Consider the following 136,435-nt stretch of genomic DNA (forward strand, 5'->3'; position numbering starts at 1 on the left):
TAGGATCGTTATATATTTGAAAATAGATTTTCATTGTTGGTGATTAATATAAAATCTTCACTCTCATTTCCCTCGACAATTGAATAACTCATTAAGACACCAAACCTTTAGTGAACAAACTCGCAATGTTATTTTCAGACTTTGAAAAATCTAAAGAAATAACACCATAATATATAAAATGTCTAATGAATTTATGTCTAACAATCATATGTTTTTTTTTTCACATTAGAAAATTTACACTTAGCCTTGACTATAATAACATGGTTATCATAATGTATTAATATAGATGGTATTGGTTTAGAAACAAATAGTACATAAATTAAAAAATTTTAAAGCCATTCACTTTCTAAACTAGCAACATCTAACGCGACCAATCTTTTTTTAATGGTGGAATGAGTAAATATAGTTTGTTTAACAAATTTTCAACAAAATATATCACCACATACTCACTAGTAGATTTTATTTTATTTTTGAATTAGAAATCCAATTAGCATTATTAAATCTCTTTATTATAACAGGAAAACTAGTGTAATGAAGTGCATAATCAACATTTGCTTTTAGATATTTACAAATTCTTTCTAAAGGACTTTAATGTGAAGCATTAGGATTATGTGTAAAATTATCTAGTCAACTAATTGCATATGCTATTTCAGGTCTAATATGATTGGCTAAATGCAATAAAGATTCAATAATTCGTGAATATTTATATTGATACACTCTTTCACCATTATTTTTTTTAATTTAGTAGAAGGATAAAAATGACTACATACATAAGATACAATAAAATAATTAAATATTTTTAATATTTGTTTTTCAATGTAATGTGATCAAATTAAAGTAAAACTATTGTTGTTTTTCAATAAATTAATAACCAAAATAACATTAACCTTACCAAGATCCTTCATATCAAGATTTTCAGACAATAAAGATTTAGTAATATTTATAACTTGAATAGTACTACCAAAAAGCATAATGTCATCAATATAAAAACATAAAATCATATAATAATTTTCAATTTGTTTAATATAAACACATTTATTAGCCACATCTGTTTGAAAACCATCAATAACGAGACTTGATCAAATTTTTCATATCATTATTTTGAAGCTTGTTTTAAACTATAAAAATATTTACAAGTTTATAAACTTTTTTTTATTAACCAGGCACAATAAAATCTTTCATTTGATCTATATAATTTTTTTCTTCTAAATCACAATTTTAAAAAAAAGTCATTTTACCATCTATTTGATGGATTTCTAATCTATAAAGAAAAGCTAAAGAAACTAATAGTCTAATTGTAGTAATTCCAGAAATCAATGCATATGTGTTAAAAAAATCCACTTTTTTTTTCTTGTTTAAACCCCTTAGTAACTAACTTAAGCTTATTTTTTTCTACAGATTTATCGGTTCTCAATTTCTTTATAGAAACCTATTTACAACCTTGTGGAAAATCAATCAAAAACCAAGTTTTGTTAGAAAATTAAAGAATTTGTTTCATCTTTTACCATTTCTTTTAAAAAATAAGCTTTAATAGATGTCATAGTTTCACTATATATTTTAGGTTCATTTTCAAGTAAAAGATATAAAACTTAGCACCAAAATATTTGCTCTTCTATTTCTTTTACTCTTTCTAATTTTATTAGATGCATGACTATCAACAATGTCTACATTAGAAGAAGAACTTTCATTAATAGGTTTAGACAACTTGTTTTTCATTGAAAAAATGTTTTCAACTAAAATGATATCACGTGACTAAAAAATTATATTATTTGTAATTTTAGAAATCTTATAATTTAAAAATAAAAATTATAAATAATACTATTCAAAACAATCCAACAAATGCACAATATATAGTTTTAGGATCTATTTTCCTTTTTTAGTAATTGGAATATTCACTTTGATAAAACACCCCCACTCTTTAAAATATTTTAAAAAGGGTTTTTTTATGTTAGTTTAATATGTTTTATAGCCAATTAGTTGGTTATACGTGACATTATTATATTTGTATAAATATATATTTATTATTAATAAAGACATAATTTATGTTTAATATTCATATAATATTATATTAATGAATTTAGAGTAAACATAAAGTTCATAAGATAAAAATATTTTGAAAGGAAAATTATAAAGTTGTTATAATATAGGATTCATATTGCATCAAAGTAAAGTGTCTAAAATGCTCATGGTTGATGCTCTCTTAAATACTAGATATTCATTAGAGCCGTAGAGATTGATACATATTATGTTTTTTTTCTTTATGAAAGAAAGTAGTTGATCTCATAAGCTGAGATATAAAAAATACCTAAAACTAATACGTAGGTGTTTGTCATAAGACATGTACACTGAACTAACCCATATAAGAATTCTATATAGAGAGATCATATATGTCTATGGAAAGACTTACGTGACTATTATGTAAATGATCTTTAGACTTGAGATCATTAAGTTATTTTATATCGAGAATGTTATACTATGATCCTGTTACATGTTATCTTAATCGAGGTAATAAAAGGGCAAACATTTGGTATAACATGAACTATATAAAGGTACTTAAATTATCAAAAGAGGATTCATTACCCTAGATAAATTAGAAAAAATGTTTTATATGTTCTTAAATAGTATTGACCAAGAAATCCTTGATTAAGGTGGAATGAAATTTGAAAAGGAATTTCAAATCTTATTCAAACAATTAATTACTAATATGTGGAGAACAAACATAATTTAACATAACTATAATAAATTAATTACTAAATCTTTCATAATCAACTCAAAAAAAAAACAAAACAATATCCCAACCTAGTTTCTACTAGATTGATTCAGCATATTGAAGACAAGCAAAATACCTCATTTGGGCATCCATTAAAATGACTCATTCAGGCATTAAAATAATTATACAAAATCAAATAAGCTTAAAATCTCATATGGTTTCTATCAAAACCACCAAACCATAAAGAACATTTCAATAACCCTTTTTGTGCATTTGATATAATATATAAAATATAAAAAAGAAAGTGTAATGAAACTTGAAAGGAATATATAAAGAAAAAAAAGTCTTAAATTATGTGTAGAGAGATTTGAAAGACTAAGTAAAATAAAAAAAGTATTTTTAAGAATTTCCAATGGTGAGAAAATTACGTACGTTTTCATATTAAACACAAGCTATATATATTAGTTACTAAATTTAAAATAATTAAATATAATAAATTAATTTAATCAATAAAATTTATTAATTACTAAAAAAATGACCATTAATTATAATTTTAAATCAAGTTCCTGACGGCAGGTGACTAGCTGGCTCTGACAAGACCATGGCTGGGAGGAAGACAAGTCAATCTTGTTCTCTAGGGCGGTGCTGCATTATACGCGAGGAAGAAAAGTCAATCTTTTCAGGATTTTTCTTCGATAATGAATTGGCATTGGTCAAATCTGAACATATTTTCAACACACCGTAAAAACAAAAGAATATATTTCTTATCTTACTTCGTCCTCTCAATCCTTTTCCAGTAAAATAGAGTTATATTTTATAATAAATTTTTTTATTTATATGAATGTTTGGATAAATTTATTTACACCTTAATTAATTTTATAATATCTGAAGTTAATGATCATGTAAATTTCTAATGACCTTAAAATTTATAAAATTCAAACTAATAATTTTTATAAAACAAACTTAGAGTCTGACAAACAAGTTAAACTATATCTCTTAAAATTATTTTTTTAAATAATTATTATAACAAAAAATCACTATTTTTTTTTATAAACAGGTTCATGTGTGATAAGGCTTTTATAATTTTTATTTATTTATTTTTGTTTTCTCATTTCTTTACCTCAAAATTTAAATTACAAAATCTTAAATTTCCTTAACTTCATAGTCATTTCTTTATGAATTCCTGAGATTTTAATTTCCCAAAAATCATATCTTTGTTTCTTCAACTTTTTAACTTTAACTAAAAATATTAAAATATCAAATATTTATATAAAATATCCTCTTCAACTACTTTATTGAGTCTTATATTCCCTTTTCTTTACTTTCAAGACTCGTAGACATGTTTTTTATTTGGAAAAATTATTTTAGTCTTCCTAATATTTTGAGCGCGGTAATATTTTATCCCTAATTTTTTAAAAACTATACTTTACATTATACTATTTATATAGTTGGAAACACTTTATATATCCAGCAGATGTGCACGAACTCAATTAATGAGAAAATTCAAGAATATTATAGAAATTTAATATATAAAGTGCATGAAATATTATGGATTTACAACTTCTCCCTCGAGGTTTTTATCAAACACTACAAATACATCAATTTCTACTGCTCTACGGTCTTCACCAACATCAAGTCTGTCCAATTCTCTTGCAACCAAAAGCTCGTGTGCACAATTAAAAAGTAAAACTTCCTCTGATTTTGCTACATTAATTTCCATATTCTCCTATATAAAAAAATAATCTCCAGGTAAGACCAGTAGAGCAGGAAGGAATCACTAGGTTTGACGCCACACCATTGACAATAAAAAGGACATTGACATTTAGGTGATAAAAGAAGAGCTAACTCCGATTAATTTATTAAACATGTGATCTAGATTTTGAAATTAGAATAATCTGATAAAAAATAAATAAATAAAAAACTACATAACTCTTTTTTTTAAAGAAAAAACTAATGTTAAACGTTGAAATCACCCAAATAAAATAAGTAAAAAGCTGGTAAAACAAAGAATGTTAACTTATGATAACTCTTTAAACCTGTAACTCGAGTTATTAGACCGGAAGCACCGTACATAGAAAAATCACGAAGTTCAATCTCTAACTAATCAAATATTGAAAGATGAAATCGAAAAAAAATAATACAAAAGGTCCAAAACAAAAAATAACAATTAAAAGAATAAGAATCAAAATTAAAATAAAAAATAAATTAGAAGACAACTATGAATTTTCACTCAAAATGTGAAATTGAAAAGAAAAATCACAAAAAAATCAAAAGAATAAGAATCAAATTTAAAATATAATACATTATAAATTTAGATTGAAGGATAAAATTGAAAATAAAAAAATTATTCAAAAGGATAAAAAAAAACAATAAGGATCAAATTGAAAAAATAAAATATAAAAAATTTAGATTAAAAAATGAAATTAAAAATAAATAAAAATTATATAAAAAAACCAATAAAAAAAATTATATTATTAAATAAAGCCTTGTGCATACGACATACCAGCCGGAGCATTGTTGGTATTTTATTATTATTATTACTTTTCTACATTGAATAATACCGATGGACAGCGTGAGAAGAAAAGTTGCGATGACCTTTTAGGGTATTACATCAGCTTAGCGAGCCGACCTTGAGTTAAGCAACCAATCTCCTGACCGACTTAAAAAACGTCATCCATCCTTGCACGCATGTATTTTATGTGTCTGACTTGTTAAATAAAATAAAATTTTGGTGGATTCGCCATCAGGACTATAATCAGATTCAGGTATTTTCTTGCCATTGTTACTGTAATTTGTTTGTAGAGCAGCACATGCCCACAGCTGCTGCAATGCTTTCTTCCTTGATATTTCAGTGATAATTTCCCTTAACACAGTATTAACCCATCAATAGCCAGCATTTTAACAACCAGTTGTGGAGTCTTGGGTATCGGTAAATGGTAATTAGGGTTTGAATTTGAATTTGGGAGAATTTTCAAGGACAGTTGGGCGGACCATGATTTGGGTGGGAAGCAGAGATTCTTTTTGTTGTTGTTGAGCATCCCATTATTTTTAACATTTTGCACAAATGGGAATCTAAAATCTTAAATAAAATATAGAGTTGCGTGGTGGATCCCAATTCCCAAAATCTATTTTAGTAATCCGAAAGAAACAAGTCGGAAATATAACCAACATGGGGTCGCGTACTGAATCAGAGAACGAGAGAGAGATCTGGAAAGCAATGGAGGTAGCAGAGGGAGCTAGAGGAGATAACTCGAGCTCTCATGTTCTTCAATCTTCATCCCTCACCCTCGATACGTCCCTTTCCCTACCTGATTTGACTCCGCCTCTCATGTTCGTTTCTTTCACCTCTTTTTTTTTTAAATAAGAAAGTGAGAAGAAGAATCATTCGTGTTTATTTATTTTTTGTTCTTCAATATCAGAGAGCTGTGCAAGGATTTGTTTAAGAAATGGTCAAGATTGGATGATTCTTCCTTCTCTGTTGAGACGGTTTCCGGTGGCATAACAAATCTCTGTGAGCATTATTACTTTCTTTCGTATTTGCCTTTTGAACTTGAATAGGCAGACGTGCCTAAATGAGAATTTGTGCAGTGCTGAAGGTATCTGTGAAGGAAGAAGATGGAAATGAGGTGCCTGTAACTGTCAGATTATATGGTCCCAACACTGATTATGTTATCAATCGAGAACGCGAGCTTCAGGTGATTGATTTTCTATGATTACTTGTTACCTTTTAATTTATTGGATGGACAACAATTGGAGCTTTCATTTCCTTTGATATGCTTACAACAACAACAACAAAAAATTGATTCCAGGCCATCAAATACCTCTCGGCTGCAGGATTTGGTGCCAAGTTGCTTGGAGTATTTCAAAATGGCATGGTCCAATCTTTTATAAATGCACGAACACTGATTCCGCAAGGTAAACCATGACAACCCACTCGCTTCCTTTATTATCCCTTCCTTATTTTCATATGCCTTTAAATTCAACTTCTTTTGTTGCACCGCACCCCCTTTTAAGTCTTCAGTAGTGTATGCCTTCAACACAATTCACCGGTCTCAAAATTTGATCGAATTTATTTGCATTTATTTCTTGAAGACTTGCCTTTTACTTTTGATTATCTTGATTAACTTCAAATTTTCCTGACCAACCGTATAGCTATAAAACACATCTACCATAAATGATTACTTGATGAAAACACTGAAAAATTGAGTTTATGAAGGTTCTTAATTTTAACCTTTTTTTGCTTCTCTTTCCTCTCCTGCCCTTTCTCTCGCTCTCTCTCTCTTGATTTTCTTAACCTTGCATCCTCATCAATTGCAGACATGAGAGAGCCGAAGCTGGCTGCTGAAATTGCCAAGCAACTCCGTAAATTCCATCGGGTGGATATTCCAGGCTCTAAAGAACCTCAGTTGTGGAATGACATCTTCAAGTTCTATGAAAATGGTATATTTTCTGTCTCTAACTTGCTTCCTTGATTTTATGTTTCATAAGCATCTGCCCATTTTTATTTGAAATCAATTTGGTAAAGGTGCTTTCAACTTTTGTCAGTTCAACCATTGGATATCCTTGAATGTTGATGTAACAGTGATGCCATGCCCATTAGTTGTTAATTTTTCATTTTCAATGGCCACCTGTTGTTGCAGCATCCATTCTTCACTTTGATGATATTGAGAAGCGAAAAAAATATGAGACCATTTTGTTCAAGGAAGTTTACAATGAAGTTGTTGAAATCAAGGTGATCCTCCTTCCGTAAATTTTCTTTGTAATTGGTAACTTGTTAGTCTATCCTTTTTCTCTGAAGCTTTTGGCCTTAGAGACTAGTCTTTTGTACTTGCACCTTACATGAAACCTGTTTTTAAGTTTCCTAATGCGTTGACCCATGTTGTTAACATGCATTTGAAAGTTCAAGATTTTTTTAGTTTAAATATTTTGTAGGTACTTGAATGAAAATTGAGTACAATGAATAAAATGCACTGTTGTAGATTTTTAAGGTAGTCTATGCTAGAGAACTGTTGAACATGCTTTAAAGGATGACTTCCAAGACCCTTAGTAACTTGCACGCGATATTGTGAAACTGAACTAATTAACAGTCTTGTGTAGAAAAAGTATTATAAATGCCAGATGCTCCTTGTAGTTGTTAGTAATATATCTATATGTGTGGATTGAAACTGTTAGATGTATCAGGTACGAGGCAGACAACATGGTGTTTCCCTTGGCTTCCTTAGTTCCTTTTTTTTTTTTTTTATCTTGAAATAGCTATACTTATTAGTGTTTCATAATCACAGACGAGTTCACATTCTTGACTTTGGAACTACATGGGACTTCCATTTTTCAGTTGATTACTTGCAAGGTTTATAGTGATTCCTTCCTACTTATGGAGGTCTATTTCATGATAATTGAACAGGAATTGACAGATCTTCTCAATGCTCCAGTGGTTTTCGCTCATAATGACTTGCTTTCAGGGAATCTGATGCTTAATGACGATGAAGGTGTCAATGAAAACTGATTTTTAATATGCATTTTCCTCCATTTTACCCCTTTAACTGTTTAAATAGAGTGGCAGCATGTTATTCTTGGTATTAATATTCTACTTTGTTGGTTTCTGTCTTTAAATATGCATTATTTTTATAATCTCTCTCTATCTCAATTGGTGTTGTTTCTGCTCCTTTTCTGATGTATTTCAGTAGGGAACACATGGTAAAAGTTACAGATACTAAGGGGCTGTCGGCATTATATCTTCTAGTTGTAAACATGGAGAAATCAATCTTGGTTGGTCTTTCAAGAATTGCAGTATTGAACAGGGCCATTGCCAATGAATTTTTTAATCTGTTATTGAATCTAAGATACATCAAGTGTTGCAGGACAGCCTTGAGGTTGTTGAAATTTGGTGTTTTAGGTGGGAGCCAGATTTAGGGTATACGGTATTGGATTGATTATCCAGAAGATTTGAGGGTGAAGTTAGTTATGTGAATAGTAACCAAGGTACTGTAGCAATCAAGAAAGGAAGAAGACAGAAACAGCACTGGAGAAAAGAGAAGAAACACTCTAGGCATGCAGCCTGCAAACTAAACAAGATACTCTTGGTTCCATTATCAAAATGCTTATGATTACCTAAATTATGTGTTCCTTCTGTATGCAGTATGTACCAAAAAGCCTAGTGGTTCGAATCTAAGTAAGAAGTAGAAAACCAAATAGGAAAAAGGAAATGATAATTAATGGAAGAATGGAATTTTCTTATTAGGACTATTGCATGAGGTGTCCAATGACAGGGATTTCATTTGGATTATAAGAATGTCATTGCATTTTGACATTTTATTTTGATTATCTATTAATTAAAATTATTACAAGGACATGGGTGTGCCTCTGGCATCTGCTGTCATTATAGCTTCCAATTTGTCCAAAATGTTAAAGGCAAACAGAATTTGAAAATGCAGTGAGATTTCCCGAGACAGTGCCTGATGTGCTTACAGGAAATATTGTGCCAAAAGAGTGTTTTGATTTGCGGATATTTTTTCCTCAGTCTTGTACCATTGATCTCATTACTAATCTTATTAATTTTCAGAGAAACTCTACATCATTGATTTCGAGTATGGATCATACAGTTACAGAGGTTATGACATTGGAAATCACTTCAATGAATATGCAGGCTATGATTGTGACTACAGCTTGTATGTCTTCAACTTTTCTTCTTCTTGTTTTCTCCATTTTCAGTTGCATGTGTAGATTTGTTGACAATTGAATTCGTTTAATGTAGATACCCAAGTAAGGATGAGCAATATCATTTCTTCAGGCATTATTTACAACCTGATAAACCGCATGAGGTAAGATGGTCATTTGAAAATTATTTTTTCAATGGTATGTAAATGGACTTTTTAGTTTATCTATGACCTGCATTAAAATCTTTTTAATTCTGAATTATTGATTATGTTCATTATGTTCAAATCCTGAATGAGTTAGTTGTGCTTTATCATTTTGAAATTAACTAACGGGATTGAATTTCTTACTCCGCAAACATAGAAATGCAACCATGATATGTCTTTATCAGAAGTTTTGGTTTTGATCAAGTGTCATCCTCAATTGCGCATTTAAAAAAAGCAGTGGAATCTCCTTTGTGGAAATCTTCTGACATGTGGTGCCACCTTTATTTATTTGATCTATGCTATGCAGCTCTTCCATATTTTAGAAGATGCAAGAGGTATTAAATGGAAACATACAAAAACAAATTCCCTAAATAATCATATGTTAAATCCCAATGTAGCCTTTCTTCATTCTTATATCATTTTTCCGTTGAATATTTTGTGTGCCTTCATTTGATGCCTAACCCTACTTTGTGAGGTTTCACTAGCACCATGGATGTTTAATCTTTGTTTTTCAATGAATCATTGATAGTTAATCTTTCTCTTTCTCTTATGATTTTGCTACAAAGATCGTCTACTTGTGAGCAAACCTCTCTTTGACTCATTTTAGATGAACACTGGCATGGGAAGTTGAATTTTATTGATTATGAAGTTCACCTGTTACTTTGATCCTGAATCTTGGATCTTCATTAGTAGTTCATACTTCCCTGGGCTAGATGAGTCTGATAGCAGGGTCTAGATACACCTGACCCTATAAATGTATTCAAACTGCATCCACCTGTGATTTTTTAAGTTTTGGATTTCAAGGCACCGCAATTGGCTATTATTTCCAACAGGTATCTGACAGATCATGAATTCCTACAGGTATCGGACAAAGACATTGAAGCTCTATACGTGGAGTCAAACACTTACATGTTAGTTTCACACTTATTTTGGGCTTTATGGGCACTAATCCAGGTAATTATGACCCTTTATCTCTACCAGCCATGCCCACTAAACCATATGACAGTGATTGATAATGTTTCTATTAACAGGCCAAGATGTCTCCGATAGATTTTGATTATCTGGGTTATTTCTTCCTGCGATACGATGAATTCAAAAGGCGGAAGGAAAAAGCTTGTTCATTGGCACGATCTTACCTCTCAGGACAAGAGAGTCGGTAGTTTCTATTTTTCCCTCCTATGCATTGCAAGCACTCTTCATATGGATTCATAGGCAAACATTCTTGTATTTTTTTTTTCCTTAGCCATTTGAAAGAAAAGTTGAAAAACGAGTATATGCGAATAATTGAGAGGTAGGATGGATTCCTCAGTTCCATTTGTTGTAGTTCTTAGTCTTAGTGCATTTCTTCAATAACAACCTTGCTGTCTTTTGCCTAAGATACATTAGTTTAGGGTATCAATGAAATATCAGTTGGTTGAAATATATGTCAATTCCTCTTCCCCTCCCTGTCTTTCTTCAGTGTGCTGATAATTGTTTTATGAGCTGTGCTTGTGCTAGGCTTCAAAGCTGCACTCCTTCGAATCCATTATATAGATCAACTCTGTTAATGATAGCGCAACAAAATTGCTAACAATTGGCTCGATGTAAAAAATGTGTTTTGATATATAGATATTAAAAATAATTTTTAAAAAATAATAAAAATATTATTTTAATTCATTTCTAAATAAAAAACTTTGAAAAACAATTTTTATTATAATTTTAAATATCTCTAAAATAAATAACTTGTCGCGTGGTTGAATCAAATTTTTAAATGATCAATTTTAATATTCAATTATATCTATGTTCATCAACAAGAGATAAGAAAATCCTTTAAAATCATAAACATACAAGTAATACGAACAAATTAAAAATTTCCTTTTATACGAATGAAAGGTGTTATTTAGCTATTTATTTCAAATAATTAAAAGGCTAGGAAAAAGATTGGACTTATATTAAGAATTATGTGGCGAGCTATATTATTATTAAAAAAAAAGAAATTAAGTGACGCGAGATAAGATTGTTAAAATCATGATTTAACTCGTAAAATTATATGATTTTATGAGTTAATATATGTTTAATATACAAAATTAAAATTAATAAAATTAAATTAAAATCAGTAAAATCATAAAAAATCACATTTTAATAGCGATTTTACGATTTCAACAAAAACATACAATACATTGCAATAGTGCAATATATGTATGTTTCCTCCAAACCAATAGCAGCATGACATTTGTCCACACAAAAAACATGCTGCCAGCTACACCCTGAAGGGAATTAAGCGGCGCGAGGTGTTCATAATTTGCGCTAGAGATTTATACTCTCCTTCATTCATAATTAGGAATCATTCAATATTTATGATCATTTCCCATTTATTTTGCAAATAAAGTAAGATAAGTTGATTTAAAATAAAAACATGCTTAGACTAAATTAATTAATAAAAAAATATATTCCATATCACAATTCGACTGAGAATGTATATAGTTGTTCAATCTTGTCTATATAATTAAAAAAGAGTTACATTTTCTGCAAGCTTAAAGGGACATTTTAAACATCGAATTTAAACCAAGAAAAGTAATTTAAGTTCATTTTGAGGTCTTGTAAATAATTAATATTCTGAAAAAAAGAGAGGCCAAATGATTGCATATAATAAATAAATAAATAAATAAATAAATAGAGAAGAAAGAGAAACGGAGGGACAGTTTTTACTTCCAAAGAGTACAAAAAGAGCTTATCGCGTGTGGCACGCTAGCTATAGCATTATTGAGTCAATTAAACCAAATTATAAGTTTAGGAAAACTGCCCAGTATAATTTCCTTCTGGCTAAATCAAATAGAATTAGTCAAAGTCAAGTCAGCTTTACATGCAGCCATGATAGACCTGCCGCCGCAAGCAATATCAATTTAATTTAAAAGGTAATCTTCTAGTTGTTAGCTTAATAATAAAAACTTGAAATTTGAAAGGTTTTTTATTTTATTATTTTCAAACCTTATAATTGTTTATATAATAGTTATTGAAGACTTACATGATTGTTAATTTTAGAACTCGTAGGATTAGTCAAAATGCATATAAGCTGGCCCGAACATCCACATTAATCTTAAAAAAATTTAATTTAAAAAGTAAATCAAGATACTATTTTTTGTTATTTTTTAAAATTTATTTTTAATATTAATACATTAAATTAAAATAATTAATTTAAAATAAACAATAAAATAATTTTTTTAATTTTTTTTTTGAAATACAGTACCAGAAGTTACGGGAAAAGAAAACACTTTGCATTATTGCATAACAAATGGGCCAACTATATTCAACATTTATGGCTTTCATCCAATATCTCCATTTTAGATCATTTCACACAACAATTTATAAGATCGTTTTCACACACAACAATTCACACACACACACACACACAAGAAAGAGGTAAAAAATGAGGTGTTTGAAAGTTTAATAGTGGTTAATTTTTTAGATATATTTTTATTTGAAAATATATTAAAATAATATTTTTATATTTTTTAAAATTTATTTTTAACATCAATAAATTATAATAATTTAAAAATAAAAAAATAAAATTAAAACAAGAAAAAAATAAAATAAAATTTCATTTTTTAAAATTATTTTTCAAAAACGAAAACAAACAGCATTTCATCGTCAAATGAGAGCAGAGGCATGTCGGAGAGAATTATAATTAAGGCCACGGCCCATAGATTAACAGGGCCGGATATTGAATGTAATACAGTCAATTACTGGCTTCAAGGGCTGAATATGGTGACAAGATGATATGACTATTAACTTTGAATACAATTCCCTTCGTCCAGCCTCCATAACTTCCACAAGCAATCTTAACGAAAAGCAACAGGTAGAAGTTTCAATCCTTTGCTTACTTATCAACAAATCAATGTACAAAACTCATTTTTGAACTGCTCGATATGAACTCTATAAAACAAAAACAAAAAGATGATCATTTAGAGAAGCAAATCAAGGGAAAAAAACCAAGTCATGACAACTACTGGTTGCTCAGGCGTGCAGGTCGGGTCAAAATATGCAACATGAGACTCCACTCCTCTGCTCTCGAATTCAAAATCACGATCTACATGCGTTTGGACTTTGTCAAAGGCAAAACCCGATCCACGTCGGTCGAGTGAAGGAAGTAAAAAGGAAATTGCAACCTATATATTTGCTACTCACCTCAGAACTCGGTCTTGATGACTTGTTCAAAGTCAAGCTCACATAATAAGACTTGGCCAAGAATGGGATTGCAAAACCTACATTTGACAACCAGTTTTGTTTCCTCTCCATTTTAGTATAAGTAGAAACATTACCAGTCCTGCTGTAATGGCGCCTCCAATGTCTAGTCAACTGCACTTTGTGTTGATCCCGCTTATGGCACAGGGACACATGATCCCCATGATAGACATGGCCAGGCTCATTTCAGAGCGTGGTGTGACTGTAAGTTTGGTCACTACCCCTCACAATGCATCAAGATTTGCGTCAATAATCGAAAGAGCAAGAGAATCTAGTCTCCCTATTCGGCTTGTGCAGATACCGTTTCCATGCGAAGAAGTGGGACTCCCTATCGGCTACGAGAATCTTGACACCTTACCTTCAAGAGACCTACTGAAGAGATTCTATATTGCAGTTGCTAGGCTGCAGCAGCCATTAGAACGCATAATTGAACATGCCAAGCCTCGTCCAAGCTGCATAATATCAGACAAGTGCTTATCCTGGACAGCCAAAACCGCTCAACGTTTCAACATCCCACGGATTGTTTTTCATGGCATGTGCTGCTTTTCTTTGTTGAGTTCTAATAATATAAGGCTTCACAAAGCTCACCTTACTGTAAATTCGGATTCAGAACCTTTTGTGGTGCCAGGGATGCCAAAAAGTTTTGAGATAACAAAGGCTCAGCTACCGGGAGCATTCGTAAGCTTACCTGATTTGGATGACGTCCGTAACAAGATGCAAGAGGCTGAATCTACAGCTTATGGGGTTGTGGTTAATAGTTTTGACGAGTTGGAGCATGGTTGTGCTGAGGAGTACGGAAAGGCTCTAAAGAAGAAAGTATGGTGCATTGGACCAGTTTCTTTATGTAACAAGCAGAATTTAGATAAGTTTGAGAGAGGAAACAAAGCTTCAATTGGCAAGACACAATGCTTGGAGTGGCTTGACTCTATGGAGCCAGGGTCTGTTATTTACGCTTGCCTCGGTAGCCTATGTCGCCTAGTGCCATCGCAGTTGATAGAACTAGGTTTGGGTTTGGAAGCATCTAATAAACCCTTTATCTGGGTAGTGAAAACTGGAGAGAGAGGTTCTGAATTAGAGGAATGGTTCGTGAAGGAGAGGTTTGAAGAAAGGGTCAAAGGAAGGGGGCTTCTGATCAAAGGCTGGGCTCCTCAAGTCCTTATTTTGTCCCATAGAGCAGTTGGAGGATTCTTAACTCATTGTGGTTGGAACTCTACAGTTGAAGGGATCTGCTCTGGCGTGCCAATGATATCATGGCCTCAGTTTTCCGAGCAATTCTTTAATGAGAAGCTAGTCGTTGAGATTTTAAGGATCGGTGTGCGAATCGGCGTTGAGGTTCCAGTGAGATGGGGAGAAGAAGAGAAAGTTGGAGTGTTAGTGAAGAAAGACGAAGTCAGGAAGGCAGTAATTACGTTGATGGATGCAGGCGGAGAAGAAGGCAAGAACAGAAGGAGGAGAGCAATTGAACTTGGAAAGACGGCAAGGAAGTCTATGGAATTGGGTGGATCTTCCAACCTCAACCTGTCATTCTTAATCCAAGATATCATGAAGCTACAAAACTCAAAACAAGGCTAAGATTTTATTTACATAGATAATCAATATTGTCATCTTTCAATCCCTAAAGAAGTGCTTCAAATGTTTCGTAAGTGACTTTTGGAATGCATATTTATCATCTAATTAATTTAGCTCTTCCTCGCTTCTTTTCGTTGCCTTTTCTTCTCCGAGGAGGTGAACAATAATCAATCTTGCATGGTATGACTATTTCTCGGGACCAAACCTCATTATAATTATAGGATACTTGTCAAGTAACTGGTCACCAGCATGTAATCTCTGCCGTCAGGTGTTGACAAAGCCATCGATCGCGTCTGTATGTACAGTGAATCGCTGATTTTCTTCGTCCTCTGGGCGCCATTAGTCATTTGATTCAATCAACAAATTTAAATTTCCATTTGTTAGGTTATCAAATTTATAGTGTGGACTAAAAAACAACCCTGAAAGTAACATTTGCACATCCTCAACATGCATATAATTTAGAAAAGAACACGTAATTATTAGAGATTAGATAGTCAAGAAAAATAATGCATGCTATAGCTGAACGACAAACTAATATATATATATATATATATATATATATATATATATATATTTGAATTATTTTGATGGGTTAATATCAAAAATAAATTGAAATTATAATATTTAAAAAACATTTTAAAAAAATTATTTCTACCATACTTTCAAATATTTATATGAAATCATCAGATTTCATATTTAAATTTTCACATGAATTATAATAAATTAACCATCTTGCTATTGAAAATATATGTATTGGCTAGAAAAATCTTATGCCAAATTAAAAACGAGAAATAAGTAAAGTTTTCCAAAACCATAATCGATTTTGTACGTATGCACAACATCAGAAACAGGTTTTCATAATTAAGGAGACTAAAATATAAATCTTGTGTAAAGATTTGAAGGCAATTCAATCCCAAACCAACACAAAAGAGACTGAAATAGAAATGCTTGTAGATCATTTGTAGTTCCATAAAGGCAACAATTGATTATCAAGGAATCTATTAGTTATATAATTTAAAATTATCATATTAATTTTAGGACTAATATATTAAGATAATTACTTTATAAAAATATTATTTTTGAGATCTTGTTTTCTTAAATTATAATTACCATTTAGAGTTTACATTATTTCTATTTATTATGATTAATCTCAGTTATTAGATTATAACTAAGTTTTCTACAGGAAAAATATTGAAAATAACTAAATATATGTATATATCTTAAGTTTGCCAATTCTATATATATATATATATATATATATATATATATATATATATATATATTATTAGAAAAAAAAACATTGTAATTTAAAATGGATTTACTAATTTGATCTATATAAAATGTTTTCACAATCTAATCGCCTAAAATACAAGATGACAAAGATTAGTTTGAGAGATATAGTAAGAAGCAAAAAAGTTTTATATATATATATATATATATATATATATATATATATATATATATATCATTTACCCTCCTTCACTAGAAATCCTAGCTTCCCACTGTATGCGCAGGAATAATAATATATACCATTCATCAAAAGATTGAGTTAATTCTCTTCTCACTAGTGAAAGGCGAGTAGTTTGGTTATTTGTAAAATTGAGAGCGCTGTCAATGGGAAAATCGTAAAATATCCCATGCATCTCTCTAACTCTATAACTAACGTAACTCCCAAAGTTGGTAAGACATAAAATATCACCCTTCTCAACAAGGACCAGCTAGCTAATCTTGTCCCCCTCTGCTTCTCTCTTTCTGAGTTTCCTTGGTGGTAATGTTGTTGTTGCTGTTGTTATCTGACAATCTGTGACCATCAATTGAACAAGAACGCTCAGGAGAATTCAAGAGTAATTCTATCCAGGGAGAAGAAATGTTCCGGTTGCACAAGGCCAGGCCAGCTGCTAAATCATCATCAGGGGAGAAAATTGATTTCAAATTCTCCTATTTCAAGGCACTCCAGGTCATCGTACTAGTTCTTTTACAAGTTGATCGATCATGCAAGGTTGTTTTCACTTGATTAGATTAAGGAAAGTGGACAAATATTCGTGCTCATTAACAGGTTCCAAGAGGATGGGACAAGCTGTCTGTGTCTATAATCTCCGTGGAGACTGGAAAAACAATTGCAAAGACGAGCAAAGCAGCTGTTCGAAATGGGAATTGTCAATGGACTGAGAGCTTATCAGAATCCACGTGGACTGCTTCACAAGATGAGTCTTCAAAGGAACATGACGATTGCCTCTTCAAGTTTGTTGTTGCCATGGTATTAATTAATCACTCTATTGTTAATTTAATTATTCAATTACTTGCCTCATTAATGATCGTCAATAAACTGCAGATCTTATGTAAACTGGTAGCTAATTGATTCGTTATTACATTAGTTTCGTTATCCGTTCAGATCAAGATTGTTTGAATTACAGGGATCAGCTAGATCTGGCATTCTTGGAGAGGCTACAGTTAATATGGCAAGCTACATGAGCTCGAATGATTGTGTCCCGGTTTCATTCCCATTGAAAAGGTGCAATCACGGCACCATTTTACAGGTGAGTTCATAACTCCACGCCACTACTTATTTTTGCTGGGTTCTTCGTGCTTTCCAGCTTTTAATCTGTCTGGATCCATTGCTCTGATCTGTCAATTAGCTCCACCTTCAAAGAAAAAAAAAGTAGTTTCAAGATAGGTGCCGTGGATATTATAGACTGATCGTGTCATAATCTTGTTATTGGAAATGATTTGATTGGTCCATGGAATTAGATTTGAATAGTTCCTGGTCTTTTTTTTTTGTTTCATCAAGGAGGTTTAAAGTGCCTTGAGCTGCGCATAAAGATAGCCTTCTTTAATTATGTAATAATTGAGAAATATGAAATTCGCTTACGAATTTAGCCCTAATTAAATATCCCAACCTTATCCTTTATTAATGGAACTACAACTCTCTTGCTCAAGAGAAAACCAACTATAACCATGTAATAAAAGTATGAGATTAAAGGGTTAATTTATTTCTCCTATAATTTTAGGTTCGAATCTTGAAGTTACTAATATTATAGTTATTGGAGGTTTATATGATCATTAACTTCAGGATCCATAAGATTAATTAAGGTACATGCAAGCTAACTTGAATATTCATGTTAATAAAAAAAAACCAACTAAAAGAAATCTTGATGGAGAATCAAAATAAAAACAAATAGATAGCGTGTCCTTGTAGCAGTCACTCTACACGTTTTTTTTTTTACCTTATTTGTTTGATTGAAAATAATTTTTGAAAATTACTTTTTAAATTTTTATTATATTTAATGAATTTTAGAAAACTTAAAAATAAGATTTTTCTTTTCTTTTCTTGCTAGGAAAACGTTGACCTCTTCTTGGCAAAAGAATACACTTCCATTTCTTACTTTTCTTCACGTACTTAGTTAAACATCAATATTTATCTTTTTCTAACAAAAAAAACTTTAGGTAATTATTTTCTCCATGTGTTTCTTGTACTGTTAGAGTTCTCCTTCTTCGATTTCAACTTTATGAATCAGCTTTATTAACATGTTTTTCATGTTATGCGTTTTATTGCTTATTATAATAAAATTTTCTATGCTAATCTCATGGGTTAATCGTTATTTTTTTTTGTTATAGAGTTGTATTCTCCATTCAAATTTAGGTGGTTAGACATTGCTTTCAGATTTTAAAAATGAAAAAAAAAATTAGCTTTTACAATATAAAAAAATTATTTTGAGGTTTTAAAAACAAAAAGAATATTAATAGACTTTATTTAAAAATATTTAACAAGGTTATATATCTATATTATTATATTTAAAATACTTATATTATATATATAGTTATATTTTATAAAATAAACTATATATAAACATATGATATATTAATTTTTTTTTGTTATATTAGCATTTGCAGGAAAAACACACACTTCACAATTTTATTTTTTTTCACTTAAAAAGAGTTTTTTATTGATTTAAATGGATATCTTTACTAATTTATATAGAAACTATCATATGTAATTAATTTATATGATTACTTTTCACAAAAATAATTGACAGAAAGATATAATAGTAAATATAAATAAATTAAAAGTTACAATTAATTGATTTTTTTATATAAAAAATATGATTAATAAATTGTGTAATATATAAAAACAAATTAACAGGTTTGTGGGAATAAAGAAAAGACATGTAAACCAACCTCACAATGTTACAGCAAATTCAAGAGATTAGAGCACTAAATATTAGGATAAATTCATCGTTTTGTCCATCTGATTTTGGAAATTGGTCGAATCAAGCTCGTACTTTAATTTTGTCCATGCGAACCCTCACACTCTTATTTCTGTTCACATGTGGGCTCTATGTGTAGCAATAGTTCATTAAAAAGCTCGTGACATGTGGTGCTTGCAATAAGTGTACATCTAAGCATAATTTTAAAAACCAATCTGGGATTAACAGGAGACAAGGTCAAGATTACTGATTAGAAAAGTCAATTCAATTTAAACTAAAATTTTTGTTTTTTTTTTAAATTAAAATGACATTATTTTAGACAAAAAAAATCATAACAAAAAATCAATATATAGGTTGATGGTCGAGTTTTTACGGAGTCATCGAGTCAACTCAGGTTTTTGATCGGTCACTCGAGTGTTTTTTTTTTACTATTTTCTTTTCAACTCAAATCAATCCAGATCTCAAGTCTATCATATTTCAGGTTGACTTGTCAGATAGATCAAGGTTTTAAAATAATGCATCTCTATGAAGGGACTATGGTTATTAACCAACAACCAAAAGTGTGAGGGTTGATATGTCCAATGTTAGAGCATTAGGGCTGATTTAATCAATTTTAAAAACTTAAGCAACCATACAACGTATTTACTACTACAATGTGAATGTTATAAAGGTATGACTTATTATTATTGAGATTTTGCCAGAACATCAGTATATTTGTGGGAAAGCATGAACAAGTAACCCATAGGAAGTTTTAGTAAACGTGTTTGCAGAAAATAATAGAAAAAAGGATCGATTGATATACTTGTTCGATAAAGTTCCGACAACTTGCTGTCTTGAAACAAATGATTGTCATATGCAAACAAATTAATAAGAGGATTTGTTTGTTGTTTTTATTTCAATGAACAGTCATCTAAAGTTAGTTTGATGACACATTATTTGATTAGAGTTTTTGGTTTGAAGATGCAGAAATTCAAAAATATCCTTTTTCCTTTTGGTTTTCCTAAAGAAAGTTTAGCAAGTTGAAAATATTAAACATTTTCAATAAATATTTCTGATTATATTGTTAATTTATGATTTTGCATAATAAATATGACATCCCAGATAGATGTGAGAGATTGAATTGGAGGAGATATATATAGAGCTTGAATGGGCTTCAAGTTATATTGTTTTTGTATTCTGTTGTGTTCTCTTGCATAATTTAATGTCTTAATTATTCCTTTTCTTCTTTTTACTTCCTTTCATAAAAAGAACACACACAAATAGCTATTTAATTATTTAATCACTATCCATTTAATCATTTAAAGTGGTTCGGCAATTTATCTACTTACACAAAGCTACTCATTTTCTTGCATGATAGAAAATTAAAAATTACACCAAGAAAGAAGGAGAAAACTCTCTCAACTCAACTCACAAACTCTTTTTATGATTGCAATAGTTTATTTTAATTTTCTTACTCATAAAAATGAGATGCTAAATTTTTAGCAAGAAAATTGTACTCTGATTGTCATCGTAGTCATCGTAAAATGTACACTTCTCATTATCCTTACCTAATTCTTTTAAGAAACTTTGCAACTATATCATCTCCTTTATATCTTTAATTTCGCTACATATTCAATCTATATAGTAGAAAGATAATTAACCTTTTATAACTTACTCAATACACAGTTATATTACCTAGAGTATACACAAACCCTATAGTACTTTTCTTGTTATCAATGTCATCAGCCAAATTATCATCCACGTAACCTTGAAATTTCAAGTCTAATTTTGTGAAATAAAATGGCATATATGAAAAACCATTCAGATATTTCAAAATTCACTTAATCGCTTTCTAATGTGTTTTTCTCATAATATTCATGTATATACTTATAACTCTTACTAGATGTATAGTGTCTAGCCTATACTTACCATAATATATATGATACTTTTGATTGTTGAATCATAAGTAAATTAACTCATGTATTTCTTTTATTTGTTTGTCTTTCATGAATGTTCAATAATTAGTCTGAAATAATTTGCTAATGGTGTGCTTGTTAATTTTGCTTTATCCATGTTGAATTTGTAGAGAACTTTCTTCACATACTTTTTTTTATGGGAGATTCAAGGTACCATTAGCTTTGTTCTTACACCAAGGGTTTGTTTTATACCTTTCAATCCTTCATTTCAAACTATCTTGACAACTTCATCTTGGAGCTTGTTTTAAGCCATATAAGCTCATTTTCAACTTGTAAACCATATTTTCTTTTCCCTTTATTGAGAATCTATTTAGCTACTTCATGTAGATATCTTTCTTCAAATCTCTGTAAGGAAAAGCGATCTTCATGTATAATCGCTTAAGATACAAATCTTTTACATTTATAATCCCTAGTATTAGTTTAGTTATCGTAGCTTCACCATTAAAGAAAAGATATATATATGTAATTGATATCTTATTTTTACTAAAATCCTTTGGTCCATTTCAATACTTAGATATCACTTTGCATTGACCACACATTCATTAATCTATCCTTAATTCTTCTTTAATGATTTCCTCCACTTATACTAACTTTAACTATGGTTTTGGACAATCAAACTCCGTAGTTATATCTAAAATGATCAAATTAGTTGAAAACTAGTATATAATTATCAAAATTTAACTTTAGACATCTTAAACTTGATCAAAGAAAATATGGCATAATGCATGGCTTAGACTAAAAAATAACATAGGTTGCCTCTACTTTTGACCGTACTAGATTATCACCCTATCCAAGGGTGACGTGGTAAACACATAACAAATAATAAGACTACCATACTGACATGGTTGGTAATGTGTTTAACCTCATAGATAATGGTATACTGAAGTGATTGAAACTTATTCTCAACTTGGAAGGTGACATATAGGCTAAGATGGCATTGGCTTGGACTGGGTCAGGTCTAATTGATGGGTCATTGGTTCGGGTTGTCAGGCCACATGAATGATTAACATGTGTAAAGACACGAAGGGAGAAGTTGTTTGATGTATGGGACTCACTCATGTCTTTGTTTTGCATGAAATTTTTATTGTTGTGTTTATCTCAGTAACCTCGTCACATTGGTATATTCAAAACTTGTTTTTAAACACTTTGATTTCTAGAAGAAAAAAATAATTCAAGGCTCTAATAATAATTGTTAGAATCTATGATTGATATCCAGAATCAAGAACACATAATTTAACGTGGTTTAATAATTTTTTTGTCCATATAGCTATTAATGGAATTAAAAATTACAACAAAAAAAAAGGATAGCTTTTCTCAACTCAATTTACAAACTTTTTGTAATTTTATCTCACTTTTCTGTATTACTCGGTATATTTTTGCTTTGAATATTCTACCCTTACAAACCCCTATTTATAGTTGAAATAGGGGAACATGCATTATGATTTTGCAAAAGAATTTCATTATTTTGTTGTCTTGATGAACTTGTCACATTAATATGTTCAAAACATATTTTTAAACACTTTAATTTATGAGCAAAAAAAAAAAACATTATCCAAGTCTCTGATATCAATTTTTAGAATCTAAGATTGATATCTAGAATAAAAAACATTTAATTTAACATGATTTGATAATTTATCTATCCACGAAGATACTAATTTTACTCGCCATCATCAAAGAAGATTAAAAACTACACCAAAAAAAGAGAGAAAACTCTTTCAACTCAACTCTTCAACTCTATGTAATCTTATATCACTTTTCTCTATAGATGAATATATTTTTGCTTTGAATATTATTTTCCTGCGAGCGCTATATTTATAGTTGAAATGGGAACACACATCCTGATTTATGGTAAACAAACCCCCCAAATCTCTTCCCTGAAAAACTTCCATTCCTTTCCAACTTGATTTGCAGTGGTTGTGTGGCTAATTTGTCTCCACACGAAACACATTTTGGTTGTAGCAGTTGAATATGTTATCATTGATAGCAGTAATCTGAGCCGTTTATCTGATATATATTATTTTTCAGGTCAAGATTCAATGCCTGACACCGAGAACAAAACTAATCAGGTTTGTGTGGTGCAACTTGTTCACTTTTCCCTCCTTCTCTTTTTCAGTGTTTTGATTTCTCTTCTAATTAATTTGTTCATGAAATATCTTTCAATATGCACAATTTCCAGGGATGACAAATCGAAGGAGACAGATTCCCACAAGGAAGATATAAATGCAGACTCTCAGTCTCATGAAGTGGAGATCAAGTCAGAGGAGTCTAATGGTACAATTGCAAAGAGTGAAGAATCTTACTCAGGTAGAGATTCCAGCTCTACCTCACTTCCGCAAGAACATGAGAAGAGGCCGGTAAGTATGGTTGCAATTTTTGTATGTCACCGGCAGCTCTTCTTTCCCTTTTTTTCCTCGTATTAAACTAACATAACCTCATCCTTCACTGTAGGAAGCCAGTTTCTCTAACTCGGATTCACATCACAGCTATGACTCCGCAGAGGATTTCACAAGAAGGGAAAGTTTCTCGCCATCAAACAACTTAAGTGGTGATGAACCCCCCCTGATTTCAGGAAAACCAAATTCGGCAAGCTCCCCAAAGAGTTATCCTATGGGAAATCCATCTGAATCAAATCATTCATCATTTAAATCACGGATAACGCTTCCAGAAAACCTTTCTCAAGAAGACACACAAGAGTTTGCTACATCATCTTTGAGAATTTCAGGTTCTTCTAAGAGCTTGTTGGAAACGGCAGAAGATACAATCGAAGACCTTCGTAATGAGGCTAAGATGTGGGAGAGGAATGCCAGGAAGCTGATGCTTGATATGGAAATATTGAGGAAGGAATACTCTGAGCAGTCTAAAAACCAGGCAAATATGTACTTGGAGCTGTCAGCAGCATGCGCAGAACGTGATGGGCTGCAAAAAGAAGTTGAACAATTGAAACTGCTGTTAGAGAAATCTACTGCGAAACCAGCAGCATTGGAGGATTACACGTTCCAAGATGAAGGTGCAGTTAAGGAATTAGAAAATGATGTTATGTTTCAGAGGGAATCCAATGCTAATCTCAATCTCCAGCTGAAAAGGAGTCAAGAGTCTAATGCTGAGCTTGTATCTGTGCTTCAGGAGCTGGAAGAAACTATTGAAAAGCAGAAAGATGAGATAGATAATCTCTCTGCTCTCCAGTCAAAATTCAGCGATATGGAAAACTCTATCCAGATGAACTTAGAGAAGAACAGGAACTTAATTCTCCACACTCAACAACTGCAAGAATCGGAGAAAATTTTGCAGGCTAAAGTACAAGCACTGGAACAGGATCTGGAGGACAAAAACCGAAGCATAGAAAATGAGAGTATGAAGAACCGAAATTTTTTGGATATGGAGACTGAATACAAATGCAAGCTAACTGCTAAAGAAAAAGAAATAGTCAGTTTGAAAGCAAAGCTATCAGAGTCGCTGAATGAAAGGCATTATTCCACAAAAATGGAGTCCATAACTGGAGGTGATGAAAATTTGATCAGAGAAATTGAAGCATTAAAAGTTAAGCTGCAGGAGCTGGAAAGCGACTGCCAGGAGTTAACAGATGAAAACCTTGAGTTGTTGCTCAAACTTAAGGAAAAAAAAGAGAGTTCCACGGATGGAGTTTTATCTTCGACCAGTTTCATGTCCGAAGGAAATGGCCAAGAATCACAAGTGGATAAACTTGAAGAGAAGATGAAGAAGAAATTGCTTAGGGAGATTGAAAATGATCACAATCTTTCAATTCAACAGATTGAAAGCCTGAAATCGCAACTGGAAGTTGAAGTTACAGAACTGAATATGGAACTCGGTGAAAAATTGGCTGAGATAGAAAGACTCAAGGCTAGTTTACTGTCAAAAGAAGATGAGAATGGGAATCTTCAAAGGTATCAGAGAGAATTAGAAGCCAAGCTTTCCGTTCTTCAAAATGAAAAGGGCCAGATGGAAGAAAGAATGGAGATTGTGACAAGGGAAGGTGACATTGCAACGAAGTGCCTGAATGACTTGAGAAAGGATTTAATGGTACTTAGCAGCAGTGTGGATTCGCATGTTTCTGCCAATAAAATTCTTGAAAGGAGATCTTCAGAGCTAGCTAGTGCTAAACAGGAATTGGAGATCCGATTATCAGAGCTAAAGCAAGAAAATGAAGAGTTGTCATCACACATAACTGTCTTGGAAGGTCAAATAACGCAATTGACAGATGAGAGGAAGTCAACTAAATTGGAATTAGAGAATTCCAAAACTCAGGTTCAGATTCTTCAAGATCAGGTTTCAAGATTGAAAATTCACGTGGAGACTCAAACGACCGATCTGAAACAAAATCTACAACAACTGCATGATCAATGGTCAGAAGCTCAAGAAGAATGTGATTATCTGAAAAGTGAGAATCTTAATTTGCAAGCTACTGCTGAAAGTATTATGCAAGAATGCAGTTCACTTCAGAAATCAAATGGAGAGTTGGAAAGGCAGATATTAGAGTTGCAAGGGCACTGCACCCATTTGGAGGCAAAATTGAGAGAGTCGCACAGAAGATTTGCTGATTGTTCCAGAAGAGTGACGGTTTTAGAAGAAAATATATCTTCAGTTCTAGAAGATAGTGCCTCGAAAGAGAAAAAACTAATTACGGAGTTGGAGACACTTCTTGAGGAAAATGAAAAACAGAATAAGAGATTTAGTTTGCTAAACCAGATGTATTTGGAGATGATGGTTGAAGTTGAGAGTCTTCAAAGAGAGGTGGGAGACCTTACCAAGCAACTTTCTGCAACTCAAGCGGATAGAGAGAGAATAGCTTCTGAAGCTGTGGATGAAGTGTCTGGTTTATGTGCAGTCATAGCCAAGCTAGAATCGGAACTCAATAGTTCTCAGATTGAATCCAACACGAGGGTTCAAGGCTTGATGGGTGAACTTGCTGCATCCAAACAGAACCAAGAAATGTTGAAGGTTGACAATGGAAGAATGTCAAAGCTGTTGACTAATTACATATCTTGCGAAGAAAATTTTAAAACCACTCTTAGCGATCTTGAATTAAAGCTGACAGTTTCTGAGTATGAACGGCAACAAGTCATGGAAGAATCTACCAAATTGAAGGTTCAGCTTCTTGAGATAGGATCTCTTCAGGATGAAGTTGTGGTTTTGAAGAATGAACTCAATGCAATCAAGGATGAGAAAGAGAAACTGGAAACTTCATTCCGCCTAGTATCTGGAGAGTGCAAAGAGTTGAAGATAGAGAAGAGTTCATTTATTGAGAAGATCACTATTTTGCAGAAGGCCGTATCTGAATTAGAGGACAGCAAACAGAAAATAATTTCCTTGGAAGAAAAGCTTTTGCGGATGGAAGGTGACCTAATGGCAAAGGAGGCATTTTGTGAACAGTATGCAGAGATTAACAGTGAGCTCACCCGGATCAAGAGAGCAAACAAGCAACTTCAGCAGCAGATGCGACAAGTTGAGGAGGATAAACTTGCATGCTTAACAAGAACTCAATCTCTTGAAGGAGAGGTGATGTTCTTGAAGGAACAACAGCAGAACCAGAGGGACTCTGGGAGGAAGAATTCTTACAGCAACCAACTGCAAGAAGTATGGGGTTCACTTCTGTTTTAAGCTCTCTCTCTCTCTCTCTATATATATATATATATATATATATATATATTGTTTCGATATTCAACTTTCTCAATTTCTGAGGGATGCTGGTTACGAAAAGAAAATTACCAGTGACATTATCTAACTCTTTAAAGAACAGGGTGATTGTGGCTACAAAATTCCTGATGGAGTTGTTCCTGCGTCGAAAAGTCAGTCACTTGAGGAAAATCTGGCCAAGGCGTTGGAAGAAAATAATTCGTATAAAATCCAGCTTAAAAGGTGAGTATATAAATACAGCTATCAAATTCTTTTTCAACTTTAACGAGCGAAGCCATATTCAGTTGAGATTTTGGAAGAGTGAGGTCTGAACTAGTTTTGGTATAGGCAGCGTACAACTCATTCACTCGTTTTGATATTTTCGTCACAAGTTTTAACTGCGATTGGACTGGATGCAGGTTGAAGTCTGAGGGTCGTAAAAGCGTCCCAAGATCTAGAAAATCAACAGCTGAAGGTGAAGTTGTACCAAAAGAGAAATTTGAACGCACAAAATCATCACTGGAGGCAGAGTTAAGAGACATTCGAGAGCGATACTTCCACATGAGCCTGAAATATGCAGAGGTCGAAGCTAACCGTGAAGAACTTGTGATGAAGCTCAAGGCATCCAATAGTGGAAAGAGGTGGCTCTAATGAACTCACTTTGTTTTGGGAGTTTCAAGTAGATTTTTAACTCATGATTTTTGGTATTTTTTCTCAAGCAGCATCCATGTTATATAGAGTGAATAAAATAATTTGGGAAAAGAACAAAGAGGTCATAGTTCCCAGATGTTGTGCATATGAAACAGTTAGAGTTTTGGTTGAAGGTTTTTACGAACCACTACTGGTATGCAGCAGCGTATTTGAAATCCAATCAATAAGAGAAAATTTGCTTGCTCTGCTAGTTGCATACATAGAGACCATCCACCTAAAATATTTGTCAGAAAATAAACTCAGACTATCAAAGATCAGATGAAAATTGTTGTTCTTCATTATGAATTATCCAAATAAGTACCCCACCAGCTGAGCAGCCACAATCCAAAACAAGGGCCTGCGCATCCAGGAAAATTGTTCTTAATGCAGATGTGAACCTCATGTAGTGGTCTGCATTGTAGCTGCTGCTGCTGATGGAATTGGACTTGATAAATTATTACCAACAGCTCGCAATGAAGCACTTGTCTTCAGCATATTGAAGCACCTGGCATCGCATATTCCCCTGCACTTCACAAGATGCCCATTTAAATCACCAACTCCCACATTTCCTTTTCATATCCACTCCTTGATCTGATTGACTATCATGGAGGTATTGAAATCCTGCCGCTTGTCTGTTTTTTCTGTGCTTTATTCGGCTTGAAGTTTCATCACAAGCTTAATTAAATTTACTAGCCTATCTACAGAAAAATGAGGAGTTTATTTCATGAATCTTGGTTCGATCCGTAAATTACTGCTAATTATAACTATAAGATTGCCATCAGATGACCTGTCCAAGAGAAAAGCTCCCTGTACGGACATTACGCAATCAGCACAGTATCAAACTCTTCAATATATTGAAAGAACAAAAGAATGATTCTGCTGGTGTCACCCAAGAACATGAAATCTCACTCAGACTGGAAAATAAATTATATAAAAAAAAAGCTAAAGAACATTAAAATTAAACGAAGGGGCCTGCCTTCCATTAAACAAGAGAGGTGACCTTTTCTGAGGGTGTGCTTTTATGGGGATGATACCGAGAATATTTTTCTTGAGCATAACACTTTCTGATGCCAGGTGGCAATCTGGACTTCCTGGCTAGAACGGTCCACTCATAAGAGAGCATGAAATCCCGCAACAAAAACTTGCAATCAGGGCATATTCATGAAGATATAGTTTTCGGGGATACATTTGTTGATCAAGACTTGAACCAGTGGAAGAGATCAATTTCGATCCATTAGACTGGTCATTTAAAAAGAATTCACCTGCCACTGAGCCAATCTATATTACAATAGCATACGTTAATCGGTCGGTTATATATAAAATTTATTTAATTTATATAAAAATATTGAATTTTAAAAAAGCTTTATAATTCTTAATTTTTATCAATTATTTAATTAATAAATCTAATATTTAATTATCTAAAGTAAATATAAAGTTTTCAGAATAAAAATGATTTGTAAAAAAAATTATAAAATTGTTATAATTATAGGATTTATATTACATCAAAATATTGTTCCTAAATATTCTGGTCAATAGTCTATTAAAACTGAACATTAATTAGAGTGCTTGAGACTGATACATATTATATTCTTTTATTTGTAAAATGAAGCACTTATTCTCATAAGTTAAGGTATGATGGATACCAATTTAATTTAGGTGAAGGTCACTAAAAGATAATTAAAAAAACATTATTAAGTATTTGAGAAGAACTATTTTATTTTTTTTGTTTATAGAGGAAATGAACTAGTAGTTTATGGTTTTTTGGATGCTAGTTTTCAATCGGATATTGAAAATAAAATATCTAGTTTTGTTATGTTTTACTCTAAATAATGGTGTTATAAGTTAAAAGAGTTTCAAATAAAAAATCAAAATAGATTTTATAGCTAAAATAGAGTACACATCTACATTTGATGAGGGAAAAAAAAGATTGTTTGAGTCTAAGAAGTTCATCATTGAACTAGGTGTGGTTCCTAACATTGTTAATCTAGTAGGTCTATACTATGAAAATAACGGAGTCATTGCATGAGCAAAGAAACCAAGATCTTATCAATGACACACACACACACACACACACACAGATAATTCTATTTAATTAGAAAAATATAGAAAAGATATAAAGATACAGTGAGTATCTAATGAAGAGAATTTTGTAGATCTTCTTACTATGTCATTGTCCTAGTAAAAACATTATCATCAAGTAGAGCGATATGATATTTGATACATGAGTAATTGACTTTAGTGTAAGTGGAAGATTGTTATTATATATGTTATGTATCCAATCAGTTAGTTATACGTGACATTGACTTTATTCGTGTAAACATATTTAATTTTAATAAAAGTTTTATTTATTTTTAACAATCATCAAATATTTAATTAATGAATCTAATAATTTATTAATGAATCTTGAGTTAAGATAAAGTCCTTGGAATAAAAATGATTTGTAAAGAAAATTATAAAGTTGTTATAATTTTGAAATTCTTATTACTTCAAAACATTGTTTCTAAATGTTTCTGATCAATGTTCTACTAGAACTAAATATTAAATATTAGAGTTTTTTAGACTAATACGTATTATGTTCTTTTCTTGGTCAAAGAAAGCAGTTGTTCTCACAAGCCAAGGTATGAGGGATACCTAAAACTAACATGTAGGTGTTTATTAGATTAAATGTACACTAAATTAGTCTCTATGAGAATTTTATATGGAGAGATTACTTGTGTCTATGGAAAGACTTATATGATGGTTGTTTAAGTGATCTTTAGATTTGAGATCACTAAATTATCATATATAGAAAATGTTATGTTTTTTTTTTAGTTTAACCTGGGTGTCCGGGCCAGCTTGCGCGCACCTTGACTAATCCCACGGGCCCTGAAGTTAACGACCATGTAAGCCTCCAATGGCCATCATATGAGCAACCACAGGGCTCGAACCTGAGACCACAGAGGGAGCAAACCTCTTGGTCCCAAGCTCTTACCACTAGGCCACTACCTAGATGGTTGAAAATGTTATATTTTGATCATATTACACGTTGTCCTAATTAAAGGTAACAAATGAGCATATATTGGATATAACAAGAACTGTATAAAGGTATTCAAGTAATCAAGAGAGGATTCATCACCCAAGTGAATTAGAGAAAATGTTTCATCTATTCTTAAATAGTAATGATTATAAATCCTTGTGCAAAATAGAGTGAGATTTATAAAGAGTTTAAAATCTTATTCAAATAATCAATGACTATGGTGTTAAGAACAAATATGATTTTATATAGTAGACACACTCAATGCAATAATATCTAAATTAGAACATTGTTGATTAAAGGATAATAATTATACTTAGAAACTAGTAGTTGAAATGTTAAGTCAAACCATTAATGATTTTCATAATATTTTCAAAGAATCAATGACAAGTTATTAGACATTATACTTGATCTTTAAATATAAATCAATCAATTATTGAATTGATAATAAATTAATTTATTTAATCCTATTTTATTTAGGATTATGGTTTATATTTATACCAACTTATTATAAAACCTAATGGGAGGCACACATAAGAAAAATTTATCAAAAATTAAAATGAGATGATTAATCAAATGTGACTTTGACTGTAAATAAATTTTAAAAATTGAGGACTAGGGTGTAATTTATATAGGGAATTACAATTCTAGAACTAGAAAAATCAAGGAGTTGATTGAATAAATTTTTAAAATTATTCTAAAATAATATATGTGGTATTATTCAGAGGGCAAATTATATATTTTTTCATTTATATGGTTTTCAGGTATTTTTATAAATAGAATGTTGTGATTTTTATTTTTTGTGTGGTAAAGAAACAGAAACCATGTAAGTTACAGAACATCTGAAAAATACACAAAAAAAAGTTAGCATTCTAAAGTATAACAATCTCGATCTCCTAAAAGCGTTTAGAAGATTTATCACTAGTAGTTCGTGTAGATTATTGCTAGAGGCTGGATACTTGGACAGTTTATGGTTTGCGATAATTCAGTTTTAAAGTAATTATTTAAAGCAAAAACAAACATCTGATTTTCAAGTAATAGTTGTGTAAACTTTCTTTATATCTGTGTAACCAAATCTTAAAACTTTAAAATAAAATAAAATTTACTGATTTCACCGTGAATATATTATTAAGAAAACCCAACAACTATATCATCTGCATCTTGGAAGTTTGTTTAAATCTGCCAGCCCAAAAGTTAACATGGCTCTCGAAAATCTCTTCTCATAAGATTAAAACAAGAAAGTTAATTAATTGTGACAATATAAAAATGATGTACTTGGAATTAGCAACATGAAAGAAAAGGAAAGAAATGGAATGAGGGCTGTCATCAGATGCGGAGGAAATTAAGGAGCGAGGTGGCGACAATGGCATATCCCATGGAAGATGCTAAAACGTGCAACCCTCCAACTCACTATCTCACTTCACTTTTTTTATGTTTCCTTTAACTAAAAGTGACTAGACCCTACTACTTAGTCATCTCAGCCTTTTATTGCCCTCGTGACCAAGAAAAATAAACCCTATAACAACCAGCACAAGCTTAATATGCTAACCCTCTTAGTACTGCACCATCTCATCGTCATGTGATCCTTTTGCTCCTCCCTGGCCACCCCTACCGATGTTCTTTATTGCTCTAAAAATGAAGTTGCGGGGTGGTCACTTATTGTTTCCCTGGTGCAGTTTTTCTTGTTTTGCTTCTAAAATATCCTTTCCTCATCCTTCGTTCAGGATTGTAGGGCTGATATTGCTGGCTGTTGAAACTGAATCGCCTTCTTGAGGGCGGTTTCTCTTATAGGGCAACTTCGATCCTTTGGCATTTTCGTTCCCCTGGGAGTCTCTCTCTCTGTTCATGCGATTTGGGCTGGAAGGGAGCTTAATTTTCGCAAGGGCGAATTAGCGCCTAATGCTGTGTTTTCATTTACTTCATGTTCTGTTCGCTGTAAAACCTTACTACGATAAGTGTTTTCTGATTAGAACTAATCATATGTATGTGTGTAGGCCTGTGGCCACTTAATGCTTGTTGTTTATGTCATCTTTGATCATGTTATTTGTTTTTTTTTCATGAGCTTTTACTGTAATGCTTCTCTAACAATCATGGGGATCTAAGCTAATTCCTGTCGGAATTAATGTGTTGAGATGCCTGCCATTAGGGTTTGATACGATAACTATCTCAGCTTAATCGATCTTATACTTCTTTCTTTTCTTTTTTCTGGATTGTTAAACTTAGGTGACCCCAGAAGCTTGTCTCTGCCATGGAGGCAGGCATACATAACATTTTATTTTTTTAAAATAGTGAGAAGAAGAAGAGATTTTTTTTTTTTTTGACAGATATCTGGGTTTAATTCATTAATTGCATTTTCGGTCTTGAACAACTTGGCAATCAAGTTTAATTTTCAACCTTCGATCTAAGAGGGAAGTGTTTAGATTATGGGCTTCAGCTTGGATACATATCACACAGACAGTGAATGCTGGCCCAGTTTAAACCCCATTAACGTTTTTTTATATATTTTTTTCATCTTTTTTAAAATCCAAATTATTTGGTATAGTTTTTTTTTTTTTAATTTTAAAAAAGGTGACACTAAATCCACAAATAAGGGGTCTAAATACACAAATCAGGTCTTTTAGTTGATTCAATCTTTCTCTGCAGTCAACGGTTCAAAAAAATTGTCCATCTATCAATATGAATTTCTTTTTGTTAATCGATAATAGATATTTTAAAAACAATTTTAGTGCCAATCAAAATTATATTTTTTTAACAATTTTTTTTTTTTATATATATATATATATATATATATTGTCGTATAATTAAGTACATATTTAGAGTAATACAATTCTTAAATAAATAAAATCATTTGTGCATAATTAATTAAGATTTTCTTAATAAAAAAACTAATGAAAAAATGCATTAATTATATAAAGATATGAGAAATTTTTATTCGTAAAAAACTAATGAGAAAAAATCCATTATATACAAAGATATATAGGAGAATGTCTTCCGGAAGCCAAACTACCATAAAAGTTACAATGACAAGTACTAAAAATCAAAGCATGGGAACCCTTGGGTAAGTCATTGTGTGTGACCTTGTGCATCTTGTCATATTCAATTATGCTTGACATTTTTTAATTATACGAAACTCGTGACTTATGAAATTAATATTGCAATGGTCATTTTTCAACTAGATTATTAATAAGTTCATTTTTTATGTTATACCATCCATCTTATTATTATTATTAACAAAAACTCTAAACCGTATAGGTTTTTTACTGTAATAATAGTAGAAATAATTTACTATAGATTGCTATAATAAAATTATTTTTTTGTTTTTAAATTGAAAAAAAATATATAATGGTATTGAGAGTGTTTTTATCTTTACAATTTGTTCATTAGTCATTAAAATATTGTTTAGGCTATGTTAGTATTTTATATTTTTTTTTTTGCACTACAAATATATTTTTATCTCTAGATTTAACAATTTCTTGAGTTGTTGCTCAAGGAAATTTTTAGTCTTTTAAAAAACATTGAAATAGTCAAGATACTTATTTACCCTTAAAGTTAAAAAACATGAGTTGTTAAACAAGGTTTTTTTTTTTTTTTTTTTTGCACTTTGAAATATAGTAGAAATATTATTCTACCTTTAAAAAAAACAAAAATCAAGGCATGCATCAAAGGGCATTTGTGCACCTTCACACATGTTTTTGTTATTGTGATTTTCAAGTTCATGAAAGGTATTCTAGTATTTTTATGTTGGTAAACCATTATTTTATTCGAAAAAAGTGTTGGCGTGTCACGTTTACACACCAACAAGTAGATATCGTTTACAGTGTTTAGGTGGTGTGTGCAAACACATCCGATGCCCAAACTACCCTTCCGTTGTGTCATTGGATGCATCATCGTGTTCTCTTTCTTTTAAGGTGGCGCGTGTCGACGCATTATGGTCGGTTTCTGCCGATGATTTTTTTCTTTCTGTTTTTTTTCTTACTCTTTTAGAGAAAGTGCACTTTTGTCCTCTTTTCTTTAGATTTGTCAATTTTAATTCTTTTGTTTGTTATTGTTTATTATCATCCTTGGTTCTATTATAAAAGTTTTAGTTTTTTTCAATTTAGTCCTTGAACTATAATTTGTCATATGTTATTTTTTTCAATTTATTCTTTATTCTTTTGATTTCTTGATTTTTTTTTCTCTTGGCTCTTTTGTTAAAGTTTTGTTGGTTTCCAATCTCTTCCTTCAATCAAAGTTTATGTTTTTTTTTATTGTTTTCAATTTAGCCCTCATTCTTTTGATTTATTTTTCCTTTTGTTAAAGTTTAATTGTTTTTAAATTAACCCTCTCCAACTTAAATTTTTTTCATACCCTCTAATTTATTTTTTATTTCAATTTTCTCATTCTTTTAATCATAATTTTTATGTGTGTTTTTTTTTATCTTGTTTCATCCTTTAGCCTTTGATTTGAAGGGGAAAGGGATTCAGAGCTTTTTCATTTGTAATGCTTCTGATCTATTGACATAAGTAACGAGTCTGACAAGTTCATGCAGTTTGGGATCCATTTTCTCAATTTTTTTTTACAATTTTAACATTCAACATTTCTTTTTTTTTTTGAAAAAAAATAGTTTTGTGGTTATCTTCAATTTCTTCTCTATCGATTTATCCCAATCTCATGCTTAGGCTGTGGGTTTTAAAGATTTTTTTTGAATAAAAGTTTTTTTAAAAATAATTTTTTTATTTAATTTTTGAATAATTCATTTTATTTTATACAATTGAGCTTTATTTTATAAAAAAATATTTATTCTTAAATAATATCTCTTATATGTTTGGCCTTACATAATATTTTCACTTTCATATTTGTTTTTGTTTGTATTATTTTTTATTGTTTTTAATAAGCAAATTCAGTAGACACAAAATGAGTAAATATCTTATTTTGCAGAATCAAATATCTTGATTTACATCTATTTCTTAGCCTTTTCAACTTCTCTTTTGGTTATTGTTAATGATTTTATTTATTTATTTATTTACATAAATAACTATCGGTTTATTTAATTAGATGCCTGTATGAGTTTTTTGATTCATGCTTTGATTTTTTTAGAAAATAATTTGCATAACTATGGTTTAAAAAAAAACATTACAACCCGTGGCAATGCGCAAGTTAAATAGCTAATTATTAAACTAGAAGATATGGTTGTTTTACTGTAACCCACCCATGTCCATCCCTTCACATTTTTCTAATAACAACAATGTTCATAGATATTTTTTTCCTTCTAGGTTTCTAAATTATTATTTTTTCGCATTCCACTTATTGAATTTTTAAAAATTTTATCTTTTTAATTTATGTTGACATAGTTTTATGTGTTGAGATTTATTTCTATTTGCATGTTCTTGCATATTTGATGTGTTATAGAATATTTCAACATTAAATTAAAGTTTGATTCATTTATATAAGATTTTAGGTTATTTGTTAAACAATGACAAAATAAAAAAATAGAGTTTTTTAAAAAGAAACAAAAAACTTCAATTTAGTTCCTCAAGTTTCAAATTATATATATTTGGCCCCTTTTATTTAAGGTTTTTATGTTTTAGTCCAAACTTTATTTTTTTCATAATTTAGTATTGAATGTTGAGGGAGAAAAGAGAAGTTTGCTAGAACAAAGAGATGAAATACAAAGTGTTTAGTTGACTACTTTTCTATTACAAAAAGGTTGAACATATTGTCAATAAATTTGTTTTAGAGACGGTTAAATGAATGTGGTTTTGTACTTTATACATGCATGATAGTGAGAAACACATTTATAATATTGACATTTTTTTTTTGTGTAAGAAATTAATTTAGAATTCTACCCACAATGTAGTGTGGATGCACTGGCTTATATAATTCTAAAATAGTTGACATATTCTACAATTTAAAGTGCTGTCAAACATCAAATTCAAAGTACTTCAATTGATATTTTATATCAATGTGATTGATTTTTATATAATTCTTATATATTGTTAGTTTTAATTTTATGCTAGTTTATTTTAGTATCTTTACTTTATATAATTTTTTATTATTTAATATTTACTCAATCACCACATTAATTATTTCCTAATATAGTACCTACAATTCCAATCTATTTTGTTTACTAGTGTAGTTATAATTGTTTTTTAAAATATTTTTTATTAAAAAATATATTAATTTTTTTTAAAATATAAATTTAAAAAAATAAAAAAATTTTAATTTTTTTTAAAACACTTTTAAAATCCAAAAAAAAAAAAAGTTACTTAAACCGCTGCCAAAACAAGCCCTGCAGAGCACGACAAGCAAGCCAAGCCAACCACTTTATCGTCCTTTATCCTAGTATAGAAGACAGTACTTAAGGGTAAGCCAAAGGTGAGGGCCAAATTAGGTGAGGGATCTCTTCTTCATGTTCAAGGATCCTGATCTTGCCTGATCATGGGAACCCTTGAAAGTTCTCACACCTCTATAAATACCTCCAAACCCGTAGCCCCGAAAAGAAAAAGCAGCAAAAAAAAAAGCATTGTGAGAAAAAGAAAGAAAAGGAGAGAATGGAGAGGAAGGAAGACAAAAAGAAAAGAAAAGAAAAGGAAAGTCGAAACACGTACAAGAGACATATGCAAAACCGAGAGAGCCAAAAGGGATAAAGGATAGATTGAAGAGAAAGTGGGGAAAATAGCAACGGTGAGCTTTTTGTTCTCGATAACAATGGCAACGGTGGTCTCTTCTAGTAACAGCGTTTCTTCCTGTTTGTTTCTTGGGTTTGAGGTATACAAGAGCAGCAGCAACACTCCCAAGTAGCAGTACGTAGTTCACATGTGCCAGCTACAACTCCAAGTTATAGCAACAATATTGGTTAATAGAAGACAAAAACAATGGTTCAGCTACAACAACCACCTTCACTCAACCACCTCTCAGTTTTGCTGGTGAAGTGAGGAAGCTCTAGCATAGCAGCAATATCTTCAGGGAGGAATAGGAGCCATAAGAAGTGTTAGCAACTTTTCTAAGCAGCTGCATGAGGCCATAAGATCGAAGTGTCAGCAACTTTTCTAAGCAGCTAGCTGCATGAGCTTAGCTAGATTTGTGAGGACAATAACAATTTATAGCAGTAATAGCCTTTGGTTCAGGCGAGTTTTTTCTTTCTTTCTTTTCAGTTAAATGCTTCTTACTCATCTCTTTTTCAACTGCTGTATGCTTTTGTTTGCAAACATGAGGAATAAATGAGCTAAACATGTGTTTTTCTTTTGTTGTTTCTTTTCTTAAAAGATGATGCATAAATAAAAATACAAGGTTTTCTTTTAAGAGGGTTTGTTAGTTGTATGAACCAAACAACAACAACAGAGTAATAAAAGGAGCTAAGGGATTAATTGTATAATTGGTATTTTGTATATGACTCCTTAACTTTTTATTTATTTATTTAGTTGGTCCATTCAGTCAGTACATTTTTTTAATACGGTCCTCATCACTCATCAGTCCATTTACTTTCCTTTCAATTTATATTAATTCTTGACGTGTTAGAAAAACGTGGACAGGTTTCTAGCATTTGTGGCCACATGTTAATAACTAATAGTAAATTAGATAAAAGGACGACATTAAAAAATTATTTTGAGCAAAGGAGCTATATTAAAAAATGATAAAGAATACAAGGATCAAATTTGCGGATAAAAATAAATGAAAAGGAAAGAGAGACTAGACAGGGAAGTATAAAAACCAAGTAAGAATGCAATAACAATAAAACATAATTGTAGTTATATTTTATTGTAATGTTTGAGAGTGCGTTAATTTTTATTATTAAAATATGTTTTATTTGGAAATAAATAAATTAATATATTTTTAGTATTTGTTTTTTTATATATTAATATTAAAAATACTAAAAAAAAATATCATTTCAATTTTTAAACAATTGTTTTTAAAAACAGTAAACATTACAGTACAAAACAAACCTGCGCAGCCAGTGGCTGGTCCCTCCCTGTGTTAGCGCTCCTCTAACCTCCTTTCTCTAGATGGTCACTCATCGCCTCGTAAACAAATCGGCTCCTTTTTCGCTTTCCCTTCTCTCCCTCTCCTTTGGATAATCAACGAAATTCAAAATAAATAAAACCCTCAATAAAACCCTAGCACTACCAATCCCAAATTCTCGCTCAATTTAATTTCTCACGTCTCTCCAAATTACCATTTTCAGTTCCAATTCATCTCTCCCTCTCTCCCTCCTTCCTAAACCCTATAATCACAAAATCCAATTCCAGATTTCATGCTCTATCTTGTTCTTCCAATTCTTCGATTAGATTTCCTCGATTGGCAGGCATGAAGAGAGAGCTAGGTTTTGTGAGTTCACTAGGTCGGCCGACTCAGTCGAGTTCCTCCTGTGCACAACTTTCTGACGATGATCGCAGCAAGAGGTTCAAAGTTACTAAGGTAAATGGTTTCATTGTTTATACTCGAGTGAGGAAGACTAAAAATAACAATGTATTAATTGCGGCCGAGGATGATGAGAGGCATATTAAGAGAATTAAGAGCTTAGATGATTCTAAAATTGATGTCGCCAATACAATAAATGCTTCGATTAGTGATGATGGTTTTAAGTGTCTTGAAGTTAATAATAAGACTGCAATTGGAGAGCGAAATAATTGCAATAACGTAGAAAAGGGGGTTTGTAAAGATGAGAGTAAGGGATCTCTGGCGGTCAAAGGGGGAAAAGAGATGAACCTTGCTGTTTTTGTTGAGAATGGTGAGGTTAAGAGTAATGATAGGCCAAAGAGGGTTAGGAAGTCAAAATTGAAGATTAAGTTGCAACCAGTTGAGGTTACTGTTAAAGGACCAGAAGTTATAGAAGGTGAAGCCCTCTCTAGAGTGGATGTGGAGATGATAGCTGAAGGGAGTGCTTTGACGCCTCCAAAGAAGAATTTAGAGTTGAAAATGTCTAAAAAGATTGCGTTGGAAAATGTACCAATGACAGTTAAAGAGCTGTTTGAGACTGGTTTGCTTGAGGGGGTACCTGTTGTCTACATGGGTGGCAAGAAGGTATAATTTCGACATCCTATTCTCAAGTGTTTTATATTTTTCTTTCTTGCAGAATGGTGGCTTATTATTTCTTTTTCTTTCTTTTTTTGTGCACTTTAGTTTCAGGCGTTTGGTCTTCGGGGTACAATCAAAGATGCTGGCATTCTGTGCTCTTGTGCTTTCTGCAATGGACATAGAGTGAGTATTCTTGTTGCTCTTATGTAGATTGATTTCTGGATTTGTTTCATATATTTTAGATCCCTCCATATATTTGCTTATTTCTTTTGTCGCTGATGTAGGTTATTCCCCCATCCCAATTTGAGATTCATGCTATCAAACAATATAGACGTGCGGCCCAATACATATGTTTTGAGAATGGGAAGAGCCTGCTTGATGTATTGAATGCATGCAGGACTGCTCCTCTGGATTCGTTGGAAACAACAATTCAAAGTGCCATTAGTGGTTTGCCAGTGGAAAGAACTTTCACCTGTAAAAGATGCAAAGGTGAGCTATTTGCTTTTCTTTTGTTTCATTAAGCTTCTTATAAAAAGGATATTCAAATCTTCTTGATGATATTGAAAGCAGTTTCCCTTCAATCCTTTGTTTTTTGAATGATCTAGGTACCTTTCCTTCTATTTGTGTTGGAAAAATTGGGCCTTTATGCAACTTATGTGCAGAGTCAAAGGATTCTCATCCCACCCTAACTTTTGGATCTAGTATAATATCTAGGTACGTGTTTTTTTTTGAATGGTTACCAGCTGCAGCTATTAATTCATGCACATTCTGACATCTACTCATGCTGTTTGGTGAACTAGGCTTACAGACTTTCGTTTATTATGTGGACACTTGGTTGTTTAAGCTCATAAAAGTAATGTAATTTGTGGGCTTTGGTGAGCTAGGTTTGCTAATTTTCTTTCTTTTTCCGTAAAGCTGACAGTTTAGCCTCAATACGATGTTCTGATTTACTGCTTGTTATAATGTTTTGTTTTTTGTATACGGCAACCAGGAATGTAGGATAATTTATCTTTGGCATTTGTAAAAAGCTTTATTTGTTCATTCATGATGTGTTAGAATAACCTTAGAGAAAAAGTTGAATATAGATCTTTTTTAGAATATCTGATGCTTCATCTAATATAATTGTCTGTAGTCGGTCTTATTTTCTTTAGTTGGATGGTGTCATGCCTCCCTTTAAAAAGGTGTCAAAACTTGCCATCCTCATTCTTAACTAGTTGAATAATTAATCTGAAGACTATAACACGTGGCCAGTTTTGATTAATGGTGGCGCACACTGCTTTTAGGCTTTCATTTCTTTTGTTTTTTCCCTCGTTTTCTCTTATTTTGTTCTTTTGGGTCTGTGTGGCTTCTCTGGCATGCTGCTTGCACATTTGGGTTTGCCTTGATATCTTTTAGTGAAGTTAATTATAGAAAAGAATGATCTTTTGATTCCTGCTTTTGGGTGCATGGATATGCAAACATGCCCTTAAAAAATGTTGCAAATGCCTTCATTGGTGGAAATTTGTCTATTCTATGATGGGAGTAAGCAAATAAACTCTGTTTGAGATGAACCTTGTCTTTACATGGGTAGAATGAGGATGCTAAAGTAGGCAATATGACAATACTTTAAGGTTTGAAGTTGTAATTATAGTATAACCTTGATAAATTAATAACCTTGATTAAATAATATTTTTGGTCATTCCCATCTTAGGACCAATGTAGTAAATTAATAATTCACTGAATTTATATGATAATACATTAAAAAAAAGACTTGTCTCACTTGATATATAAATTAATAACTCTTTATACATCAATATATGTGTGAGTGCATGTGCGCGCGACTCAATTAGGAGACCTTTGTAAAATATGATTCCAATGGTACTTGTTTTTTCTTGAAATTCATGTCTCCTTGGATCTCATCTGTAACTTTTCCTAGTGCATTAAGAAGCTCAAATATACTGTTCTCGTATTGCAAGAGAAAATTATGCAACGTGATTGTTGCTTTGAGTGCATTTTTGTGCAAGACATACTCTAGTACATGATTATCGTCTTCAACATTATCTTCTGTGTTATTTCCCATGGCGTTCTTGATAATTTGCTCGTCACTCAGCAACTTTGAAATTGATTTCTTGACACCTTTGAGATGAGAAGCCATTGTGTTTAGTTTTATCATTTGTGATACAATTTGTTCTTTTTATTGAAATTTCTGTTTGACTTAATGTTCATGAATTATATTAATTAAGTATACAAGGAATGTAAGTTTGTAACGAAAAGGGACAGATCCATGACTTCTTTTTAATAAGACCAATTACTTTCATGAATTTATTTTGGTTAAACAAATGTATAGAATAATAATAATTCATGATTAGGTAATTACGTAGTATTTGTACAATCACAATACATGATACACGTTTTAACTTCAATTTTTTGGAAAAAAAAGAATACCTTGATAAATTTTTTTGTTAATTAATTATAAATTAATAAATCATTATTTTATTGATTAAATAATATCTCAATTAATTAATAATTTTTCACGGTCCCGAAGGTATTAATTTATAGAGGTTTAAGTGGATATTTATGGCTTTAAATATCAAAGGTCATTATTGCACAATGGATTTTGATTTTCTGTTATTTTAAACATGCAACAGAGTTTGTCAAGTCAAATATGTAATGGCCATTATGGCTGTTAGGAGCATTGTTATGCTTTAAATGGCTCACTTATACAAACAGCCACTACCTTGCGCAATACAATTTCAGACTTAAGCTGACTGTCATTTAATGCCTGCACATGTGAACGTTACTGTGATCTCAATCTGAAACACCTTTCATATCTCCTTTATTACTCGATGCAATTGAAATGTGTAGTGTGAAGTTTTGCATATCAGTCATGTTGCAAATCTATGCCATGTCCATATCTATCTGGTGATTAATCTTCTGATCTGTGTGATTCATTCCCCCTCTTCATATTTGTTGCTGGGCTTCCATTACAAGGTAGCCCTGCCCCCCCTGCAAAATCATGGGTTGTTTTGCTGGATCTGATTCCAAGACTTTGGTATGATGCTGTGATACCTTGCCTGATGAGACCCAATTTACATGTGTATTCTTAAAAAATATCTGTGAATGTTTTAATGCTGTACACCATTTTTGTGTTTTATCTTTTTTATTAATGCAAGTGGTGCATCTTTTTGTCAAGAGTTGAGCTATTATCGAAGGAACATAGCTTTTTTCTAGAGCACATTAAAATGTGCCGAAGCTGTTTTTGTGCACATGGAGTGGTTGCTGGTGAAATATGCTTTAAAATATCTGCTTGCCTTTCAAATGGTTTTAGATGCTGATTGCTTTTGGTTGGCTTTTTCTTCAGCTTACTATCATAACTGATGTTTAAGTTGAGTAATGATTCATGCCAGTTAGATGTCCTTTCCAGTGGAGAAATTAATACAAAAATCAGTTTGCTCATTTCCTAATATTTTAAGTGAATTGATATACTGTAAAACATGTTAGGAGAAGATTTAAAAGAATCCGCATGTCATGCCATGCATGAATGAGAAGCATTTATTGTACATCTCCTGTCTGACAAGTGCCAATAATACAGTAACTGGCTTCAGTGTTCTTGTTTATTGTGTTGCACGTGTATTACCAGATATGGTACAATTTGAGATGGTTATTTTGAATTTAGTACAATCTGTGTTATTTCAGCTCATCAGAACAAGTTTTGGCCTTGGAGTACTTCAAACCGGCTTCATTGTCTACCTCCTCACAAGATAATACTCCACGGAAGAAAAAAAGAAAGTTGGTATCCTTTTTTGTCTTGTGTTTTGTTTGCACTGTAGCATATTAATGATAATGTTTAACTTCTTGCTTTGGACTGCTAAATAATTTGTTATTGTTCTCAAAGCATGTGGAAACATGCCGATGTATATTAATTGTCATCTTGTTCTGATTTGATTTACTCTCTGTACCTTGCTCTGCTTGAGCGACTCTTTCCCTTTTGTATAGGCCTCATATCTTTGTGATTTCAGGTCATCAAAAACAGATTTGAACAAAAGTGCTCCAGCGCGTGTGTCCTCGAGAATTCAATCCAAGATTACACCAAAGTCGGTATCCTATTTTATCTTGTTGGTGTCTTACTTGTTATAGTAGCATGTTCCAGCTTAGTGTTTAATTTTCCTCTTTGGGCTAGTTCATTATCTTTATGTTTATGTCTAAAACCCACCTGGCCTCCAACATCTTAGGTTGTACTCTTCAGTGGTGTTTCAGTTTATGTTCTAGTTGGCAGTATGGCATGTGCCTTTTGGTAGATGCTTACACATGTTTAATCTGCATTAATTCAGACCAGAAGAACAAGATTCCATCACAAAACCTTCCAAAAGTGCTTCAGTATATCTCTCTTCACGAAAAAGGAAGTATAAGAAGATTTCACCTAGGTTGGTTTGTTTTTTTTATCCCATAGATATACTGTTTGGTTTAGTCATGCTTTCACCTTTTCCTTTTCTCTGGCTGGTAAAGATTTTTGGTTATTAAATTGCATGAAACATAGAAGCATAGTTGTGATATGATATAGTCTTCGTTAGAAAATATGCCTACCTATCTCCTTTTTGTCCTTTTCAGGATATCAAAGTCAGTTTTAATGTCCAAGTGCTTCAAAAATACATCAGTTGGCATCTCTTCACAAAATCAGTGGAAAATAACAACAAAGTTGGTTTCTTCTTTATTTCCCTACTTCGTTTTCTTTCATTTGATTCTCTTACTTTCCTTTTTTTTTTCCTTGGCTTGAATGTTTCTTTTCATAGCAGTGTTCTGTATTGAATTATGCCTTCTGTTATTGTTTGTAATCTTGTCTTTTGGTATCTTATTTTCTCAAGAGACCAGCGGTTGCATAGATTGGTTTTTGAAGAAGGTGGATTGCCTGATGGAACTGAACTAGCATATTATGCTCGTGGCCAGGTGATTAATATCACATATTCTGATCCTTTTACTTTCTTGCTGCTTATAGTAAATAAAATAAATTCTTCTTCTCAGAAATTGCTTGGCGGGTATAAAAGGGGCTTTGGAATACTTTGCCGTTGCTGCAATTGTGAGGTACTTCTTATTGGCTAAACTTTATCACTCCTTTATCATCTATCAGGCATGTCATCAAGGACCCACGGTTTATGACTAATTTGCAGGTCAGCCCCTCAATGTTCGAAGCTCATGCAGGTTGGGCTACTCGCAAAAAACCGTAAGTCTGTTTTTATCAGATGGGAAATGCCTTTATATTTTGAGTCTTTCTTTTGTTACACACAAATTTTGATGGTTTCATGTTTTCCCCCACAGCTATGCATATATTTACACATCAAATGGTGTGTCACTCCATGAATTGGCAATTTCTCTCTCAAAAAGTCGGAATTATTCTTCCCGGGACAATGATGACCTATGCATCATTTGCGCAGATGGTGGGAATCTTTTGCTTTGTGATGGATGCCCAAGGGCCTTCCATAAAGGTGAATGTAAATTCTAAATGTTACAAGGAAAGTAAACTCTTAGTTTACTTATCAACTTATTAAACTATTAACTATGAAAAACTTAATAAGCTGCTTCTGTCCAAAGCCCCCTCCTCTCTGTGGTTTGGTTGCAGTTTAGATCTGCAACACATTTCTTTTGACCATGTCTATTGATGCCTTGCTAAAAGTGCTTTATGAATAAACTTTTAGTCGTATAAATATTGTAATTAGATCATTGTTTAGGATTTTTTTATGTTATCTGAAGATTAACTTATTTAATATTTAGTAGTTATTATTAATTAAGAGTATTAGTTCATTTCCTATTTTTGTTAAGACTCTTTCTGCCTTTTCTTGCCTGCCTAAATAAAGCACAGTTGTGTATTCCTATTTTGGAGGTCGTTTTATGATGAATAAAAATTGAGAATTCAAGTTCCATTTTGAGAGGGATTTCCTCTTGTTTCTCTGTTCTTGTGGATTCAATGAACACCCCTTGTGAATTCAAGGACTTGCTAGTGGTTTCTAGAGAGCTTGCTGGTGGACTCTAGGTTATTTACTTTTCTACCTTTCCTTTATCCTTTACTACATCAATTGGTATTAGAGCCCAACCTTAGTCCAAACCCTAAACACAAAAAAAAAAAAAGTGAAAAGGTTTGTTGTTTCTTTGGTTGCCGGTTCTATTTGCTGGCATTGTTTGTGGCTAATACCTGTTGTTGTGGTACAATCTTAGTAGCTTCCAGCAATCTTAATAAGGTAAGCTTACATTTTCTTGCGGTAATTATTTTGAATTGCTTCTGTTTTGCCCTTAGCTTTGAGCAAAATTAGTGTGCGAAAGCAAAAGTGGCAGACTGGTAAAAAAGAAAAGGGGGAAGGTGAAAAAACAAGGCTATAAAAAAAGAGAAGAAAAAATGAATATTGATGAATGATATTTTTGAGAATTTGCTATTCTGCAAAATTGTTTGTTCTTGTGGACCTCAAGAACCCCAATTTCTTTCTCGATTCAAAGAAGCCCCTTGTGGATTCAAGGGCTGACTAATTGATTCTAGGTATTGTTGCTCTCTTTGTAACTCCAATATGAGAAATTTTAGCTTTCTTGACCTATGAAATGCTTGGTTGTACTCGGTTAATAGGTAGGCACAAAAATTAACAATGTTTTGGGCCCCAAATTTCTCGAAAACAACACTCCATTTTAGGTCCTGGAAAGTGATGTTTAATATTCAGTTGCTTGCGTCCATTGTTATTAACCCGGTGATCTTTGATGAGTCACTGTCTTGGGCAGTTGAGAACTTGAGATGTCAGAATTTTTCTTGTTTAGCGTACTTGCACCAAGCCTTGTAGCATTTTCAACAGTACAACTTCCATGTATCAATGTTTTTTTTAATACCATGACTGGGGGTGAACATATTTGTTTTCCAGCAAGTAGTTGTTCTTTTTGTTGTGAACTCAGTTAAAAAGAAAGAAATATTCCATAGCTTCTATGGTGTTGCATTGAGAACTTAGCAGTTCTGATTGGTGTGCCTAGTTTCATTACATTATATATTGTTCTTTATACGTTAAGTGTGTGCAATCGCCCATCAGTACTCTGCAATCATGTGTTTATGCTTTGTGAAATTGACATTATTGATTTAAGTTGCCTCTAGATGATTTCCAGACTACTGATCTGCCCAAATCCATTTTGATGCTCAATTTTATTACCTTTGTAGGATGTGCTTCTATACCAACTGTTCCTAGTGGTGATTGGTATTGCCAGTATTGCCAGAATACATTTGAAAGGGAAAAGTTAGTTGAGCATAATGTGAATGCTTCTGCAGCTGGAAGGGATTCAGGAATCGATTCTATAGAACAGATAACCAAGAGATGCTTTCGTATTGTCAAAAACATAGAAGCTGAACTTACTGGATGTGCATTATGCAGGTCATAGTTACACTGTGATAAACTGAAATTATTGAAGTTTATGGACTTAGTCTTATGACCTGTTTCATACAGTTTGTAATGAATAGTTGTAGCTATACATGTTTATTGGTCTTTCAACCCCTTCGGCCTTATTCATTGCTTGATATATCTTTAGTTTTTGTTTTATGCAGAGGTTATGATTTTATGAGATCTGGTTTTGGTCCACGCACAATTATACTTTGTGATCAGGTAATTTTCTAAGTTGATCATGTCTTCTATATTGTTGCATTTGTGATTGAGTGATTTAAACAGGGAAGTTCTTATGTGATAATGGTGCTTGCATCCATGCAATTAACTTGATGTTTGCATTTTGATTAGTAGCTTTCTTATTTTTCATTTCATCTTATTTCTCTGTTTCCTCCATGCGTACATGGGGTTACATTTCTTAATTCATTGTTGCTTGAATTTGCCTAGAGGACTGGTACACTTATGATTTATTTCTGATCTGTGCCAGTGTGAGAAAGAATTTCATGTTGGTTGTTTAAGGAGTCATAAGATGACAAATCTGAAGGTGAGTTCTTACATGATCTTATTTTCCTTTTAAGATAGATTTCATTTCCATCAAATCATTGTCACGTGAGGAAAACAGTGTACTAAATTTGTGGATAAACATTTTGATGCTACTTATTTGACAGGAATTGCCAAAAGGCAACTGGTTTTGTTGTATGGATTGCAGTAGGATCCATTCTACTTTGCAGAAGTTGCTCATTCGTGGGGCTGAGAAACTCCCAGACTCTCTTTTGAATGATATAAAGAAGAAGCATGAGGAAAGAGGTTTAAACATCAGTAACAATATTGATGTGAGATGGACACTTCTTAGTGGAAAAATTGCTTCTCCTGAAAATAAGCTTTTACTCTCACGGGCTCTTTCTATTTTTCAAGTAAGTACTGCCCATGCATTATGGAATATTTCTTTGGCCATTGATAGGTACTGCCCATGCATTATGTAATATTTCTTTGGCCATCGATGCTTGAATATATTAGTCAATGGTGCTGCTGCTCTAAATTAATAGCTGTCGGCAGGATTCCAGATTATTGTTATTGGGTTGCTTGTTCCTTTCTGGAAATATTTTGCTTGCTATGCAAAAAGTGCAAGTTGTGTGTGCAGTGTAAGGTGCTTTTTGCCTCAATGCTCGCCAAAGCTGTTTATTAAGGGAAAAAATTGTGCTTTTTGGAATGATGCTCTATGCACCAAGTTTTGATGCTTCTAAAAAATGGGAGGCTTTTCTCTACCATAAAGTTGTATGAGTATCATGATCCACTTGCAGTTAAGACTTCTTCATTAAAACAGTTTTTTAAAGAATTCCCACGCGTTGGCGTGCCATTATTGGTTCACTAAGAAGGAAAATAAAGCAGGTAATAGTATCATATTAGAACATTATCATATTAGAACATAGCCTCAGTTGATCTTCAGTGTTCAACATGCATATTATCATTTGTTTGATTTTTTGCTGGATGTATCTCCAACTATATTATCTATTTTTTATAATCATCATTCTGATCATTTTTAAGTTAGGAAAGAGAATTCAAGTCATCCTGTCGGAAAATTGTAGAGCTTTTGAAAATACAGTGCAGAAACTTGTTGTCAATTCTCTTACTGACTGCTGCGACACAACTTAGTTGATAAACAATGCATGCTTTTGACTGCTCATAAGGATGATGCTGTTGTCACTTTTTTAATCTTCACATTTGCATGCTTGCAAGTAATATGTGAGTACGATGAAATTGTTTTGTAAGTCGTCTCTTTTATCAATTAAGTCATGCAGCATTATTGATTTCTACCCGTCTCTAGACAATGTGAAATTAACATTTGATGATTTACTTCACAATCTTTACTTGTCTATATCAAAATGCAGTTCTGAATTGTGATTCCTTTTATGTGTTCTTGTATTTGTGTGATGCTTCATCTGCAAATAAAAGCAACCAAAGATGTGCTGGGCTGAGGTTTCTGTCAATTATTTTCCAGGAATGTTTTGATCCTATAGTTGATTCAACAATTGGACGTGATCTTATTCCTTTGATGGTTTATGGGTATGCCTTCATATTGTTTCCCCATTGTTACAGCATGGCATTTTATTGCCAGTTTCTGCGGTCGTTAACGTTAATTAACTATCTTTCAGTAAGAACTCAAAGGGCCAAGATTATGGAGGAATGTACTGTGCAGTGTTAACAATCAAGTAAGAGATAGTCTTGTATCTCCAATTGGTTATAGTTGGAGCTGTAGGAATGTTTATGAAGTCTAACTCTCTAATTTTGCAGCTCAAGTATTGTATCAGCGGGTATACTACGAGTTTTTGGGGAAGAAGTTGCTGAACTTCCCTTGGTTGCAACGAGGAATGGTGAACATGGCAAGGTGAGGTTAACCAACTGGGCTTGATATCTAGTTGTTTCTCGGACATTCTTTTGCACTCACAGCTTTTTCTCTGAGCTGAAATTTGGGGGTTTTCCAGGACTTAATTGTGTATTTCAAGGCCTCTCAGTCTTTGATTCATAATAGTCTTAAAACATGTATATCATACTTTTCAGCTATTGCGATATGGTTTTGTTTTGATTTGTGGAGACATTATTTTCTCAGGGCTACTTTCAACTGCTGTTCTCCTGCATCGAGAAGTTGTTGGCCTTTTTAAATGTGCAGAATCTTGTGCTTCCAGCTGCGGAAGAGGCAGAATCAATATGGACAGAAAAATTTGGTTTTCAGAAGATAAAACCGGAGCAGGTATGAGTTTGTCTACTGGTGGGCACACATGAAATGCACAAGCTAGATGTGGTTGTGAATCTATCATTTACCTGTCTGAAATTTGATGTTTTACTCTTCAGCTTAACAAGTATAGAAAAAGCTGCTGCCAGATGGTGAGATTTGAAGGGACATCTATGCTACAGAAAGTGGTTCCTACCTGTAGAATTGTTAATCAACGTACAAGTCCTTAGGGTATTGTAAAAAGGAGTAATGGGGAGCTACTCTTAGTACGAGGGACAAGACGCCTAATCTTTTAGTTTCTACAGTTTTTTTAATCTTATTTTTTAATTATTTTTAAATTTATGTATAGACCAGATATTGAAGGAAGTATATACATGTCCAGTCCTCGACTTATTTAGCGTTCTAGATGAAGCAATGCAAGCTATTTGTGTTTACCTCGCTCTCCCAATTATTTTAAATAAGTCGTCAAGTCCCAACTCAGGAAATCTTTTAGGTGCTGATGCCAGGTGGGGGTGCACGCATTCTTTTTATTCCGAAGCTGAAGTTCAATTCACTTTTGTGCCTGTGAGACAAGGCATTGTCATACAATTTGGTATGTTGTGCTTATCCATCCCTCGTCGGAGAAGATAACAGATGCGATACAACCAGTAGAAAGGTCGCTTCCAGCATGCATTTCAAACAACCAAATCAAAGGCAATATATGCCGCCTGTTTCAAGGGGCTGGCGTCGAAAGCTCCATGTAAGCAAAGTTTGTGTAGTCTGTCACTTGATGTTGAAAGATATCCTCTTCTAGCAATAAAAAGCACTGTGCCATCATCACCTATGCAAAATGGTCAACTAACACATGCAATATTACCCAATCCCCTCTCATCTCTCTCACCTGTCTTGGCGTATGCACCTTCCAAACCTCAAGCCTGCCCATCTTTCTTTTGCCTCCTTACCTTATTGCGCCATTACTTCAAAAGTAGAAGCTGTAATCATCATCACACGCCCAAACTGATCTTAATGCCCATACATTTCTTGCTTGCCACGCCACTCATGATCTCCTTGAAAAATATGACAACCATATCGCTCCCATTCTACTTGGCCAAAACATTACACAAGACTTAAACAACCATCAGGACTTGAAGCATGAGAATCAAAGCGACCTCGTTTTGGCTCTTGGCCTTTGCTATTGCTCTAGTTTCTATTGTCATTGCCCTCTATGAAATTTCTCCGTCCCCGTCTACCGTTACTCCGATCAGTAATCAGCATAGCTCATCTCTTACTACTCTTAAAAGGGTTATCAAGAAAAGCGGATTAGAGGTTTTTCATTCTCTCGTAGCAAGTTCCTTTTCAAGACACCATCACCGGAGAAAGCATAAAATCAAATGTGACATGAATAAATGGATCAGCTCTAGGCTAATATACCGTTATAAAGTTTCTCTTGTGTTGACAGTAGACTTGAAAGGTTGTGGGAATTTTAGCAGCATTCAGGAGGCTGTTGATGTTGTTCCAGAGCTCAGCTCCTCTACCACTCTCATTATCATGGATTCTGGTACTTACAGGTAATACTGAAGTTCCTGTTGTCTCTTTGTTGACCTTTTCTTATATGCCAAGCGATATGCACTTTTCAACTAAAGTATGATCATGATTAAGATCGCATGAAAGCGTGGAGTTTAAAAACAAATAGGAAATTTGTATATGGTTGCAGGGAGAAGGTGACGGTGCATGCTAAAAAAACAAACCTGATACTTCTAGGCCAGGGTTATCTCAACACTGCCATAGCATGGAACGATACTGCAAATTCTACTGGTGGGACTGTTTATAGTGCTTCAGTTGCCATTTTTGCTTCTAACTTCATAGCCTATAATATTAGCTTTAAGGTACTCAAGAACCCATGTTTTATATGTCAGGACTCAAGAGTCAAGCTATATGTTGCATCTAGCTAGGACCTGAGAGTTAGCACTTAATCAGTTGCAAATAATTTATTCCTAATTCTTTTCCCTACTACTTGTTGATTTTGGTGGGTTTGAAAAGAACACAGCTCCCTGGCCATCTCCTGGAGAAGTCGGAGGACAGGCAGTGGCACTTAGAATAGCAGGTGACAAAGCGGCGTTTTATGGATGTGGATTTTATGGAGCTCAAGACACGCTCCATGATGATAGTGGGAGGCATTATTTTAGAGGATGCTTCATCCAAGGATCCATTGATTTCATTTTCGGAAACGCTAGATCCCTTTACCAGGTAGATCACTCTTTAATAAAACGATATGCTATATATCATTCAAACATTTCTCAGAATTTGCCTGGGCTTCGAGGCTGTAAGAGAGTCTGTTTTCATTCCACGAAATGCATAAAGAAAGTCAACTTTGATAAATTTTGTGAAACAGGTTAGAGCCTGTAAATCCTTGTATTGACAAGCAATTGTTATATATGTCAGTCCTGCACCATCAGTTCCATTGCAGAACAACCCAAAGCTGGAGTAAGTGGATCTATTACAGCACAAGCAAGGCAATCGGTGAGCGAGCAAACTGGGTTTTCCTTCGTGAATTGCACCGTTATTGGAAGTGGGAAAGTATGGCTTGGTCGAGCTTGGGGAGCTTATGCTACAGTAGTTTTCTCTAAAACATACATGTCTCATGCTGTATCTTCAGATGGATGGAACGATTGGAGAGACCCTTCTAGAGACCAGTCTGTCGTTGATCCTAATTATTAATGTCTCCTCTTTTACTTTTATATTGCTGAATCTTTTCTGGACTATTGCGATGAAAAAACAAAAATAAAAAGCGACGATTGGCTAATGTGTTTTTTTATTACAGGACAGCATTCTTTGGAGAGTACGAGTGTTTTGGACCTGGAGCAAACTTCACATTCAGAGCCTCGTATGGAAAGCAGCTGACTCAATACGAGGCAGCTCCCTACATGGATATTTCATACATTGATGGTAATCAATGGCTCTATCAGCAAAACATTTTGCCCAGCATTTCTAAATGACAGGGAACGAAGAAAACATTTTATCCAGCTATTCTAACTATGACAAGGATGAAGAATTTACTCATGCATACTATTAATGCACTTGTAGTAGTTCGGATGCAAGCTTGTTCTTTGCCAGAACAATAGAGGTCATTCAATATAGAATTGTGATGATTGATGAGCATATATCACATATGGGCAGGATATATTATTGGATTGCCCTACGACGTTCTCATATTTGGAAAAGAAATCACATGAGAACTTGCTAGTGAAGGAAAATGTCACTCTTGAGGAGTCATACCATGTTCGAGCCTGATATTGAGTCTGATATTGAGTTTGATGTTTTTTTTGTATTTGTAGGAGCATGAGTAAAATCTGATCATTTCATGGGGCGATATGAATATGTTGAAAAAAACATATATACTGGAAATAATAAGCAATGAACCGTAAACTGATCAGAGAAAGTACCGTTTATTCATAGTGCTGCTTAGTAGTCTCAAGGAATTGTTACTTTTGAAACTCTAAAACGGTGTAGAAATAATCGACATAGAATGCACGAAAATGAGAGAAACCAACAGACTGACCGAGCTGCTTAAATTCTTCTTCAGTCCTGTGCTTACCCTTAGCCCTATAAATTGTCATGACAAATATGTCACCTTCTAAGAGAGCTCGTGTCCTGTGACTATCATCTGAATCCTTAGGCAGCACCGGTTCACAAGCAATCAGTTTCCCTCCCACCGGAAGGGCCTTGTAACAGTTCTCCATAATCAGCTTGCATTCATTGTCTGTCCATGTCGTCAAAATCCACTGCCAAATTGACATGTACATGGAGTATCAAAAAGAGTGAAAGACTATCTTGATCGGTTGTTCAGAAATAAGAAGATGATGCGTATAAAAACTGGCTGGTCAAAGAAATATAATAGGGGGAATCAATTCATATGTACGACACTGGGTCCAAAATGGACCTTAAAGGACTGGTCACATGTCCTATTTCTAATTGCAAGAGGATCAACCCATGGCTGCTCTATTTGCAATTTACCAAGAAAACCCTACATTTTCATTCAATGAGCAAATGGCATTATCAAACATTTAAGCAGATGAAAGTGACTCAACGCACCTTCATGAAGATAGCATCACCATCCGGAATTGACTTGAACATGTCACCACCAACATTTGTAACACCTGCAAGGATGAATCACTTCCATTGGTGCAAAAGCAAAAATATGTAGCATCTCGCCCTATTAGCATTTTCAAACGTGTCATACATAACATGCTAGTAGCAGCTACAAAGCCAAGCTTGAAATGAGGTCTTAAGCTATCATTTACCCTAAACCATGTACGGTGGAAAAAGATCATTCCATAAAACCCATGTCTGAAGAGCTGTTTAGGTAAGAAAATGGTAAAATGATGAGACTTCATTGTTCAAGAAAAAGAAAAGGAGAGCATGCCAGGTTATCAAGAAAATGGATATGCCGCGTTACCAGGAATAATAGGTGCTTTAGCAACCACCTCAGGCAAATCAAAGTTGATCCCTTGACGTACACCAGGATGTTTTTTTAAGATCATCCTCAAACAATCCCCTGCACTCCCACCTACATCAACCAATCTTTCCACCCCTTTAAACCCATCGTAGCCATCCAACATTGCTTCCATGAACGGGACAGATACACCTGACATTGCCTTCAGCATCAACTCATTCATTTCTGGCTGCTTCCCATAGTAATCATATGCAGGCTCACCATTAGCCTTCACGAATGGCTCTGTTGTGGGATCTAACACTGCCTCGTGCACCAATGGCCACGCTTTCATTAGCGCGTCCTATTTGTTCATATTGTCAAGAGATCATTTACATAGAAACATAGAAATTAGTATTTGCATATATAAGCAACATCTGCAACATTTTTTTTTATAAAAAAAATAGGGATGAATAACCAATCCATTTTACTCCCTCTGTTGGATGAGCAAATTACAACAGCAACGATGAAGTAAGATTTCTAAACCATCTAATTAATTAAGATCAATCTATATATTATTATTGAAATTATTTTCATAAGATTAGAACGTTAATGAATTGGATCATCAATTGATTTGAATGGTTTGGCGAAGTATAGTGCAAGACAAAGAGAAAGCTATGAAATGGAAAAACTTATGACCTGGTGATGCTGGAGCACGTAAGGCGCGTAGGAGAGTCCTTCAGTATCAGTAACGAGGGTTTTACCGACTTCCGTGAGTGAATACTTCCTTTCGGAAGCAGAACCATCAAGAGGTGATGATTCGATGGTGAGGTGTTCCTCAAAGACACCGTAGCTAGTGAGCATGCGAAGGATGCGTTGCAAATTCTCAGGGTCAGATCCAGTAGAGGCAATACGTTGTAGGATCTGAGAGGCAGAAAGAGGAGCATTGGAGCCACCTTGCCAGATAGCATCGGCGACTTTTAGACGGACGATAGCGTTGAGAGACATAGGAACACTAATCATGTTGGCTAGCTCAAAGATCGCCAGTCTTGCACTCTTCCTCTTCTCTGCACTCTCCTCGTTTAATGCCATGGTTGGTTTGCCTGCTTTTTTTCCCTTTACTTTTCTCTGATTCAATAAGAGGAGGAGGAGGAGCTCAGGTGAGGAGGTGGATCGCCTTCTGCCTGTAATTGGTTTACTTATGAGTTATGACCAGTCCCTCGGTGGACTAACTGTTGATAAGGAAGATAATATTACTGTTCAAAGCCGAGGTAAAATCCAAAAAAAAGAAAAAAGAGGCTTCGCTGTTGTGGGGTCTTGTTGTTTTCCGTTTTTTAACTGACCCGCCTTTTGCTGCTGCACGTGAGCAACTGTGGGCCTAACACACTTGTAATTTTATATTTCTTTTAATTCTAAAAAAAATTGGACTCCCATTGTTTTAGTTAGAAGGTAGATTTATCACCAAACATAAGTGTTAATATTTTTCATGTATTTTAAAATATGATTTTTTTTAATTCAAAAAAAAAAATCAAGATCGATGTTTTTAGACCTTAAAATCTATATTTTAGCTTTTTTTTACTTCAAAACACTCCAAAACACCGTATAAATCTAAACAAATATTTAACAATTCTAGAATACCTTCACACTCTAAAAAAAAAATTAATTAAATTAAAATAAATCAAATAGAATATGATCAAATTTTCCCACTATGTTTAGAGGAAAAAACCACCTCCATTAAACTTCTCTTGAGAAAGGAAATCCATTGATATAAATGTTTTTTTTTTTGTATTCGTAATGTGGCCAGACAACTTCTTTTTTTATTATTATTTTTTAACAAATTTTTCTTTCTTTTTTCAAACTCAAGGACAAAAAAAAAAAATTATAAAAACTTTAAGATTGCCCACAAATTTTTCCATGTGTTTTGCATTGTGATTCTCTCTCTTTCAATTTTGTCTTGCTACTACAATTTAAAATTTTATCTCATCACAAAAAGATTAAATAAAAAAAAATTCAATAATGAATTTAAAAAAATAAAAGAATGAAAAAAGAAGAAGCCTGAGGTGCTTCACTATCCATTTAAAGGTTTTATAATTTTGTTCAATAATTTATTTTGATGATTTTAGTTTTTTGGAACAAAATTTGTATCTTTATAATACTAGTAAATAGTTTTTTGGAATTGCTTTCTAAATAATGATTATGAAACAATTAAAAAACATTTACTTAAAATTATTATTTTTATTTTTTAAAATAATTTTAATTTTAATATGTTGATGTAAAAAAAATTTAAAAAAAATAAAAAAATATATATTATTTTAATATATTTCTAATAAAAAAAACATTTTAAAAAATATACATTACTTACATTTACAAACAACCGCTAAATCTAAGATTCCGTTCATGATAGAAAATTGAGGAATGTAGGGGTCCAGAATTAAAAATGAAAAAGAATTCCGGACAAATTCCTAAATGCTTTAAATCCATTAGATTAGAGTAAAAGAATTATTGACCGTTGGATACAAGATTTATTGAATCGCAGGTGAAGTGTTGAAACACGTCATCAAAATCTTGTCTTCTTGTTTAAAAAACAAATCTGAACGCTGCTTGCTTTCTTCTCTGTTCTCCTCAAATACTCTCATGTTGCGGCCACTTTGGGGTTAAAAGTTTTCCAATAACTTCTTGCTTGCCCAGCGAGGTGGCTAAGAGGGGTTGGGATTTCGGGACTGCTTTTCTAGATTTGGTATCCTCTACTTGCTTATCGTTTGCCCAATTGAGGGGAGAGGGAGATGTTTGTTGTTGCTAATCTCGAAGGTGTGGAATTCAACATGAATCCTTTCTGATTCTTTGTTTTTTCTTCAGGAGGAATAATCGGTTAGGAAAGGATAACATGCTAATCCTGGACCCAAAAAATAAAAACAGTAACTGTTGTTTCACATGCGATTTCATATCTAACATCACAATCTGAGTTGTTGCAGATCTGGGCTACATCCAGAAGCATGTTATCCTTCTTCTTCTTCTTCTTCTTTTGTGGTAAAGGGAATAGTGATCGGATAGCAAGAAAAGAGGTATATCATATAACTGCTATCTGTTAGCTCGAGCCAGGGAGAAAACAGCCAACAATGGAAGGCAGGAATTTTTGGGGAATCTATCATCCCAGCTTGTCAATGTTGTCTATTACTATTGACAACACCAATGAGGTCGCGTTATTACATCTTTACAACCACTTATTAAAAAGATTTCCCAAGGCTCATTCACCGGGGAAACTGAAAATGGAAGAACATAATAAACCCAAAATTCTCTTATCCTAATAATCTAAAACTGAAAATGGCCCAGATTTTTTTGATGTAGGGTAAAAGAGATTTGAAGATAAACTACTAAGCTAAGAAGAAGAAGAAAAAGAAAAATAACAGGGATTGCAAAAGTTTGTAACTTCACAAATTTTATTTAATTCATAAAAGCCATCTTCCAAACTGAAAGAGAAACATATAAATCATAATTCTAACATATTCAATTTTTAGGTTCAGCCACCGATTAAAATTATCTTAACATAAATAATTTAAATAAATAAAATAAAAATAATAAAATAGGCCTAGATGAGCTTACTTTTCTAACTAAAGAGTGCTAGACTAGGCTATTTTTTATTGTCTCTGTCCATAAAATCGTGTAATCTGTGTTGTGAGTTTGGTGTCCCCACCAATTTTCTTGGGGTTGGAGAAAATTGACCTTATCGAGTGCAGCTCTCAAGGACTCTGATAATACTCTCAACTATTTGGATCAATATGTTAAAATATATCTCTAGTGATCTAAGAGCAATCTGAATCAGGTTGGGTCACCCAACTAAATAGAAACCGTTGAACTTCATCATTTCTAGTAAAAACAACTTGTTAATCTAAAATAACATTAACATTATCCTTTTGTGTTAATGTCAAGATGAAAAAGATTGGCGATTCAATAGGATCTTCAGGAAGGGAATTAGGAGGCATTTCAAAGGGATCATTTGGAATAAGATGTAGTTTCTGAAATGCAACCAAATCCTTAATGTTAAATGCAGAGCTAATGCCAAAATCAAGTGGTAAATCAATAACATAAGTATTTGAACCAAATCGTTGTAGCACTTTGAATGGCCTAGCACTATGTGCATGTAATTTTTTATTAGTTCCGAAGGATATTGTTTGGGTATAATTCATATCATAACACAGTCTCCAATATTAAATTCATTGTGTCATTTATGTAAATCAACTTGAAGTTTATATTACGCATTATTTGTTTGAATCTATTTAGTGATCTCAACATGCAAATCCTGAACTCAATATGCAAATAACTCGGCTAACTCAGATGCATGAGAACACATGAGAAGAAGGTTTAATGGCTCATGCCTATCGTCCTATTGACATAGCTATTATAGGCCGATTGACCTGTAGGAAGAACCAAATTCTGATTTCTATTATGATTACTCACTAGACATCTCAAAAGGTTACCTACACTCATATTAACCATCTCGGTTTGACCATCAATTTGGGGGTGGTAGGCACTAAAAAATTTCAACTTAGTTCCCATCATATGCCAAAGGGTTTTCCAAAAAGAACTCATAAATCTAACATCCCTATCCAATATTATGGTTTGGAGAAGACCATACAACTTGACCATCTCATCAAAATAAAGTTTCACAACTTTAAAAGCATTTATGGTCTTAGTGCAAGGGATAAAATGGGCCACCTTAGAGAAGCGATCGACACCACAAAGATAGAATCATGCTTTTTTTACAGTACATGGAAGCTCATACATAAAATCTATATTTACATCTTGCCAAAGGTAAGTGAGAAAGGCAATGAGGTGTAAAACCTAGTGTTTTGTTTTTTATGCTTAGCTAGTTGACATATTTGACATTGACGTACTAACTTAGTTACATCTCTTTTAAGCTAGACCAAAAGAATTGACATTCCACCTCTTAATGGTTTTATTTATCCCAAAATGTTTTGAAAGACCTTCAACATGAATCTCCCACGCCAAAAAATCATGCATGAATGTCTTCAGGATACAAAGCTTATTATCCCTAAACAAATTCTCTTCCTAAAGGTAATAACCATTTACAATACGATTACTCTCATCTTTCAATGTCATATATTTCTCTAAATTATAGGAAAGATTCATACTTCTCTTTGAATCTCTCAAATCCAATAACTTCAACACTCATTACGGATAACAATGTTACTCGGAGACTGAATGCATCTATCGCCTTATTCTCCATTCCATATTTATGTTTCAATACAAATGAATGGGCTTGAAAATACTCAATCCAATGACCTTGCCTATGGTTGAGTTTCTTTTCTCAAACCTCTACAAAATCTATGCAAAGTCATGACTTGATTTTCCTTTATGACATATCTCATCATATAATTGTTAAAATATGTTATGTACTCATTTATAAACTTGTTCTTTTACCTTAGATTGTTCCATTGATCTAACAGTTTATTCCTATAGGACTGAGGTAGGTACTTCTCCTGTAGTTTTTGTTTTATTTTATTCTAATCAGTTATGGAAAGTTTACCTTATCTTTAAACAATCATCAACATCTCTCCAATAAAGTTAGGTTTCACCCATGAATATCATCTTAGCAAATCTAAATCTCTTATTATTAAACAAGTTATGCCACTCAAAAAATTGATCTATGTCACGAACACACATATCAAATATCCAAGGGTCATGATGACTGTCAAAAGTGGGGGCTTCTATTTTTATTAAGGCTCGTGACTCGTTCATTAAGGTCATTATGTGTAGAGTAACCCAAATGATAGTCAAACTAGTGGTGCTTAGGGTGAACTTGCCTACAATGGTTATTCTTGTGATATTTATTAGTCTTTAAGTGCTTTATTCAAGAACAGTTCTTAGGTTCAATTCGTTTAAATATGTTGGTCATCTGGGTTTGCAGCTCCTCTCAAACGACCCTAAAAGTATTACTAAGGGTCAAGTCAATGGTAAGTGTAGACTTAAGCTTAGATATTGGATGTTCATGACACAAATACATGAACACTAACTTGAAAATAAAATTGAAATCACTTACGATTCTTACAAGTGGGATCACGATACAAAAATAAAGGTAATTCCATTTTTTTTATAAATAAAGCATCCATAAAATTTAAGCATACAATATTATCCCAAGGCTATGACTAAGATCACAAATGACACTTGCAAGTAAAATGCGATATAAAATTGAAGTTATTAATTAATTATTTATTTATCTTAGAGACTAAGCAATAATATATTAAACAAGGGAAAATAGCATGAAAACAATGTTAGTCCTCTAAATGCACTTAAGTAGTCCAAACATTATGTTCTAATTTTCCCATGAATTTAGCCAAGCTCAATAATTAATTAAAAGTACCGGATATTCAATGTAAATGAATAAATAAGCCAAAAGTTAAGGTACCTCAAGTTGTAAGATGGGTTATACATTCATGTGTAGGCACAAAAGAATAATATCAATGTTAATTCTAGTCAATAAGTGCAAAAAATATATTAGAAACAATGACATTTAATGGTTAAAAGATGTTTGTAGTGGTTTACTGATAAGAGTATAATGGGAATATGCTGGAATTTATTACAGATGACATGCAAGTGATGTTAACATGACATAGACCCTTGACGTGGTGATGATGTGATAGAGACCACTTGTGTGATGATGACACTGCAAAGACCACTGATTTGTTGCTTGCATGGTAGAGAATGATGATTTGACGTTTGCATGATTGAGACTATAATAGTTGATAATGATTCAACACAAGACCTAATAGATCGATTACTTGTAAAAATAATTAAAATCCTATACTCTGATACCAAAGTTGATGCGAGACAAAAAAAAGACTTGAAGATGAAGTAATAAGTTAAGAAGAAAAGGCCAAAAAATAAGAAGAAAACGCTAAATAAGAGAAAGAATAGGGGTTGCAAAAGTTTGTAACTTTGCAAATTTTATTTATCAAAAATTGCCTCACAAACTAAAAAAGAAACATATAAATAACATAGGCCTAAAATATTTAACTATTAGGCTTAACCCATCAATTAAAATTGTCTAACATAAATAACCCAAATAAATAAAACAAAGACAATAACATAAACCTAGATAGGCTTAGTCTCCTAACCAAAAAGTGACAGACTAGGTCATCCTTCATCATCTTCGTCCATTTACTCATGTAATATGCAATGTGGGTTTGGTGTTCCCACCACCTTTTCTTATATTGGAAAGCAATCCAAGGTAAAATTCAGATTGTGGTATCTAACACTTTAATGTTTGGTTTATTTGGAAGTCGTTAGGGCTATAGTTTACACAATGTAAGGTAGCCCTTCTCCCTTTCTTAAATTCTTATCTACTAACTCAGGATTTAAAATTAATACTAGTTTCCTAACTAGTGCTATGTTGCATATTGGATAAAAATCTTGTAAGAATTTTTTTAGCATTGTTATTAAACCTATCACAACGGATCAACTTTAAAAACCTTTAACTTAACTACATGCCTAGTCCAAATTCCAAATTAAATCATGCGAGAATTACTTCTACATAACTTAATCAACTTGAAGAGTTCAAAAACAATTCGGAGGATCGATAAAAAAACATTGTTTGGCTTTAAAAAAATTTCCAGACGATATTCTTTTTTTATATTGAAATGACAAGATAGTATATTGACTCAAGCTTTATAGCTTAATCCACTAAACCTGTGACCTGAATCATGGACTTCACTAGGTTTAATAATTTTTTTTAACTATTTTTCCTTAATGATATGATAATAAAAATAAACACTTATAAAATTAAACATCAACCAAATATCGAATATTTATTTGAGACTGCAGTAACCTCATAGAAAGTGAATCAAAATAAATAATGAATACCAATTCAAAATCAATTAAATATTGAAGGATAAAATTGAAAAACTAAAAGGCAAAAATAATTCAATTAAAAAAAAGGCTAAATTAAAAAAAAAACTATTTAGCATTGTTATTAAACCCAACCTAATGAATCAACTTTGAAACATTTTGACCCGACCCTTACTTAACCCGAATTTGAAATTAACCCGTATAAAAGTTGATTTTAGGTGATCTAGTTGATTTAACGGATCCAAATATAACTCTAACGACCAATAAAACCATGGTTCAGATTTACTTTTTTAATTGTTTTTTAATATTACGACACCATTTTGGATCAACCTAAGCTCGCAACTTAACTCACAAAACTCGCAACTTAAATCATACACTCCATTAGGTTTAAAAACTTTGTTTTTTATTTAGTGATATAATAACAACAACAAATGCAAAAATTAAGCATCAACCAAATGCCAAGACATTTGTTGAAAACTACGATAATTTAAAAAAAAAGCAAACTAAAATAAATTATAAATATTAATTCAAATCAACTAAATATTAAAGAATAAAATTGATTAAAAAAAAAGCAAAAAATAACTCAATTGAAAGCAAAAATTAGAAGATGAAATTAAAAAAAAAATTAGTATTGTTATTAAACCCGACTTAATGAGTCAACTTTGAAACTTTTCAACCTGACTCATTGTCTAGCCTGAGTTTAAAATTAACTCGCATATGAGTTAATTTTAGATGACTTAGATGATTTGTTAGGTCCAAAGATAATCTGAATAACTAGTAAAAACATGATTTAGATTTTTTTTTTAAATCAAGATAACATCTTTTTTTTTTTTAATATTGAGACAAGAATATATTGAATCAACATGGGTTTCGCAAGTTAACTCGTAAAATCTACGATTTGATTTATGCACTCCACTTGGTTTAAAAACTTTATTTTAAAAAACTATTTTTTATTTAGTGATATGATAATAAAAATAGACGCTTACAAAAATTGAGCACTAACTAAATATTGAGATATTTGTTAGAAATTACAATAACTTCATAAAAAGACAACCGAAACAAATTATGAATATCAATTAAAAATCAACAAAATGTTGAATGATAAAATTAATATAGAAAAAAAGAAAAAAAGATTCAATTGAAAGAAAAAAAAATTGAAAATGTAATTGTGAAAAAAAGAGTTTTCGACATTGTTATTAAACCTAACCTAGCAGGTCACTTTCAAATCTTTCAACCCGACTCCTTGCCTAACTTGAGTTTAAAATAAACCATAGCAGTTGACTTTAGATGATCTAATTGACTTGATGAATCCAAAAAGCAACCTGGATAATCAGTAAAAGCATGGTTTAGTTTTTAAAAAATCAAAATAATTTTTTTTTAAACATTATGACAACGATATATTGGATCAACCAGGACTTCATGACTCAACTTATATAACTCACGACTTGGATTATGCACTCCACTAGGGTTAAAATCTTTGTTTTTTTAAATTATTTTTTATATAATGATATGATAATAAAAATAAATGTTTGTGAAAATTAAGTAATAACCAAATACTAGAATATTTGTTTAAAACTATCATAATTTTAGAAAAAAATCAAAATAAATTATGACTAATTTAAAATAAATAAATTGAAAACAAAAATTGAAAGAAGAAAAATTGGAAGGTAGAATTAAAAAAATATTAAAAAAAAAGGTTGGACAGTGAGTGACTGCTATTAGGTTTTTTAGTTTTTGCTAATTTAACTAGTGGTGATTATTTTGGAACCAAGGTTATCAAAAACATTTTTTCAACACGACACAAAATAAACAATATAAACTCAAATCATAAAATCGAAAGCAAAATATTTTAACTAATTATATAATAATAATTCCAATCTTTTACAAGAAGAAGAAGAAGAAAATCCACAACTTTCTAGGTCTGTCTAATATTTCTATGATCATAAAAACATAGAATTTGTTCTCAGAGAATTCTCAATATAATTGACATTTGCATTAAATTAAATAATTACAACATGGCAACAAGCCAGCAACAATATTTATCCAGGGATAAACGTACCCTCTTTTGTGTACAAACAACTTAAGAAAAGAAAAACAACCAGGACCTAAAACAATCTTCCTAACAATCTTTAAAGAGGTGATGAATACATTCTAGCTGAATACATTATTACCAAAACCAAATCAAATCATCTTCAGAGTCGAAGTAAACATTCTAGCTGTTGTTTCCTTTACATAATTTTTGCACGGTGAGTGCTGTATTTATGAAATGTTGCCTAGTGTATTAACCTCTTACCTCAGTTGGTCTTCTGTACTATCACATAAAGTTTTGTTTGAAACACAAGGTCTTCTGTACTATCACATAAAGTTTTGTTTGAAACACAAAATTACAAGTAATTCATGCATGCAGTCATGGGTAAAAGGCTATTAATTTGCCCCAAAAAAAAAAACAAAAAGAAGATCAAGAATTCGTTGAACTCTGACATTTGATTAGCAATTATATGAAAGATCTGATCGAGCCATTCTGTTTCTCAATGAGGTTTATGAGCATCTAAAGAGGTTCATGATCCTCAGAAAAGTGGAACAAACATCAACTGAAAGGGCGTACAATTTATTCCTAAACACGACGAGCCTACATACTTGCAGGTTCCATAATTGCAAAGATGAAGCAACCGTGGCATTACTCACCAAGATTACATCGGGCCACAGACAGTGCCCGCATCTCCCTTAATCTTAGATGTATAATAAATTATTTTTCTCTTCGTGCCCCTCTCTACACCATAAAAATCCCCCATGAACTCTATCCATGTAGCGACCACAAAATGGACTCGAAACAAAGGGAAAACAAGGAGAGAATATGTCCAACCGAAATTAACAGCAAGTAATGTGTCTACCAGATTTCCAAGAAGATTTTATCTTTTTACAAGATTAACAAGAACAAAATTATTTAACTTCCAAACCACCAAAAATAATATTAGCTTATGCCCCTCTTCTGCATAATAAAACTTAAAAGAAAAGAAGAGAATCCAGCAAGCAAACCTGGCCGCTATCCAGAAAAGAAGAGAATCCAACATTTACAATGGCAAGCAAAACTAGATGAGAGAGTGGAGAGTAGAGACAATTAGATGAGAGGCAAAACAAAATAAAGAAAAAAATACAGATTCATCTTTGCGCTATGGAGACTGGAGAGTGGAACAGGAACTAGCTGCGTTGTTGGTGTTAGTCTGCTAGGGTTGAGATTGAGAATTTGAGATTTGAGCAAAGGAAAAAGAAGAGATGAGAGTGGGAATTAGGGACTGTTGGTGTTAGCCAGTAAAATTTTAAACTTTTGTAGAACTCATGAAATCAATTTAATTTGGCTGATTTTACGAGTTTGACTCATTTTACCCGAGTTTGATTAATTTTACTGATTTTCAAGTTTTTAACCTGAATTTATCCATTATATACATGTTAATTCATAAAATTATATAATTTTAATAATCAATTTGCGATTTTAATAATCTTGATTGGGACATAAACAAAATGGAGGTATGAGCACTGGACAAGACGGGACGAATGGCATGGGGCTGTACTAGATAACGTATCGAACTAGACATATACACATGTTTTTTGTCTCGTGTTTAGTTCATAGAACAAGACAATGGTGGATGCATTTTTGCAAAAATTCATTTCAGTCCCCTTAAATTTTTCACCAAATCATTTTAGTAGCCACATTTATTTTTAATGATTTTTTAGTCCTTATTTTATTTTGTCCTCTAATTTTAAGTAAGTGAATTTAGTCCCTGAATCACAAAAAAAATCAATTAAACCCCTATATGTAAAAATTCATTCTAATAAAATACAAGTGAAATTGGTCAAACATTAGTCAATCAAATTAAAAAATGAGTGATAAATAGAATAATGGATGATATAGAAAATTGAGAGAATGATTTTGTCCATGGCATTTGACAAGTTTGATCCACCCCATCGTGGGACAAGAATTTTACCTTTAGGACAACTATGGACAGGACAATGATCCAATATGCACATCAAACACTATGCAACTTGTCTCATCATGTCTAATAGATGCACCAAACATTATCTAACCTGTCCTATTGAATCCAGTTTTGTTCTGTCTAGAGGACCAAATGCATCATCCTAAGAGTTGGTTCAGGTTAAAAACGAAGTTATTACAGCAAGCTCATTCATGATTCTATATTCATACCATTGTATTAATTTAGACATACAGTTCAGAGTCGAGATCAGAATACTCTGTTATCCCAGAAAGCAGCTTTTACCAAAACCAAAGCAACATGGTTTATGGAAAACTTGAGATGCCTCTTTTTTATCTCTGAGAATGACCATTCAAGATGCCTAGTTATCAAAGATTACAACGGCTACCTCTGCAATACATATATTAACAGTTCGATTATGTGAAGTTTCTTGTTGTGTCACTATTTTTGGTCAAAAAATGATAATTTCTTTCGCTTTCAACCAAAGAATAGAATTTCATTCTCATTGCTTACAAAATTGAATATTAGTACAAGACACAGATGCCTAAAAATATAGTTTTACAGCTTACCCAGAAGAAGATGAAGCAAAGACATTTAAGTGTCTCTTTGGCTGAGTTTCATGTACAGGCCCTGCAAATAGTGCCACTCCATTAGGACGCATCTTTGCATGTATAAGATTAACATTTTACCAAATCATTGTCAAGTTTCCAACTTTTATATGATTGTGCTTGATGTATGGGATAATTACATCTGTAGTGTGTATTGTTGCTCCAGTAGTCATGCGGATGTTCTGATCAGGAACCAGCTCAAAGTTGATTTTCTGTAGAAAGATTGCAAGTGCAACAATGGCTTCAAGTAAAGCAAACTGGTCACCAACGCATTTACGGGGTCCTCCACTGAAAGGAATGAACCTGTGATGCACAAGTTACTAATTTAGAATGATGCAGACCAGGATGAGTTAAGAGGGAAAATACACATTATTGGACTTTGAGCTTAATAAATAGCCCATTATGTTAACAAAGTTAAACCAAAATCAAAGAAATCATAATACAAAGGAACAAGAAGAAACAAATACCTAAAATCTGTGTTTGATTCATTAGGCACTGGGCCATCCAAGCCAAATCTCTCTGGCACAAACTCTTCTGCTCTCTCCCAGACCTTGTAAATTAAGCACACAAGAAATAATACCATCAGAAGGCAATTCACACAACAAACACATTCTTGGTTTCCATGAATATTCACGCCAAATAACTATATTCGAATTCAAACAAGCCTGTTAGGATGGGCAGTGATCTCAAAATTTTGCCATTTGATGTAAAACTGAACAGAAAAGGTGTCAAAATTCAAAAATTCTTTCCATTTGTTTAGAAACTAAATCATAACAGAATTTCCATTTCAGTTCTTAATTATGGTTCAGAATTGTCTTTGAACTCATAGATTTAAGGTAAGATACTGCCAGAGTTGCTTAAGAACTGGCAAATAGAATTTGTTCAATGAAGGAAGCATATTTCCATATGCCTGGGCACATAGTGACAAGATGGCTTGGGTGTCAACACAAGATTCAAAATCTTGCCAATGAGAGTTGCTTAAGAACCAGCAAAGAGAATTTATTCAATGATGGAAGCTTATTTCCACATGCCTTGGCACACATTGATAGGCTTGGGTGTCTATACAAGATTCAAACTCTTACCAATCAATAGTGTACGCTTAAGCAAGCTTATTGGTCGCTTCCTAGCAATTTTGGAAGTGCTGAAAGATTAGAATTTATCCCAATCTAAAGTAGCAAATCTAATTATTTAGTCACTAAATAAGTACATTGATTTTGTCAGGTTTCCAAATTTACAGCAGACAGCAGCGGTCTCTTAATTTAAAACTATTAGCTTAAATTACAAAATTCAACTCAATGTAGGTTTGAAGAGTGCACAAAATATCATAATACCTTGGAGGAGTGATGAATATTGTACACTGAAATCATTATATCTTGTCCAGCATTAACCTTATAATTACCAGGAAGCACATCAGCAACTTGAGCTCTTCTTATCAAGACCTACAAGAGTAACAACATATGATAGAATAATAAAGAGATTGCTGTAATAAACCTTTTGTCTATTTTTGCCAGTCCTGTTACTATTTACTTTAGAAGGAAAGGCAATGCAACCTACAGGAGGATGTGGGTAGAGACGTAGGGACTCATTTATGCAGCGTGTCAAATACTTTAGATCCTTTATATCATCATAGGTAGGAGGCCTTCCCTGTAGTACTCGGTCAACCTCTTCTTGTGCTTTCATCAATGTAGAAGAATCCTGAAAAAAAGTAAATGAAGAACAATGATGTTCAGTAGCATGTGAATTTATATAACAGGCTGAGAAGTTAAAATTAGCGGGTTAGGCAAACTATTCCTATTGAAGGTTCTGAAAACTTGAGAAGGTAGATGAAAGGAACAAAAGGCAAGTCACCATTTTCAAATGTAAATGCTAAACAAACTTGTTGCTACATATTAAAGGAACTGCTAGAACACAATTCAGTTTCTGAAAATATATAACTATGAGATGTTCAAGAATGAATCTGACAATCAGAAATAGGAACCTAAGTGAAACAAATGCAGTTCTCACACTAGCCAGTTACGTGCAATAAAACAGCCAGACATGTTTTTTATAAACAAACATTAATTCAACTTGTAATATATAATCCCTACATGGATTATAACAAGAAACTAAACAGGAACAAATGCTCCGACTTCATAGGTAGCAACAAATTCATAAGACGTTTGACATCACACCTCCATGTAAATAGTGCATCTAAATATGCAAACAAAATCCACAGATACATCATGCATATAGACCAATGCTTTAACCCAGAATACCTCCCTATCAGATCAAGTTTGCCCAGACTGTGCCCCACAGAGGGACAAATTAATTCCTAGGTAACATGGACCAAAACTAGGCCATCTAATCTAATGATTTTAGTTCCAAATGGCATAAGGAAAATTAAACTCCACTGGGTGTTTCATTGAACATTTAATATTCACTTCCCATATTAATTAAGACTTATGTGCCCCTTTAATAAATGACTGAACAAGGCAACACTCTTTGAACTCCTTTCAGGTCAATGAGCATTCGAGAATAAAAACTTTTGAAAAGGCATTATGCAGAAGAGTACCACATTGGGGGAGAAGTAACAAGATTTTGGGCCTAAATACTTGTATCCTCACAGTTTCAAGTTCATGAAATAATTGAGCATCACAAGTAATTAGATTTGGTTTGATGTCTGAAATTGTCATTGATTGAGGGTTTCCAATTTGAATATCAACAAATATTTTCCCATGTAATAAGATAGACTACCTTACTCAGGAGATACAAAGTCCAAGTCAATACTGAACCAGTTGTCTCATGGCCAGCAACTAACATTGACAGTAGGTCATCTCGTAACTGTACACTTGAAACCTGAAAGACATTTGGCCATTAAATTAGAATTAAGAGAACTTAAGAAAAGATACTAGAATCCAATATCAGAGGGAGAGAGACCATTCTTCAAAATACAATTCTCTTGCAAATCCATGTATGCAGAAACTTGGAACGATAAGGGCAGACGTCCTAATTTTCATGTCAAGAACTATGTGCCAAAGCCAGCATAAAAGGCACAGTGCAATGAATCTTTTTTTTTTTTGGTTGAACTAGGAGGGTCATGATTCCTCAAGTGGATGTTCCCATTCCAGATCCTGACGGTGATATGCTTCAACTCCCAATTATGCTATTGTGTTTCAATCCCAACAAATTACAGAGGATGCCATGCAGGAGCATAAAATTTGCAAAGTAAAGCAGTAAAATAATGTAGTTTTACAAAAAGGCTTCTTATTTCATGCCAGTAATAATTCTCACAAACTGTACATAATTTATGCACAGAAATTCCTGCTTTATAACTGAGACTTGCATATTATTCTACAATTCCACAATCATGATATATTAATAAACACTAATAAATAAAGAGCAGGAGCAGACCTCTTCCCTGCTGGCGAGCAAAAACCGGAGAATGCTCGGATCATTGTCGTTCACATATTCCTCCTCATTTATTTTCTCACCCTCAATTTCCACAATCTTTTTGCATTTCTCAATAAGTTCCTCAACAGTTTGCCTAATAACCATAACCGCCTTTGCCGCTTTTATTTGCCTCGGTATAATCTTACACAAAGCATCAATCTGCAAACCAACAAAAAATCACAACTGAAAAACTAAAAAAATAAATAAATTGAGAAACACGGAGAATAATGAAGAAACACATGGGTTTACATGCCTTCCAATATGGCAAAAGGTCAGTGGAACGAGCCTCTGCCTCTTTCAATGCAGTGTAAACAGCGTCAATAACAGGACTATCAGTAGTTAATGAATCAAAATTGTAGTTGAATACTGAAAGACCAATGACATCAAGTGTCAATTGAGAAAACTTCTCTTCCATATTTACAGCATTGCCATTCAATGCATCAGCTTGTAACTTCTCCACCAACCTTTCTGCACATTTGCAAAACACCCTTTCAACTATCACTGACAAATACTTCCTGTGCAGTGAAGGCACCACTGCCCTGCGCCTTGCCTACACACCATCACCATAAATAAAGAAAATTCACAACTTCAAGTATTATTACTGATACTGATAATAATTGCCAGCTTAGTTTCATAGGATAAATAATGGGGGGGAGGAAGGAAAGAAGATTACAGTCCAAAGTGGGCCCTCGGCGATAGCAAAACCGGAGCCGAAGAGAAACTCAGAGACTTCAGCTACAAGGCCTTTGGCATACTTAGTACCATAATTTTTTAAAACATGTTTAGCAATAGCAGGGTCACTAACTATAACGAAATTTCTAGGGCCAGCAGCGAGACGGTAAATGGGCCCATAATCATTCATCCATTTAAACAAAGGGAGAAACAAAGCACCACCTAAAAGATCAGACACATCTTCAAGCTTAGCACTGGCAATGGGAATCCCTGAATCATCGTTTCGGCCTAAGGATAAGGAGCGAGTGAGGGACGTTAGCCAGTCTGGGCTGACCCAAGAGGTTTGTTTTTGGGTTTCGTCGTCTAAAGAAGATTTGATGGACAGAAACCGAGGTTTTGGAGGGAGAGCGGTGGTGGATATGGGTTTGTACTTGTAGAGAGGATGAAGAGAGGAGACGGAGAAGGTGAGTGACATCGTTTTGGTCTCTTTCTCTCTCCCTCTCTTGTTTCCCTGTTTGTCTGATTAAGTTTTGCAGCTAAAACACTACGTGGCTGCTCTGTTCCTTTTTTTTTTTCTTCGTTGAATGTGGACTACCGACTACGAGCTCCAGTATAGAACTATAGAAGATGATGATGCGATATGATATTCTCATTTATTTGTTTTTTAAATAATATTATATGTAACGGGCTTGGGCCATTACATCCGGCTAGAAGTCATGGCTTGTAGCTTCGAGTATTTATGTGGTGGTTATAAAAACTTTTTTCAAAGCCATGTGTCTTGATTTTCCAGCATTCAAAGAACCTTCTATAAATGAAGTAGAAGCTTCTCTTTTCGTTGATGTGCAGTCCAGCCACTGCCCAAGCAACATCCTGCGGAACTGAGCCTCAATCTTAGGATACAAGTTATCGAACAAACCCACCATCAATGCCAGCAACAATTGCATCCCCTGCTTCAACTAGAAGTGACATTAAAAGGCATGGGTTTAGCTGCCAAGTGGCTCCAACAATTCTGAATTTGTTGTTTTTACATTTCAAAAGTATTTTAAAAAAATATCATATTTTTTTATTTTTTCTTTATATCACTATTGTATAATATCTTATAATGTTTAATTTTTAAAAAATAATAAAAAATTATTTTAATATATTTTTAAATAAAAAACATTTTAAAAAATAATTATTAGTATTTTATGATTGTGGAGGAGGAGGTGGTGATGGAGTGAGGTCTTAGTGGGCAGTATTTTTCGAGGAATTGAAAAATGTAAAGAAACGAGAAAAACTGAATAGAATTGATGGTTTCTAAGTACACTAACATGGAGTATAAAATGATGACAAAGCATATTAATTAATGATACCAATAGGACTTTACTTGAGCATTTGAAAGTAGACTTGAGAAGATTGCTCGTGTACAAGAATACAAAAATCCTAAGATAGTATTGCATCAGCCTAATACAACATATGATTATAGATTATAATTTTGCAGATTTACAAAGCCGAAAAGCTAACCTCAAGAAAACATTAACCACAACATAAAATTTGACTCAGCTACGTCACGACATCTTTTCACAGCCTGAGGTAATCTCATAAAGCCAGGTTTTGGATTGCCATTTCTTTAAGGGATGTCACCAATCTTCGAAACACCTTCAGATTGTGGCCGACCTTATCCTGCAAAACCAAGCAAGCACATCGGTGCCGATTGCAAAAGACCAGAATCAAGATCAAATTCCTAAATAGTTAGTGACACCACAGACGCTAAATACTTCAACACCAGGGATGCAACTATTTACTTCATTTTAACTAAAACCAATGATAAGTACATAGTTTACGCTGAGATTTGTCACCCTTTTCCGAGTGAAAATTGTTACACTACACACGTTTGCCACAGATGAAAAACACCCACAAAGGTTCTTACAAGTACTTCATTTGCATCACAAGCAAGTTGATATTACGACAACAAGAAATCCACATACTCCAACAAGGAAAGAAGAATCCTTTTTCTTGTGAAGTACAATTATTGTCGAGTAATTTTCTGGTGCTTAGAAAGTAACAAATGGTATACTATTAGTTATTTTCTAGGAGTCCACTTTGAAGAAAGAGACAGATATGGGTCATAGATTTTATTCTCTCTCCTTGTGTTTCTCTCTTTCTTTAAATTGGACTCTAAGAAGTAACTATTAGAATGCACTAGTTATTCACTAAGCATCATAAAATTTTCTGTTATTATACAACTATACAACAAGAGAGAAGAATCACAAAAACATGGTGGCTAAAATGGAAAAGATGTTTACAAAAAGAATTTTAAATAAAGAATTTAAATTTCAAACATATCATCAAGCAGTTAAGTTAAAATCATTATTAGGAATGCCTAGTGTATAATTTTAAATTTCCAATTCAAATTAGTTTCAATTTATCTATTTAATAAGAAATTAGCAGGAACAAGGTTAGGGATGCACAAGCACAACAAAGAATTATTCATAGAATAAGCATAAGTTATTTTACCGCTTTGAATTCACTAGTTTTGAATGAGGTCCTTGATAGCATGACTAGTATATATAGCACTTACTTAAAGAGAAATTAGAACAGAAAATTGTGATGAGATATTATTTATGGTTTTGCTAGCAGATAAAGGCAAGATAGAGATGCTATCCCTAGGTCTTTTCCAACATAACTTGAATATTTCTATGTTACACTTGTTTAACAACACAAAAAAAAAATATAGTCGAACTACTAAATACAGAATCATTAGTAGAAAATATAAACAAGTGAAATGTAAAGTTAGAAATACAGGTAAATATATGAGATTAAGTATTGTTTTGTCATAAAAATGTACCCAAGTTACAAAAACTACGGTAACTTGAAGTCACCATAGCGAGCAACTTATCCAGTCATAGTGGAGCGAAACTAAGTGGGCCAATTGCCCCCTGGAGCAGGTGAAAAAAGGTTAGTTTTGTTTAAGTTATTCAACTCTACAATTCAGGGTATTGCTGTAATTTCAAGATACGTTCCAAATTCTCCTAGAACATGGCTTTTAACATATGAAAGTGTCTTGTTAGTTCTTAATTAAGCAGGGAAAATATATTTACGCTAGAGGTGACATTAATTGAATTATTTGAAAAATCTGTAAAAACCAATTAGAAAGTAACTGAATCAAATGGTTTTCTTAAAACTTTTTAGAAAAAATCAATTATAGTTTTTTTTTTAAATTGGTTCAGTTCTGTTCGGTTTTTGTTTCAAAGTTTAGAAACTAAAAAATCCAAAGTAAACTGAAACAACCCATTGTAAACTCTAGGCCTAATATGAAATAAAAGCTCATTAAATCAAAACCTGTCAAAAATAGCACAACTAATACGTCCATGAATTAAATTGGATTTATTTAGTTTTTAAAAATGTAAAACCAAACCAATCAATGCAAAATTGAGTTTTGAAAAAAATCAAAGGCTTAAATTGGTTTGGTTCTGTGCAAATTTAGTTGAATTTCTCATCTAAACCAAACCGTTTAAATTAGCGATCACCCCTAATTTATGCTCTTCTTTTTTAAGAGTATTCTAATCCAACTACATAAAGCTTTTATAATACTTTATTTCAGAAATAAGAATTTATGAATAAAATTTAGGTTGCATCATGCAATTCCTAAGAATTCGATTCCTAAGATGTGATGCCTTAGGTTTCTTGGTGTGATCCTAGAAAACTCACCAGTGTCACTAGTAGCTCGAGCAAGTTTTTCCCTAATTCAAATTTTTTTAAAAAAATCCCTTTATTCTTTATTAATCTAAACCATTAAAATCCCCAGATTTTCAAAGCTCTGGCCCATCATAAAATGCTTGTAGGACAGAAATTCAAGTCTGTCATGATTCATTTCCCTTCTCAAAAACCTAGCTCAACCCCTGATTGTACCAAACAATCAATCCATTAGATTTACTAATTTATCTCTAACACTTTCGATGTCATGATTCAAAAGGTATCACTACACATATCTCAGTAATTATTTTGACTGGCTATAAGCAGTAAGCAAAAATTAAGTACCATACCTCACTCAACAGTTCAAGTCGTTCTAACGTGGGAACCAACATCCCGCACATCCAAGATAGATCCTGTCTGGGGTCAGAGTGTGTGCCAAATGTAACTGCTTTTGTAGCTCCACTATTATCAGATGCCATGGACCTGCCAAGAAAACAAAAGATCACAGGGCAGATAAATTTTAACAGCTATACCTCATCTACTAATGAACTCACCTTGGATCCCCAAAGCAATACGTACTTTAGTTTATTTTTTTGGTAATTTGGATATCTTCAGTTTGGTTTTGAAAAACCGAATAAAACAAAATGACCAACAGAAATTTTAATTATTTTTTCATATTGCATTATACACAATTTTCATACACAGATGAATTGGTGGAGATGCCAAAAAACTGAAGCTTTATAATCTTTTCACTTATTTGGTTTTTATCTAAAACTCAGCCTTGTTCAAGTCATCAATACATGAAAATTTCATAAGAAAAACCTAATTACAATTACAGATACCAAACCCATACAATGCTTGGTTGTAGTAAAACAGAGGGTGCAATATATTACAGCAACATTTAAAAACATCCAACATCCAACAACCAGATCTAAATAGCAGGGAGAGGGGTCAAGAAAGGAAAGGAAAATAAAGTTAAAGAATAAAGATGACGCACCCTTCACGAAAATGGACAAGGATGATATCCAGCACATGTTCTGCAAGTGGAAGTAACAATGTAATTAGCTGATCTCTTTCACCAGCTACACGGGACATTTCCATCATTGCGATATACCTCCTGCAAATATAAGAGAATCAGGCATAAAGCAAGATAATGTTTGTCAAAAGAATATGATTGATTAGTTACACTTCAACATTATGGTTTCATGAGAATCCAACATGAAGATTTTCAAAGAACAAAGAAAACAGCTGGGAGGTTGAGGAAGTGACAATGATCCCTTCCATGCTCAGACACCAATCCCTTGATTGCAATAAATGGAGGCTAAACCATGGTTGTCAATCTCATTCTGTACTTGAAAAAAAAAAGACCGGTAGTCCAGGTTCACAACCTAGCATCCAAAGAGTAATGGCTTTAAAAAGATCAACATCGTGGGATGATGGCCGTGGCAAGCTGGTGGTATAATGCCAACGTAACGTCATGTAATTGGGCTAAATCTACTAATTACAAACCATTGATGAATGCTTTTAAAAGAAATTGGATCTGGTTTTAAGAGACCATGCTACCATGATTTGAGGGGGCACTTTTGATACTATGATTTACATTCAAGAATAGCTTTTAGGGATCAACAACCACCGGAAAGTCTATGAACATTTTTAAAATAATTTAACCAATTTATAATTTCCTTGTTGATTGTTCACAAGGATTAATTAATACTTATGGCCTAAAGATTAGATAAAGAGGTAATGCTTCAATTTGTAGATGTTGCTAGGTAAAAAGGCATAACAAATTTCAAATATAATCTAGCATGGTTCTTATCTTTGAAGAGGAAAGATTTCACCAACAAAGGAGATTCTGAGGCATCCAACATAACAAGTAATGAGTTTAAGAATGAGTTTATCAAATGCTTATTTTTAGCAAATGGATAGAGTCAAGCCATGCTTCGCATTAGAAAAGAAATAGCAGCAACGACCTTGCATAATAATCATATAATCAAGGTTAGTGAGCCACTTGGGCAAGTTGCTAATTGCCATATAATGGAGAAAGACTATTGACAGGTTATTTGTTTGAAAAAAATTAGATAAAGCAAGAAAGGTAGTCAAAAAAGGTAATTCCACCCTCACAAGTCTGGATTAGCAACACTTCCTATTCAGACAGAAACAACCATATTCATGCCCTCTAGTAGAAAACAATGAAATTCACTTGGCTGAGCCCTTATAATTTGGACATGAGAGAGATCAAGCCACGCATGACATCATTATAGACATGAGTTGGCAATCCTTCATTCCAGAGATGATAAAGAAGGCTTCCTTTTTTATGACATGGTGGTAACAAGAAAAGGATTTGGAAGCCTATAACAAGGGTAGGCATAGAAGAGTATGTTGACATTGGAGATGGCAGTGGTTTTGATTTTGTGGGTGATTGAGAATAAAGTAAGACTTTTAGAATTAGTATTTGATTATTTAGTTTTACATGATTATTTAGTTTTTACATGGTAGTTATAGTAACACTTGATAAGGAGCTTAGATTTATATCCTATTAGTAACTTTCTTTTGGGTTCGTTTTTTCTAATACTATTGGGTTAGGTTTTCAAACTTTCTATTTGTTTTGGTACCTATAAATAGTATCCTAGTTAGAAGCTCGAGAAGGCTATGAATTTTCATCAATCAAATAAATTGATCCTTTTGGATTGTCATGTGTTGTTTTGGTCAAAATCAGGTTCTACATCAATTAGTATCGAAGAGTTTTGAAAGAGCTCTACAGTCTATATCTTCTCAACCATGTTATTATTTGCAACTTCAATTTCACCACCAAATCTAGTCCCAAGAGTTTCTTTGTTGTTTCTGGTTAAAATCAATGAGACATTTTAATTTGCATTGAATAACAAATAGCACAGGAAAAAAGTTCTGAAAGAAAGCTGTTGGGATTACTGCCAGGTGCCAGCATATCATAATGAGAAATTGCACGCTCATATTATAACAAATTGGTTCTGCCAACTTGTAAGAAGTCGAATACTACTATCATATTTAAACACGCGTCAAAATAATCTTGTCTCTACAAACATATGGCATCATTCTTCGCAGTTGGGAAAGAGATTTTTCTTAAAAACCATGGCCTCTGATTTAATGCAATGAGAAAGCACTGCCCAGAATCAGCAACCAAGCACAAATTCTACAGTCTGAAGATTTTTTTCTCAGTTTGATACCTAATGTTGCTGCTCCATGTCCAGAGTCACTAGGTGTTACCACAGCTGCTGTTTCTTTTTTTGTCTTTCTTCTAGGAAGTTGGAAGTCAACCTGATTCCTGGCTTTCTATTATAGAGAAATTATGAGTTTAGTGGCGGTGTATAAATCAAATATCGCTGCTTGAATATTTTTTCCACGGTTGGTTAAGGAAGACTGTCCTTAATTTGCTTTGCTGAACTTCCAGATTTGGGATCGTCACTTTTTACACTTTTAATTCCAAGTCTCACAGTACCAAATGGTTGCTTAATACTAAAATGCTGAAGGCTAGGTCCATCTCTAGACTTCAGAGGTCCTACTTTGCTGACTATGTTTGATAGTGATCTTTTTTATTTATCAGTTATGTAATATATGCATGCTTGTATACATTGAAAATGCAAACGAAAAGACTCAAAGAAAGTTTTGGTCAAAAGACTAGTTTCACATGTTGATATAGAAAGATGATATGATAGATAAAATGAAGATAGGCAAAAACATAACTTAAACGAATCAAACTAGGATTAAACATAATAATGAAGTGAAGAAAATCAGAACAAGTACCTCTTCTGTATGTCATCGGATGAAGAAACAGACTCTTGCATAACACACATGTTGATAATTTCATCCACCTCCTGCCTTGACAGTTCATTTATATCTTGAATCTGCAAACCCAAATAAAGTTACTTTTTAACTGAACATGATAAGAAATGAACAAAAGGAGGAAAAACCAACAAAAATGGGAAAATATTTTAACATATGTAATGATTATAACACCTTATTAAGAAGTAAGGATTTCTCCTCAGCGGCCATTTCAAGGGAAGTTGCAACTGAACGGAGGAGAGAGTCAAGTAACATCAATGTGGGCTGCTGCAGCATAGCAGGGGAATGGTAATCTATGGAGCTGTCTGAGACCTGTCACAATCACAACTCATATGGCCATATGGGAAATATCTCCTTATTCACTGGGAAAAGTAATACTGTATTTCATCACAAATGACTAGCTCCACATTCATAAATATACCTGGAGTCTCAGAGACATTTTTGTGACTAAGAAATATAGGTAAGAGCCCAGACTGAAGCATAGCCGAAACGAGTTCAGTTCTACCTTGCTTTTATTCTGATTTTTTCAAAAGAAACAATTGAAACGTTGATAAAATAAAGACATATATAACATGATATATATATATATTTGTTTCAAATAGTGGTTCTAAAAGAGACCTGAGATACCTCAGAAGATTGGGCCAATTTACCAACAGTAGGAGCTCCAGAGTCACAAGAAAAAAGAGCACGCATCATACTGAAAAGACCTTGAACAAAACCAAACTCGTCACTCTCTTCATAGGGCCATACCTGCAGGGGGGAAAATGGAGTTGTGCATAACCAAATAAAGATTTTTCTTCTTTTTACTTTTTGAGCATAACAAATAAAAAGAAAACTAGCTGGTAAAACAAATGGAAAAAATCATCCAATATGACAATGAGGAGATGGATTAATTATTTATTTATCTTAATTCAATTACTAGGTTACAACATGGGATAACATCTAAACCATTCCCCTGCCTTACCCATCTCATCCAAAGCACAATCAGTATCCTAGTCACTTCAGATAATACTACATGATCTTACTAGCTAAACTAGCAGGCAACCACAAGCAAATTGTCTTGTTATAGAGCACATTTTACAACCCTTTCAAGGCACAAATAAATTTTCCCCAACCACAACATAGTTCAATGCTCAACTGCCACCACATTGCCTAGAGCTTGCAGTACCTTAGCAGCTGAAAAGATACCCACCTTGTATTAATATCTTATAATACCATTACAGTCAAGAGTTTACCTTACAAAGTATGCCAACAACAAGATTGATCTGCTCCACAGTCAATTCATCAGCTGTGGAAATATCTTCACGAAGAATTTGATCAAACAGCATCTGATGTCCTTTTACAAAATCTATAACTTCACGAACAATTTTATTCTTCACCTATTACACATAGAAAAGGACGTAAAAGATGAAGAATGTTAAGTGCGAATTGGACCCAAATATGGAAAGAAAAAGGAAAGTTAGCCCTGACCAAGATAGCCATAAAACTGAAAGCTTGGACATGAGCCTTGATGAGCAACATTGATGGCAAAATGAGAAGAAATTGCAACAGCAACTTTGTGGCAAATCTTGGTATAACACTAATTGTTCAACAGTGATAATTTCAGAGTGACAAATGAGACAAATTGCTAAAGAGCTTGGTGTTCTTTCTGTATATTTATTTATCTTATTGAAGAAGCTTAACAGTAGATTGTCATGATTGTTTAACAAATGAACAAGGAGTAACCCATCACTTTTAAGGCAGATGTACAAGCTCATGAATAATCTGTCTTAAGGTTGCTCATAGGCTTGTTTGAAGTGTTGGTAAGACCTACATTGGTATAGACTAGACTATTCACTCTTTTTTCTCCAGAATTAAGAGTCTATTTTTGAACAACAAGAAGAATGCACTAAATGCTCAGACTTTCACTTAACTTCAAATGCCAATATTGCCCTGGACCTTATTATCCTTTTGTTTTTTTATTGTTCATTTAACAAGTACACATAGCAATGTAAGAGCAAAATAGACAGTTGAATCTACATTTGTTTGTTGACTTCCTTTTCTGAGACAAAGAAAATAACGAATATGGCAGTCTTTGTTGCATAGAGGGAGTAATAAGGATTTTTCTGCAAATGAAAACTACAGGGATGGTTTTAAATAACAACCCTTATTTATCAGAACTGGGAAACATATTACTGTTACTCGGCATTATACTGCTGTTAATGGTGATTTACAACTAGAACAACTATAACACCCTTATATAACAATAATGGTTGTTATAGTGAAAATAACAGGCCAATAACGGCCTGCTTACTAATATGATTTTTTGATTGTTTGTATTCCTTTGATAGTTAGTTCTAATGTACTGTTTAGATGGCATTTAACTACTAGAAAAGCATGCATATTGAAACCATTATTTAACACCTGTGAAATCCACAATCTGCAACCACAATTTAAAATTATGGCTATAAGTTTAAAGCTACAGGCAACAGAAAAGGGACCAATTTCATTAAAGAGACATGTTTAGTTAGACAAGTAATTTCAGAAATTATTAAACCTAAATGAACTATTATGAACTCCAAAAGAAAAGGTCCCTATTCAACTGTCCAAGAATAATTCCAAAAATATAATCTAAATTGTGAAATCAATTTTACTAAATTCAATTTAATTGTAATGAGAATCTATTCCAAACAGGGTGTGAAGATGGCTTCAGCCTGGCCCAAAAAGATTGTCAATTCAAGAGTATGTAATTGAGAATTATATACTTTTGAAGGGACAATCTTCATTGAGAATTACTAAAAACTTTAAAAAGAACCACAATTTTCATTTGCAAGTATCGCTATATGTGGGAAATAAAAAAATTATTTAACAAAATAGGAAAAGAAAAGGTTATAATGTTTCAATTAGATGTAAGAAATGATTCAATAAGAAAGAAATAACCAAAACCAAGAAAGAAGGCTAACCTCGAATATATCAGATGTATCAACCAATGACGTCAAAGAAAACAACAATCTCAACATAGGTGTTACAATCATGCATTGTTTGTCAAAATCTACAGAAACATCTCGACGAAGCTTTCGGTCAAACCGCCTCAAACATCCCTATAATCCAGCTTAAGTTTAGCTTTGAGAAAGTAAGAGCAAAAAAATGACTTGAGAGCAGATGGATAATATTATCACCTGTAAACTGACTGCCCTGCATGATGCAAGATGCTCCAAGGCACCCATGGAAAACAAAACCTGGGCCCCAGATTTCCCATATTTGTAGCTAATCCTCAACAGTAATGCCAATTCAGCCTCAAGGGTACTTGCCCGCTGCAATGAATCCAATGAATGCCCGCCATCCTGAATTAAAAAACAATATGGCATGGTACATGAAAACACATTAATGCAATATGTGCATAAGGATACATAAAAAGGGAAAAAAGAAACCTAAACTCTGGAGCATGCTGTATTAGGTGGCTCTCATAATTCTACCCTAGTAAAGAAAATTAAACATCCTTCCAAATTAACATAATAGAAAAATATGTTGAAAGAGCAAAGACTCATGAACCTGGAAAGAAGGGGGAGTGAATAAAAGCACTGTGTTTTTCTCCATTACAGATCTAGTGGGGCATGTGAAAGTACTAAGCATGTTAAAGTTTCTTTAGTTTGTCATTTTCTTTTCATTGATACATGTGTGTGGATGCAATTGTCTGGTCAATTTGTAAATGTTTTTCTGTTACCTAGTGAAACTGTAACAATCGCAACTCTTGACAGCATCTACTTCATCAAAAAGCAGACTATTTAACCAATCTAAAATGTATTTAGGAGGGACTCGCAATTGTTTTGGCCTGAGTCTAGCATTGGGTGAAGACTTGTCTACATGAACATAACAGGTGCAAGTAGGCTGGGAGAGATTAATTGTGTTGTGGGAGCCACATTCACGATTGTCTATATGATGCAGGAGATTTTTCCTTTGATCTAACCGTTGTATAGGGCTGAAATTTAATTAGGAGATTCTAAAGGTTCAATTTCGTATAGAGGTAAGATTTTGTAACAATCAGAAATCGAAAGGCCTTCTGATAATGCCTAGAATTGATTGTTCGAGATTTGCTAAAATGTTTTCCAATTGGTTTAAGATTCTTTTTTCTATTTGGTTTAGAACTCTTTTCTTATTCTTTCAATTTTGTTTATGATGTTTTTTTAGTATAAATAGAGTTAATGTCTAAAAAATTGTTATATACTTGAAGAGAAGGAAAGAAAAGGGGCTGGAGAGTCTTTGATTGGAGATCTACGAGATCAAGACGAGTAATTTGAACTCGAGAACGAGTTCTTTCCAACCCATAAAGACTGATGCACAAGATTTTTTCATAAAACATAGTTTTATGTTATTGGACATAACTTTCGATATGACCGTTAGATCAAGCTGAAATTTTGTTTGGAGATTATAAAGGTTTTGTTTCCTATAGGATTAAATTTTTTTAGCAATCAGAGATCAAAAAGGTCTTTCGATAATGCCCAAAAGTTATTGTTCAAAATTTGTTATATTTTCCTAGTTGGTTTAGGTTTTTTCAGCAGAATACATGAAGAGAAAATATTCATTAATAAAATTTTGAATTAAAGTGTGTTATCCCTATTTGGCATAACTATGTGTTCTTATGCTCATTGTCTTTCTTATGTTGTTTCCATCTATATCACTATATGCTTGTAAAGTTATATAAGAAACAAGACCAAGATGAAATTAGAAGAGCTGAATATTTATTATAACAAAAACAAAAAAAGTGCTCTCTTTCGCACATGAAAATTAAAAACAAATAGGTCTTTCATCTTTTTTCAAAAAGAAGAAACATTAATCAGGATGACACGACCTTCACAAAACAAAATAAAGAACCAGCATAAAAAAAACTAGAAAATAATAGCTAAAAAAAAGCCTTTAAATGCTCAAAAGAGAAGTCCCCAAGTTCTTACAAAACACCTATAGAGATGGGAAAACATATCTATCTCACATCGGATTTAATCTAAGACTACCCATTTATCCATTACTTTTCCAAAAAGTCACTACAAGGAGTGAAAAAAAATCTCCTAAAAAGTTTTGTATCTATTCCTCTTCATATCACCTCAGGTGAATCAACTTCGAATAACCCAAAATCTTATCATAAATTCCTGCTTCAGCTCCAAATATCCAATGTTACAAGGCAATGTATAAAAAGTAGCTCTGTGTATCCACCTATTAAAGCACATCACAACATACAACGAATAATGCTCTTGAGGTCTCCTCACCTATAAGTAGTCATTGGTGCTACTCCCGTTGAGAATGTTTCCCAAAATGAATGTTTTAGTCTTAAAAGTAACCTTATCTCTCCAAATAAAATTGCACATGGAGCTAACATAACCCAATAGTCTCTGTCATGTTGGCAAGAAACGATTTGCCTTCAAAACTACCAAAATCCCTTTTAAGCATGCTCTCTCTTATCAGTTCAATATTCCTTATCAGATTAGTAGGAAGCAATATTACAAGCTCTTGAGCTTATCTACGATTTTAAATCCTATAAGAACTAGAAGTTCCAGAATTTTTACCTTCCCATGATGAAAAAGAAAGAGGGGCACATCATGTAAAGAGGAGATATAATAAAAGTACAAAGGTGCAGTTCAGAAAGGAAGAATCCTAAAATGGAAATGATGAACAATTCAAGAAGAGGGAATCACACCACCTTATGAATCTTTCATTATGATTGAACACCTCCATAAGGAATGATGACAGAACACCTCAACATTTTTCATAACAACTTGTTTTTCAACACCTCTAGAACACTCTTTAAGTGCTTGATATGATTTATTTTATTATTTTTATCCCACGATGATTTCATTGACAACGCGACTATCAACACGCATTCACCAACTACCATCCTTTTTTGGTGTCAGTAAAATAGGGACAACACATGGACTTAAGCTCTCTTGAATCATCTCTTTCTTCAACAATTCTTCTATTTTCTCCCTCTAGATCTCACCTACTTTTGAACTCATTCTGTAATATGATAAATTCGAAAGGCTTGCCCCTAGTATCAAGTCAATCAGGTGTTGAATATCACGCATAGGAGGAACAATTAAAATATCTACTTCCTTTGTCTCCTTTAAAATGTTTCAATTTCTGACAAAGATTGGTTAATATAAAGAATACCTTTCCTCCAGCCTTTCAGGGTTTTGGTTGGGAATTCCCCTTCAAAGGCATCGAAGTAAAACTAATCTCATCATTAACAAATCTATAGATGTTTTCTTGTCCCCCATACCATGCATTCACATTATATTGTCATGGCCTACCAAATAACAAGTTACAAGTATTCATGTCAACTACATCACAGTAAACTTCATACTTATACTTGCCTATGGAAAAAGAAACTTTACATCTTTCAGTTACTATTATCTTTGTTTCCTTTTTAATTGAACCTATAGTGTAAGGTTTAGGATATTTTTTAATATTCAAACTCAATTTAACAGCGGTTTCCCTGCCAATAATATTCTCGCAGCTACCATTATCAAAAATTCATTGGTTTATTGTACACCTAGTACAAAAAAGTTTGTGTCGTGTCTCATCATCAGCTTTTGGTGTGAGCATCAATCACCTCACCACAAAAACCTAACCATCATCATCCTCATGCTCACCCTCATCATCAGGTTCACAACACTCCTCCGAATACAATTTTGTACCTTCTTTACACTCTCCATCCATATGATCAACCACGTTTATAGGCCTCCTCTAAGATCATGCATTTGGATTTATGCCCTTCCTGATTGCATCTATAACACTTTATTGGAGGTGGCGTGGCACCAAGATTATCTCTTCTGGTTATTCATGTTAGGAATTGCTTGAGGCCTTATTTATCATAGCCAAAGTCAGCAAAAACTGGTTTGGATTTACTATTTGTCTGTGGCAGCTTACCCTTCTCAGCAGGTGTAATTCGAGGCTCTGTTGTAGAAACCCTCCTTTTATAATCAAATCTCGGATTGGTTCTAACCCACATCAACATCTCTGCCTTAAAGCCATATTTCATGCATCAGCAACATCTAAAGCCTAATTCTATCTCTAATGGCAGGTTTCAATCTCTGCATATCTAGCAACTTGTTGCCCATCAGTTTCATGCATGTTATTCTGCCCAACTAGGCACAAATTCCGTTGTATATTCATGCAAAGTTCAAGAACCTTGGGAACACTTTTCATACTGATGGAACAAAATCTTATCATAATTAGGGGGCCAAAATCTATCCACTAAGATATCCCACTACACTAAGACCTCATGCTACAATTTAAACCCTACATTTTTTACCATTCTCGATCTAAAATTCTCATATACGCATAAAATTGATCACATTCAACTAACCAATCAAGAAACCCCTATGCTCCTAAATCACAACCAAAAGAAGAAATTTCACCCTCCACACGATAATCTTGTTCATAATTATTCCTTGCCTCGATCTTCCTCACCAAATGAATACTCGTCGTCATATTGACCACGAGGATTTGCATGAACTAGTTCAATGAAAGGTTGGCCACAGGCGTCATCCCCAGCGCGTGCCTCTCTTCTTCCCCGATTCATGTTTACGAGCAACCATAATGCCTCAAACCTGGTTGTAAAGTCAAGATTGATGTCATCAAACCCAATTTGCATTCGTCCCTCTAAAGCTACTATCGCTACTTAAAGGTGATCTAGTTGATCCCAAACAGGTTACATCCCTTAATCACCGTCACAGAGATGGTTGGCATCAACTACTCCATAATTCTCTTCATAATTCGCAGTCGATCCAAATATTGATCCACTTTGAGACCACCTAATGTAGTGTATAGCGAAGATAAAACTAGGGTTCTTAAACCCTAAGGTTACAGACCAAACTGTAGAGAAATTTAGAAAAAATTCTCTAGCATTTTTATTTTATCTGAATAATAGTCTTGATCCCAATTTCTATTAGTACTAAAATCCTTTATAGGAAAGGATTCATAATTAATACTTAATTAATAAAATTCATTTAGCATTAGGATTGCTAAATAGTAAAATAATAATTAAATTAAAAGTCATGTGCTAAATAAAAAAAATAATTAAAATTCAAAATTAACAAGAAAATAATTAAAACAGGAAATTGTAACTTTAGGCTTTATATCATGTTTCCGAGTTTCTCTGCGAATTTCTTTTCTAGCTTGGTCTTGTCAATTAGAGCCATAAATTCATGGGATAATTGTTCTACGTCAACCTTGTATTTGGATTTCTTTTTTCTATTTAAATTAGGACTTTCAATTTAATTAGAATTTTACTATATAGAAATCCTAATGCTAGATAAATTTTATTAGGATTTTATAAGTTAGGTAAGTTTTAATTAAGAATCATTTACTATAAAGGATTTTAGGTCTAAAACTAATATAAATAGAATATCTATTTTATTTTAAGAACATTTAAATTCAGACTATTATTTAGATTTTTATAAAATATCAGATATTTTCCTTTTATTCCTCCACGGTGTTAGGACTGTAACTTTAGAACTTGATAACACAAACTTTTATCCACGTTATATGTTGCGTCAGACTCTATGCTAACGAGTTTGGTTCAAAGGAAATCTCCATATACAAATATAGATGCCTAGTTCTTGATGCAGACACAAACAATGAACAAAGCAGCAAGAATACCTATAAGAACCAATTCTCTAATTCAAGTTTATTTGATTGATCAAATCTTCAAAACCGCTCTTAAATGTTTAACTTGGAAGCTATAAATCGCAACCAAAAAAAATAAGGAGATCAGGAAAAACTGAATCTAATAGGAACAAGAAATTTCAATGGTAGGAAAACTGATATTCCTATACACTGCTAAAATCAAGGATAATCATATAAATTAAATAAATCAGATTATAATTCTCAAAGTTATTCATTCTCCATCCATTATGGTCCCAACAACGTTGGGACTTGAGAAGAAAATTTTGGAGAGTCATACCCTTAAACATTTTGCCTTAAATAACTAACACGACCCTGCACCCTCGTGGTTGTAAGCCCTAGAGTTTTACTGTCAATAACCCCCCCCCCTCAATCTATGTGAAAAACATGCCAAAAATTAATGAACTAAAATTTCATATTTTGATTAACAAAGTCATTAATACTAACCAAAGAGTGGAGAAAACAAATTTGTAACAGCTGGGAGTAAGAAATTTTTCAAGTTTTCATTCCATACATGAACTAAGACACAGAAATAGCAAAATCTATATTTTCACCTGATCTTCTGATTAAATCTTCATTAAAGTAAGATTTCAAAAGTGGATAATTTTACTTGTTACTGTGCTGAGAAATAAAACAAAAATTGTAGAATGTAAAACAGTTTTAACCATGAGTCAGTACAATAGTAGTGAAAGAAGGAACACCTGGTTTGAAAAATTGCTGATGCTCGTTAGGCAAGTCCTTAAAAATCCTCTACTTTGAAGTTGGCTTAAGAAGTATCTCTCATGGTCAATACATATTAATGCAACCAGAACATACAGCGCTATTGTCTTCCCAGGTTCGCTTCCTTTAGTTGCATCATTTATTACCTGGAGATTCAACAACAAACAAAAAATAAATGAAAAGCAAAGCAGTCATGAAAACTTATCTTTTGATTCAGAGAAAAGCAACCAGGAAAAGAAAATAAGTCATAGGCATTAATAACAACACTGGCAGCAGACAAGAATGAGAACTTGAATAATATATGTTTTTGAATCAGATTAAATATCTTAAAATTCTTTTGTGACAAGAAGCTCGACTTGAAGTGTATATCTAAACAGAAATTGAGAAGCCTTTTAACTAAAACTTCAAAGACATTACACATATTTGGGCCTGAGCATGATGACCTCTTTAAACTAGAATCCATAAATTTAATCTGAATTTCAGATCCCAGTAATGTCTATCTAAAATTCACACTGAGGATAACAGCCATGATTCCCTACATTCCAGCCAGTTTCCATACTGGCAAATATATGATGAAAAAGTAAGAGATCTACCAAATCCAAGATGGCCTGAGCTTCTTTCCTCATAATTGAAAAATTGGTACGAGCTAGTTCTGCCTGATCTTTGTCAATCTGGAAAGAGGACAGCGAATAAAAGAAGATAAATATTTAAACGTGAGAGAAAATTAAATCAGTGGTTTAGAATCTACACACTTTCTGGAAATCTAGATCTTCACTATCTTGCTCCTCGAGCATCAAAAATTGCATAACTGATGTTGGGATATTTGGATCAAGCATATGCTGACAATACTGAAAATAGCCGAGCAGCAATGCATATTGACTGCAACCACCAACCAATGAAAAACAATACTCAGACTTAAACTAGAAGTTCAACAAGTGCAATAAAATCAATCAGCTTCTAGAAAGCCATACCGTCTTCTAAGAGATTCTGATGATTCATTTCTCAGAATTGCCATTATAAGCTTAAATAATATTGAGTGACAGGCACCATTTGATAGTTTCTTTGCCGTTATAACATCAAGACATGTCATATTATCTGAATTTAAACCACCAGAGCACAAGAACCTTTCATCACGTAGTTTAGCCATGCATGTTAGTGCAACCTACAAAAATTTCAAAACCAAGCAAATTATAGTATATATTAAGAAAGGGGGACCTCCTTAGATACCTTGTGAAATCAGTTTCTCAAAAAAATAAAAGTTGAGTTAATCAAAAAGATCAATCGTACCTGACTCAATACAAATGCCATCCTCAATGAACAGTCTCGAGAAGCAGAAGCACTTAGAGAGGCATCAAGAACCCTGCCAATGCCAGAAATATATTTACAAAGTATCCAAAAGGAAACTTGAATTAAGAGGAAAAACTAAAACAAGTGATGGTGCCCACCGATATAAAATGTCAGATCGATTTTCAAGTGAATGTATTCTTCTGGATGCAGACACCTGAGCAAACGCGTTGATCAACGCAAAATGGAAGTGTTTTAGACATAAGCAGCCAAAATCTTATTTCAAACAGCACCATCAGCAAAAGGATCTAGGGAGATAGCAATAGACCTCAACAATATGTGACCAGCCAGTTAACATATGAAGTTGGGCAGCTTGTTCCTCAAGGTTCTTATTATACTTCCACCCCCATCTCAATAACTGTTGAATTGTCTCTCTTACATCATTGAGTTCAGCTTCATTTTCAAAGTTACTTAACTGGGGATAGACTGAATTGAATTTCTGGAGCAAAAAAAAAATCAATGCCAGCATCCTTCTTTGGGCAAATTTCAGCAAATTAATAAAAGAAAATCAATCCTGGACCATAAACTTAAATTATAAAGTAACCTGCCAAAGCTTATCACGGAAAGAAGCAAGGTCAATCAGACGATCAGCGCGCTCTGAATAGTAGTAGATACCGCCCCTTCCTGAAGTTCTTGGATCTCCAAGTATTTCCTCCGCCTGCAAAACATGTAAAGAGAAGTCAGCATAGAAGAAACAAAGCAAGGACCAACAAAAAGTGCAATCTTACCATCAAATCATACTTCATATTGGAAACAATCTGAGAAAGCTTCATGGTAGTATCAGGAGATCGAAATTGGATAACCTCGAGCAACTCCAAAACCTAAATTTCATAACAGAAGACATGTTCCCAGCAGCAACAAAATGAGAGAGCATATTTTTCCTTCAAAAAACAATCCACAAACCTTTTTAAATATAAATTGTTTCGATAATCTTTTGCAATCTATGAAATTGGATACCTATGAAGCAAGAACCGAGGATTTACCACCCATCTACAGGGAAAACAAGAGCTAAAAACCAAATACTTATATAGAACATACTAAGTAAGAAACAAAAACCACCAAAAACATTCAAGCGTTAAAGAAAACCCTCCTCACTCACAAAAAAACTGTGAGGAGAAAAAAATAGCTAATTGTATAAAGCTCCAAGACTGAAATTGATTAAATTTGTGACACCATGGAGCATAAACATTTCATATAAAGCAATTTTAAATAAGAAAAGAAATGTTAAAGTCAAGCAGCATCCAGTAAAACAAACTAAAATGTAAGTGTAAACACTAAGTAGCAAAGAAACCTCTAAAAAGATAAATCCACAAAGCATCTGAGAATAATAAAGCTGGCATGAAACATACATAACTTTAAAGATATTTAATACAGCAGAGTAAGGCAATGTCTCACTGACAATTACATTGAGCCAGAAATCAAGGAAATAGAAAATGATGTGAGTGAATCCTTTAGATGGGTAAAACAGTCAGTCAATAAAGTTCAAAGAGAGACACAAAAAAATATAATAAAGCATGCTTCTAGATAATTAGAGTACAGAGAAACAAAAGGCAGTAGCAATGGTCATATTGTTAGAGGTGGGGCAAAGAAAAGGAAGAAGAATCATTCAGTTCTTTGCTGTAATTCCATTGGCAAAGTGGCGAGGTCAAGTGTGGTCAAATATTAAGGCATTCAGAGTTTCATGCAAAAGTGCACTTCACATTCAGGTCCAATTTCAAGTCCATTATCTTGTGGCTCTGGCTTTATTTTCATTGACCTACAATTAGCTATGGATAGGAGACTTAAGCTCCATTTGGGAATGCGGTTGAAACCGCGTTCCCTTAAATTTCAATTTTATTTTTTTTTTGCTAAAATTTTTTTTTATGTTTTCAGATTGTTTTGATGTGCTGATCTCAAAAATGATTTTTAAAAAATAAAAAAACATCATCTTGATGCATTTCTAAGTAAAAAGCACTTTGAACCGCAACCACTACCACAATCTCAAACAGGCTATAGACTGAGTAAATGTAAAAGTCATTAAGGAAGAATGTACGTGTGTAATATTTAAAAAAATAAAAGTAAAGACTGAATTCTTATAAAATAAAATAAATCTATCAAACACCAAAAAAATGCATGAGCTCCCAGTCCAAAAGAACCAAATGAAAAGGCTCTATACACCAGTCAACAAGTGATAAATTAGAGTGTGTAACGATACCTTATTCTTGCTTATTGTCTGGGTTCCAACATGCTCAGTGCCGTTTCGAAGTATAACGGAATCATAAACTACATGATCAGGCCCACTTTCAATTACATCCCGTCCAAAAAGATGAGCAAGTATGGTCTGACATGCTTCTCGATGAGAGGGGCCACCCACATAACCAGAGTGCAATTCTACAGCTAAAAGCTTCAAGAGCCATGCTCTCTAGGAAAAATAATGAAATTAAATCAATCATCAGCTGTGTAGAGATAAATCATAAGGATTTCTTCAGTGGTAAGGACAGCATGGAGGTGGGAATAGACATCATAGGTTCAAGCAGTAGCAGTCTCCATTGTTCCCAAATAAAATAAAAATGAATTCTTGGTTTCTTGTCCATATTCAAAGATTAGCAAGCATCTAGACATGAAATTTTAAATGCAATGTTAATTACTTGGCAGTTTTCCATGTAGCACAGCATGTATAAATGAAATCCATGTGCGAGCTCAAAAGTAAAACATCTCAAGAATTTGCAACTCAATTTCCACAATTTGAGGCTAATGCAATGTTAAGATCAGGAGCTTCAATGCTTAGGGAATACAGAAAATGAACACTGCAAAATTAAAATTATAAATTCTTGTTCCAGTATCACATCATGCAAACTGCAAATTAATGTTTTTAGAATAGACGATACTTTCCCATCAGACAATGGCATTAGTGAACTGAAGCAGCATCCTGAAATGGTCCAGGTTTTCAGTTGAACTATTTAAGGCAAAGACAGCACGAAGCCTAGTTCCAGCTGGTCAGAATTGTGAAACAGCCAGCTCAGCAAACCAGATATTTTGGTTCTTAGAAGATTTAACACTTACATCAAATCTGATTGTGTATCATTTTAAACTGTGTACACAATTGGTAATAAAAATAGTACTAATGTTATATTTTGAACTTTTTAATTGAACCATCTATTCAATAGGGTCACTACTGCATCTGGTTCTTCTAACAATGGATTGGCCGAATTAGAAATTACAAAGACATTTTTTTATATATAGAAATCTTGGTGCTAATGATATTCCCATAAAATCCATGTCTTTAAAGATTGATCATGCTAACAACAAAATGCCAGATGGTAGCTATTTGTAAATATTGGCGGAAAAGGGCTAATTCACCCACTATCTAAATGCTGACTGCCATACTACAAGAATGGATGTATGAGAAGACTATAGAATGCCACAATAGAACAATAAGCCTGGTTAATCATCAAATATTAAAAACAATAACAAACCTGGTGAAGGGAGCTGATGCGAAGTGGCTGATTGCTATTCCGTTTAGGAAGCGGAGCAATACCAATAGTATCAAGGTGCTGTCATATAAAAAGATTCATCCAGAAAGAAAACAGGTACTGAAATGCTTAAAACAGGTGCCAAAATGCATAAAAATTTTATACAATATAAGCAGAGTAACAGTACCAAAGAGCTTTAGATTATAATTCATGTTGCACCTTTACAAAGAATTGATACTTTTTCTTGCTCAGCAAATCCATGGTAGGGCCACATGTAAGCGGGTCCACGGACAACTCATAAAGGAGCTGCACCAGTCGAAATGGTTAGATATTCTTAAAATGCCAGAACAGGAAAGGAACCAAATAATCAACACTATAATTGATAAAATTGAAGTAGCATGAAACCTGAAAACCAAACTCATGAAGCATTGCATTCTTTTCAGGTTTTAAAAGTCTGTCCAATATTTCAAGAATAACCTTCAAGCAACTGCAAGTTAAATAATAAAGTACAATCTATCATATAGACATCACAAAATTAAATATCAACGTACATAAGCAACTTGAAACCAAAAAAACCTGTAGTGAAACTTTGGTTGCAGAACTGTCCGCTCAACTGCGTGGTCAATATCAAATTTAAGCAGTAAATGTGTAACATTTGGAGCTGGCCGACTAATGTTATCTATTAGGAGCTGAAAAGAAAAGTAAAGCTGATTACAGACATCAATAAAGATCATTAAACATTATTGATGCTGGAAGCAAAGCAGTAGCTGGACTTGCCTGCATTATCAGAACCCCTGGATCATCAACCTTGTTCTCTATAATCTGACATTCTTCTGATCGTACCTCAAGGCAGGCTGCATAATCCTCAACCAAAGAGTTTGCAGCATTGGATTTCAACAGTAACTGTACGAGCCCCACCACACGGGAACTGTCACCAAAAGTAACAATAGTGTAGTTAACGCTTTCTGCAGAGGGCCATGAAGACCCAAAACACCAAATATATACAGACTGCCACCAGCAATAAGGGGTGTTCTTGTTTCTGATAACGGAACAAAAAGTTCAAATAAAAAGGTAGTGGAATCCAGGAACCTAATTACTGAATAGCTGGCTCAATTTATTGGTTAACCAACTTCTATTTTTAAAACTTTCTGAGCTTCTATTGAAAATTTTCATAATGAATTTTTGGTCCCTTAAAAACATTTAACAAGAAGACATTTCTCAATCACGTGACATTTGCAAGAAAAAAAATATAAAGTTATAGTAATAATGATAAAATATAAACGGAAAAGAAAAGAACTTTTATGGCTCAGCTCAGGTATGTCAATATATTCTCCTTTTCTTTTAATAGCTGTCTTTTGTAGCTGTCAGTATATTCTCCTTTTCCTATTCTATTTCTTTCATAGCTGTCACTATATTCTTCTTTCCTTGTTTAATTTCTGTCATAGCTGTATATCCCTTGATTCTCTCTAAAGATTTCAATTATTGTCTAGGCCTAGTATTTTACAGGATCTGATTATGTTTATTCAATCCTAGAATTCAGGGATTTGATACTTCTTGATGTATATATATATATTGTAACTCTCTTAGTGAAAAATACAGAAAACATTTCAGAATTTCTCTTGTATTATCTTGTCATGGTATCAGAGCCAAAATTCTGAAATCAATTCATCTTGTGTCTAGTTCCTTGTCTGGTTCTTCTATTCTGTTTTTCTTGGACTTGATCTCTTGGTTCTTGTTTCTAGTTAAATCATGTCTCTAGAACGATCTGAACATTTTCTTGTTCGATTCACTGGAAAGAACTATTCTGCCTGGGCTTTCCAGTTTCAGATTTTTGTCAAGGGAAAGGAATTATGGGGTCATATTTCTGGGACAGTTCCTGCACCTGACAGTGAGCAGGAACAGGAGAAATATGTGAAATGGGAGGTGAAGGATGCTCAGATTATGTCTTGGATCCTTGGAAGTATGGAACACTCCATGCTTCTCAATCTCAAGCCTTACAAAACCTCTAGAGAAATGTAGGATTACCTGAAGAAAGTTTACAACCAAAGCAATACAGCACGAAGGTTCCAATTGGAACTCGAGTTGGGTCAACTCAGTCAAGGCAGCATGTCAATACAAGAGTTTTACTCTTCCTTTGTAAATCTTTGGGCTGAATACACAGACATTGTGTATGCAAGTGTACCTCTTGAAGGACTTATTGCTATTCAAAGTGTGCATGAGACCAGCAAGCGTGATCAGTTTTTAATGAAGTTAAGGGGGGAATTTGAAGCAATCAGGTCCAACCTGATGAATAGAGAACCAGTTCCTTTCTTGGATATCTGTGTAGGAGAGCTTCTCAGGGAAGAACAACGGATCATTACACAGGCTGTCTTGGAGCAAAAAGCTCAAAATTCCACTCCAATTCCTGTTGCATACACTGCTCAAGCGAGGTCTAAAGGAGGTAGAAATATGTCAAATGTCCAGTGTTATAGCTGCAAAGGATTTGGGCACATTGCCACTACTTGTACTAAAAAATTCTGCAACTATTGTAAGAAAACAGGGCATATCATCAAAGACTGCTCCATCCGGCCTCCAAAGAAATCTGAAACTGCCTATAATGTTTCGGTTGGTTCCTCAAATACTCGTAGTCCTGGTCAGTCCTCTATTACCCCTGAAATGGTCCAACAAATGATAGTTTCTGCCCTTTCTGCTTTAGGCCTTTCAGGTAACCGAAATTCTATTCCTAAGCCTTGGTATTTTGATTCAGCTGCTTCCAATCACATGACCAACACTGCCTTACCTTTAAATAATGTTCAAAAATATAAAGGCAATCTTCATATTCGTACTGCCGATGGTAATCCCTTGTCTATCACAGCTGTTGGTGATATTTCAGCCCTTCTGAATACTGTCTTTGTGTCTCCTAAGCTGTCCACTAATCTTATATCTGTTGGCCAATTAGTTGACAACAATTGTGATGTTCATTTTTCCAAATCTGGTTGTTTTGTGCAGGATCAAGTGTCCGGGAAGATGATCGTGAAGGGACCTAAAGTGGGACGCCTATTTCCCTTGCTTCTATCTCCCTCTCCTATGTCAAATTATGTTGCATGTAATGCTGTTCAATGTGATAATCAGGTGTGGCATAGACGTTTAGGACATCCTAATTCTCATGTACTTCGAGTCTTGTTTAAATCTGGTTTACTAGGAAATAAAAATTCGACTTCTTCTAATAATGATATTGTTGATTGTGCATCTTGCAAACTTGGTAAAAGCAAAACACTTCCTTTTCCATTGCATAAAACCCGCACCACCAAACCTTTTGAGATCGTGCATACTGATGTATGGGGTATTGCACCTGTCATTTCTCATGAACATTACAGATACTTTGTTACATTTATAGATGATTTCACTCGTTTTACTTGGGTATATTTTCTTCGATCTAAAAGTGAGGTCTTCTCTGTGTTTAAAGTCTTTCTTGCCTTAGTTGAGACACAATTTTCTGCCAAAATCAAAATTCTGCAATCTGATTCAGGTGGTGAATATATGTCAAATGAATTTCAATTTTTTCTTCAAAGTCATGGGATCATATCACAACGTTCTTGTCCTTTCACCCCACAACAAAATGGTGTGGCTGAAAGAAAGAATCGTCATCTTCTTGATATTGTTCGAACTCTTCTCCTTGAGTCATGTGTTCCTTCTCATTTTTGGTGTGAAGCTTTGTGTACTGCTGTTTATTTGATTAATCGCTTACCATCTCCCCACTTAAACAATGATTCTCCCTACGTTCGTTTGTTTGGACATGCACCAAATTATTCCAATCTTCATATTTTTGGATGTGTTTGTTTTGTTCACCTTCCTGCACATGAGAGAAATAAACTTACTGCCCAATCTGTCAAGTGTGCTTTCTTAGGCTATGCTGTCACCCAAAAAGGATTTCTTTGTTATGATCCACATGCACGTCGAACTCGTGTCTCTAGGAATGTCATATTTTTTGAAAATCAGCCTTTCTTTTGCACCCAACAGCCTTCAGTACTTCCTTCTCTATCTGTTTTACCATCTTTTCCTGAGTCGCCAGCACCAGTACAAAGGTTTAAACCTGGTTATGTTTATCATAGACGCACTCCTGCTTCTGCTCCTTCTCTAGGTCTCACTGAGGTTCCTTCACATCTTCCTGCAACATCTGATCCTGTTCTGCCCATTTCCTATGATCCCCTTCCTCTTCGTAGAAGCTCTAGACCTCACAAACCTCCTGACAGGTATGGTTTTTCCACTCCTGTGGCTATGTCTACTACTTTGTCTTCTATTTCCATTCCCACTTGTTATAAACAGGCTAGCAAACATGAGTGCTGGAAACAAGCAATGGAGGCAGAACTTCACGCACTTAAGGCCAATCATACTTGGGATATTATCTCTTGTCCTCCACATGTCAAGCCCATTGGTAGCAAGTGGGTTTATACTGTGAAACTCAAGTCTGATGGATCTTTGGATAGATACAAAGCTAGATTGGTTGCTCTTGGCAATAAACAACAATATGGCTTCGACTATGAAGAAACATTTGCACCCGTTGCTAAGATGACTACGGTGAGAACAAGCTTGGCCTTTATATCAGATGGATGTCACAAATGCCTTCTTGCATGGGGATCTTAAGGAAGAGATTTATATGCAACTTCCACCTGGTATGTCCACAAAGGCTTCTAATGATGTTTGCAAACTAAGACGCTCTTTGTATGGGTTGAAACAGGCACCTAGAGCCTGGTTTGAGAAGTTTCGCAACACTCTTCTCACCTTCTCCTTCACACAAAGTCAATATGATTCATCACTTTTCTTTTACAAGACCACCACTGGTATGGTATTTCTCTTAGTCTATGTCGATGATATTATCCTCACTGGTAATGACATTGGTTTGATCACCAAGCTTCAACATATGTTGCATAGTACATTTCAAATGAAAGATCTTGGACATCTCACATATTTTTTGGGGCTGGAAGTTCACTCTAGAGATCATGGTTTGTTCTTAAATCAACATAAATATATTCAGGATCTCATTGAGCTAGCTGGTTTAAAGGATGCTACTGCTGTTGATACACCAATGGAGGTGAATGTGAAATACCGAAAAGATGAAGGCGAGCTTTTGCCTGATCCTTTTTTATATAGGCAACTTGTTGGTAGTCTTATCTACCTAACAATTACCAGGCCTGATATCTCCTATGCTGTCCATATAGTTAGCAAATTTATGCAGGCACCTCGACATCTTCATCTTGCTGCAGTTCGTCGTCTTATTAGATACTTAATTGGTTCCCCTACTCGTGGGTTGTTTTTTCCTAAACATTCTACTCTTACCTTGACTTCCTATAGTGATGCGGATTGGGCTGGCTGCCCGGATACTAGGAAGTCTCTCACAGGCTGGTGCATTTTTCTTGGAGATGCCTTGATCTCTTGGAAGTGTAAGAAGCAGGATTGTGTCTCTAAATCTTCTACCGAGGCTGAGTATCGCGCCATGTCTGCAGCTTGTTCTGAAATTGTGTGGTTACGTGGTCTTATTTCTGAACTTGGGTTTCCCCAAACTGCTCCTACTCCACTTCATGGTGATAATACTAGTGCTATTCAAATCGCTGCAAATCCAGTCTACCATGAACGCACCAAGCACATAGAGGTGGACTGTCATTATATTCGGGAGGCCTTTACTAGGGGTGTTATCACTCTTCCTCATCTCAATACTGATCTTCAAATAGCTGATGCCTTTACAAAAGCCTTGACACGCCAACGACATAAGTTTCTCAATAGCAAATTGATGTTGTTCGACTTACCCGCATCAATTTGAGGGGGGATGTCAATATATTCTCCTTTTCTTTTAATAGCTGTCTTTTGTAGCTGTCAGTATATTCTCCTTTTCCTATTCTATTTCTTTCATAGCTGTCACTATATTCTTCTTTCCTTGTTTAATTTCTGTCATAGCTGTATATCCCTTGATTCTCTCTAAAGATTTCAATTATTGTCTAGGCCTAGTATTTTACAGGATCTGATTATGTTTATTCAATCCTAGAATTCAGGGATTTGATACTTCTTGATGTATATATATATATTGTAACTCTCTTAGTGAAAAATACAGAAAACATTTCAGAATTTCTCTTGTATTATCTTGTCAAGGTAGTCTAACCAATCACATAGAAAACTGGTTTGGTTCGGTTACCTAGTAATTGGTTCAGTTAAAGGCTGGCTGGCACACACAGTTCGCTGATCTAAAATAATATCAAACCAAAGAATCAGAAAATGTGAAATAAAACCATACCAAACCTAATGAACAGATCATTTTAATTTATTTCAGCTTTGATTCGTTGGCTACTTTAGTTGGTTGTTTTCCTGAACACCACCACCTTAAGCACACCCACCCACCAATCAACATTTCACCTAACCTCACTCTTTCTTGGAATGCAGCCAGACAAAAAGGAGCACAATTATGTGTTCAGTACCTTAGAATACTCATGATTTTGATTGAGCATTGCTGAATTTTGGGTAGAAAATCATATCTGACATACTCCAGCAATGCCACAATTAGATTATGATCTTGTGAAAGAATAACATCCAAAGGCTGCAACAGAAATAACCAAGTAATGAGAACATTATTTGAAATCTACTTCCAAATTATATTTAATATGTTACTTCTCCAAGTTACATTATAGATTGATTTAGGCAAGTGGATAGTTGGTTGCGATTAGTTAGTGTCCTAGGATAGAAAGGACAGAAACATATTTGATTGAAGGGATGGAAACAAGGACATATAATAAATCTATCTCTAAGACAGTTTCGGAGTGAATTCATATCCTTTCAAAACATAACGTGCAAGGAGACATCCTCTCTATCCCAATGTCTCTATCATTTCCATCTCGAGACAGTAACCAAACACAACCTTGATATTGTGTACAAAGAATAAAAATGAGAAAGTCGTATGAGATGATCATATTAGAACATTAATTGTGGAACACTTCGTGAGCTAGTAAAGGCCTCCAAGCCAGAAATCCGAAGCTATATATAAAGTACTCTCCTTAAAAGCTTCTCAACAACTATTATACCTTTAATACAATACTAACATCATCACATATTGGTCCCACCTCTAATCAAGGCAAAGACTAACATTAATTATTACTTTTGACAAACTTTGCTAATATTCAAAAAACGTTATTTAACAAAAAGGACTCTTAAAATTTCTATTCATTCTTGCATTGTAATTTCTATTAGCATCACATCAACTTAAAAAGAAATATTCAGAATAAAGAATCAAAAAAAGTTATTCAACAAAAAGAATTTATAAAAAATTTATTCATTCTTATATTGTTAACTTCTATTAGCATCACATCTAATTAAAAAGAACTCTTCAAAATAAAGAACATAATGCTGCGAATTAAATAAAACACAACAAGTTAAAATAGATGTGAATAACAGAAGCGCTTATGTCAAGCCACAAAGTTGGGTACATAATTTAGGAGTTTGTCTTAAATGTGAGCAGCAATTGTGTATGCATTTTGGACTTCAGCATGGAATTTAGTATTTCTGAAAAAGCTTAACAGGCATGACCTTGTTCTTTTGTCCTTCTGTATAGATAAAAGGCATGAACTTATTCTATAACCATAACTTCCAGATTTATACTAAGTCATGCACCACCTAAATGACATCTGAATAATGAACAAACATATGGACACTGAAATGAGCACACAAGATTGAAATCAGGAAAAAAAATCAATCAATCAATCAAAATAATCCTTTACCGAGACCAAAAATTATTAAAATTTGTCAGATCATACATGCACTAAATGTTTCAGAAGATCTGGCCCAAAGCAGACAGAAGCAGACAGAATTCATGAATCAAGCGAGCCCCAATAAGCTTAGGACTTTTTCAGTTCAAAACTTACCCATATATATATAGAAGAACCAAACTAAACATTAATGCTAGCTTCTATGCATCAAAGAAGTAATGCATGCTACAAAAATGAAACAGTTACCTGGTATAGAGGACGCCAATAATCAGAAACTAGTAAATCCTTTTCAAGGACAAGAATTATAATCTCCAAAGAAAGTTGTACAGCCTTTTCAAGCAGTTGCCCATAAATTTGAGAAGTCCGTTCAGTGATAATAGAATTTACCCCTGGCAGAAGGATGCCCATGATATTTCGAAAAACAATCCGGCCACTCATGAAATCCTGCCAAAAACAAATGTCAAACATTCTGTTACAACTAAATTATCAGCCTATAGTCTACACACAGATATAAGGAAGTCATGCAGCTTTGAAAAATCTTTTTGTCAAAACAAATGAAATAAAGCATAATGCAAATCTAGCCACAAGGCTTAAAAAAGAAAAATGTTGTTTGCAACAAAATTTTCAAGCCAAGCCCAAAACGAATTTCAAGAACAATATAGCAGTACCAAAAGAGAGTCTGATACCTTCTTTTCTTTGAGAAGTCAATCAATAACAATTTAATGAAAGGAGAGATACAATTTATGCTCTATTTTATTATTGCAAGATCTCTCCAACCAAGCAGGCACGTACCTTTTCAACTTCAATTAATGCAAAATACATATACTTCCCTTTAGAAAACTAAATAGAATTAATTTCATCACCCAATGTAACAGGAAGGAGGGATAGAGAAAATCAGGTGCTACAGTACTAACTATAAACCCCCTCAAAATATGAGAGAACAGTCACTGGACCATGATGTCCCAGAATGCCTTGGAACTTATTTTCATTGTTAACCCTAAAAACGCAATACATCAAGAGTTACAGAGAAAGAATATGATAAATACAAGGGCCAAGCTATTTACATGAAGAGCATGACTCGACTCAAGCATCCACCACAATGATTATTGTGGTGCAAAACGTTTAGGTTAGTGTTTAGTGCATCGGAACAGACATACCTAGCATGGGAAAAATGCAATTCTAAATATGAACCTGTATGTTCAAGCCTTGAGAAGAGAGATCCAAACTCGGAACCTCTTCTTTACAGGATCAGTATGGATACCAATTACATTTTTTACTTTTCTTTAGACGGGGAGGAAAACAAAAGGAAAGGAAAATGCAGTACATAACCACCAGAGGAACAAGTTTATAATCTGTAATTCAAATTGAAAAAAACTAAAGCTGTAATGAAAACAGTCAAAGGAACCTCCAGAGTAACAAGTTAAAAACCCAAATTATGTACACAAAAGTTACAGAGAAAATGAAATTGCTACCTCAACAAGCTTGTTTTCCTAGAAATATGAACGGGGAATCTAAGCCCACTGGAAGCTAGCACTTTATATTAATAATTGAAAAGTTAAGAGCACACATATGATTCTGAGTTTCCAACCACCTTTCCAAAGCATAAACTGACATTGGAAGTAGATGTGTAAACATTTGGAGTCAGACAAACAAGCAATGAAACACCTACTTTTAACAACTCTAAGACCGGAAGCTGCATCTGAAGCGAAGATGGTTGTGTGCCTGTTGAAAGCTGTGACAGGTCAACAACACTGTCAATGTCCTTATCTTCAATTTCATACATGCTCAACATCCTGCAGAATACAATATAAACATAAATAAGTTTCTCATATGCTACGCAACTGATGTGATATACTTCATTTATTTGAAAAGTTAAAACATAGCAACTTCCATCTTTAAAACTGAAACAGGAACTTAAAGAAAAGTCCATTGCGTGGAAAGCAGAAATTCAATTTAAGATAAACAAGTGTGAAATAGGAGAACAAATGAAGGAGCAACTACAAAAAGATACACAAGATCCTAAATAAATAAGTTGAAAAGAAGGAAAAAGCTGAGTTCCTTAATGAAAATGGTAGAAGACATACATGTGAAAATGTTGAAGACAAGAAACAACTAACTGCCATTTCTCGCAAGGATCTGCATAGGCTCTCTGAGGGAATGGCCCAAAGACATGATCACATATGAACCTAAAGATGCCTATAAATCTGCAAGAAGATAAACAACATTAGAGAAAGAAAGCATAGAAAACAATTATCAGAATGTAAGAAAGAGCCCATTGAGCCGTACCTACGCCCTCTATCGCTCACATCTTTTTCCTCACCAATAAGAGCATTTAACAAGTTAAGGAAAGATATTGTCGAAGGATATCGTTCTCTCCTTGCTTCTATTTCATTCAACTCATATTGCATATCATAAACCTGCAAAAATCAGAGTTCAACAGAAATATTTTAGCATATGAAGGTAAACTAAACAATTTCCTAGTCCTAGTTGATAATGGATGTCCAGATAAAATTGGTACAGTTCCGAATCTCAACATAATTAGCTCATTGAGACTCTGACAAGCAACTGTGCATTATCAACATCAAGTGCCACAGCCACTTTCTGAAATAATAATACATGAAATAGAATAGATATTTAACATCAGAAAAGGAAACGAAACTACAGAAGTTTTTAACTTCTCTTCAGAACACAAAAATGAAAAGAGAAAAAAGGTGACTTTGCTAAGATATATGAATGACTCTTCATGCTATTGCATCTGAAAGTTCTTGTACATGCAATACTAGATTCAACCAATCAACATGCCAAATAGCCGGTAGCAATATGTGGCTTGAAAGACCAAATGTTAACAAAAGGTCATCAAAATCAAGTCCAAAACACCATTTGTATGAACACCTTCAAATATTTCTCAAAGAAATCATCAAGTTCTATAAATGTATAATGCTTGTATTAAAAGAAAGAAAGCAAAAAATTATACAGCTAATACATTCTAAGTAGGTTCAGACAACCAAAAAAAATCTAAATTCTACAGAGAAAACTAACCTGTGTTCCTGTCGGCTGTGCAATGTTTCCAACCTGAGCCCCAACAACCACAGGTAAATCATACTGCTCAAGATAACTCCAAATAGCATCTTTTAGGACTGGAGAGACATGAACAAAAGTAGCTATAGCATTCCGCAGAGCACCCTGTAAAATAATGGTATATTCAATTTACAAAGGGGCAGAAACAACTCAGTGGAAGCTTCTAATACTTAAACAGAAAATTGCAAGCATTGCTGAAAAACTTGCTTAGGGAACCAGCTTGATCCAAATAAACTTCAACCTTCAAATATGGAGGCACATTTTCATAACTAAGGAGCTTGAACAATGGTTCAATGTCAGGAAACCAGTTTTTTCTATCCACAGGATTTCCATTTTCAATAACCTGCAGAACACAGAAAATAAATAAAAACCAAGAGCATAAAAGGAGTACAGAACAGGAGAAAAAAAATTAATGAGAAAAATGAAAAACTAAAGTGTTGTTCAGAAAAAGAGTAATACTCCCTTTTGGAAAAATACGATTGTAAGTCCTCATATTTTATTTTTTCCTAAAATGCTTAGAGGAGGGCAGACAAAGGCTGAAGTTATCCTTGAAATTCTATCAGCAATCCAGTGATAAAAATTCCTTTCGAGAATGTGACTATCAATGCCTATTGGCACAAATATCTTAATGTTATTTACATGAATCAACAGTGATGATAAAACCATAGAAACAAATCAATTTCAAGGAAAGAAAGGAAAAATATAGCAGAAGTAAGTCAAAACCTTTTGAAGAACATCCAGATATGCAACCAGTGCTTTTGCATCCCCTTCCTGAAACTCTGGTAGCATGGTTCCAGCAGTCTGAACTGACTGTTTGAACTTCTCGTCATATATTGTTAAGCAATCAAACAAAGTGCTCCACCCAACAGAACGGAAGGCGTTTCCCTGAAGTAACTCATAAACCTTTGCAGCACCTTCTTGACTTGAAGCCTGAAAGGAACATTACATCAAGAACACCAAAGTCGGACATAGCATAAACATGGTATAGCATTCCACTTATTAAATTATAAAACAGAAATTCACATACCAGAGCACTCAGCATTTTTAAAAAGGCTACAAGTGTTTGAAAATTAGTATGATCCTCTCCAGCAAAATTGACAAATGTCCACAAAACATCATTGCCAGACAATAGCTCTGGTTCTTTCTGGAAAAAGTAAAAAAATCAAGGTACCAGAAAATGGTGAGATAGATATGAAGAATTAATTAAAAAAAATGCACAACTTGCTTCTCGCTACTAAATTTTAATTCAGTAATTTCTTCTTTCAGATCCTAAATCTAAACAGAAACCTGAACTAACATTTTAATTAGAGTTGGCAAAGAAAGTGGTATAGCTCACAAAAGATTGTAATTTATTTAAAGAATTTACTGTTTTGGAACTTCCAAGTTCAAAATTCCTTGGTGATGAACAAATTCACCAAGTCATACAAATAAGGTGCCACAAACCTGATAAATTTCGCTCACAAACTCCAGCAGAGAGACAAACAGCAGAGGACCAGTTTCGGTGGCCTGTTGTGAATCCGGGTTGCTATCATGCATAAGATCTTGTGAAACAGCCAAACGGTATGAGTTGAGCGTGCTCATTGCCTTGTCCTTAGATTCTTTTACCTTCAAGAGTACTGCAATGTCAGCATTTAAAAACAATAACTCCAAAAGAAGGCAGTAGAAAGGAATGTGAGCAAGTTCTCACCCAGAGCAGAAAAAAAATTGACATTAAAACACCAAACAATCGGACAGAAATTGACAGAAAGAGATGTTGCTCAACTAGTTTGAATCATAAAGAGCAGTTGTACACAAATCCTAGCAGATGTACAAGTTGATTACTTGCTGCACAGCATCTTACAACTCCTAATGGGTTTATTTTCAAATAATATTAAGATTTAAGAGAAAAAGAAATTATCCAACTTACCTTGTCCCTCACAAGTTGGTGAGAGAGTAAGCAAGTAGTCAGCTTGTGCATATAAGCATTGTACATGTAGATCATATCCTCGTCATCATTCTGCGGAAACCAAAATTTGATGTTGGCCTTAAAATCACATACTATAATTTAGCAAACTCTTCACCATATGCTAGAGAGAAAATAAACAAAATGTAACATCACAATCAAAATAAGGATTAATGGGAGAACATGCAACAATATATGCACCACAGAAGGTCAAGTATTCCTACACAACATATATCCAGGATTGAGCAGCACAACACAAGAACAGAAGACTCTAGAAACACCCACTATAGATTAAGAGCTTCCAAAAGCCTGATCCATGCATTTTCTGAATCCCATGTTTAGAGTGAGGGAACCCCAGGAAATAAATTTGACTCTCCCTCAGAATTATAGTGGAGAGTAGAACTGTACACGCCGCAGAAAGGGTCATACTATGAAATCAAATAACAATATTTGTTTTAAAGGTATTTTGTAAACCAATTGGTTGAGCAAATGCTATATTGAAAAATAACAAATGCATTGACCTTAAGGCAGCTTTGATTAGAAGATAAGAAAATAAAAATTTTGCCAGTGAAGGGAAACATTCTGCATGACAAACCTGGTAGGCTGCAGTTCGAAGAATGTTATCCAGTAAAAACTGAAAAACATTTTGTGAGAAAATGAATTCAAGGCACGAATTTACATAGCCTGAATTATTTGATGAAGAAGCTGAAACGCCATCATTTATTAACATCAAATGCACACACCAAGCAAGTCTTACAACACCAACAAAGCCCTCCACGTTTGGATTGTTTCCAGCAGCCATCACCTGCGCAACGAGTATGCAAGATTATCAAATTATTATAAACCGTCACTATGGACAATGAGTAGAAAATCACAATTTATCATTCATCTTACAATTTCATGAAATTCTTTTCTAAAAGAAGCATCATGAGACAGGATAGATCCTTTATCAGGAACGGCACTCAGAGCATCTGATATGAAGGCAATTACAAGAGAAAAAAGCAGACTGAATGTAATCTGCACAAGCAGAAAATGTGAAAAGAAACTCTCAGTAACTTTATTCATAGCAGAAAAAAATTGGAAAAACCAAAATCACCCCAGGTAATATTCCTCCATAAAAAAAACAAAGAACATAAAACTGCACAGTCAACAGAAAACAAAGCCATGCCTGATGTTTTAATGTGTTGGTGCCCTCCATAGGTTCAGCTGCACTATCTTTTAAACAATTAAAAATATCCTTTACATCTTTTGGACCTGTAATGAAGAAATTTTATAGCAAGTCAAATGAATAAACCTTTTCACTCTCAGAGGAAAAAAGGGAAGTATTGTTTGGTTCTATTTGATCTCAAAAGAGAAAATCTCAACTAAACATCATTTCCATCTATATTAAGTAAGGTTGACGATAAAGGGAAAGGACACTAAAGGGTACATTAATTTGACACATTTGACCATGTATGAATACTTGACTACTTGTAAGGCATGCATTGCAATTTTTTATTGCGTGCTCCACCCCTAACCCAACACACAAAAAGAAAACACCGGTTAAGAAAGAAACGGGTCTTGTCCTTTTAATGTTATCCGATAAGGGAAGGAAACTAGATACTTATTAGGCCAAAAAGTTCTGAAACTTTTACTAAACACTTAAGAATTAACTCCCTAAAGGACCATGCACATGGCGAAAAGAAAATATACAATCTATAAAGCATAAACTTATCAACTTGAGTCATTATTCACAAGTATTGCACTCACGAAACAATATTTCACAGGTGAAATTTATGGGTGCTGTAAAACTTCGACACAAACCACGGTCATATAAAAGAAACAATGCAAAAAACAAGACAACTCTCAGAATCTTACTTGTCCGCACAACCAGAACAGAGAGGACAAGGCAATGTCCAAGTATCAATCTCTCTCTACAAACCACAGCTCGACGCTCAACAAGAGCACCTCTAGAATCAAGGACATAATGCTCACAAAGAGGCCCACCAAAACCAGCTGGTTCTTCCAGATTGAGTTCCTTGAACCAAACAGATATCAATTTGCTCAATATATGACACAAAAATAACAGAGATGATCACATAAAATGCCACATGGCAAGTGAAGTAACTGCACAGTTAAAAAAACAAAAGCTAGACGCTTATTTTACAATCTGAAGATATTAAATTCCATATCCTGCTACCTGAAATCTCAATATTCTCTATAACAAGAAAACAAATATCAGAGTCAATAAATAGCAGGAAAGTAAAGATGTTTCTGACAGTTCATTACTTTGTGATCATTTTGAAAATTTATTATGTCAAAATGCCATAATATTGCAATGATCAATAAGATCAGGTGCATTTATTTCTTCCATGCTTGACTCCTAACAACATGATTCGAAATTAAGTTACTCAAGCAGTGCATCAAGCTTAGATGATTTCAAAGGTGCATTAATGTAGTTAAGAGGAAACAAGTTCAACCCAAAGAGAAGTGTTTGGCAACTAGTCCAGTGGAACAGCAGCTCCATAAGCTGCTATAACACTGTGAGCTAAAGTTACAAGTTGAAAGTCCACTCGGATTAAGTAGATTTGGCAGATTGAAGGTATAAAACTTCAATGCGTTATGTGCTTCTGAGACCCCTTTTATCATTTGAAAGTTCAATAGGAATTGCAGAGACCTAAAGCAACATCTAAGATGCTAGCACAGAAAGGGACTATAATAATAGGGAAGCAAGCATCTAAACCTCAGTTGAATTGAAGATATTCTATTTTCCTGTCAGGATTTGAATTTCACACATAAGATCTGCCATAACCTCCTCCCTACTACATTATTCCCAGAGCCAAGATCAATGAGCAAGACCTGAAGAAATGGTATTGCTAGCATAGAAGATAAGCTCAGGTTCAAGTACTGACTTGCTGAAACAAAAAAATCACTCTTATGAATTTTGAAGGTTATCAAAAATGAAAAACAAAGGCACTGGAATAAAACCAAGCATGACACTGATCTAGGGCACAGGAGTAGATGCTAATCTAGTGGTGGTTTAATTGGGGATTAGGGTTAGGGACTGTCATGAATGGATTAGCAGTAATTGGGGTAGAAATATTTTTTGATTCAGTGGCTGGAATCAAAACTAGTTCATGGTAGAAGAAGTGGCACGATCAAAATAGAATAGAAGCACAGGAGGAAGGGAAGATCCAGAAACCGAGCCTACAAAACAACTATAAAACTCTCAACTATTCCATGAATCAAGTCCAATGAAAAAGCTTGATTTGTGTGTGTTTACCCAGCAGGAAAAAAAAGACTTGTAAATTAGAAAGTTGTAAACAAAGCCATGCATGACTTATCACTGAATAAAGTTATTCATTGTCAAGTTGTTAAGATTCATGAACTCCAAAGAAGACTCCTAAAAGAAGTAAAATAGACAAATGATTCACAAATTAGAGCAAAGATTTTGTTTTACAAAAATCAGCCTTATCAAATATTGGCATATGCTTTGTTACTCTTGTTTTAGAAAGTGGAGATACTTGGTTCTTACATTAATAGATATATGCACTTTCAAATAGATATAATGATACCTTAATTTATTTGAAAAGGGTCAGATTTAAGTTAAGTTCCACTTGCTACATACCAAGATTCAAATACTTTAGCACACTTAAAACATAGATCGAATGGAAATTAACCTGAATAAACAACCATTTCTAAACTACATGTTGCTCCCAACCAAGGGTGAGACTAACCCAACTTGGTTCAAACCTATTTGGACACTCTAGACCTTTCAACTACCACACTCACCTTACATAGGGCATTTTGTTATATAATGTTCTAAATGTGCAAGCATTAGGCCTGATCAAGTCTGAGAAGACACCAGTATACCAAACTAGTCAAAGGTTCAAACCTTTATTAGAGAAATCAATCGCTGTCGAAGCCCACCATTGATTAGATCTTCAAGATACTTCTGGATGTCTGACACGATATCATCTTCAAGTCCTCGATCAAGCACTACAGCCTGCAAAGGATGGTTTAAAAAACCTAGAAAGGCACTAAACTATTTAAAAAAAAAAAACAGAAATTGAGGCACCCTTAATAGCATATGCAGGGCTGTTATTAGATCTCTTCTCTCGGTGTACCAAAGTCCTGCTGCAAGCCGCAGAATTTCTAATGGCTCCCGTGCCATTAAACCCCACTAGAAATGAAAAGAAGAAACATGAATAAGAGCATAATGGCAGCACATAAATCATGAGTCAGTGAAAACAGGAGACAAAGAAGCAAAATCAAGATTTACCTCTTGATTGGCAGAAACCAGCAATCGAACACACTCTATTTCGTTAAGATGGAGGTCATCACTCAATTTCAATGCCTGCAATCAAACATAAGCACAAAAGATCAAGCATTACGTAAGAAAAGAAAAAATAGACTTAAAAACTGGTGAGAGAGAAACAACAATATATTAGAAGACCTGAAATAAATAAGGACTAAGAATACTAGGTTTTCAAATCGTAAAAACTAGTGAGGCATGAATAACCAACCTTGACAGTGAATAACTTTATTCAGTGATAAGTCATGCATTAAACATTACAAGATTATAAATACAAATAAGCATAAAGTCCCATAGTATTCACGTGCATCATATTGGCTTAATTCCTCAAATACACATCAGATAAGCCATTGCACATTAGCTTCTAATTTTAGGTACTTAGGAGCTGCTAAACATGTTTATTAGTAAGAATTTTAAATTCCTTGCTGAATGAAATATTTGCAAGGAATTTAAAATTCTTACTAATAAACATGATTAGCAGCTACAAAGGGCCCATTTAGTAACGTTGCCGTCTTCCATTTTCTGTTTTTGTTTTCTTTTGTAAAAGCTGTTTTCAAAATTTTCACTATCAATACTTAAAATTTTATCATTTTTTATGTCCCCGTTTGTTGGTTCTTCTACCATTAAAAAAACAAATATACAAGCCCTAAGTAATAAGTTTTATTAGTGAACAGCTCAGCTAAGAATTAACCTGAGCCAATTCCAATTAACCCAAATAAAAAAGAAATTATTGACTACCAACTATCACAAAATGAAACTCACAATTTGCACATCCTGATCATCTAGTGAGATTGCTGGTGAATCCGGCAGCCTAACTTCTTTCGACTGGACGACTTGCGCGCGGTCCGATGGTTTGGGAGGCTACAAAAACAAAACCAATGTATAAATATATATATATATATGAAGAGATAAATAAATATTAATTAACAGGGGGGAGCGTACCGGGTAGAAGAGGAGCGCTTGCAGAGACGGGAGAGAGCTGCGAATAGCGTGCATTAGTTCGACTCTCTCCGCCGCTGACGGTGGCGAAGGACTTAGAAGTGTGGATTCGATGGTGGAGAGGAGTTGTTTTGGGGATGCCATTTCCCAACTTAAAACACTTCAATTAAAACAAAAAATAAGAAGAGGAAGAAGAAGAAGAGGAAGTGAGGAAATAAAAATAAAAAAGAAAATGCTTTATTGATGGAAGAGGGGGTCTTTTTTTTAAGCTCCGGAGCTAGCTAGTGTCTTGATGTTCTTCTTCTCCATCGAAAATAAAAGGTAAAAAAAAAAAAAAGGAAAAGCCTGGATTCCGAAACGGCGAAACCCTACTTCAAGTGCCTTTAGGCGCGCGATTAAAATCTCCTTAGGCTTAATTTTGGGCCTCATTTTGAAAATTCCTCCTTGGACCACACTAAGCCCATGGACTATAATTGATACGTCATCACCCTCTCATTGCAAGTAACGAAACCAAGACACCTTGCGATAAATGCTAGCTTGAACTTCGCAAGCAACAAAACTGAAACAATTTCAAAAAATAATTGCAAAATTATGAAATAAAATCAATTAAAATGATTAAAATATTTAGTTTATTCTGGTTTTATAAGCTTACAATCAAGAAACCTTAACCCAACCGAACTGGTTTAGTTAAAAAATATAAATAACCTATCCAAAATAAATCAAACCAAACCGAAACCAAACTCATCATAAAACCCATTAGAAAATCCAAAAAAAACACAAAAAACAATATAGTTTTTTGTTTTAATATAAAATAATCGAACCAAAACCGAACCGAAATTGGTGGGTTGGGTTTTGGTTTTTGATATATAATAACCAAATCAAACTGAAACTTGTCGGTTTGAACTGGTTTTGGTTCGGGTTCGGTTTCGGTTTTATTTTTTGTATTTTACGAGATTTTTGTTTGGTTATTTTTATAGATAAAAACTGAACTGAACAAAAAATGATCATCCCTAGCTGTAAGTCAAATTTATAAGTAAAACAATTAATATATAAGTTTATCTTATGTGTTTTTTAATAACACATACAAAAAAATTTAAGGGCAAAATTAAAAATAAAAATATTCTATTAAAACTACAAAAAACAATATATGAGATAATCCGAATTAAGTGCATAATTAAACACAAATTGCATGATACTTTTTTATATCAAACACAAATTTTTTTCTTGAAAAAATAGGAATTATGCGTTGGACTAGAATAAAAAGTAACCTTGGTTTTTTTAAAGTTTAATAAAAAAAATGTATTTTTAAGTCAAATAAAACAAGACCTTACAAAAAATGAAATGATTTTTTTTATTTTAATAGGTTAAAAATACATCAAATTAAGAAATAAAAAAATCATAAAAATTGTTAAAAATTGTTAATTTTTTTATATAAAAAAAAAAGAGGACAACAAGAAAATTCATTAAAAAATCAAAATTGAATGATAAATTAGAAGGAAAAAAAACTAAAAATATAAAAAAAATCAATAGACTTAAAAATAAAGCTCAGGCATGCAAAGCTGACCAAGGTGGCTTAGCACGCTGGGGCTTAAAAAACCCCAGGCCCTCGCACCTGGACCGACTTCATTTTGTTTTTAAGGGACAAGCAATGTGTCGTGTGCTCCGCCTTAAATTCTAACCACCTTGGTAGCTGAAAAATTCAGAGAGGTGTTTTTTTGCCATGAAAATTCAAATTTTTTTTACCCAAACACCCTAGACACTTTGATAAACTCATTCATGACCTCAAAAACTAAAAAGGCATCCAAAAACTCAAAAATCAACATGAAATTAAAAATCTTACAAAAACTCATTCATGGTTGTCAGGCTCAACGCACGAGCCTATACCCAAGCGTTTGGGTCTGCTAGACCTACGCGCCTTAGGTCTGGCAAGCCATGCCACACCCAAGGTAGATCCAAGGCGCGTAGGTCTAATAACCATGTCAGATCTAAGGCATTTTAGTCTGATAATCATGCTAGATCAAAGCGTCTTGGGTTTGACAGTCATGTCTGATTTGATAACAATTAATAAAATGGAAAATTATGTACTTTAGTTGCCACGAGAAAGAAAACGCAAATAATCAATCATTGCGCGGCAATCCAACCATTATCTGTCTACACGGGCCATACCACATGAAAAAGAGCACGATTGAGCATTCAGTAAGACGACGGATGACCATATTTGGCCACTGAAAAGCGTTACACGTGCCTTCTTAATGGTACGGGCGTCGCTTATTCACTGTGAAATAAACAAAAAAGCAAAATAAACATATCGTGAAAAGATGAGAAATTGAAAGTGAAATGACTATTATAATCAAAAGTAAAAGGTTTATTGATTTATAGTGATTTTCTCACACTATTTAGCTTTTGTTATAATAAAAAAAATTATTTTTAAACAAAAAAAACATTAGCACTATAAACTAGTATTTTAGGTTGGAGAAAATTTGTCATTAGTTTTATCTTAGCGGTTAATTATTGTTGCCAATAACAGATAATAATGTTTTTTACATAAAAATTATATAAGTATAACTAATTTATATAAAATACAAGAGAAGAAAATTAACTTAAACCAAATTAATTTTTGTAAATTATCATGTAACTAAAAATATATAAAAAGATCAATCGTTGTATAATAAATAAATAAATTATTCAATTTGTTTTAAAAATAAAAGAGGGGGTACAAGTTAATATTTAAATAGAAATAATTGGCGAGGAGAAAAAACAAAGAGATCATGGTCGGGCCCACATGTCTGGCTTAACAAAAAAATCCTTTGCATATTTGGGCCTAAATGCCCAAACTCGTGTTTAGTTTTTTCCCCTCAATCATCCACTTTTTTATTTTTAATATTTTTAAAGTGTGCGACAAGGCACCTAACTAGTCTTTTCTTAATAACCTCTAGTGATTGGAAAACCAATGTCCATGTTTTTAAAATCTAAAAAGCTTATTGTTAACTATAACCTCCTCCAAAAACAATAAAAACCTTGAAAAATTACTTAACAATCTCGATCTTGAAACACTCAATAATCACTTTCAAAAATAAAAATTAGCCATAAAAAAAAACAATGGAACCCGAATGATCTACTTTGTTTGTTATGTTTAAAGGAAAAATCACCTTCATTGAACTCCTCTAAAGAAAAGAAACTCATTAATACAAATATTATATTTTTTTGTGGCTGAAATGTGATAACGAAAAACTTTCTCTTTTCTTTATTATTTTCCAGTGACTTTCTCTTTATTATCTCAAATCTAATGATTGAAAAATAAACAAAATAAACTTTTAGATAAAATCAAAATTCTAAAAGCTTTGAGATTAACCATGTATTTTCTTTATATTTTACATTGTGGTCCTCTATTTTTTTTATTGTCTTTCTACTACAATTTAAAACTTTATTTGGTGGAATTAGATCAATACAGGGTTAAATAAATAAAAGTTTGAGTACAAATTATTTATATATAAAAAAGAGAGTTGGGTAGCAGCTTCTCTGCTTATATAAACAATGAAATCAACCCAATTCTTGTAATATATCTAGTAATATACACATATTTTTTATTATATGTTAATTATGTAAACTATAAGTTTAAATGCCCATTTAAGTTGTTTTGGCTAGAGAGATGACATATAAATTAACGAATTTTCTTTACAACTAAAATAGTGGTCTGATTTAAAAATAATAAAAAAAAAACTCTACCTCCAATATCATTAACATTTTTATGATTTATTTTTAAAAACCTCCCTCTTTATGATTTATTTTATGCTTGATGTTATCTAGTAACATTTCATATGATCTTGGAAATTGTCACAGATCTTCCCAGTTTTAGTATTACATATAAATAAAGTTTCAGCAAAGTGATAAAATGATCATTATTTAAAAGTTTTTAAGTTTTATTACATGTGATAGATCAATAAGATCATGATATGATCATAATTTAATTGTTTTCTTCTTTAAGTTTCATCATTCATCACATCATACATCTTATAGAAGCAATTGTGAATTATTTCTTACCAATAAATCCTGTTAATAAAATCTCATCTCGATCCCACATGATTGTTTTATCTTATTTTTTGTTTTTTTATATACTTTACTAATATGTATTATCTGCATAATATTTTGTAATTACTTCATTAAATACCAAAATCATTAAAAGGCTTTTAGTAATTACTAGATCTCTTTTCCGTGCTACATTGCAGGTCAAATTATTTTTTTAAATCACAAAGAAACTCATTGATACAGATTATCATTCTTAGAGGATAAAAATTGTAAAGGCGTTGCTAAAATGTTTTTTAATATAAAAAATCAACACTGAATTAAAAATATGATACATATTAGATGACACTCTTTTAAATATTAAGATAACAATATATGAGACGACACCTTTTTTTAATATTGAGACGACAATATATTAAATTAACTTGGACCAATCCTGGCTACGTGCAAAACATGAGACCCGGGTAATGAGAGTGTGATAATTCTATAAAAGTAAAGCGAAATAGATTAGGAAGCCTAATTTTCAACAATCAAAAATATTGAAGGAAAAAAAAACAAGAAAAAATGGCTTGAGTCAACCCGGATAAACTCGCTAAACTTGTGAATCGAATTTTCAAGAATGAGATTACCTTATGAAAAAGCAAATTTAAAAATTTATGAAGCCCATCTCTAAACCAATTTACTGTTGAAGGACAAAATTGAAAAATAAAAAATAAAAAAAATAATTTGAGTCAATCTAGATTAACTCAGTAAACTTGCAATCATAGTCATTGTACTAAGATAACTTAATAAAAAGTAAATTAACAAAAACCATGAAATCTAATCCCCAACCAACCAAACTCATAACTTAAGTCATGACAACAAGATTAACATATATAAAGCAAATAAAAAAAAATACAAAACATCTCAACCAACACATTGTTACATGAAAAATTGGAAAAGAAATAATTAAAAAAAAGTGAAAAAAAATAATTCGAGTCATCCTGGGAAATCCACGATCTAGATCAAGAGACTGAATAACTTAATAGAAAGCAAATTAAAAAATCACGAAGCTCGGTTCCTGATAAACTAAATTCATGACTCGGGTCATAAAAACAAGAATATCTCAAAAAAAAAATCTCAAAGCTTAGTTCTAAACCAACTCATTGTTGAATGACAGGAAAAAAAAAAAACAAGGTTATTGCTCTCTCAAGACATGACAAACTAAATTCATGACTCGAGTCATAGAAACAAATAAATAAATATAAAGGACAAGCACAATTAATCACATAATAGCATAGAAGAAATGTACATAGTTCAACAACTTAGACAATTTACATGGTTCAACAACTTAGACCTACTTCACGAGAGAAAGTATAAAATTACAGGTGACATACATAATTATTTTCTCACCCAAAATCCCAAAGTAAACCAAAACTTATTTTTCCTCTCCACTCTTTAGCCACAAAAGTGTAAATAATAGAAGCACTTATAATTAAATTAGGCTGAACTTGTTTTTTGTTAAAATTTAAAATTTATTTGCTTCAAATTAATTTTTTTAGTATTTTTGAATTGTTTTAACGTACTGATGTCAAAAATAAATTTAAAAAACAAAAAAAATTATTTGGATGCATTTCCAAGTAAAAAAATACTTTGAAAAACAACATTTACCACACTCTCAAATACCTCATAAGTAATTGAGTATTTTTTTCTCGCTTGGGCCCATAATTTAAAACAAACTTAATAAATCTCAACATTGGCTTAATTTAGCCAACTTACAAAACTTGAACTCCTGTATAACCATATTCATTAAGCATATCTCAAGTATTACACAAACCAATCAAGTTCAAGTAATGTTTGAACTTAAATTTAGATATGGGTTTCGTCAAAATATATGAAATGTTTTTAGTTGTAGTAATCTTATTCACTGACACAACAACATGTAACATGCTTACTGATGCAACAACATGTAACATGATATATAAAATCAAATGATACTTGACATGAATATATTTCATTCTTATATGATATATTTAGTTCTTGGCTAGATAAATAATACTCTAACTATCATCATGCACAACAAATCAACTCATGTTACAAACCAATATTATAATCCAAACTTTTAAGCCACAAAGCTTGTTTCAATACCTCTATGTCAATGCCATATATCCGGTTTCTGTTATAGATAAGATAATGGTGAATTACAGAATTACTTTTCAACTAATTTATAACCTAAAAGCAAGGATTGATTTTTCCAAGCTGTAAAAAAAATTGGTTTTTATTTAATCACATTTTTTAATATATAGTTCTCGAAACCACAAAAAACTAAATTAATTAGTTTCATTAAACTATAGGGACGATTTATAATTAGGTAGTTTCATCTAACCAAAAGCAAGGATTGATTTTCCCAAGTTGCACAAAACCTTTTTTATTTGTGGTTGGTAGTTGGCTGATCAAAAGCTCTCTCTTCTTTATTTTTCAATGACTTTCCCACTTCTTTGTTAATTTATAAGGACTAGAATGTGAGAAAAATAAAATTTAGAATTGAAATGTAAACTCCTAAAACTACAAGACCATATATAATTTTTAAAAATTACCAAAATGTATTTTTTTCTCCATAAAAAAACGCGCATCGTTAAATAAAAGAGTAAAATCCTAACAGGATGATCATACATAGATTCTCTGGTTATCCATGCTCCTCAGCAAAGCACCAGTACAGGCTTGGCATGTCACAGACAGCTCATGATACGAGTGATATATATGGTTTTCAAAGGAAAACATATAGATTAACTAAACACTGCTTTTACAGGTTTCGGTCCCCAATTTTTTACAAAATAAAAATATCATCGATGAACTTACAATAGAAAATGTAATACAGTAATTGTTCTTAGAAAACAGTATGTAATTTCGTATAAGCTCAGGTTTCACTTGGCAAGAGGGGATCTCTAGATAGCGACTTCTTCCGTTTTCCTGTTAGAACGGAAACAGACCAATACAGAAAACCTGCCAAGAAAAAGCTAAAAAACCAAGCATTATTGTAGATGACCACGAAAGTCTCTGGAATACTAGAAACAACTCCAACATTCTGCAGGAAACCTGGTATTACTGGCAAAATCCCAGCAATAAGAGCTGCCATGGCGGCCAAATTATAACCCCCTGAATAATAGTATGCCCCATAAGGACTCAAAGAATACAAGTCATTGACACTCAAATCAGTCTTTCGAATAAGATAATAATCTGCTAAAACTATGCCCCCGATTGGGCCCAAGAGAGCCGAGTAGCCAACTAGCCAAGTATATACAAAACTCTCGCTTGATTGTAGAAGCCTCCAAGGCTGAAAAGCAATACCAAGCAACGCAGTTAAAAGAGCACCTCTCCTAAATGTGAACTTTGAAGGGCTGAGATTTACAAGAGCATTGGCAGGTGCTACAACATTGGCAGCAATGTTTGTTGTGATTGTGGCAAGGCTAATTCCAAAGATAGCTAAGATCATTGTTGTGAGCCCTCCGATTCGCTCAAGGAGTTGGATTGGACTAGATATCACATGGCCAAAAATCACTTTGGTAGATAAGGTTACAGCTAGGCCAACAAATGTAAATGCTCCCATGAAAATTGGAAGACCAGCATGGCCAATAATCTGATCAGTTTGGCTCTTGGCATATCGAGTAAAATCTGGTATGTTAAGTGCAAGAGTAGCCCAAAAACTTATATTTGCGGTAAGGGAAGGAAAGAACAGAGCCCAAAACTCAGATGGAGACAACCTAGAGGAAATAGAGAGCACGTAACCAAAACCACCGGCTTTCACATAAGCCCAAATGAGCAAACAAGAAGTGAGTATGATTAAAATGGGAGCAGAGAACTTCTCAAGCTCTCTAATTCCATCCATTCCCTTCCAAACTATGGCCAATTGAGCTACCCAGAACACAATAAAGCAAGCAAATTCTAATGGAGAAGTACCAAGCCAAGGTAAGAACTGACACCACGAAGAATTTTCTTTGATGAATTGTGGTAGAAGAATGAAAATTGCCTCACCACCAATCCAAGTCTCGATACCATACCAGCCACAACCAACCAATGCTCTAAGTAGAGTAGGAATGTGCGCACCGCGAATTCCAAAAGAAGATCTTGCCAAGACCGGGAAAGAGATGCCGTAACGTGTGCCTGGATGACCTGTTAAGATTAATGGGACTAGTAGGATTATGTTGGCAGCAACAACTGTTGCAATTCCTTGCCACCATGCCATGCCCAGGTCAACAAGACTACCTGCCAAGTAATATGACGGCACACCCACAACAAGACCAATCCATAGACTAGCCATTTCCCAGCCGGAATATGTCCGTTCAGCAGGTGTTGTTGGTTTGAGATCATCATTCGTAAGTATTGGATCGGGCTCGAAATGGTCAAGTTTTGGATCATTTCTTGAGGATTGGCTTGATGCCATTGGGGTCAACCTGGAGTATCTTCTTGCTGGAAGGAAAGGGTGAACTTGGTTTCGGATTTGTGTTGCATTTAGTTTTGTGGTCAAGGATAGAGAAAGTCTTGAGTTTTGGGTGATTAAAGAGGTGGAAGAGAGGTGGGGATGGAGATGGAGGGTGAAACATTTGGACAACATGGTTTTTTCCACTAAAAAGATTCAGATGGAGGTTCTGAGGTGTAGATTCTACGGTATCTGTAGAGATAGGAAGGTGTGGTTTGTATTGTCACTCTCATATTGTCTACAGTGTAATCAGAGACTTTTATTAAGATTCCAGTGACTAGATGGGGCACGTGCGACTTTTCTTGGATTGTGAGCAAATGACAGATCATGACGCCCAACTCTTTCAATTGTTTAACAGCGCTTCCCTAGCGTACGGGGACAATTTTAAAAAATTTATTTTTTATTTATTTATATAATAATAATAATAAATAAATATTTATAGAAAAAAACATATTTTCTTTTTGTTAAAAAATCATTTTTAATCATGTATTTTTTTACTAGTAGAAATTAAAAAAATATATATTTTTTAAAAAATTATGATTATTTTAACTAACAATATATATATATTTTTTAATAAAAAAATCTCATTTTCTTATTGACGTATTTAGTTTTTATTTTTTCAATTCTTTTTATATAAAGCATTGTTTTAAGTAAAAATATTTGAAAGCAAGTTTTAATTAAAAAACTTTAAAAATCATAAATTGATTATTTTCACGAACCTATATGAAAAAATATAAATAAAAAGTAAATTTGAAAAATAAACATATTATTCTTATTTAATATAATTGAGCAAACTATTTTAAAAATTATACATATTAGGCTAATATATAATTATTGATAAAGCAATCGCCAATATCATCACAAAACTCTAATCTTCTTAAAAATAATAAAATAATTAGATAATTTCTTATAATTAGTAAAATGAAAAAGAAGGCTTTTTTTTTTGTTTAGTGCACGTAGCTTTCATCCTTGTTATCTTAATCTTTTTAAAATTATAAGCTTAAATGTTATTTTGTAACATCAAGTTTTAATTTAAATTCAGGACGCTTCTCATAATCGTTAATATATCTTAAATATAAATATATCATAGCACACAAACCAAAATAAATAAGTAAGCAAAACATAAAAAGATGAAATTAAAAAAATATATAATAATATAATTTTTCAATGAATAAAAGAAAGGGACCAACTTAGTTGCATTCCACAAGACCCCGTTTGTTTGCAGAAAAGTAGTTTTCTTTTAAAAAGTGGTTTCTTTATAAAGTAAATTCTGAGAAAGTAAATTATTTTTCGATGTTTGGTAGTGTCATGGAAAGTAAATTAGAAAACACTTTTCAATATTTGGTTATATTATGAAAAATGAGTTGGAAAATAGCTTATTAATGTTTTTTTTTAATTTTATTAAAATAATAAGAAACAAATTTTACAGATTAAAAAGTTGAATAAGAATGGAATTGAAAAAAATCTAATTTCATAAATTATCTCAAATAAAATAAATAATAATCAAAATAATATAGATTAAATCTAACAGATAAAAAAATTAAAAAGATGATGAAATTAAAATAATAATAATTACAATTTCATGAATTATTTTAAATTAAATAAGTAACAATCAAAAGAATAAAGACCAAATTTGATAGATAAAACATTTCAATTTAAAAAATAATAAGAGAAAAGTAAATAACAATAATGAAAATAAGAACTACAGTTAATATAAAAATCAAATCAAATTAAATTTTAAGGGATGAATTTGAAAAAAAAAATTAAACAAAATATATAGCAATCAAAAGTTTGAGGACCAAATTTGACATAATTAGCAAATAATATGATATTTTTAAATTTTTCACAACTTCTGAAAAGTGTTTTCAGCTCAAAATAAAAGGAAAACACTTTCCTGAAAATCAAGCCAAATTTTTCTTTGACAGGAAAGTATTTTCCATTGACCAACTTTTTTAATGGCAAACAAACACATGAAAATTTAAAAAATAATTTTTAAAAAATCACTTTTCAATTAATAAACACTACATAAGTCTCACTCTCCAATAACTGCAATAGTAAAAATTCCTCTCCATTTAGTTTTTTATAATGTACTGGGATATTTGAAGAGAAATTACTTATCACAATGAAAAATACATATGGTCCTTAACTAAAGCAAACTGGAAGATTTTTCCTTTTCTTTTGTGCCAAACCTTCTTTTGAGAAATGTTTTAGTTTTAAGTGCGGTTTGAATTATTAATTTATATGATTAGAAGTAATCAATTAGGGTTTGTTTCTTAATTCTTATACAAAGTAGCTTGCTATTATCATTCATAATTGTGTCATTACTTTAAAATTATTTATAAACCAATTATTGTGCCCCTGACTAATGTTTCATTTTGTATATAAAAGGTAAATAATAACAAAATAAATAAATGAAAACGACTCATATGTTTCATGTCAAATGCAAGATTTTTAGATCCAGTATAGACCCAAGATACTTAAAATATTTTATAAACTCTTAATATTTTTTTACATTAAAAAAATAGTTAATATTGACCCGCCGCAGAGTATGAGCTAATATTTATAAAATATGATAACTAAAAAAATTTCAGTTAGAGAATTTCTTGTGAAATATAAAATATAGAGATCAAAGTGATTTTTGAAAAAAAAATTTGGGATTAAAATGTACACTAATAAAAACTTTTAAAATTTGATGAAATAGAGCCATTTATAAATGATTTGACCAGATAGTTTTTTTTTTAATTACAGTTAAAATGATACCATGCACATTATTTATATTTAAAAATATAAATTTAAAAACCGTAAAAATAATAAACTAAAAACTACACGAAAAAGTAAATTTTAAACCGTGATACTCATTAATAAATAAATAAATAAATAATCATTTTTTCTCCTTTGATAAGTATTAATTAGTTTTATTAAATATATTGTTACTTGATAATTATACCCAATAGCAACATAAAAATTTGAAAAGTTGTTTTTTTTGTTTGTTTGTTCTCAATATAAACCATATTATAAAAAGTTCAATTTTAATCTTATATCTTATATTTTTAAATATAAATGATATACACGATATCATTTGAATTATCTTAAGAGAATTTTATTTAATCAAAATTTAAAAATTCAGGTATTAAAACAACAAATTTATCTTACTCTCTTACTTTGGATGAACTAAAAGGGACATTGATAACTGATTGAGACTTCAAGGAAGATATATGATATTGAAATAATCGAAATTCGATAGAAAAATTGGATTCACCTCAAACGAGGTTGGAATTAACCGGAGAAATTATTAATTTCTAATCAATGGATTGCTCCTATCCAAACCCCATAGAACTTGGCTTGAACCTAAATGAGTGGGTTATATAAGATAAGAGGGTGCATTTCCTAGTTTAAAATTAGTTGTTTTTTAATAAAAAAAATATTAAAAAATATTTTTAATATTAACATATTAAAACCATAAAAAAATATAAAAAAATTAAAAAAAAGCTAAACTTTTAGGAAACGCTACCTCAATTGCAGGCAACCTCGGGCTTCCGGGGAGAGAGAGATTGTCAAATTTCTACAGGTGAAAGGGATTTACAGCCGTGTAATATATAGCTTGGAAAATCTTGTATTGATTTCAAATCTAAAGGTAAGACTTAAGAGCATTTGGCAGCAAAAATCAATCAAGAAAGAAGAATGGCTCCGCAAGTTACTCCAAGCCTCCATGTTCGAGCTCAAAGCAAGTCGGCCCAGGGTCTTTTTTAGTCAAGTCAAGAGGGCCACCGCCACACCCATTGCCCCTTGCTTCGGTGATGGTTGATTGTATGAGATGGAAGAAACTACACCGTTTTATTTTTTTTATTTTACTATTATTATTACAACAGAAAATATAGGCCATAGAGTGTCCGTGCTCGTGCAAAGGCATTGAATGATTGATTTTGGAAATCCTTTCTCCTTTCTCTTTGTATTGTTGTTATTTTTGTGCTAAGTACGATTTTAATGTCCATGATTTGGTTTCAATTTTCAATCACAGCTTATTACGCTGTCCTAAATGTCAATCTTTGACCACTCTACTTCAATAGGATTTATATCATTTGAATTTAGCTGGATGATTTATGATGCCACTAACAGTAGAATTCTCCTGAAGTATTGTTGGAGGATGTTGCATCGTTGCAGCATGTAAAACCCAGTGTCTGGAATCATCTTCATAAGTTAATTATTTGCATCCGCAGCCAGCCGAGGAAGAAGGGCGTGTTTGAAAGTGTGATTCAATCGTGTTTCTCAAGAATTTTGAAAGTCTTTTTTTCTTTGAATGTTTTAAATATTTAATATGTAGATGTTTAAAATAAATTTTAAAAATAAAAAAATAATATTTTAAAATATTTTTGAATTAAAAATATTTTAAAACTTATTTTTTACCGCTCTCTCGTATACTGACGGATAAAACGTACGAAGAGTGCTCACATTGCCGGGGATAAAACGTTGATGGACTAGCGATTACAGAGAGAGAAGAAAAGATGCCATCTCAATTTTCTGATGCTGGCATTGACGACGACTTCCCAGCATTTTCCACACGTAAGGTTTTATTTATTTATTTGGGTAAGAGTATTATCCCAAGTCCGTTTTTAAATTAAATTCACGTCTTTTAGTCCCATCAAAGATAAGCTAATAGTAACTCATGGAGCACAATATCAAGATCCAAGTCCATCATCCATCGAACTCTTTAAGACAAATTAGATGGTCGGTCGAGATATGAGATGTCAGCTGCTCTTCATGTGCCTATGCTGTCCCTTGTATCCATAGGAGGCTGGAAACAAGCCTCCTCCTCATCATTTCATTTATTAATTAGCCATGGCATGATTATTTACCTACTTTTGTTGAAGCCCTTCATGGGTTCCCCCGTCAAAGGTACCCATCATTCAAGCGTCCATTCTACCTAATTGTGTGGCTCCTCTGGGGCGCGCGCCACCAAGAAAAGAAAGCCTAGTTCATCTCCAACCAGTCCTTCTCACCGGCGTAGTTTCCATGGAAAGAGATTTGCACCAAGCAAAAGGGACGGGGGAGAAAGGAGACCGCAAATCAATTCATTGAGCTCTTCAATTTTTGCTGTAAGAAAAGTCGATTTGCTTAAATTATAATAAACAAAGAGAAAGAAAGGTGGCGGTGTTTCTTTATGTGAACGGCCCATGTGGCTGTGGGCCCAAGAAAACTATAAAACGGACTCCACAAAGACTTGCTTTCATTTCTTAATCACAGTGTACACCTTGCAACTATCAATAACAAATGTGAATTATTGCATCTTCACAAGAGAATTTTGTTTGTATGGGACCCAGACCTAAAAGGGAAACTTACTAACCCTTTTGTTTTTTGGGCACCCCAACCAAAAGGGGTACCCTACAATTCTTTAGTTAGGAAAATGACCCCTTGAGAGAGAGTAGTTTGCGCAGGAAATAATGGATTTGATTGAATACACTACTACTCCTACCAGTTTGTATGAACATGAGAGGGAGAATTAGCTAGGACCCAAAGGGTGCCCTATGAGGAATGCCTTTTCTTCTCCTTGCACTTGAAGGAGGTGGAGGAGGCGTGGGCGGGTATATGTCTTGTTGTGAGCCTTCACGCAAGTCTTCTTCCTCTCTGGAAATGCCCTCTCTTCTTCCCACTAATGCCTCATTCTTAGCCTCTAAGGTAAAGCTTGCATCACCATTTCGTTTTACTCCTTCAAGCTACGTTTTTAAAGATGATGTCAGACAAACAGAACCAGGAGATACAAGAAACAGCAAAACCATCCATCCAAAAAAAAAAAAAAAAAGAGTTGAATAAGTAATCAATATTATATATGATATCCGATGATAATTAATAATGCCAGACCATATTGTTATTGAAAATGTATTTTATCATGATGAAAACGGCGACAACGCCGATGGTAGAGGTTTAATTTTGAATGGTAATATACCTAGCCACCATGTATATATGTGCCTATGATGATGATGATGAATGGAGGGGGTGGTTATGATGGTGATGGTGTGTGCGCGTGTGTGTGTGTGGGTCAGGGCATGGAGTGTGCCAGATGAACAAATTGTAACCACCTGATGAATTGTGAGAAAGTCACACACACGCAGACTGATTAATTTGATAAATGTATGAAGCAACAGATAAATTCATGAAGATTAAGATTAAGAAAAATGCTAACCTTACATCCCAATGAACAAAAACGAAATGGGTCCAGTAGGCTTCTTCCACAAATTTCACAAATATGAGCAACTCCTTTTCCAGATTTTGGCTGTGGCCTCTCATTGAGAAACAAGACTCTAGCACTGTTTATCACATAGGTCTGAACTCCACTTGTGTCCAATACCTTCTGAATCTCCGAAACCCTCACTACATCATGATATGAAGATCTCCTTATCTGCCCATTGCCAAAGAAAACCAAAAAAAGGGAAAGGAAAACCCATAAAATGATAAAGCCAACTTAGACAGACAGACAGACAGACAGGAGATACAGCCTCATTGTTCTAGCTAGAACCAGATATAGTGCTATAAACAAAAAACAAAAAAAAATGGAAAATGTGAACAAGCTGACCTGAACCACTTGATGATCCTTGTGTCTAGAAGAGCGGCAATAGAAGCAAAATGCATCACCTTCACAGTCTAAGCAATACATATTGCATTCACTCCTTGCTGCATCTTCATGTGTCCGGCAGACAGTGAAAAATTGTGTGCTTAGCAATGACTCTAACCATGGCGGCACCAACATTTTATCCTATTAAACAAAATGCCCCACCCCACAAGAAATTAGTACAGAACACCCAAAAAAGAAGAAGAAAGAAAGAAAATCATGAGAGGGAGAGTAAATGATCAACATTACCATTTTCAAAGCTGAATTTGCCACATTAATGGGTTTCTCGAAGAAAGAATATGATTGTTTTGTCTAGTAGATGACAATGGAGAAGACTAGTTAGCTTAGAGATCAAAATGCAGAAGTATAGAGAGATAGAGAAGGAGAACCTAAAGGACCTGCAACTTCCAAATCAACAACAAGAACAATGCCTAGACTTGGGGGCAAGACTCATTAACAAATGTGGTAATGTTGGGGATTGAACGGATGAGATTAATTGTGGTGGCTGAAGATTGTCTGCAGCCGTTAGATCACATAGACAAGGATGGGTGGGTTTGGCGCTTACGCTACTTTGGATCTTCTTTGCGTCTCTACGTAGGCACAAGGTCGGCCACTTGGCTACGAATGAACCTTGATTAGCTGTTCACACCAAAGATCCCATCCTATGCTTCCGCCACGTGTTTCAAGCATCCACGTGGCATCATCTGGAAGGGCCATACATTGATGAGCCCCGTTTTCCTATTCTGGCTGTTGCCGGGGAATATATCAGGAAATTAACAAATGCATCATGTGAAGATTGAGAGAAATTGACTCATGATGATTGCCTTTTTCTTTTCATCTACTCAAATTTTATGAAACAGTCGTAGTGTTAAATATAAAAATCTTGGAAACATTAAATGGAAATTAAAACAATAATCACAATTTTAATTTAGAACATTGCCTCGTTTGTGCCTTCTTTATTAAGTGGAAAAAAAAAGAAATCGGTACCATTTTTTCTAGCATGCACACATTCAAACTTATTTTAATAAACTATTATAAATTTTATAGATCTAAAGACGGTTATTTACGTAAATATTGGCATGAATTTTATATAATATAATAAAATAGGATCATGTAAAACACCAACACATTTGGTACGTGTAATTTTAAAAAATAATGAAGGTTTTTATTTTAATTATAAAGAAAAAAACATATAATAAGTAAGTGTGCTTTTTGTTAAAAATATGGGTATGTGCTTTGTTTAAAAAACAAGTTTCCTTTTAAAATGACATTTACTTGCTTTGGTTTTAAAACATAGTAGCTATTAACTAAATGTTATTTTAAGATAAAAATAAACTAAAAGTGGTTTTGCTTTAAAATCTAGTTAAATTTCTTTCACCTTTTTACAAAGTAATATTTAGTTTAAATAACCGATATTTCCTTCCAAATATTAACCATTGTATCTTTTCATGCATGTTTTATCAAGTAGGAGCATGCCCAACATTGTTAATTAACGATAACTTATTGAGGAGGAAAATTTATTGTTGTTTTACTTGTAAAATAATTTTTTTAATTTTATTTTTTAATATTAAATTTTTTTTATTATGATTTTATAATTTGGATTACGAGTTTGTTATGTTAGCTTGGTTTTTTTTTTATCATTTTTTTAGTTGATTTCTTTAAAATAAAATTTTATCCATAAATATTTGATTGATTTGGCTAGACTTCATAATTTTTTATAGTTTGCTTTCTATAAAGTTATCATGATATCATTAACTAGGGTTGAATCGTGTTGTTTTTTTTTTATGTTTTTTTTAATTAATAAATATATATATATATATATATATATATTTAATTTCATCATTTTAACATTGAGTTGATTGAGAATTGAGCTTCATAATTTATTTTAATTTGTTTTATATCGGGTTATCCCAATCACTTGACTTGGGCTACATGCTTGGAACGTTAACTCGAATTTATTCGAGTTGTTTGTTTTTTTTATCTTATTTTAATTGATTTTTTTTCACTTTCATTCTTTAATATTAGGTTGATTGAGAATTGAATTTCATAATTTGTTTTAATTTGCTTTCTTTGAAGTTATCCTGATGTCATGATTTGGATTTTGAATTTAATAGGTTAACTTAAGCTAATTTAGATTGATCTAATATATTTTCGTCTCAATATTGGATTGATTGAGATTAAGTTTCATAAATATATATTTTTTACTTGTTTTTTTATAAGATTATCATGATTTCTATGAGCTTTATGGATATTGAATTAAGCTTCATAAATATTGAACTTAAGTAATGAGTTAGGCTGGTTGACTAAGTTTTTTTTCTTTTTTTTAGTTGATTTTTTTAATTTATTCATTCAATATTGTATTGATTTCATAATTTATTCTGCTTTACATTCTATAAGATTATCATAGTCTGATGACTTAGATTACATGTTTGGTCAGTTGATTTGAATATTTTATTGTCTTTCTCTTAATTGATCTTTTTTTTAAAAAAATTCCATCATTCAACATTAGATTGATTGAAAATTAAACTTTATAATTTATTTCAATTTGCTTTCTATAAGGTTATCCCAGTTTCAAGATCAAGGGTTAGTAAATTAACCCAGATTGACTTAACTTATTTTTTTAGTTGAATTGTGTTTTCAATTTATTATTCATCATTTGTTGATTGAAAATTAGATTTAATATTTTTATTTATTTATTTATTTTTTATTGAGTTATTAATATTTCATGATTTAGATAATAAATTTGGTAAGTTAAACTAAGTTAATCCTAGTCGATCTAAAATATTGTTATTTTAATATTAAAAAAATATAATATTGAATTTTGAAGGGCTCCGATAAAACAAACGCAGGTAGCTTGACCGTCAGGGATTCTTTATGCATAGTTTAGGCAGCATCAATCAATAACTTTATGCTGTTTATTGAATTTAATATAGCTATATAACAGCGAAAAAAAAAAAACCTACGCATCTACAAAAAGAAAGAGAGGGGGAGAGATGAAGATAGAGTTGCCGGCGCAATATTGTGCTCGGTGGTTTCCAGCATGTCAAGAATATTGCAATCCTAAATAATGTTTACGAGACAGAAAGATTCTGAATTCCTATTAATATTCAAATATAATGATGTTGATTAGTGGTGGTGTGACCTCGCCAAACACAAAGTCTAAACACATCCATGAGGTGGATTATCAATTAATAATATTCCTATAGATCTTTTAATTATGAATCATTTTGTAGAGAATTTTTCCAATCAAAGCTTCCCAAAAAAACATACCCTAGTCTTTATATATGATCTAGTTATTTATATTTGTTAGGCTTGAAATTAAGGGGTTAATCAAGAGGCTAGCTCACCACTATTCTTGTTATATATAAATAAATGATCAAGCTATTTCTTGAACTTCTATAAAAACTAATTATATTATGTTAATTATATTTAATTATCGTACAATGTGGCTAAACTAAAAAACCATTGCATCAAGATTATTATTTTTTTAAAATATTTTTTTATAATATTAAAATATTTTTTCCCATTCAACTATCCTTTTTATAAAATAAGTAGTAGTGTGGCAAAGAACATTCTAATTTCTTCATGCAATTAAATGACAGCATGATAATTTTAAATAAGGATGTTTATTTTGGGTTCGGTTTGGTTTTATCTAAAAAAATAATTAAACTATTTTTTTTAAAAAAACTGAAACCAGTTCAAACTGACCGGTTCCGGTTATGTTATTTTAGAACAAAAACCAAAACCCAACCGACTGGTTTTGATTCGGTTCGGTTTGGTTTAGTTTTGGTTCGGTTATTTTATACTAAAAACCAAAAACTATATTGTTTTTTGGGTTTTTTTTTGTAATTTCTTATGGGTTTGGTTTCGGTCTGGCTAGATTTTTTTCTTGTTTGACTCGGTTTTTTTTGGTTTGATTTTTTTATTAATTTTAATTCAGTTCGGTTTTTCTGTTTCAGGTTTATACAACCAAAATTAAACTAGTCGGTTTTTTTATTAAACTAGATTTTTTTATTTGACAAAAAAAACTAGAACTAGAACTAAAAATAAAAAGAAAAACAAGACAGCAGCTTTTTCTTGCCTTTAATCTTATATTGGGGAATTGGATGGAGAGCCGTTTTATCGAGGAGAGACTCAATTTTGGGAAATGTTCAGTCTTTTGTACAATTGATGTTGTGGAATTACTTCAGGGACTAATTTTCTTTTTTAGTAAGTGGTTTGATCCATAGAATCGGAAGAGAAAGGTCAGCCCAGGCCTGCTGAGTTTAGTCAGGTGTGGTAATAATAATAATAAAAAATTAAGTTGAAATTGTTTTCATCACAATATTGTAAATAATTTGGCGGTGGTGTTTTTAAATAAGGATAATAATAAATTGGGGTCTTGTAATTTTATCTTGAATCATTCTAGTACCATGACACGTGTGGTACAAGTTTCCTCCTTCTCGCATTAGAATAAACTTCCTCGCTGTCATGATAGCCTGTATATTAGGTAAGCAAAAGATTCTATCCCGTATTGAAAGGGAAAGAAATTTTGTTGTATTTTATAAAATGAAAGACACCAAATGATGTTGAAAAGAAAATTCGGAGGGAAAACCAAAATTTATATTTATATATATATAAATAATTTATATTTTTAAAATTAATTAATTATACATGAGATCTCTTGTCAATTTATTTATTTAATTTGACTGAAAAACTATCTTTTAAATTCTACAAACATATTCGTTTATAGAAATGTGTCTTTAAAATTCTATAGAGATATTTATTTAAAAAGATATTTTTTTTTATAAATATCAGTTTGATATTGTTAGAAATCAATTAGAATTTTTTTTTCTCTACAAGGATTTGATATATCCTAAAAATATATTATTTTAACTCTACATAAAACATAAAACATAAAACATAAAACACAAATTTATTGTCTTAAATGTTTTTATAAAGGTGCATGAAAATGAATAATTCATGATTTTTATTTAATTTCTTAATGGAAACTTACTTTTATAATCATTATAATTTTTTACTTGAAAAAATTCTTATGGTAAAAAAAAACATGTTTTTCTCCAAATAAAAAAGAAATACATGAATAAAAAAATTTAAGTTTTTGATTTAAAATATATATTTTGCATTTTTAGTTCATATCATTATATTTTTTTTTATAAATGTTCTTTCTGTTGTTACTTTTTTATTCAATGAATTATGTTGCTAATAGTTTTTTTTATCAAAGTAAAATAAATTAAAAGAACAAAAAAAAGATAATTTTGATAAATAATATTTCCCCTGTAATTTTATTTATTAGTTTTTTTATAAATATTTACTTTTATTATTATATAATTAAATAAAATTTTCTTTTTTAAAAAATTCCCCTCTATGAGAGCAATATCGCTAGTGACAGTGTCCCCAAAGGAAGTTGATTCCAATATGGGTAGGAGGAAATTATTGTCCCCAGAGGCCCAAACCTCTTGCTTCGGTTCTTTCCTTGCCCCTTCCCTTTTTTTCATTCCTCCATTTCCTTGGTGATGAATTCACTAAAAGTTATATAACGTGCATTTATGATTAATTATTTTTCACTAAATGTTATTTTTTTTTTAAGAAATAGATTAAGAAAAAAAGATTGATGAAAAAAACAGGCATTTTTTTGAAATAAAATAATATTGAATTAAAAATGATCAACATTGGTAAAATGACTAGTTTTTAAAAATTAGAGGGACTATTTAATTTATTATGCAAAACTGGAAAGATTAATATATGATTTATTCACTCAGATAAAGAAATTTGACATTGATAGGAGTAAAGGTGAAGGAGGAACAACAATGTGAGATCCAAAGCAGTGTTAAAAAGAAGGGAAAAGAGAGCATGATCGTGGTTTAAGAACTTGCCAAGAAATGATTTTAAAACCGAATCGAAAAGCGTGGAGGCCATACTAAGGTACGTTTGGGAATGCGGCTGCGCCACGTTCCCAAAAAATTTAAATTTTTTTTTTGTTAAAATTTAATATGGTTTGTACGTTTTGGATCGTTTTGATATGCTAATGTCAAAAATGATTTTTAAAAAATGAAAAAACATCATTGACATATATTTTGGCACGAAAAGTTATTTGAAAAGCACCCGCAACCACACTACCAAACACGCTCTAAACCCAAAACCCGTGGCAGGCTGGTAATTAAGGAAGAGAAAACCTCGTCAATATACCGTTTGCATACGGAGAAAAGATGGGCCAGTTCTTGCAAATTTCACATCTTATTGAGTAATCTGTGATGCCCTCTTTAGGCTCATGTGGTCCTTTCCTGAATTGCGAAAAGGACTCACCTTTCTTCCAGACAAACACAGGGGGGTCTTTGGGAGGGGTCCAACATGTTTTTTAAAACTTTTGATTTTTTTAAAATTAATTTTTTTTATATTTTTAAATTGTTTTGATATGCTGGTATTAAAAATAAATTTTTAAAAATAATAATAAAAAATTTCAAAGAACAAATAGAAATATATTCAAGAAATTGAGCAATGCAATAAGAGGGGTCTGCCCACCTTAGTTTTTTCCACTGGATTCGAGTCCATCATTGGATTATTAAGGAAATAACATATTTGAATTAAAAAAAAATCCTTCTAAACACTTTAAACTTTGAAACAAACATGTGTAAAAAAGCCCTTTCAGGTATTTTTGGATATAAATAAAAAATAATTTTTTTTTATGAATGCATGGGCAATACGTTTACACATCTGCTTCTTGAGGGGGGGGGGGTGCTGGGGGGTTGAATTCTTGCCGCAACATTAAAGATAGAAACGGTCATGTAGCCTCGTGGATGCGAAGCTACAAGCACAATAGCAAGGATGATGAGCTAAGTTTGATCTCTTGAATTAGAAACTCATTCATACTGAAATTACTGCTTAGTTCAGATAAGATATCGATTTTTTAACTGAAAACTAAGATATATAGCTAATACATGGAAATAAATATTACAAATTATGCTGACCTGTGAACCACCGTTAGAGTGACATGACATGATATGTATAATTACCGGAACCATAGTATTTAATTTTGCAATGTGACAGCCTGCTGTTATGGATTGGTGGATATAATCAAAGCACCATTGTAAAAAAAAAAACAAAAAATCATATATTTTGGCATGAAGTGTCTCTGATGATTTTATATTAACATTACCTGAAACATCTATGATTTTTAATGAATCTTCACTATTAGTAAGAATAAGAATTCTTAGGATTATTAATCTTGAGAATAGTTTAACTGATCAGGTTTTGAGTTTGTTTTTTAATAATCATAGATTCAAGTCCTCTTAGAGTCACTAGAGATTTACATAGTCATTAACTTTAGGGCCCGTGGGATTAGTCGAGGTACGTGCAAATTGGTCCGAACATCCACGTTAATAAAAAAAAGAATTCTCAGTATTATTATTTTTTAAATTTCAATCCCTCTCTAACCTAAATGAATAAAATTAGCCTTGAAATTATAATAAATCTATAAAATTAAATGACAAATGATTGAAATGTAAGATACATAAATAATATATGTCTAATACCGATTTTCTGCAATTTTCATTTTGTTCTTCAAGTTTGTTTTTGTTATTTTTCAGTCAATGAATGAGAAAGAGATTCATTAAAAAAATAATTGTAGATAGATAAAATATTTGATTGATATGAATTCAACAACCAAAATGGTTAAGTTTGATGTCAAAACATTCCATTCAACTATTAGTATTTGATGATGGTGGTTTTTGATCCCCATCTTGCTAGAAAAAAAAGAACATGGCTTGGAAAGACTTGTGGTCTTGGTTTGATTTTTTGATTTTTAACTGTTTTTGGCTACTTTAAAGGAACAAATAAGTTTATTAAGGTTTGGCGGGTGTTTCTCAGGTGTTTGTAGGTGAATAGATAATTGTTTGGTAAAAAAAATAAAAATAAAATTGATTTTCTGAGTTTTCAGCCATTTTGACTGCTGGAAACTAGGCAAGCATAACATTGTTTGCCACACCGGATGATGTGCCGTCCACTATAATTTTTTTTTAAAAAATATAAGGGATGATTGACATGTCAGCCATCCCTTTAATAAAAAAATTATAGTAAGGCCAAACGCATCAACTTGGCCTCCAAGCCTTCGAGTGATCAACCTTCTATAAAAAAACTAGTTCTTGGGCCTGATCATTTTCTATCATTTTCTTTTTTTTCTTGGTTTTTCTTAGCAATTAAAAAAATATTACCAAGTTGATAATTTGTTTATAAAATAACATAATAAAATTCTTATTTAAATGTTAATAATTTGTTTTTCAATTATAATATGTTTGATATAAAGATGATAATACTAATAATATATTGTTTATTAATTTTTTTTTGTTTTTAAATTTCTTAAATAAATTTTGAATGTGATTTTATCGCATTTATATATGATTTTTTAAACTTTCAATCACACATAAAACATAAACATTTTATTTTGATATTTTTTTAACTTACTTTGACAATCATATAAAAATTTTCTTTTACATAAACACCGATTCTAGTTAAAATCCTTGCATTCACTAAAATAAATAAGATATATGTTAATAAGAAAACTGATTTTGGACTTGAGAAATATATATTTTGCTTTTCTTTAAAATGACTTGCATTTTTAACAAAAGAAAAAAAATATTATTGTATAATTAGATGATTTTTTTGGGTGAAAATCCACATGTGACATGAGATCTTTTATATTTTAATATACATCTTTATCTCATTTTCCCGACTCAATCTAAATTTAGATCAATAAATTTATTATTATTTATTGACACATATAATTTTTGATTTAATTTACTAAACGCACATACTAACCTTTTATTTTGCAATGAAAAATTATCTTGATGGAAAAAATTTCAAATGAAAAGTATTTTGAGTTTTAATAATAATGTCAAAGAATTCTCTAAGACCTGTACGTTCTTTTTTTACATTAAAACTTATTGATCCTCCCAGAAAGTAGTGCATGCATGCAAATTTGTATATACTAAGAAATCTACGGTTTCTCCAAATGCTTCACTATTCATATAAATAGTGAAGTATCTGATTTTTTTTTCCTTCAAAATTTTAAACTTTCTTTTCTTTCAATTATATCATTCTATAGCCTAATTAGATGAAATCAGGCTTGAAATTATTGTAAAAATACAAAATCAAAATAGGAATAATATATAAAAAACAAAGAAAATGTATGGCTAACCCCACTTTAGTGATAATTTTTATTTTGGTCCAAAAGTTTGTTTTTTTTCTAATTTCAGCCTATGAGTTAGAGAGAAGAGAGAGAAAGTGATCAATATGGTTTCGGTGATGAAACTTGTCATTCTTGGTATCAAATGGTTCTATTCAATAAGAGGTGTTTGTTTATTATAGGTTTTTTCTATAAACTTGACTAAGAGATCGAGTTCTATTTTGATTTTTTGATTTAGTTTATTTTTGTTTTTAGGTGTGATTTTGTGGTGTTTTTAAGTTGTTAGATGGTTTAGGATGGGTTGTATAGCATTTATTAGGTGCTTTTTGATAAAAATAGGTTCAAAAATTTATTTTCAATCCAAAAAAACCCACCCTTGAATTTTCAACCAATATAGTAGAAGCAAAAATTTAGGTAAGTATGCAATGTGCAACTTGATGTTGTTTTTTTTCCCAACAAATGTCTTCCGCCCCTTTAAAAAAGAAAAAAAAAATAAACGAGGCTCTGACATGTAGGCTTGCTTGGCTTGCGCTCCTAGGCTGATTTCTTTGAGCCTTTTGTTTTTTTTTCCTTGATTTGTTTTTTTTAAATTTCATCCTTTAATGTTGTGTTTTTATTGAGATTTTTTTTTCAATTTTATCCTTCAATATTTGATTGATTTTTAATTGTTCTTCATGATTTGTTTAGTTTTTTTATAAAGTTATTGTAGTATCAAATAAACATCATGATATTTGGTTGGTGAACAAAAATTTTTCAAATTTTATCTTTCAATGTTTGATTTTTATCTAATCGTTTTGCCTTTTTTTTAAAAAAATTTATCCTTCAAGATTTGCTTGACTTTTATTTGGTCTTTATAATTATTTTGAGTTGCTTTTTATAAGGTTATTGCGGTCTCAAATAAACATCGTGATATTTAATTGATGTTTGATTTTGTGAGCATCTATTTTTTTTCCATATAATTAAGTAAAAAATAGTTTTTTAAAAAAACAATTAAACCTAGTGAAGTTCATTTTCTGGGTTGTGAATTTGATGAGTTAAGTTGCAAAAACTAGGTTGATCCAATATATTGACGTTTCAATATTTTTTTTAAAAAAATATGCCACCTTAAATTTTCTTAAAGCCATATCATATTTTTTCAGTTGTTCAGGTTTTCTTTAGACCTGATAAGTCTTCTTGGTCATGTCGGGGCAAATTTTCACACAATTTATTAAAACTTGAGCTAAATAAGGAGTCGTGTGAGAAGTTTTTAGGTTTGACCTACTAGACTAGATTTTATAATAATATCAAAGAGTTTTTTATGACCTAGACAATCATTTTTCTGCTAATTTGTTTTTGGTACAACATGCATTTTAATAAGTGCAACTTAATTAAGAAAATCACTAAAAAACATCAAACTTTTACTGTACACACACTCCATTTATTGTTGATTGCTACAATAAATTTATCATTTTGACCTTGCTAAAAAATTCAGTTAACATGATTTTAGGGTGAAAAAAGTCTTTTTCTTGAGATGCATTTGGCATTTTCAAATTTTATAAAGATGAAAAAAAGTCTTTTTATACATTTGATGCGCAATGCAATGACTTTAATACTCCTATAAGTACA

The 136,435-nt window shown here is 32.7% G+C and overlaps 11 protein-coding genes across 18 annotated transcripts; 6 read left to right on the forward strand and 5 right to left on the reverse strand.

The window, feature by feature from the left end:
• Positions 1 to 5,310: 5,310 nt before the first annotated feature.
• On the forward strand, positions 5,311 to 10,989 carry LOC133687946 (probable ethanolamine kinase). 3 transcript variants are annotated; one of them, XM_062107305.1, is made up of 12 exons: positions 5,311 to 5,475; positions 5,806 to 6,040; positions 6,130 to 6,221; positions 6,299 to 6,405; positions 6,520 to 6,625; positions 7,028 to 7,150; positions 7,351 to 7,442; positions 8,112 to 8,196; positions 9,270 to 9,375; positions 9,462 to 9,528; positions 10,429 to 10,521; positions 10,599 to 10,989. In XM_062107305.1, exons 2-12 carry the CDS (start codon positions 5,880 to 5,882, stop codon positions 10,725 to 10,727), a joined length of 1,161 nt encoding a protein of 386 aa, XP_061963289.1. In that variant the 5' UTR covers positions 5,311 to 5,475; positions 5,806 to 5,879; the 3' UTR covers positions 10,728 to 10,989. The 3 variants fall into 3 exon arrangements, with proteins under 3 accessions (XP_061963289.1, XP_061963290.1, XP_061963288.1); XM_062107306.1 differs by having other exon boundaries at positions 5,312 to 5,475; positions 5,902 to 6,040; XM_062107304.1 differs by lacking the exon at positions 5,311 to 5,475 and having other exon boundaries at positions 5,482 to 6,040.
• A 2,822-nt stretch (positions 10,990 to 13,811) lies between these two features.
• LOC133689271 (UDP-glycosyltransferase 73D1-like) lies at positions 13,812 to 15,470 on the forward strand. Its single transcript, XM_062109078.1, has one exon. The coding sequence runs from the start codon at positions 13,879 to 13,881 to the stop codon at positions 15,358 to 15,360; it is 1,482 nt and encodes a 493-aa protein (XP_061965062.1). The 5' UTR covers positions 13,812 to 13,878; the 3' UTR covers positions 15,361 to 15,470.
• A 1,612-nt stretch (positions 15,471 to 17,082) lies between these two features.
• LOC133688458 (uncharacterized) lies at positions 17,083 to 28,049 on the forward strand. The gene is made up of 8 exons (XM_062107948.1): positions 17,083 to 17,314; positions 17,414 to 17,614; positions 17,772 to 17,894; positions 23,543 to 23,583; positions 23,694 to 23,871; positions 23,966 to 27,109; positions 27,273 to 27,391; positions 27,568 to 28,049. The coding sequence occupies exons 1-8, from the start codon at positions 17,225 to 17,227 to the stop codon at positions 27,797 to 27,799; spliced, it is 4,128 nt and encodes a 1,375-aa protein (XP_061963932.1). The 5' UTR covers positions 17,083 to 17,224; the 3' UTR covers positions 27,800 to 28,049.
• A 10,720-nt stretch (positions 28,050 to 38,769) lies between these two features.
• Positions 38,770 to 50,386, forward strand: LOC133689862 (uncharacterized). Its single transcript, XM_062109938.1, has 21 exons — positions 38,770 to 39,851; positions 39,951 to 40,028; positions 40,130 to 40,334; positions 40,451 to 40,559; positions 43,521 to 43,613; positions 43,844 to 43,918; positions 44,156 to 44,248; positions 44,433 to 44,519; positions 44,687 to 44,768; positions 44,844 to 44,903; positions 44,990 to 45,042; positions 45,138 to 45,304; positions 47,005 to 47,215; positions 47,386 to 47,443; positions 47,709 to 47,765; positions 47,890 to 48,135; positions 49,221 to 49,285; positions 49,375 to 49,431; positions 49,514 to 49,607; positions 49,830 to 49,970; positions 50,072 to 50,386. The coding sequence occupies exons 1-21, from the start codon at positions 39,135 to 39,137 to the stop codon at positions 50,180 to 50,182; spliced, it is 2,859 nt and encodes a 952-aa protein (XP_061965922.1). The 5' UTR covers positions 38,770 to 39,134; the 3' UTR covers positions 50,183 to 50,386.
• A 118-nt stretch (positions 50,387 to 50,504) lies between these two features.
• Positions 50,505 to 53,090, forward strand: LOC133689865 (probable pectinesterase 15). The gene is made up of 5 exons (XM_062109940.1): positions 50,505 to 51,499; positions 51,646 to 51,817; positions 51,972 to 52,178; positions 52,374 to 52,624; positions 52,753 to 53,090. The coding sequence occupies exons 1-5, from the start codon at positions 51,084 to 51,086 to the stop codon at positions 52,925 to 52,927; spliced, it is 1,221 nt and encodes a 406-aa protein (XP_061965924.1). The 5' UTR covers positions 50,505 to 51,083; the 3' UTR covers positions 52,928 to 53,090.
• A 268-nt stretch (positions 53,091 to 53,358) lies between these two features.
• LOC133689864 (nicotinate N-methyltransferase 1) lies at positions 53,359 to 55,597 on the reverse strand. Its single transcript, XM_062109939.1, has 4 exons — positions 55,060 to 55,597; positions 54,388 to 54,724; positions 54,024 to 54,088; positions 53,359 to 53,713 (listed from the first exon to the last, which is right to left on the reverse strand). The coding sequence occupies exons 1-4, from the start codon at positions 55,450 to 55,452 to the stop codon at positions 53,414 to 53,416; spliced, it is 1,095 nt and encodes a 364-aa protein (XP_061965923.1). The 5' UTR covers positions 55,453 to 55,597; the 3' UTR covers positions 53,359 to 53,413.
• A 10,512-nt stretch (positions 55,598 to 66,109) lies between these two features.
• LOC133688337 (carotene epsilon-monooxygenase, chloroplastic) lies at positions 66,110 to 71,557 on the reverse strand. 3 transcript variants are annotated; one of them, XM_062107794.1, is made up of 10 exons: positions 70,923 to 71,556; positions 70,503 to 70,799; positions 70,211 to 70,408; positions 69,554 to 69,655; positions 68,375 to 68,515; positions 68,152 to 68,259; positions 67,288 to 67,370; positions 66,961 to 67,123; positions 66,782 to 66,842; positions 66,110 to 66,602 (listed from the first exon to the last, which is right to left on the reverse strand). In XM_062107794.1, the coding sequence occupies exons 1-9, from the start codon at positions 71,394 to 71,396 to the stop codon at positions 66,807 to 66,809; spliced, it is 1,602 nt and encodes a 533-aa protein (XP_061963778.1). In that variant the 5' UTR covers positions 71,397 to 71,556; the 3' UTR covers positions 66,110 to 66,602; positions 66,782 to 66,806. The 3 variants fall into 3 exon arrangements, with proteins under 3 accessions (XP_061963778.1, XP_061963777.1, XP_061963776.1); XM_062107793.1 differs by lacking the exon at positions 66,110 to 66,602 and having other exon boundaries at positions 66,688 to 66,842; XM_062107792.1 differs by lacking the exon at positions 66,110 to 66,602 and having other exon boundaries at positions 66,688 to 67,123; positions 70,923 to 71,557.
• Positions 71,558 to 72,244: 687 nt separating this feature from the next.
• Positions 72,245 to 110,918, reverse strand: LOC133689799 (nuclear pore complex protein NUP205). 2 transcript variants are annotated; one of them, XM_062109849.1, is made up of 45 exons: positions 110,570 to 110,918; positions 110,390 to 110,488; positions 109,595 to 109,669; positions 109,391 to 109,495; positions 109,208 to 109,318; positions 107,191 to 107,350; positions 106,502 to 106,587; positions 106,228 to 106,350; positions 105,929 to 106,138; positions 105,298 to 105,387; positions 104,835 to 104,996; positions 104,419 to 104,535; positions 104,115 to 104,321; positions 103,633 to 103,734; positions 103,353 to 103,496; positions 102,600 to 102,730; positions 102,398 to 102,517; positions 101,983 to 102,106; positions 100,560 to 100,757; positions 99,033 to 99,151; positions 93,364 to 93,514; positions 93,163 to 93,275; positions 92,992 to 93,073; positions 92,806 to 92,892; positions 92,590 to 92,667; positions 91,329 to 91,535; positions 89,863 to 89,955; positions 89,679 to 89,792; positions 89,403 to 89,573; positions 89,236 to 89,291; positions 89,078 to 89,150; positions 88,762 to 88,952; positions 88,543 to 88,669; positions 88,384 to 88,461; positions 87,772 to 87,936; positions 81,574 to 81,738; positions 81,358 to 81,495; positions 79,651 to 79,794; positions 79,043 to 79,165; positions 78,837 to 78,932; positions 78,590 to 78,727; positions 78,377 to 78,477; positions 75,594 to 75,713; positions 74,947 to 75,079; positions 72,245 to 72,583 (listed from the first exon to the last, which is right to left on the reverse strand). In XM_062109849.1, the coding sequence occupies exons 1-45, from the start codon at positions 110,708 to 110,710 to the stop codon at positions 72,500 to 72,502; spliced, it is 5,652 nt and encodes a 1,883-aa protein (XP_061965833.1). In that variant the 5' UTR covers positions 110,711 to 110,918; the 3' UTR covers positions 72,245 to 72,499. The 2 variants fall into 2 exon arrangements, with proteins under 2 accessions (XP_061965833.1, XP_061965832.1); XM_062109848.1 differs by having other exon boundaries at positions 79,034 to 79,165.
• Positions 93,906 to 95,814, forward strand: LOC133689801 (uncharacterized). Its single transcript, XM_062109850.1, has 2 exons — positions 93,906 to 95,290; positions 95,575 to 95,814. The coding sequence occupies exons 1-2, from the start codon at positions 94,693 to 94,695 to the stop codon at positions 95,610 to 95,612; spliced, it is 636 nt and encodes a 211-aa protein (XP_061965834.1). The 5' UTR covers positions 93,906 to 94,692; the 3' UTR covers positions 95,613 to 95,814.
• Positions 110,919 to 117,329: 6,411 nt separating the features above from the next.
• On the reverse strand, positions 117,330 to 119,279 carry LOC133688374 (purine-uracil permease NCS1). The gene has a single exon (XM_062107844.1). The coding sequence runs from the start codon at positions 119,178 to 119,180 to the stop codon at positions 117,486 to 117,488; it is 1,695 nt and encodes a 564-aa protein (XP_061963828.1). The 5' UTR covers positions 119,181 to 119,279; the 3' UTR covers positions 117,330 to 117,485.
• A 4,970-nt stretch (positions 119,280 to 124,249) lies between these two features.
• Positions 124,250 to 126,210, reverse strand: LOC133688719 (protein RGF1 INDUCIBLE TRANSCRIPTION FACTOR 1-like). 3 transcript variants are annotated; one of them, XM_062108299.1, is made up of 5 exons: positions 126,048 to 126,210; positions 125,899 to 125,961; positions 125,614 to 125,793; positions 125,224 to 125,439; positions 124,250 to 124,756 (listed from the first exon to the last, which is right to left on the reverse strand). In XM_062108299.1, the coding sequence occupies exons 2-5, from the start codon at positions 125,899 to 125,901 to the stop codon at positions 124,547 to 124,549; spliced, it is 609 nt and encodes a 202-aa protein (XP_061964283.1). In that variant the 5' UTR covers positions 125,902 to 125,961; positions 126,048 to 126,210; the 3' UTR covers positions 124,250 to 124,546. The 3 variants fall into 3 exon arrangements, with proteins under 3 accessions (XP_061964283.1, XP_061964282.1, XP_061964281.1); XM_062108298.1 differs by having other exon boundaries at positions 126,039 to 126,210; XM_062108297.1 differs by having other exon boundaries at positions 125,899 to 126,209.
• Between the last annotated feature and the right edge of the window lie 10,225 nt (positions 126,211 to 136,435).

The sequence above is a fragment of the Populus nigra genome, chromosome 3, assembly GCF_951802175.1.
Source record: "Populus nigra chromosome 3, ddPopNigr1.1, whole genome shotgun sequence".
NCBI lineage: Eukaryota > Viridiplantae > Streptophyta > Magnoliopsida > Malpighiales > Salicaceae > Populus > Populus nigra.

What these genes read in the sequence shown, in the direction of transcription:
- LOC133687946 (XM_062107305.1), top strand. Translation starts at nt 5,880, where the DNA reads ATGGGGTCGCGTACTGAATCAGAGAACGAGAGAGAGATCTGGAAAGCA. An exon ending in GATTTGACTCCGCCTCTCAT is followed by an intron (nt 6,041 to 6,129) that starts GTTCGTTTCTTT and finishes CTTCAATATCAG; the next exon opens with AGAGCTGTGCAAGGATTTGT. An exon ending in ACGAACACTGATTCCGCAAG is followed by an intron (nt 6,626 to 7,027) that starts GTAAACCATGAC and finishes CATCAATTGCAG; the next exon opens with ACATGAGAGAGCCGAAGCTG.
- LOC133689271 (XM_062109078.1), top strand. Translation starts at nt 13,879, where the DNA reads ATGGCGCCTCCAATGTCTAGTCAACTGCACTTTGTGTTGATCCCGCTT.
- LOC133688458 (XM_062107948.1), top strand. Translation starts at nt 17,225, where the DNA reads ATGTTCCGGTTGCACAAGGCCAGGCCAGCTGCTAAATCATCATCAGGG. An exon ending in AAGAACATGAGAAGAGGCCG is followed by an intron (nt 23,872 to 23,965) that starts GTAAGTATGGTT and finishes CCTTCACTGTAG; the next exon opens with GAAGCCAGTTTCTCTAACTC. An exon ending in TATAAAATCCAGCTTAAAAG is followed by an intron (nt 27,392 to 27,567) that starts GTGAGTATATAA and finishes GACTGGATGCAG; the next exon opens with GTTGAAGTCTGAGGGTCGTA.
- LOC133689862 (XM_062109938.1), top strand. Translation starts at nt 39,135, where the DNA reads ATGAAGAGAGAGCTAGGTTTTGTGAGTTCACTAGGTCGGCCGACTCAG. An exon ending in CATATTATGCTCGTGGCCAG is followed by an intron (nt 44,769 to 44,843) that starts GTGATTAATATC and finishes TCTTCTTCTCAG; the next exon opens with AAATTGCTTGGCGGGTATAA. An exon ending in ACTGGATGTGCATTATGCAG is followed by an intron (nt 47,216 to 47,385) that starts GTCATAGTTACA and finishes TGTTTTATGCAG; the next exon opens with AGGTTATGATTTTATGAGAT.
- LOC133689865 (XM_062109940.1), top strand. Translation starts at nt 51,084, where the DNA reads ATGAGAATCAAAGCGACCTCGTTTTGGCTCTTGGCCTTTGCTATTGCT. An exon ending in ATGGATTCTGGTACTTACAG is followed by an intron (nt 51,500 to 51,645) that starts GTAATACTGAAG and finishes ATATGGTTGCAG; the next exon opens with GGAGAAGGTGACGGTGCATG. An exon ending in AGAGACCCTTCTAGAGACCA is followed by an intron (nt 52,625 to 52,752) that starts GTCTGTCGTTGA and finishes TTTTTATTACAG; the next exon opens with GACAGCATTCTTTGGAGAGT.
- LOC133689864 (XM_062109939.1), bottom strand. Translation starts at nt 55,452, where the DNA reads ATGGCATTAAACGAGGAGAGTGCAGAGAAGAGGAAGAGTGCAAGACTG. An exon ending in ACGTGCTCCAGCATCACCAG is followed by an intron (nt 54,725 to 55,059) that starts GTCATAAGTTTT and finishes ATGAACAAATAG; the next exon opens with GACGCGCTAATGAAAGCGTG. An exon ending in TAAAGCACCTATTATTCCTG is followed by an intron (nt 54,089 to 54,387) that starts GTAACGCGGCAT and finishes TCATCCTTGCAG; the next exon opens with GTGTTACAAATGTTGGTGGT.
- LOC133688337 (XM_062107792.1), bottom strand. Translation starts at nt 71,396, where the DNA reads ATGTCACTCACCTTCTCCGTCTCCTCTCTTCATCCTCTCTACAAGTAC. An exon ending in GTCTCTACCCACATCCTCCT is followed by an intron (nt 68,260 to 68,374) that starts GTAGGTTGCATT and finishes TTACTCTTGTAG; the next exon opens with GTCTTGATAAGAAGAGCTCA. An exon ending in GAATCAAACACAGATTTTAG is followed by an intron (nt 67,124 to 67,287) that starts GTATTTGTTTCT and finishes TGTGCATCACAG; the next exon opens with GTTCATTCCTTTCAGTGGAG.
- LOC133689801 (XM_062109850.1), top strand. Translation starts at nt 94,693, where the DNA reads ATGTCAATACAAGAGTTTTACTCTTCCTTTGTAAATCTTTGGGCTGAA. An exon ending in TTCTGCTTTAGGCCTTTCAG is followed by an intron (nt 95,291 to 95,574) that starts GTAACCGAAATT and finishes TGTTTTGTGCAG; the next exon opens with GATCAAGTGTCCGGGAAGAT.
- LOC133689799 (XM_062109848.1), bottom strand. Translation starts at nt 110,710, where the DNA reads ATGGCATCCCCAAAACAACTCCTCTCCACCATCGAATCCACACTTCTA. An exon ending in ATTGGCGTCCTCTATACCAG is followed by an intron (nt 99,152 to 100,559) that starts GTAACTGTTTCA and finishes TTTCTGTTGCAG; the next exon opens with CCTTTGGATGTTATTCTTTC. An exon ending in CTTGTCCATTTTCGTGAAGG is followed by an intron (nt 75,080 to 75,593) that starts GTGCGTCATCTT and finishes TTTTCTTGGCAG; the next exon opens with GTCCATGGCATCTGATAATA.
- LOC133688374 (XM_062107844.1), bottom strand. Translation starts at nt 119,180, where the DNA reads ATGTTGTCCAAATGTTTCACCCTCCATCTCCATCCCCACCTCTCTTCC.
- LOC133688719 (XM_062108299.1), bottom strand. An exon ending in AGGATCATCAAGTGGTTCAG is followed by an intron (nt 125,440 to 125,613) that starts GTCAGCTTGTTC and finishes GGCAATGGGCAG; the next exon opens with ATAAGGAGATCTTCATATCA. An exon ending in TTTGTTCATTGGGATGTAAG is followed by an intron (nt 124,757 to 125,223) that starts GTTAGCATTTTT and finishes TTAAAAACGTAG; the next exon opens with CTTGAAGGAGTAAAACGAAA.